Raw genomic sequence first — 144,179 nt, 5'->3', positions numbered from 1 at the left:
CGCCACCTTCCTCACCTTTTCCTCTGCAATCTGCCTCTTCACCAGCGCCAGGCGATGCAGCTGCAGGCGGATGGGGGCCGCGCCACCTGTCTCAATGTGGTGTTGTACCAGATCCGTCTTGGTGCAGTCTTAATCTCGGGCTGCGAAGATGTCCATGAAAGCATTCAGGAGCTCCTTCAACTGCTCTTGCTGACCCTCTTCTAACTCCGCGCCGCTGCGTTGCCACAGCATCTGCACCACTTCGCGAGTTGTAGCCGAGGGCTGTGTGACGTGCCCTGCACCGGCAGAGCCCCCGCTGTTTGCCTCGGGCTCTCCCTCAACTGCCGTTTGGTGCGCAGCCCCATTTCCCTCCACTCGCGAACTGGCGAAGAGGGAGCGTGTTTTGAGGTTCTTCCACCGCGTGTGAGTGAGGGCAATGTTCTCACCTGCCAGCTGGAGCGACGGTCTGCCCAGATCCAGCATCGCCCCCGACTTGGCCAAGAGGTCCATTCCTACAATTCACGGATCCTGGATCTCCGCGAGCCAGAACTCATGCTCCAATAGCTGGTTGCCCACAGCCACGCGCAAACATCTTTTCCCCCACATCGCCACGGTCTCTCCTGTGACCGTGTGCAGGCTTGCTGACACCTCGGTCCATCCCTTGGGGGGATGGCGCGCCGTTCCAGGCAGCACCCAAGTGCGGACGATCGAGATTGTAGACCCCGTGTCCACGAGGGCTTTGCAGGGCACGTCCTCTATTAGGCAGGGCAGCCGGAGGCAGCGGAGTTTCCCCAGGCATCCCACCGGGAACGAGGGTACGCCCCAAGAAGGGGAAGACTCACAGGGCGAAACCCCCCGCACGGTGCTGCCCCTCTGCCGTTTCCCTGAGACGACGCAGGGGCGGGCTCTCTGCAGTGGCGTGCCTGGTGACCTCACTTCCGACAACGTCAGCAGATGATAGGCAGCCGTTGGCGCGCAGGCGGTGCCTCGACTTGGCACGCAGCTTCTCCCTCCACATCCTCATCAGTGACATCCTCCACGGAGCGGCAAGAATGCGCTGGCTCCTTCATCTCCCTTAGGACGGCTTCTGCGCATTCTGCCTCGCGCTGCGCCGCATCCAGGTTAGCCGGGGCGGCACGCCTAACGTGCTGCTGCAGGCGTTCTGGGGCGAGCGCAGCGCGAGGCAGAATGCGCAGAAGCCGTCCTAAGGGATGCTCAGAGGAATGCCTGCAGCGCCAAGTCTTCTTGGATAGCTGCGGGGTATTGCAGGTACGCCCGCCACACCAGGAGCTGGTTATTCGTGGCCAGTGCTCCAAGGGCTTCTCCTTTGCCACGTCGTCTCGCTGTGAGCTGCCCGTGATAATAGTCTGCTGTTTCTTGTCAGCCGAAACGGCGTCTCAGGGCAGCCGTGAGCACGGGCAGCTCGTGGTGTTGGTCCGCTCTCACGTCTAGCAGCACGGTCAACGCTTTCCCCTCCAAGGCTAGCCCCAGCTGTGCTGCTGTAGTTGCCGCGTCCCAGCCGTTGTGCCGCGCTGCTAGGCGGATCTGCGCCTCGTAAGCTTCCCACGGCTCCGTCCCCAAATACCACGGCAGACGGAGTGCTGTTCGCTGCGGTGTTTCCCCTGAGGCTGGTGTGCTGGGCGGTGGTCGGAAAATACCTCTTTCTCCGCACACCGTTGCAAGGGAAGCCTCTCGCCGGTATGGTGGTGTTGATCCCCACAGCTACTCCAGAACGGTCAGCGATTCCGAAGTCTTCTGATGAATGTTTTCTTTCCCGATCTGTTTTCGGGGCTTGCTTGCTTAGAGCGTGTTCCATCCTGCCTCTAACACCAATGTAGCGTCCCCCCCACGAAGCTACTAGAAACCGGCTCGACAGACAGAGTAGAAGAAACGTGCTCTTTATTAGAAGCGTACATGTCTCCCAGCAGCAGTCTTAACAAAGATGCTTCAGACAGTACAAGACACAGAACACTTCAGAATCCCCCTGGGTCACTCCCAGCCCCCCTGCTGCACCCCATGGTTAAGGGGTTCCCCCCGGGACTCCCCAGAATCCCCGTCTCGAACACTGAACATATATAGAACAACAACTAATCAGAAACCACACACAACTATGAACACACATAAACACTAATGCCAACTATTTACACGTTTACTCCCCTCAGCGCTGTTATAATATGTTCAAGCAGTTAATATTTTCAAGTGATTAATATGTTTTAGGGGGGCACGGTGGTGCGGTGGCGCAGTGGCGCAGTGGGTTGGACCAGGTCCTGCTTTTCCGTGGGTCTGTGGTTCGAGTCCTGCTTGGGGTGCCTTGAGACGGACTGGCGTCCCGTCCTGGGTGTGTCCCCTCCCCCTCCGGCCTTACGCGCCCTGTGTTGCCGGGTAGGCTCCGGTTCCCTGTGACCCCGTATGGGACAAGCGGTTCTGAAGATGTGTGTGTGTGTGTGTGTGTAAAAGTTAAGACGATCAGAAATTGTATGCTGTCTGTTCAACGCAATGGAGAAATGTTGATATGGAAAACAAAATGCAAAAAAAGTTTCTTTAGGATCTGTCCCAATGCATTTCTTAAATGGGGGACAAATTGTGCGGAGTAAAGACTACTTTTGCGTCCGATGCAAGAGAAGTTTTGATAGTGTTGCCATGCCTTGTGATGACCTATGTACTAGAGCAATTGAGGGTAAGTACCTTGCTCAAGGGTACTACAGCCGGAGGTGAAGTTCGAACCTGCGCCCACCTTATTCACTGCTACATACACTACCGCAGTAAATCAATTATTCATACACCAGTGAAACACACTCTCTGTCTGTAACTCACACACTATGGGTGAATTTAGAATCACCAATCTTCCTGAACAGCATATCTTTGGACTCTGGGAGTCCAAAAACCTGGGGAGAGCATACACGCACCACACACACTGAGTGGGCATTGAACACTGTCATGCCCTCCACCTCCGCGCAACAGGGAACACCTGCTACTGATCACCAGAGGCACACATAAAAGGGGAGCTTGGAGCGCAGCAAGATGTGAAACCTCCATTCAGCCTTGCTACTCACTTGTGGTTCTCTCATTGTCTTGATTACCTCTCCTGATCTCCTTTTCTTTGTTCCTGCTCCCCGACCCGTATCCTGAACCTTCACCTCCTCCTAGTGCCCCTCGACCCACTGCGTGTTCTTTCACTTACGGTTCTTGGATTCTCCCTGTACGACGTTTGCTCCTTGGTGACCCTCGCCAGTTCCTCTGACAACGATTTTCGGATTTCCCTCAATGAAATATGCCTACCCTCTGCACTTGGGTCCAACGGTTCACTTCCTGGACGGAATCATAACAGAAGGTTCCGCCGTGCAAACGGACCCAGCAGAGCATGAGCACTACCAGCATGCACTCACCTCCTGGGGGCAAGGCTGGGAGCACATGAGCAGGCTCTTGGTAGCCTGACTGATGCTTTCCAGGACCTGGTAAGTGCGCTGCAGAAAAAGTACTTCATCACACAGACCGAACCGGTCACAAAGGAACCTTGTTCTGCCGCAGCCGCGCTGCCGGCACTACCCCCGAACACGACCCCCAGCTGGCTGCCCAGGCAAGGTATCATGGCACACTGTCCCAATGCACAGGCTTTCTAATGCAATGCGAGCTCATATTTACAGGTTTTCCACACGTGTGCCTCTCAGATCAGAGCCGGATTAATTACCTTGTTTCTCTCCGACCGGTCGAATGCCAGACTGGACCACCGCTGTTTGGGATGCTGTTCCCAGTACTCTTGCAAGGACTTCAAGGCCCGCTTCCAGAAGGTGTTTGGGCTTCCATGCACCGACCAGGTCGCCAGTGAACGCGTCCTGGACCTGGCGCAGGGCGACCGCCCGGCAGCAGATTATGCAGTGGAGTTTAGAACCCTTGCAGAGTATAGTGGCTGGGACCAGATCGCCCAGCTTACCTGTTTTCGGCGCGGACTGAATTCCCTGCTGAGAAAGGAACTGGCATTCCAGGGTGAAAAGTGGATGCTCGATCGTTTGATCGAGACTGCCGTCATGCTTGACAATCTTGCCCGGGACCACGAGTCCCGCCTGAGACCTGTTCCAGCAACATGTTTCCTGCTGCAGAAAGCGTCTGAACCCCTGCACCTCGGACATGGACCCCTCACCACTGCTGAACGGTTACGTCAGCTCCAGAGCCTCCTCTTTCCCTACTGTGGGAACCCAGGCCACCTCCAAGTCAAATGCCTGATCCGCCCTGAGCCCCAGGTGAATGGAACGCGCCGTTGTAACCGTCTTACTGTACCTGTGGTTCTGTCCCAGGGACAATACTCTGTGGAAACCCAAGCGTTGGTGGACTCGGGGGCTGACAGTTGTTTTATGGACGCAGGGTGCACCAAGACACACCATGTGCCCCGGCTCCAGTGTGTGGTTCGGATGAAAGTAAATGCATTGGACAGACAGCCTTTGGGACGAGGGTTTGTCGACTCCCAGACTGAACCCCTCCACTTGGGGGTGGGGGCTTGCCACAAGGAACAGCTGCAGTTTTACCTTATTGCTGCTCCCGAGATCCCAGTAATCCTCGGTTTTCCATGGCTCGCCCTACATGACCCTGTCTTTAAGTGGAGCACGGGCAACTTAGTGTCTTAGGGATCGCAATGTGAGGGGACCTGTTTGTGGCTCCCATGCCGGGGCACATCAGTCGAGTGTTTGGACTCTCCCCCACAGGTGACTATACCCCCCGAGTATCAAGACCTGGCTGAAGTGTTCAGCAAAGAGCAGGCAGCAGTGCTTCTTCCACATCAGCCATGGGACTGTGCCATTGACCTCATCCCGGGAGCGACACCTCCCTGGTGCTAAGTTTACCCTCTCTCCATACCCGAGCAACAGGCTATGCAGCAGTACATCACCAAGGCCTTCAGGGCGGGAATCATTCGACCGTCCACCTCCCCTGCTGCAGCTGAGTTCTTCCTTGTCGAGAAGAAGAAAGGGGGACTTTACCTCGCATAGGTTATCAGGGGTTGAACCGTGTCACCGTGAAATACCCTTGCCCCTAATTACAGCAGCCCTAGAACACGTCCACCAAGCGCAATGGTTCACTAAGTTGGATCTGCGCAGTGCTTACAACCTGGTAAGGATACGCGAGGGTGATTAATGGAAGATCGCTTTTAGCACAGCTCTCAGCCACTACGAATATCTGGTCATGCCTTTCGGTCTCACTAACGCTCCTACTGTCTTCAGGCTTTCGTGAACCACGTCCTAGAGGACCTCATCAATCATGGGGTTCTGGTCTACCTGGATGACATTCTTATCTATTCCCTGTCTAAGGACGAGCACGTGGCCCTAGTCCAACAGGTCCTTCAATGGCTGCTGCAGCATCGCCTCTTCGTCAAGGGGAAAAAGTGCCTATTCCACCAGAAGCAGGTCTCGTTCTTGGGGTACATTTTCAGTAAAGACGGAGTGGCCATGGACATGGAAAAGGTAAGAGCGGTTCTCCAATGGCCGCGGCTGACCACGGTAAAAGCCCTTCAGCGATTCCTAGGCTTTGCCAACTTTTATCGCCAGTTCATTCAGGCTTTCAGTACTCTGGCCGCCCCTTTGACGGCCCTAACCTCATCCAAGAAAGCCAGACTCACCTGGATGGAGGAGGTGCAACATGTCTTAAAAGCCCTTAAGCAGAGGTTCATGACAGCACCCATTCTTCGACATCCTGATCCCAATGCTCCGTTTGTAGTGGAGGTGGATGCTTCAGAAACTGGGATAGGGGCCGTGCTGACCCAATGCCAGGGAGATCTGCCTAAATTATACCCATGCGCCTTCTTTTCAAAGAAGATGTCCCAAGCCGAGAGGAACTACGACATCGGGAATCGAGAACTTCTTGCCATGAAGATGGCCCTCAAGGAATTGAGACACTGGCTGGAGGGGGCTTGGCATCCTTTCGTCATCCTCACGGACAAGTACTTGGCAGACAGCGAGACGCCTCAACCCCCGACAAGCCAGGTGGGCTCTCTTTTTTTCACGCTTTAACTTTACCATCACCTATCGGCCGGGCAGTAAGAACACCAAGACAGACGCCCTCTTGCACATGCACGACTGGGAGCCCCTCGAACGAGACCCAGAATACATCTTGCCCCAGACCTGTAAGCCTGCTGGCAAACAATATGTTCCCCCTGGGATGAGAATCACGATTCTGCAGTGGGCACACAATCATTTTGCAGCTGGCCACCCAGGGTATAGCAAGACTCAGGCCCTCCTCCAGAAGCATTTCTGGTGGCCGTCGCTACCTGAAGACACAGAAGACTATGTTCGGGTGTGCCGGGTGTGTGCCCAAGTCAAGCTCTCTACCCAGAAACCAGCGGGACTCCTGGACCCCTCACGGATGTCTAATCGTCCCTGGTCCCACATCGCTTTGGACTTCCTCGTACACCTCCCCAGTTCCGACGGTAAGACGGTTGTAATGACTGTTGTTGATAGATTCTCCAAGTCTTGCAGGCTGATACCCCTGTCCAAGCTCCCTACAGCCTAGGAGACCGCCGAGCTGTTGTTCACGTCTTTCGCCTCTTCGGTTTGCCGGAAGACATCGTGTCTAACCGCGGACCTCAATTCACCTCCAGGCTCTGGAAAGCCTTCTGGCTAAAGTGGGGGGTAACGGTAAGCCTGACATCGGGGTATCACCTGCAGGCGAATAGTCAGGTACAGCGGATCCAATAGGATATTGCCCGGTTTCTTAGCAGTTATTGTACAGAGAAGCCACAACACTGGGTACGTTACTTACCTTGGGCTGAGTATGCACACAATTCTTTGATTCATACATCCACAGGACGCTCCCCTTTCCAGTGTGTATTAGACTGCCAACCCCCACTGTTTCCCTGGAATCCCAGCTCTAATGATATTCCAGCGGTGGACACTTGGTACCAGGCCAGTGTTGAGGTGTGGCTATGCATGAAAAAGCATCTCAGATGCAGTCAGATCCGGATGAAATGACACGCAGACCGCCACAGATGCCTGCTTTCCTTTGTACCAGGGCAACATGTCTGGCTGTCCACCGGAGGCCTTCATGGAGCTTATATAGCCAAGAAACTCAGCCCCAGATACCTAGGACTGTTCAAGGTTCTTTGTCGTGTCACCCCTGTGTCCTACCGGCTGCGACTGCCCTCTCATTTATGGGTGCACCCCACATTCCACGCCACTTTTCTCAAGCTCTGCGCTACATCCCTGCACCAGCCACCACTCGATTCACCACCTCCCCCTCCCTTGCAGGTCGAGGACAACCCCGCCTATGCGGTACAGGCCTTGTTAGATTCCCGTCGTCGGGGTGGTTGTCTCCAATACCTGGTAGACTGGGAGGGGTATGGACCCGAGGAGCAGTGTTGGGTGCCAGCCGGGGACATCTTGGACCCTGACCTGATCTCTGCCTTCCATAGGGACTGTCCAGACTGCCCTGGGCCCAGGCCCCGGGGGCACCCCCCTAGCCGTCACAGAGCAGCCAGAGCTGCTCATGGAGGGGGATACTGTCACGCCCTCCACCTCCGCGCAACAGGGAACATCTGCTACTGATCACCAGACGCGCACATAAAAGGGGAGCTTGGAGCGCAGCAAGATGTGGAACCTCCATTCAGCCTTGATACTCACTTGTGGTTCTCCCATTGCCTTGATTACCTCTCCTGATCTCCTTTTCCTTGTTCCTGCTCCCCGACCCGTCTCCTGAACCTTCACCTCCTCCTAGTGCCCCTCGACCCACTGCGTGTTCTTTCACTTACGGCTCTTGGATTCTCCCTGTACGACGTTTGCTCCTTGGTGACTCTAGCCAGTTCCTCTGACAACGATTTTCGGATTTCCCTCAGTGAAGTACACCTACGCTCTGCACTCCAACGGTTCACTTCCTGGACGGAATCATGGCACACATACATTCTCTCACACCACCCGGGTCCTGTGAGACAGCAGTGCTGCTCTGAAATAAACTTAAAACTGAAATTACGGCCTTCAGATTGGGAACAACTGGAACCTAGAGGCTAGAAATAGAACTCGAAGTTACATGATTTCAAAAATGATTACACGTTCTCATTTTTTTTCAAACTTTAAAACTTTCCAAATAAGGAAATCAAATAACTCAATCTGGAGTGAGTGTACAAGAATTTATTTCAGATATTCATCAAACTATTTAGCCATATAAAGTAATCGAATAAACATCATTTATTACTTTATAAAAACAAATCTGCTAGATGGTGACCGCAAGGGGAGCATAGTCGTTTGAACTCTCCCCTCACAGTCTGAAGGGTTGCAGTTTGATTCCCACTTCTTGCTTTGGTAAGATTGATAAACATACTTATTCTTAATATTGCATATTTACATTTCTTCATTTAGCAGATGCTTTTCTCCAAAGAAACTTCCATCGAACTCTATGTAGTGTCACCAGCCCATACCTTTTTCACCAAGGTGACTTCCACTGCTAGTACTGTATACTACTTACAATGGGTCACTCATCCATATATCAGTGGAACACACTCTCTCTGTCACTCACACTCTATGGGTGAAGCTGAACACTATGTCTTTGGACTGTGGGAGAAAACTGGAGCACCTGGAGGAAACCCATACAGACACAGAGAGAATATGCAAACTCAAAACAGACTGAGCAGGGAGTGAATCCACATCCTCTTGCACCACCCAGGCATTATGAGACAAAAAGCGTTACTTGTTGTGCCACCATGCCATTGCACAGTGCAATTTTGTTCTGTATAAATGCGAAAATCAGTTTAAAGCTATTAAGCTAACATTATTAATTAACCTTGGATAAAGGCATTGTTTTTCTTGAGGTTAATGTAAAGTATGTTTTTATTTGTATGACCTTTTCTTAGGGTGGCGCAGTGGGTTGGACTGGGTCCTGCTCTCCGGTGGGTCTGGGGTTTGAGTCCTGCTTGGGGTGCCTTGCGACAGACTGGCATCCTGTCCTGGGTGTGTCCCCTCCCCCTCCAGCCTTCCACCCTGTGTTGCCAGGTTAGGCTCTGTCTCCCCGTGACCCCGAATGTGACAAGCAGTTCAGAAATGTGTGTGTGTGTGTGTGTGTATGTATGTATGTATGTATGTGTATGTGTATGTGTATGTGTGTGTAGCAGAAGATTTTCTCCAAAGTGATGTAACACTGAATTGAGTTTCCATTCAATTGCTCATCCAACTGGATCTGAAGCCAAGGAGGTGATTCGAAGAGACTTCAGACATGATCATCACATGAAGGCTACTACTCTCATTTGTGTTAAGATGTAATTAATAACAAAATAAAAGGACAAAGAGGGACTGGAAGGACTAGGAGGTAAGCAAAGTTTTATCACTGTCATAGGAGAAGCAGGTTTACTCAACAAGGTTCTGCAACCAGGTGAGCTGGCACAGCTTCTGCTGTTCTGATTCAGGGCAGATGAGGTCGTATGGCGCGAGGGCATGGGAGTGACACTTTAGCTATGACAATCAGAAAAATCAGCTCAGTGGGAATTCATCTGAAAGTAGTTGTCACAATCCTGAAGCATAATGACTCAAATGACCACAACGGGTATCACTCCAGATCCACCTGCCCCCATTAGCTCACCTGACCCAAAATTAATTCCCAGCCCTATAAAAGGGGTAAAACTGTACCATCAGGTTGCAGATTATGAATTCACTTTCAACTACTTTACCTATGTTCATCAACTGATCTATGTTTATAGACTTGTTTTCTCAAAGTTCCATTATCTGTGAATTTCTGTTCCGGTCCTTTCTGCACCAGTTTTCTGTGCCCCTGTCTAGGTCTCATGTTTCAACTCATGCTTCTGTGTACTCGCTCTGGTCCCGTACCCCTATTCCACTTGATGTCCTTGTAAGAATACTCTGTGCATCTCTTCGTTCCATGTTTATTGTATTACCTGTGCACTTCACTGCAGTGTGCACTTATATATACACTCTGCATTTTACTCGTCACACTTCACATCTCCATCTGGAAGTTACAGTAAAATACATCTGTGTTCATGTCGTGTCTGGATGTTACACTAGTGTGGAAAATTGTAGTAATCTGGTATGTTTGTGTTTGGAATTGAGACCTCTGCTTTGAAATCAGCTCTTGTTAAATCATGCAATATTAGGTTTGAAGAGACATCCTTTTTAATGGCTGTGAATGGGGTGCAATAAGACAGGAAAATGTAATGTTTCATAACTGACAATTTCTAGGTTTGCATCGCCTAGGGAGCCTCAGCTGAACAATAAACTATAATTTGATTGATTGAAAATTGAAGCCGTTCATTTAACTTGGTGCTCTTGTCTTTCCTGTGGCTGCACAGACAATGATGCATCATGTTCCTGGAAATAATTGTCATTTGCGTTTTCAGGGGAGGTGACTTAGATTCAGAAATGAAGATTTCATAGAGGAGTGGTGACCTATTTTAGGCACAGATTAGCAGAAAGAGCATGGACAGCAGGGGTAGGGGTGGGTGGATGAGTGAAGTGAACATAGTTTTGCTCAGTGATTTTGGACATAACAGAAGCAATGAAGCGCAAAGACTTGGTGTTTGTGTGGGTAAGAATGACATCAGATCTGTACCACAGCTCTGTCTTGCTACGCTCGACAGCACCCAGCTAAAAGCACGCTATGTCAGCAAAACAACAAAGAACAATAAAATATGTTGTGTATCCGTATTCCTCTGGACAGTTCATTATGGAGCAATACCCCCACATCCCTTTCTGGTCCATGAACTGTAACAATATTTATTGTACCAGTGAATGACTTAAAGAAATAAAACTGTGGTCCAGATGGAAATCACATCACGTCCATTAAGTTAAAACTTGGAATCTCTTAAGCAGTCCAGAAAAAATTATCTTTGAAGAAATGTTTTGTAAATAAAGTAAATTTAAGTTATGTTTCTCAGCTTTTATATTCCAATATTATGATTAAAGCATTAAATTCATGTAGCCCTGTAGAATCATATGGGCAGGGAGGGAGGTTATAAATAGCGTTTGTTAATTTTACCTATTGCAAAATGGACAAAGATCACCTCTGTTAAATACTAATCCATTTAATGCATCCAAGAGCATTGATTGTACAATATTTATCTGTGGAAATATGGTTTACCCATCAGGTTTTGGTAGATGCTGGTGGCGCAGTGGGTTTGGCCAGGGCCTGCTCTGTGGTGGGTCTGGGGTTTGAGTCCTGCTTGGCGTGCCTTGTGCTGGACTGGCATCCTGTCTGGGGTGTGTCCCCTCGCCCTTCAGCCTTGTGCCTTGTGCTGTTGGGTTAGGCTCTGGCTTGCCGTGGCCCTGTTCCTGACAAGCAGTTGTAGAGTGTGTGTTTGCTTGTGTTGGCAGATAAAATGATAAATACATACATATCCCAACTATACTGTAAACCTGATATAACACGGATGGTGGGGTCTAGACTTTCATGCCACGTTATGAGTCTGTACTGCAAAGAGTTTCTGGTTTTGAAGAATGTTGAAGAAAGTTTAACTCCAGTTTGCTGCTGAGGGAAGATTAATGTAATTAAAAGCAACTGTCGCACACATTTCATAATTACTAATTAAGTACGCTTCAATAATTCTTGTTTTATTTACTGTATGAACCACAATGTAATGAACAAGAATATAAGTTCTGTGTGATAAATGATAAATAAATTTAAATGGTGTGCCTCAGAGCTCTGTGTTAGGTCAATTATTGTTCTCACTCTATATGTTACCACTGGGTGATATTATTCGCAAACAAAATGTAAGTTCCCACTCGTGTGCTGATGACACACAGCTAAATGTTGCGTTCAAGCCTGATGACCAATCGCATGTGGTGTCTTTAGCTAATTGTTTTACCAATATAAAACTATGGATGAGCAAAAATTTTGATCTCTAAATGCCAGAAAAACAGAGGTACTTGTGGTGGGTGGTGATACCAAAACTCTCGACACTATCACACCAATCTTTACCATAAATGGTATCAGCTTCCAGCATACAGATCGTGTTAAGGATCTGGGTGTTGTGATGGATGGAAAGCTGTCATTTGTGTCTCATGTAAATGTTTTGACTAGGTTACTGTGGTATTTTACACTAAGAGCAAGTCATTTAGAGTTTTGTAAAAGAAAGGTTCCTGCCAGCCTCCAGGGTCTAAGTTGACAATGGTCATTGTCACTGGTTAATTCTTAATTGAAGCGGGGATTGTTATGGGCGGCATTGGGTCTAATGTGAGGTTTTTCATGCGGGAGCAAAAAAGGTTCCCCAGAGAGATTGTGATACGAGCTGCTGTTCTTAATAAACTCTTTTATTTGTGTACTCAAAGTGTTCCAGTACTGTGTTTCTGTAAAACCTCCAAAGAACGGTGTACCTTCCTTTCAGACACCACAGTTACTGTCAGAAATGCCCCATCTGTATCAGTCTTTAAATCCAGATTTCATGCTTCTGTACAGGAAGTGAGTCATCAGACCGAAGTGCAGCGCAGAGGCGCACAGGATAGGAGGTAAATCAAGAATCGTTGTGAGGACAACTAGCGAAGGTCACCCAGGAGCAATTGTCGTTACCAGAAAAATCCAAAAGCCGTAAGTCGAAGAACAAGCAAAGGGTCGAAGGAAATGAAGAGGGTGTGGAGAGTCAGGAGGAGGATCAAGGAACAGGAACAAGGATGGGTAGATCAGGAGAGGTACACAAACCGTTGAGAGAGACACGAGCAAGCAGTAAGGCTGAACATGGTTCCTCATCTGCCTGCTCTCCTTGCTTTCCTTTCATGCGCCCGTCCCCTGATCTGCTGCAGGTGTTCCTCGTTGTGCTGAAGTGAAGGGTGTGACACCAGACTAAATGCTACACCCATGCCATCGCAATAATCAGATACACCTGGACCTGGCAAGATAAAAGGCAAAAACAAAGCGAGAAGGATGTGGAATCTTGATTCACTGACCCAGCAAGTCCTCATCCTCATCCTCATCCTCATCCTCATCCTCATCCTCATCCTCATCCTCATCCTCATCCTCATCCTCATCCTCATCCTCATCCTGACTCCCTCTCCCGTGATCCCTACCTTCCTGTGTTTTGACCTATCGCCTGTATTCACCAACAACGATTCTGGATTGCCCAATAAACGATGTTTGCAGTACGAAGACCCATGCCTGTCCCCGACCAGGGTTCCTGTCCTACCCCGCAAACTCCTGTGTGCTCCGCGATTGAGTCCGCCTCCTACTTCTGGACGAGATCATGGCACTAAAGACTTACATGTTCACTCAAGCATATCACTAACAAATGTAATTCCACTTGGCTGTCTTTCTGTTTTTTCCACCTCCATATAAAAATGTATTAAACTGTCTAATGTCTTAAAGTTATGAATTACTAACAATTTCTTCTTGTTGAGCATTGCTTCCCTACAATAAGACCTGAGGAGGCTGGCCAGCCGTTACAGAAGCACCCTATGCTGACTGAAGTTAATGACCTATCGCTATCATGGACGAGACATACCTTGGTGAACTGGGAAATCAATTTATCATACAGTAACAATGCTATTATTAGTTGTAAACTGGCTTAGAAGTCTTGTTTAATCTAAAATTGGAACTTGCACCCCCAGAGGTTTTTTCTCCCTTGACTTTCAGTTGGGAGCTTTTTGTTCCTTTGCTTGGTGGCCAGGGGGCATATTTATAAGTTTGATAAATACATTGTCAATGTATTATGCCAGTCTGTAGTCAACTGTCTTCTTTGTTGTATTTGTTTCTTTGCCTTATTGTCACGCCCTCTACCGCTGCGCAACAGGGGACACCTGCCACTAATCAGCAAACACACGCATAAAAGGAGAGTTTGGAGCACAGCAAGCTGCGGAACCTTGTTCAGCCTTGTTACTCATTTGCGATTCTTGTGTTAGCTCTTCTCCTTCTCCTTCTCCTTCTCCTTCTCCTTCTCCTTCTCCTTCTCCTTCTCCTTCTCCTTCTCCTTCTCCTTCTCCTTCTCCTTCTCCTTCCCTTCTCCTTCTCCTTCTCCTTCTCCTTCTCCTTCTCCTTCTCCTTCTCCTTCTCCTTCTCCTTCTCTCTCTCTCCTTCTCCTTCTCCTTCTCCTTCTCCTTCTCCTTCTCCTTCTCCTTCTCCTTCTCCTTCTCCTTCTCCTTCTCCTTCTCCTTCTCCTTCTCCTTCTCCTTCTCCTTCTCCTTCTCCTTCTCCTTCTCCTTCTCCTTCTCCTTCTCCTTCTCCTTCTCCTTCTCCTTCTCCTTCTCCTTCTCCTTCTCCTTCTCCTTCTCCTTCTCCTTCTCCTTCTCCTTCTCCTTCTCCTTCTCCCCTGTGTTCTGGATTACGATTCTTGGATTCTCCCATCGGATGTCTTCTGGATTACCCTTTGTGAAACCGTCCTGTGCTCCGCACTTGGGTCCAGCACCCCTGCTCTCGGAGGATGCTGTGACACTTATGCCGTTGTTCAAGCGTTCTGCGTGACTGCATGAAAAGAGCGCTTTATAAAAAAAAGTTGAATTGAACTGAATAAGTTCTGGGGGTGTGCTGGTGCAGTGGGCTTAGCCAGGTCCTGCTCTCTGGTGGGTCTGGGGTTCGAGTCCTGCTTAGGGTACCTTGCAATGGACTGATGTCCTGTTCTGGGTGTATGTCCTTCCCCTCCAGCCGTGCACCTTGTGTTGGCGGGTTAGGCTCCATTTTGTCGCAACCATGCTTGGGATCCAGAAATATCAGGCAGTGTGTGTGAATAAGTTCAGTAACATTAAATGCACTTTCTCACAAATTTTTCACTTAAACATTAATAGGCTACCAGAGCTGGATTTTTTTATAGTTCAGTGAATCCTACTGATCTCATTAGCTGATACACACCTTCAGGAAGTTGTCGTTGCTACAGGGCTATTTAATGACAAAGACATTTTATTTGGTCGACTTTGCAAATTAGACACATCTGCACAGCATTGCTCGACAAGTCAAAGTGACCTTGTTTTGTAGCAAGGTAATGAAGCTAAATCAAAAGATCTGAGAAAACAAAAGGATTTCTCCAACATTGTTTAGGGTCTATAGGGGGTGTGGTGGCACAGTAGGTTGGACCGGGTCCTGCTCTCCAGTGGGTCTGGGGCTCGAGTCCCGCTGGGGGTACCTTGTGACGGACTGGCGTCCCGTCCTGGGTGTGTCCCTTCGCCCTCCAGCCTTACGCCCTGTGTTGCCGGGTTAGGCTCCAGTTCCCCGTAACCCCGTATGGGCCAAGCAGTTCAGAAAGTGTGTGTGTGTGTGTGTTTACGGGTCTTTGCAAGTTAGTAGTATCCCAACATCTGAGCAATTTAAAGCTATACTGATTTAGTTACAGCAAAAGACTGTGGAAATAAAAGGCTTTAAAACATCCATCTTCTGTCCCGCTTGTGCTAAAAGGGTCACGGTGGCAGCAGAGAGGCCCAGCGGCCCCTGTCCCCCGCAACTTCCTCCAGCTCAACCTGGGGGATCCCCAGCCATTCCCAGGCCAACTGTGAGATATAATCCCTCCAGCGGGTTCTGGGCCGACCTCGGCCCCTCGTCCCAGTTGGCCGTGCCCGGTATACCTCCAAAGGGAGGAGCCCAGGAGGCATCCTTATCAGATGCCCGAACCACCTCAACTGGCTCCTCTCAATGTGAAGGAGTAGTGGCTCTACTCTGAGCTCCTCCCGGATGTCCGAACTCCTCACCCTGTCACGGAAAGTGAATCCCAGCACCCTGCGGAGAAAACTAATTTCGGCCGCTTGTATCCGCGATCTTATTCTTTTGGTCATCACCCAGAGTAGGGAGGGGGGTAGGGAGGTAGATAGACCGGTAAATGGAGAGCTTCGCCTTATGGCTCAGCTCCCCCTTCACCACTACAGACCAGTACAGCGACCGCATTACTGCTGCCGCTGCTCCCAGTCTGTGGCCGATCTCACGCTCCCTTCTTCCCTCACTCGTGAACAAGACCCCAAGATACTTGAACTCCTCCACCTGGGGCAAAACTCTCCCCTTACCTGGAGGGGGCATACCATCCTTTTCCGTGAGAGAACCATGGACTCAGACTTTGAGGTGCTGATCCTCATCCCCACCACTTCACACTCGGCTGCAAACTGTTCCAGTGCGTGCTGGAGGCAGCCATGCGACGGTGCCAAAAGGGCAACATCATCTGCAAAAAGCAGAGATGTCACCTTCTGACTCCCACACAAAATGCCCTCCTGACCTCGACTGCGCCTTGATATCCTGTCCATGAAAACCACAAACAGGAGTGGAGACAAGGCACAACCTTGGCGGAGTCCAACACCCACATTGAACGGGATTGACTTAATGCCAAGTATGCGGACACAGCTTTCGCTCCGTATGTACAAGGACCGAATGGCCCGCAGTAGTGGCCCCGGTACCCCATACTCCCGAAGCACCTCCCACAGAATTTCCTGGGGAACACGGTCATAGGCCTTCTCCAAGTCCACAAAACACATGTAGACTGGATTAGCAAATTCCCATGCCCCTTCAATGATCTGTGAGAGGGTAAAAAGCTGGTCCACTGTTCCACGGCCATGGCGGAATCCTCATTGTTCCTCTTCAATCTGAGGTTCAACTATCGGCTGGAACCTCCTGTCCAGCACCCCGGCGTAGCCTTTCCCAGGGAGGCTGTGAAGTGTGATACCCCGATAGTTAGCACACACTCTCCGGTCCGCTTTCTCAAAGATAGGGACCACCACCCCAGTTTGCCAGTCCAAGGGCACTGTCCCCGAGGTCCATGCAACATTGCAGAGGCATGTCAACCATGACAGCCCTGCAACACCCAGGGCCTTAAGCATTTCTGGGAGGATCTCATCCACCCCCGGTGCTTTGCTACTGTGGAGCTTACCAACTACCTCAGTGACTTCCACCAGGGAAATGGCCTCTGACAGCTCGGAATCCTCAGGCCCTGACTCCTGTAAGGGAGGCATATCACTCAGGTTTAAGAGTTTTTCAAAATGCTCCTTCCACCTCCCGACAATGTCCTCATCAGAGGTCAGAGTTTCTCCACTCCTGCTAAACACAGCCTGAGTAAAACTCCTCCGACCCCTTCTGAGCTGCCGGATGGTTCTCCAGAACCTCTTTGAAGCTGACTGATAGTCATTTCCCTTGGCCTCTCCAAACTCATCCCATACCTGGGATTTTGCATCTGCAACCGCAGCCGCTGCTGCCTTTTTCGCCTGCCGGTACTTGTCTGCTGAGTCAGGAGTCCCCAGAGCCAACCAGGCCCTAAAGGCCTCCTTCTTCAGCTTGACAGCTTCCCTCACCACCAGTGTCAACCAGCAGGTTCTCGGGTTGCTGCCCTGGCTGGCACCAACAAGCTTTTGGCCACAGCTGTGCCTGGCTGCTTCCACAATGGAGGTTTTGAACAGGGTCCATTCAGACTCCATGTCCCCTACTTTCTCTGGGACATGGGAGAAGCTCTCCCGGAGGTGTGAGTTAAAATCATTCCGGACAAGGTCCTCTGACAGTCGTTCCCAGCACACCCTCATTAAACGTCTGGGCCTACCTGGTCAGTCCATCAGTTTTTCCCGCCATCTGATCCAACTCATCACCAGATGATGATTAGTTGACAGCTCAGCACCTCTCTTCACCCGAGTGTCCAAAACATGTGGGCTCAAGTCAGAAGAAATGACTACAAAGTCGATCATTGACCTTTGGCCCAAGGAGCTCTGGTACCAAGTACACTTATGAGCATCCTTGTGTTCGAACATGGTGTTTGTTATGGACAAACCATGACTAGCACAGAAGTCCAATAACATTTCACCATTCGGGTTCAGATCGGGCAGGCCGTTCTTCCCAATCACCCCCTGCCAGATTTCCCAGTCATTGCCAACGTTAGTGTTGAAGTCCCCCAGCAGGACAATAGAGTCTGTAAGTGGGGCCCTGTCCAGAACCCCCCCACCTTCCCCAAGAAGGCTGAATACTCCGAACTGCTGTTTGGTGCATAAGCACACACAACAGTCAAGTTTTCCTCTCTGCGACCCTAAGTCGCACTAAGGCGACCCTCTCGTCCACCGGGGCAAACTCCAACTGTATGGAAGTCAGCTGGGGACTTGTGATTATCCGTGACTCCATGCGCCACCCCGCCCCCTCTCTCCACCAGGTATACATAGCACCGGACCCCCATGCTGGACCTTGCAGGTGGTGGGCCCACATGGCCCCCCCATGATGCCTTTTTGGGCTGAGCCCAGCCAGGCTACGTGGGCTGTCTGGCCACCAGGCGCTCGCCTAGGAACACTACCCCCAGGCCTGGCTCCAGGGGTAGGTCCTGGTGACCCTATTCCGGGCAGGGTAAACGTTCTCTTGTTTCCATTTTTCATGGAGGTTTTTGTATCGTGTTAGTCTGGATCTTCACTCCAGACCTGTTCGCCTTGGGAGACCCTACCAGGAGCATAATGCTCCTGACGACATAGCTCTGGAGATCCCTAGATCACGCAAGCCCTTCCGCCACGACAAAGCCCCGATCCAGGAAGAGGCTTTAAAACATAAGCGACAAAAACAACATAGATTTGCTAGGCATAGTTCAAAAGGTTTTTCACAAAAATTCAACTTTTTTTATTTTTCATCATAGGTCTGTGTTGTATTAATTGGCACGTTGCATAACTTTATCTTTTGACTTTCTGAAATGTGTTTAGGAACAACCAAGATTTGAAATACATGAAAAGGAAATGATCAAAAAAACATCTGGGACCCAACCTCTGACTGCGTTATATGCAACTCTGCGTTGTATCAACTCACGTTATATATCAAGTATACAGTGTATGTGGTGAATGTATTCCCAATTAAATCATTTTTAGTCACCAAGAAAACAAATTAAATGAATATACATATTTGACCTTATGAATTCAGTTTCACTTGACTTGAATTGCGATTTATTCAGCAGTCAGCTTCATCAAGACAATTTCATCAACATATTACATGGCAACATACGTAGTGATTATGAGGAGTAGGAATGTGAACTGCTGGAACATACCCAGATAGCAGCTGGAAAGATATGACCCCTCATTGTGTTCTTAGCATGCATTAAGATTTAAAATTTATTTCTATAACTTCTTCATTGGTGAAGTTTCTCTCTGAGCTACTCATCTGCTACAACAAAAGGCAGAGTCAAAAGTATGAGTACAACACTGGCTTTACGTAAGGTTAGCACATTAAAATAATATGCTGCTGCACATGCTTTTATTTTTACTTGCTATCCACGTGTTCTTGCCAGGCCTTTATTTCTAAAACATTTTCCACATGTTTAAATCATAAAAAATGATTATTGTTTACCATGTACTGCGATGGATTGGCATCCTGTCCGGGGTGTACCCCCTTCATCCTTGAGCCCAGTGATTCCTGAATAGACTCTTGACCTCCATGATGCTCACTAAGACAAGCGCATGCACACACACAGGCTGAAACCGCCTGTCCTAAGCAGGGTTGCGGCGAACCGGAGCCTAATCCGGCAACACAGGGTGCAAGGCTGGAGGGGGAGGGGACACACTCAGGACAGGACGTCAGTCCGTCGCAAGGCACCCCAAGCAGGACTTGAGCCCCAGACCCACCAGAGAACGGGCCGCAGCCAAGCTTGCCGCACCACCACACCCCCTTAGGACAAGCACTTAATAAAAATGTATGCATGAATATTTCTTATATAAATGCACAAAACTGTAAGCTCCAGTGTTAATGAAAATGAAGAAAATAATGCACTCTAAGTCACTTAATAGATATCAAAACTGTGAGGTTAATGTCTAGTTACAGTTGTGAGATATCCCCGGTTAACAACACACACACACACACACACACACACACACACACACACATTTTCAGAACCGCTTGTCCCATACGGGGTCGCGGGGAACCGGAGCCTACCCAGCAACACAGGGCATAAGGCCGGAGGGGGAGGGGACACACCCAGGACGGGACGCCAGTCCGTCGCAAGGCACCCCAAGCGGGACTCGAACCCCAGACCCACTGGAGAGCAGGACCCGGTCCAACCCACCGCGCCCCCCTTTCGATTACATATATAACACACACACACACACACACACACACACACACACACACACACACACACACACACACACACTTTCAGAACCGCTTGTCCCTTACGGGGTCACGGGGAACCGGAGCCTACCCGGCAACACAGGGCGTAAGGCCGGAGGGGGAAGGGGACACACCCAGGACGGGACGCCAGTCCGCCGCAAGGCACCCCAAGCGGGACTTGAACCCCAGACCCACCGGAGAGCAGGACTGCGGTCCAACCCACTGCGCCACCGCACCCCCTTACATATATAACATTAAAATTTAATTTCTCACTTATTTCCGTAAGCTAAGCAATGCATTCGTAAAGGGGTGGGCTAAGTGCGACTCTCCCATATTTTACTGCATGTTACTGTCCTTCTATCGTGTTTCCTCACATCAAGTGGTGCAGTGTGAAGCAAGTGAGTTTTCAGTTGCTTCGCTGTTAACTGAGCTGTTAATTGTTTGGCTAGAAACCACCTACTTGAAGGTTCCCTACAGAGGCAGTGGTTTGTTTATCCCAGTAGCTTGGCTACATACCATCACTAGACAATGGCAGTGGAGAATGAGCTGATGTGAACACAAATAAGCAGTTCTAGAACTGACACCCTGGGTTAAATCCATCAATCTGTTCTTTCTTGGGTATTTTGATCCAATGAAGTGTTTTAGAAGGCAAGGTGCATGCAGTTAATATGTAATCATGGAGAAGCTATGCTGACAAGTGCACAAGTCCAGCATCAACAAAAAGGGTACAAAATTCCCAGTTTAGCTGATAGCTGAACCAAGCGTAACTGACAGGCTGGAAGTCACAGTCATATATTTAGTGTGAACATTTTAGGTTGACTGCTTACAAAACCAACCAACCATCCATTCATCCATCCATCCATCCATCCAACCATCCATCCAGCATTCCTTCCTTCCTTCCTTCCTTCCTTCCTTGTGCCCGCTTGTCCTTCTAGGGTTGAGGTGGCAGCAGGGAGAGCAGAGAGGCCCAGCCGCCCCTGTCCCCCGCAATTTCCTCCAGCTCATCCTGGGGGATCCCCAGCCATTCCCAGGCCAACTGTGAGATATAATCCCTCCAGCGGGTCCTGGGCCAACCTTAGGGCCTACTTACAAAACATATTGTTTTAACTTATAAAATATTGTAACGACCCGCATTACTGTTTTAGGCGGGAAACCTGTCTAATGTAAATAGTTGCGTTGGGGGCTTGGGGCCACTTCTGGAGGAAATGATGGGGTGACCACGTTTGCCACTGTGTTGAGAGAGAGCCTGGAGGTGCTAAGCAGGCTGGGACAGCTGGCTGGACGTGCAGATCCTGGAGGAAACAGGGTCCTTGGAGTGAGAGCATTAGTTTCCTCTCTGCCAGTGTTCAATAAACCATTCTAAATTAACGCTGCCTCTACATCCTTTCTCACCCCATCTCAACCCACGGTGCTGCGTGCCACAATATGCAATTCACTTTAGTCTTAACTTCATTTTTCATAATGTAAATATAATTTATGAACCAATATTATACATAGAAATGTAAACTAACAAATAAAGACTCAACCCCAGTATTCTCTGACCCTTTTAAACATTGGTCATGCACAACAAACTGAGAATTTAAATAATTTTTACTGTTCTAGTCATAGTTTTGTTTTTGTGGCTGTGCTTGAGGAGTTTGACAAAGAGAATTCAAGAATAATTATAGAGAAAGTTTTCCAGAATTGAAATCAACAATACAGATTTTTTTGACATTCCACGACCATATGAGTGGAATTAATGTGTTTCAAGGTTGTGGTCTGTGTGGCACCAGAACATAGTTACTATGCTATCAAGAAGGAAATGGCAGCATGATGGCTTATCTGTTATTTACTTGGTTGTTGTGGCCGTACCCCTGCAGTGAGCTGATTCACCCTCTCCAGCCAAGCACCCCCTAGTCTGGCTGTCTGTGACTGATGCGAGACTACGGCCCATCAAACCTATCTCCAACCTTAAGGGTTTCCTTTGTTGCAGCGGACAAATGAGGCTGACCTTTTCAACTGAAACAGACACCCAGAGAGGGGATGAAACTGTAGCCCAAATTAAGAGCATGCCGAGTGGCCATTTCCACTACATTCAAGAGAATTGTGTGGAAAAAAGTTGATGCTCAGGCTATCACTTATTTATGTCTGTTACTGTGCCACCATGTTCAATAATGGAAAAAAACAATGTTTGAAAATATCAATGGACGGCTGTGAGTAAAAGCAGATGTGTCTAGGATGACCCAGCCTCCCATTAATGTTAGATGACATTGATGGAAATGTACCTGACAAGAGATGAAGTCACTCCAAATAAAAGCCTTGTTGATTTCTTTTTTTTTCCAAACAAAAAATAAAAGACCCAAAACATTTATGAATATCGAAGAAGGGCAGACAGAAGAGGCCATGGCAAAGCTTTGATTTTCACTAATAGCCACTTCAAACAGTCGGCATTCTAAAGTGCCTCCACTGGGGCAATTACAGGATGTAAGCCTGTCATCAGTGTTTTATCATCTCTCAGAGTTGTATCTGAACCTGGTAGCGTGCCGTTTCAGCAGAAACATGAACACAGGTTGTGTGTTCAGGAGAAGGACTAACCAGGTTTGAAAACATCAGAAGATCATGCATTTGGTTTTCATCTGACAGACCTGCAGTGATACCATGTTTGATACGTGACAGCTGACCTATAGGTCCAAAATGCTGCTTCTATTTTTGCTGTTCTACATAACAACATAACAAATGTGTTATGCTATGCCATAAAATATTCACATAATTTCAACCGAGAGAATATATTGAACATATCTTTTGTTCTCAGGTGCCAAGGTTGTGACAATGTACTGCAATTTTCAAATAACATAAGAAAAATCTTTAATTTCTGGACAATACTATTATATTTATGATAATTATTTATAATATTTTAGATTACAGAAAGCATTGTTTGAAAATAATTGCCATTGCCTGGCCAAATGTCCCAATTACAGAATTGCACATAAGGACACACGAGGGAAGAATGTAAAGAAGTCAGTAATTATGCTCATCCAACTAAATATTTTACCTGCCACTTTGCACAGCCCTTCAGAAATGGTATACTGATCAAAACCCTTTTCACATGTGAGTCAGACAGACATTTACCCATCCAACAACTGCTTGTCCTAAGACGGGAGGGATGGTGTCACGACAAGCCTGAATTGGCAACACAGGGTGCAAGGCTGACGGGGGAGGGAACACAACTAGGACAGGACACCAGTCTGTCACAAGGCACCCCACACAGGGCTCGAACCCCAGACTTGCCACACAGCAGGCACTGGCCGCCACACCGCCATGCTGCCACCCCATTTACATTTATTCATTTGGCTAATGCTTTTCTGAAATGCAACTTATAATGTTAAGTTACTGACAATTACTTACCCATTTATACAGCTGAGCAATTTTCTGCTGGAGTAATTTTGGGGTATGTACCTTGCTCAAAGGTGCTAAACTGTAGGAAGGTTTCAGACTTGTTATCTTTGGATCTAACCTCTACACTACCCACAGCCCCACAATGACTAAGTATTGTTTTTTTTTTTTTTTTTTTGGGGGGGGGGGGGGCAAAGTGATGTTTGTAACCTTTAGACAAGCTCTACAAACATGGGACAGGCAGGTAGGGTGTAGGACTGCATACCATTAACAGAACCTCAACTTTTTCACTCCTGCCTAGAAAAGGATTTGTTATAATACTAGAATTCTAATCTAAAATTATCATCTGACCTCAGCCAGATTCATGTTCTGAAACCAAAAACATATCAAAACTGCTATAAAGCTTAAGTCGATAAAAAGGTGAAAAAAATTAGACCAAAAATGTCTAATCGCAGTCCACCTTGAAACAGAAACATTTGCTTGTTACATTTTAGTGTTGCTATTTAGTGTTGTATTCACTGGTTATAGACACCACTATAAATTTCATCAGTCACCCATATCAACTGTATCAATTTTAATATGTGCTGTGGTTGTTGACCCTCTAAATGAGAAAGTATGTGTTTTCTTCCTGAAAACAGTAGGATGTGTTTATGCACAATTCCATGTCATTTTCAACAATATGACTCAACTGCTTCAGCACAGTCCCAGAGTTGGGAGTGATGTCCATCAGTTCCATAGCAAAGCTGGAGTAAAACTAATGTCATGACGACAGGCTGACTGGAGACAGACAGATAAGTAGTGGACCCAATTGCAGGTTGGTTTCATTCTTTTCACCAGGTTCGAAGGGCAGGACACAATCAAGATCAGGGACAGGCGAAGGCCTTTCAGGCATAGACGTTTCAACACAGTGTAATGATGACGTATTATGGTGGAGACTAAGGGGTTGCTCCTCCCCCTCGGTCCTCGTCCAAGTATATCAGCCTGCGCGCGCGGGAGCGAGGACCGAGGGGGAGGAGCAACCCCTTAGTCTCCACCATGATACGTCATCATTACAACAGGCAAGCCAAAACTCAGTAGTCGGAGAAAACAGGTGAGGGTCAATAACCAGGAGCACAAGAATCAGGCAGGACACGAAGAACACACTGAAGCCGCTGATACTGCAAGACCACAAGGGCGATTGCAAGAATCCGTCTTGCGACATGGTCACGGAACTCCTTTTATCCCGGGTTTCATTAGTTCATTTCAATTCAATTCAATTTATTTTTATAGAGCGCTCTTTTCATGCAGTGACACAGAATGCTTTAACACAGGCATAACACAAGAAAAACAGATACAAACAAAGACAATCGACTAATGGCTACCATAATAAAATACTTTTATAGAGATATAAGTATGCCAACTGGCCACCGGGGAAAGGAACAAAAACTCCCAACTGAAAGTTGAGGGAGGAAAAAACCTCCGGGGGTCGACAGGCCAGTGGTTGCCCACCCCTCCTGGGCATTCTAGATTAAATAACAATTGTAAGCCAGTGTTTAACAATAATAATGATATTGTTGCTAAATGGTATCTTGGATCCCCAGCTCAGCATGGAATATCTCGTTCATCATGGCAGTTGGTCAATTAGCTACAGGTGTGGCCGCTCTGCTCGTTCCCGGGGGCGTGACAACTAATAATTGTATGAATGGTCATGGCTCTTTATTTTGCTTAATTTTAGGACCTGCTCCCAAAGTATAACCCACGTTGCTTTTTTATGCTGGCAGATGGACATAAAGAGATGACGTTTGGCAAACAATAGGGATGTAGTTTAAGAATTCATCATAGCTGCACTTTCAGTATAAATGGTTGTAGAACTACCAAAAACTGTCGAAGAAAAGCAATCAAGTAGAAATTTACTTTACTCTTTGAGTCAAGTTGAAATCTACTGAAGTGTCAAGCTGAAGAACTGGACTAGTGGACTTATCAAGGAGAGGCATTCATTTTTTGTTTGCCAATGACAGCTAAACCAGTCACACCCTAAAACATAAGATAACACAGTTTCAAGATACCAAAAGAGGTTCCAGAGTTGGGAATGATCGAATAAGAAAACTTTAATCATGGGCTGTGTGTGCTGGAGAATAAGATCGTACCATGTTAGCTGTAGTATAATCAAAAGGAATAATTGGAAACAGGAGTCAACTCATTGATGTTAGCAGAGAGAACTACAAAGAGCTGTTCAGAGATTATTCCTTACACGCACTACATATAAATCCTTTCCACCCGCTAAGAGAACAGGAAGTTTTGCAGGTGCAGTATATGGAAATGTACAACCTCTGTCATCTGAACATGGATGAAATGTGCGATGTCCAGGGGGATGGGAACTGCAGACCTGTAAGAAAATTAATTTATTTTTCCATGTCCTGTTATCAATCTTACACAGGGTCAACTCCACCCCCTGTTCATCAAAGCACGACCCCATCAAAAGCAAGCAGTGTAAAGTGACAGTATAATTAGAATTTTTCTTTTATTTCTTATACTTACATGAAAATTGATAGAATCTTTTATCTCGAAGAAACGTCAATAGCTTTTTTCCTGAAAACCAGCCATGTTTGTCACAATGACAAATTTTGTCAGTTCTTTAAGGCGCTTTCTTTTTCTAGCTCAAGCTTGGAATATATTTCCAGATGTACATTTTTTGTTGATTTTTGTTACTGCCATTAGCATGTTGTTGAATCTTACTGCATACCAAAATCTCTTTAATGCACGGATTATAGAAAAATTTCTTTTAAAACCCCATACTAAATATCAGAAGTTATAGTTAAGTGGTGATTTTATAAATTCACAATTAATACATCCCGCACAGAACAAGTGAAGGATTTCCTTTATTCTGTGAGATTGATGAATAAAATGTCAATCTGATCACTCTTCCCTCTGTATGATGTAGTGGGAAGTAAATTTCAAACATAAATATGACCTGTGATTAATCACAGTTAATCTTTCTTCCATGTAGGCTTCCTGTTGAGCTGATGTAAGCTATATATTTCATTTATTACATTGGACCCTAAAGACATCTGCAGGCATTCATGATATTCCTGCCATAGTGTAGTTGTTAATGAAGGTCATATGTTACAGACCCAACCCATCTTTGTCAGAACTTCCCCTCTGTGATAAAGCAAGACTGTCCCCTCCCTCACCCTGTTCCTATGCAATGTCTTGAAGACATATGGTTTGGGTCAGTGCTGGCAAGCCAGGTTTCCACATGTATATTCATCTTGGTGAAATATTCCCACACAGAGTGGTCTTACTTTCCAGTCCTTCTGGAGACAGCAAATCCGTTCAGCAGTTCATTCTCCTCCATAATCGTTCCACCCACACCAGCACTAAGCTTACCTGTTAAAAAAGAAGCTAACTACCTCAAAATAAGATTAATTATTCTTACATACTCAGAATCCAGAAACTTCCATGTTCTGGACAATTTACTTGCATTTCAACATATTCAGTAAGTGCAAATGTTAAACTAATGTGTATTATTCTGGTTCACAAGAATCTGGTGTTTGCACGATTAATTAATTTATTAGTAAAATGTTAATACAATTGCTTCCTTTGTTTCTTCTGGACTGTAGCCCCTGATCAACCTCATAATGCATATATTGAACCAGACATGTTATAGCCTATCTTGCTTGTGTGTGTGTTTGAAATACCCTTTCCTTTCAAATGTATGAAAAAATAGCAGCAGAATGCAATAAGGGATCAGAATGGAATACGGGAGCTGAGAACACTGGCCAGTTTATCATCCACGGATCAGTGACAGCAAGGACAATGAAATGTGGAATGGCAGCCATCCACCACTGTGAGCGATACATTAAATGATTGCCTCGGATGGAAGCCAGTGACTAGCAACCACTGCAGATCCCCGCTGGCAGCATTAGCCCCTTCCCTGGTCTTCATTACCCAAGGTTATACAGAAGCTGTGCACAGACCCTGACTCCACCCCACCGGCCACATGCAGCAATGCGGTCCAACCGGGTGCTCTTTCTGGGTCATACAAAAACATGGTATCCCAAGTAGAGTGAGTCCAAATGATGCAGCTTGAAAAACTTGATCTATGGTGTCAAAGTTTCTGATGATCAGTAATTAAAATTTAAATTTGCTCTCAGTACACCTTTCTTTTACCACCTTGTTTTAAGCAGAAACAGATCAAGTACAATATAAGGAACAAAGGGGATAAAACTGTCATGGTCGCGTCAGAGGGAAGCGGCGGACCCAAGTGCAGAGCGGTAATCGTGGTGTCTTCGGGGAAATCCAAGAGAGGAGGTCAGAGGACGGGCAAAAGGTCTTCGAGGTGCGAACGTCGTAACAGGGAGGATCCAAAAGGCGAGGTCAGTGTGCAGGCAAGAGGTCGATAATCCGAAGGAGGCAGTAGATCGGGGGAACAAGGGACGGGTTCGGGGAAGGCGTTCAGGAACAGGAAATGGCTGGAGAAGGTCGCTAACGAGGAGGCAGATCAAGGTTCCGCATCAGCTGGTTGTCCGACGCAGCCTTTTATGCTGCGGTCTGCGTTGGGTCACAGGTGTTCCGTGTTGGACCGAAGGTGTGGGCGTGGCAAAACAAAGCCAATTATATAGTTAGGAATAGTTACAGTAAATGGTAGACAACATATCGGTAAAACATGGACCCAGAACATATTTAAATATCGATGTCGAAGCTCTGAAAGACAAGATTCCCCAGTTAATTGTTTTTATTATTATTATTATTATTATTATTATTATTATGTTGGGGGTGCGGTGGCGCAGTGGGTTGGACCGCAGTCCTGCTCTCCGGTGGGTCTGGGGTTCGAGTCCCGCTTGGGGTGCCTTGCGACGGACTGGCGTCCCGTCCTGGGTGTGTCCCCTGCCCCTCTGGCCTTACGCCCTGTGTTACTGGGTAGGCTCCGGTTCCCCCGTGTCCCCGTATGGGATGTGCGGTTCTGGAAATGCGTGTGTGTGTGTATTATTATTATTATTATTATTATTATTATTGCATTTTGAAAAGATGGCCTTGATCCTTGAGTGGGTAGTTTTAAGGTCTGTTTATACAGTATATAAAATAGAGGCAGGTTTAATAATAGTTACTTTTCATCTGAGGAACACCATATGATCTCTAAACACGGCTATGCAATATACTCTGACAAAACAACATTCAAATTTGTAAAATTTTCCCAGCAAATTAGATGTAACACCAACAGTGCAGTTTTCATTAACTTAAACAAGGAAGTATTTGGCAGTAGTTATGAACTATTAGCAGATATTGTGTTGTTACCTGTGTTTTATTTATATATTCTTTTCTTTCCTTGGGTTTCTATTTCCTTGTTTAAATTCAGAACTCACCAAGATATTATACAGGAGTGTCGCAAACAAGAGCAACCTCCATCCGCCTTCTACCTGTCCACCCCCTGGTCCAGCCCATCAAAAGGAAAAGAATAGCTGCTCAAGACTGATGTCTTTCAATACTTCTGTCAAGCGATCCATGGTGAGGCTTAGCAGAGGTCAACTGTAATTCATAACTGCTTTAAAACTGCACAGCCCCCTGGAATCCTAATGCCCTTAACCCCACCCCTCCTGACCGTAGACCAGGATGTGCATGCAAATGGGAACGAGGGAGCACTTTGCTTTCATTGATTCCCAACCACAGCCAGCCTTTCAAATGTAAAGGGAGGTTCAAAGACTCTGTCCTTTTACTCATCGATTTACCTCACGCTTTTCTCCAAAGCAAATTAGACAAAGTGTTAAACAATGTTAAGCTACTTAACATTGAACAGCATAACATTTATATATCTGGGAAATTTTGCAAGAGTTATTTAGGGTAAGTGCCTTGCTCAACGGTAAAAGAGCTGGAGGTCAGATTCAAACCTGCATCTTCCAAGTCTAAAGGCAGCAGCAACATTGCCAGCTACCCCAGCTGGCTACCTCTTTAGTACTAGTAAGGAGATACCCAAAGCGCACATCTTGTTGACATCAACCTGTGGCTCCATGTCTTGTTCTTTCCTCCCTTTTCAGCTTTACTCTGGGCTCCTTTCCCATTTAATGATACATTCTAAATTGACAAAATGGTCTTCATTTTCTGTAGAAATTGTGTGGGGACCAAGACAAGGGTTCAGGAACTGCAGTTCAGCTCAGCCTCTTTCTTCTATGCAATGGCAGGCCTGAGGAGGAGTGACCCCCAAGTGAGCGAGGCCAATACACCCTTCACTTACTAAGAAGTCTGCTGTAAAATTGGATATGGTTGAAAAATACTCAGAATAAATTGTTAGCAGAGGCTATACTGGAAACAAAACATACATATTCACAACACAAAAGGTCCCCTCACTCGCTTTCTCTCTCTCGCTCTCTCTCTCTCTCTCTCACACACACACACACACACACACACACACACACACACACACACACACACACACACACACACACACCTCCATCCCCCAAGAGAAAGAGAACTTGTCAGTGAGCTGTTATCTTCTTGGGCCTGTGAGCTTGTCCTATCTGCAATACATTTTGAAGCTGGCCAAACATGCATAGACATTCACCGTATTTATTACTAAATGTGTAACTTCGTGTTAATACCAAGACTTCTTGAAAACTAATCCAGAAGAAAAAAAAATTCAACAAATTACTATATTCTCATACAGTACAGTACTGTATAACATATTACTGTAGAATATACTGCATAGTTTTTCAGATGTTACCCTGTAATTCTCGCACTCATTTTATACTTTGGTAGAGCTGTAAGCAGGGAGCAACTAGTAGTGTAGCAGTTAGAGCTACTGTCTATTGCCCCAAGGGCTGCAGGTTTAAACCTCACCTTCAGCTGTAGTACCCTTGATCAAAATATTTACCCTAAATTGTTCCACTAACAAATGACCCTGCTATACAACTGTATAAACAGGTATGTAGGTAGCTTAACATTGTTGCTTGGAGAAAAGCATGAGCTAAATGTTCAATTCACAAGTAAATCATATCAAAGGAGAAGTTCTTACTATCTGAATCTACCATGCCCCACAACATTATTTTACTTCCTGAAGTGAATTTCAGTGTCTTCTCTCATAACATTTACATTTAATACAGATTTAATATAAGCTTTTCAGAACATATTGTTTTACCAGTAGGAATCCAGTAGTAGGATCATTTGCCTTTGGACCCAAAGGTTGCAAGTTTGAGCCTCACCTCCAGCTGTAGTACCCTTGAGCAAGCTACTTACTCTGAATTGCTCTAGTAAAATGGGTAAATAATTGTAACCTTAACATTGTAAGTCGCTTTGGAGAAAAGCGTCAGCTAAATGAATAAATGTAAAACTTTTTCTAACTTTCAGGAGTATTTAACAAAGGCACTATGTGACCCAGTTGAAAAAAAAAAACATTGAGATTCATTTCTGACAGTAAAGCCTGAGAGTCACACTTAGGTTCCAAAAATATTCTAGGAGAAGCAATGCTAAAGGTGGGAGTTGTTACGCCCACCACTCCTGACCAACGAGGGACACCTGCAACTGATCAGGTGACACAAGGATAAAGAGGAGCTCGCAACACAACCAGATGCGGAACCTTTGTTCAATGTACCTGTCCTCAGCGTTTGCATCTGCTCTCCATCATCCTTCGTCCTTTGTCCCTCGTCCCTCGTCCCTCGCTCTCACTTCCATCCTCCTTCGTCTCTTCGTCTCCTCAGTATCTTTGACCTACGGCTTGTCTCTCAGATTACGTCTTTGGATTCTTCTCGGTACTACGTCTGCACCTCGGTGACCCTTTGCCTGTTCTCTTTACCATGTCTTAGAAGTTCCCCTTAAAGAAACCAACCTGTACACCATACTTGGGTCTGGCGTCTCCACCCCGGATGGAAACCATGACAGGAGTAAATCTTGTCCAGATGACATGTTGCTATGGCATGTTCAAACAGTACTTTCTTCAACCCAATATGGGTATGTGGGCTCCAGCACAAAATAAGACAATTAAACAAATGGACACCTATCACATTCTTTTGTTTTCATGATCGTATTGCCAAAATTTTTTAAATATAATTTACTGCTTGTGTGTGACCGGTGTTCTGTCCAATTTTTTCAGAAATAACGACAGAAAGGGCCCCATATGCTGACAATGCTGAAATGCTTGAATGATATAAAGTCTTGTAGATATTTTAGGAGGTTAGAATTATGGGCTGTAAATACATCCAGGGGAATCTATGACTATGGTTCTATGGTAAACAAAAGTGTTGCCCTGATATCTGACTGCTGTCCTAAAGAAAAAGAATATCAAAACAATGTATGTATGTCTCATGTGGGTAACATTATAAGATACACATGTGAACAACACAGCTAAGAGGGACCTCAGCCTTGCCACTCACCCATCACATCCATTGTAATCGGGACCATTTCTGAATCTCCAGTCCTGTGCCCTTTGTATTCCTTTTTTCTGAGGTCTGTACAACAACCTTTACTGGGTGCCTTGCATAATTTCAAAAGGTCTATTGATCTAAGTCTTGCTGTGATTCATAATTTCATGGCCTTCTCAAAAGAACTCATTGTTACAAGACAAGAATTAAAATAGATCTGTTAACACCAGACCAATTTGAGGAATTGTGTTCAATGGATGGAGGTACTCTACTATACTTTGTAATGTATTATTTTATTACACATAGCAGATTTTTGTTTTTTATGGAGTGCAGCATCATTTTTCTATATTGCCATTATCAAGAACTTCATCTATTTACATGAAATATCACACAAATTTTCTGAACCACTTGTTCCATTCAGGGGTCACAGGGAGCCAGAGCCTAGCCTGGCAACACAGGGCATAAGGCTGGAGGGGGAGGGGACACACCCAGGACAGGATGCCAGTCTGTCACAAGGCACCCCAAGCAGGACTCAAACCCTAGACCCACCAGAGAGCAGGACCCAGTCCAACCCATTGCGCCACTGCACCACTGCGCCACCGTGCCCCTTTACATGGGATATCCTCATTCTTAAAAGGAAATATTCAAATGTCATTAATAAAATCCATGAGAAAAGCAGGAAAAAGTTGTGCAATAGAGGAGTACTGCATTTATTTACAAATCTGGTGCTCAAAGGCTAACAGATGTTGGCAGGGGTAGGGTTATAGGGAATTTTCGGCTGCTGGGCAAGTTCTGAGGACAGGCTCAAAACTTTCTTAACAGATCACTAGGAGGAAATGTCCTAGTATCCCAGTTCTGCCCTCCCTCAGCCCTGTGCTCAGACCACATGTGCCAGGAAACTTTTTAAAATAACCTCAGGAATTTCCACCCGCCATGCAGTCTGACCTGTTGATATAATTGTTTCTGTGTTCTGGCTAGTGGTATACTGCTCATGGAATCATTACGACAGTTGAAAACATTACTAATAAATCAGGTTGAACTGCACACCATGTGCAAGTTAAGTGGAGTACACAGTCATAAATAACCCAAAAATTGTACATAACTTTTCTCTTAAAATACAGAATAGCAGGTGAAATAAAAGAACCAATTCTTAATGAAAAAAGACAGAATAATTATTTCATAAATAAGGGCAGGAGAGTTGTGCCTGTCAGTGGAGATAAACACACACTGTGTGTACAGTGTACCCGTAAGAAGGGCAGTGTTATTGCTCCGAAGCACAAGACAGGAGACTGGACTCAAGTGCAGGTGTGGTTTATTAGAGAGAGACAAGAAAATGGTCCAAGGAACAGGCAAAAGGTTAATCGAGGTCCAAACGTCATGCGAAGGGGGTGTCATAATAATCAGAGCAGCAGTAATGTGTTTAACAGCAGAATTCTGAACACTTTCAAAAGATTTGGTTTAACTTTTTAATGAGGATGGTGAATTTGAATACTTACACAACATTTATTTTGTAATGAACCACAGGTGATTCCTTATAACAAAGGCTTTGCTCTTCAGGGATGCAGGGATGCAGTGGGTTGGACGGGGTCCTGCTCTCTGGTGGGTCTGGGGTTCAAGTCCCCCTTGGGGTGCCTTGCGACAGACTGGCATCCTGTCCTGGGTGTGTCCCCTTCCCCTCCAGCCTTACACCCTGTGTTGCTGGGTTTGGCTCTGCCTCCCCATGACCCTGACTGGGACAAGTGGTTCAGATGGTCTGCGAGTGAGTTTGTTCTTCTCTTTCTGTTGCAAAAAAAAACATAAATAAAATCAACATAATGTTAAATTTATGCAGCCTGCAGCTATCTAGATCTTTACCTGGATCACTCTGTGTAGCACGCCGAGGTGGCCTGGGAAGGGGACAGAGACGCGGGCAAAGCAGCCACAGCTGGGGCTGATTACCTTCCCTATTTTTATCCCGGTGCCTGGCAGTAGAGAGAGGAGACGGAGGAGGAGAGCGAATCCCGAGAGACAGAGATGCACCCGAACCCGAACCTAGAGACGACGCCAGCGTCCGGACCGCCCCCAGGCTCCCTGCCCCCCTGACCCGCATGAAGCCCCATCCTACCTGTTCCCTGGCCCCCTTTTTCCACCCCCTTCCTTCTCCCCGCACTAAATAAAACCCCTCACAGACTAACACTGCACCTCTTGTCTCCCGCTTCGTCTCTTACACTCTGGGATTCAGCAGGGTCTTCACAGGAAAATTCAGTTCAACTTATTTTTTATAGAGTGCTCTTTTCATGCAGCAACAAACACTTTAACATAGGCATAAGTCAAGATGAACAACTAGATCAAACAAAGAAGACAGCTGACTACCGACTATTATAATATGATGCTTTTATAGAACTATAAGTATGCCTACTGGCCATGGAGAAAAGGAACAAAAATTCCAAACCGAAAATCAAGGGAGAATAACCTCTTGGGGGTCCAAGGGCCAGTGGCTCCCCACCTCTTCTGGGCATTCTAGATTAAGCAACAGTTCTAAGACAGTTTACAAGTAATAATGATATTGTTGCTGTATAGTAGTTTGAATTCCCAGCTCAGCATGGTACGTCTCGTCCATCATGGCAGTTTGTCATCATCTTCAGTCAGCATGGGAGTGTGTTTGTGACCCCCGGCCTGCCTCCTCTGCTCTTTTGTAGGGAGCCAATGCTCAACAAGAAGAAATTGTTAGTAATTTGCAACTTAAACAAGCAAATTGAATTTTCATTAGTACAGAGGTGAGAAAAACAAACACAGCCAAGTGGAATTACATTTTGAGGTGGAATGCCTGAGCAAACATGCAAGTCTATTGTCTGGATTTGAAAACTGAGACAAACAGGGCATTTCTGACAGTAACTTGTAGAGTATTTCACAGTTCAGGTGCTTCATAACTAAAGGCTCAACCTCCTACTAAGGTCTTATTGATTACAGCTACTTTAAGGTACCCTGCATCCAATGAATGAATATATCATTCTGGGATATAAGAATCAATAATCTCACAAGGGTAAGCTAGAGCAATGCCACACACTGCTTTATGATTTTATAATAAACTTCAAATGTGGCTGGGAGCCAAGGCAATGATTTAAGTACCGGTGTTATGTGGTCATACTTCTTAGTTCTACTGACAATTCTCGCAGCAGCATTTTGTACCAACTGTAGCCTGGATACAGTCTGGTATGGACAACCCTGTAATAAAGCATTACAATAGTCCAGCCTGCTTGAATCAAAAGCGTGAACCAATTTCTCAGCATTTTGTCTACACAGAAATATCCATAATTTAGCTATTTTATGCTATGTTGTTTTCCACGAAAGTTGTTTGTTCTATAAACCATCCATCCATCCATCTTCCTCCGCTTATCCAGGGCCGGGTCGTGGGGACAGCAGTCCAAGCAGAGTTCCCCAAATTTCCCTCTTCCCGCACACCTCCTCCAGTTCCTCTGGGGAAACCCCAAAGCATTCCCAGGACAGCTGGGAGACGTAGTCTCTCCAACATGTCCTGGGTCTGCCCCGAAGCCTCCTCCCAGTGGGACATGCCCAGAACACCTCACCAGGGAGGCGTCCAGGAGGCATCCAGAACAGATGCCTGAGCCACCTCAACTGGCTCCTCTCGATGCGGAGGAGCAACGGCTCTACTCCGAGCTCCTCCCGGGTAACTGAGCTCCCCACTCTATCCCTAAGGGTGCGCCCAGCCACTCTGCGAAGGAAACTCATTTCTGCCGCTTGTATCCGCGATCTCATTCTTTCAGTCATGATCCAGAGTTCATGACCATAGGTGAGGGTAGGAACGTAGATCGACTGGTAAATTGAGAGCTTCGCCTTACGACTCAGCTCCCTCTTCACCACAACAGACCGGTACAATGACCGCATTACTGCGGATGCCGCACCGATCCGTCCGTCAACCTGCCGCTCCATTTTTCCCTCACTCGTGAACAAGACCCTGAGATACTTAAACTCCTCCACTTGAGGGAGCAACTCCCCCCTGACCTGGAGGGGGCAATCCACCTTTTTCCGACTGAGGACCATGGCCTTGGATTTGGAGGTGCTGATTCTCATCCCCGCCGCTTCGCACTCGGCTGCAAACCTCTCCAGTGCACGCTGTAAGTCTTGATTCGATGAAGCCAACAGGAAAACATCATCTGCAAAAAGCAGAGACGAGATCCTGCAGCCACCAAAACAGACACCCTCCGTTCCCTGGCTGCGCCTAGAAATTCTGTCCATGAAGATAATGAACAGAATCGGTGACAAAGGGCAGCCCTGGCGGAGTCCAACATGCACCGGGAACAGGTCTGACTTACTGCCGGCAATACGAACCAAGCTCCTGCTCCGGTCATACAGGGAATGAACAGCCCGAAGCAGCGAGCCCTGAACCCCATAATCCCGAAGCACCCCCCACAGGATCCCACGAGGGACACAGTTGAATGCCTTCTCCAGGTCAACAAAACACATATGGACTGGTTGGGCAAACTCCCACGAACCCCTCCAACACCCTAGTGAGGGTATAGAACTGGTCCAGTGCTCCACGGCCAGGGCGAAAACCGCATTGCTCCTCCTGAATCCGAGGTCCGACTATCGGTTGTATTTTCCTCTCCAGTATCCCGGCATACACTTTCCCAGGGAGGCTGAGAAGTGTGATCCCCCTGTAGTTGGAACACACTCTCCGGTCCCCCCTCTTAAAAAGAGGGATCACCACCCCGGTCTGCCAGTCCAGAGGCACCGTTCCTGAGCTCCACGCAATGCTGCAGAGGCATGTCAGCCAAGACAGCCCCACAACATCCAGAGACTTGAGAAACTCAGGGCGGATCTCATCCACCCCCGGAGCCTTGCCACCGAGTAGTTTTTTGACTACCTCAGCAACTTCAATCAGGGTAATGGACGAGTCCCCCTCCGAGTCCCCAGCCTCAGCTTCATCTATGGAAGGCGTGTCGGAGGGATTGAGGAGATCCTCAAAGTACTCCTTCCACCGCCCGAGGACATCCTCAGTTGAGGTCAACAGCGCACCACTTACACTGTAAACAGTGTTCGCGGAACACTGCTTCCCCCTTCCGAGCTGCAGGACGGTTTGCCAGAATCTCTTTGAGGCCGACCAACAGTCTTCCTCCATTGCCTCGCTGAACTCCTCCCAGACCCGAGTTTTTGCCGCGGCGACTGCCAGAGCCATTTTCCACTTTGCCCGCCGGTACCTGTCAGCTGCCTCAGGAGTCCCATGAGCCAGCCAGGCCCGATAGAACTCCTTCTTCAGCTTGACAGCATCCCTTACCTCCGGTGTCCACCACCGTGTTCGAGGATTGCCTCCGCGACAGGCGCCGGAGACTTTATGGCCGCAACTCCGGACCGCTGCCCCGACAATGGAGGTGTGGAACATAGTCCATTCGGACTCAATGTCCCCAGTCTCCCTCGGGACCTGGTTGAAGCTCTGTCGGTGGTGGGAGTTATAAACCTCTCTGACAGGGGCCTCCACCAAACGTTCCCAACAAACCCTCACTATGCGTTTGGGCCTGCCAGGTCTATCCAGCTTTTTCCCCCACCATCGAATCCAACTCACCACCAGGTGGTGATCAGTTGACAGCTCAGCCCCTCTCTTTACCCGAGTGTCCAAGACATATGGCCAACGATCGGAAGAAACGACTACAAAGTCGATCATCGACCTCCGACCTAGGGTGTCCTGGTGCCAAGTGCACTGATGGACACCCTTATGCTTGACCATGGTGTTCGTTATGGACAAACCGCGACTAGCACAGAAATCCAATAACAACTCACCACTCGGGTTCAGATCAGGGAGGCGGTTCCTCGCAATCACGCCCCTCCAGGTGTCACTGTCGCTGCCCACGTGGGCGTTAAAGTCCCCCAGTAGAACGACAGAGTCCCTAGTGGGAGCACTTTCCAGCACACCCCCCAGGGACTCCAAAAAGGCCGGGGACTCTACACTGCCACTAGGCGCATAAGCACAAACGACAGTGAGAGACCGTTCCCTGACCCGAAGGCGTAGGGAGACGACCCTCTCATTCACCGGGGTAGACTCCAACACATGGCGGCTGAACTGGGGGGCTATTAATAAGCCCACACTCGCCCGCCACCTCTCACCCTGGGCAACGCCAGAATAGTGGAGAGTCCACCCTTGGTTGAGAAGAGTGGTTCCAGAACCCAAGCTGTGAGTGGAAGTGAGCCCGACTATATCTAGACGGTATTGCTCAACCTCCTGCACCAGCTCAGGCTCCTTCCCCACCAGTGAGGTGACATTCCAAGTCCCAAAAACCAGAGTTGGCGCCCGAGGTTTGGGTCGGCCGGGCGCTCGGCCCCGACAACCGCCCAAATCACAACGCACTGGTCCCTTACGGTGTCTCCGGCAGGTGGTGAGCCCACCGAAGAGCAGCTCCACGTCATGGCTTCAGGCTGAGCCCGGCCAAGCCCCGTGGGCATAGACCTGGCCACCAGGCGCTCGCATGCGAGCCCCCCCCCAGGCCTGGCTCCGGGGGGGGGGGGCCTGGTAACCCCATACTGGGCGGGGTAAATGAAAACCTTGATTTAATAGTCATCATAAGGGGCTTTTGAACCGCACTTTGTCTCATCTGTCATCCAGGACCTGTTTGCCATGGGAGACCCTACCAGGGGCATATAGCCCCCGGCAACATAGCTCCTGAGATCATTCAGGCACTCAAACCTCTCCACCACGTTAAGGTGGCGGTTCAAGGAGGGGGTTCTATAAACCAAAAAAAAAAAAGAAAACTTTCAAGCACATTGAAAAGAATTTAGTCACCATTATGTTGTATTTCTTTGTCAGACTACCATTGCCCAGAATTTCAACATACTGCTCATCTGTTTCAGGTTACAGCAATGTAAGAGGTGATCGTGGGAATTATAGGGATCACCTTTGATGAAATTGTGCTCGAAACTGGTGAACATATATACAAACCGGAACTTATATTTACCAATTCACTTAATACACACATCTTAGTGCAATTTATCTGTCCTTGACCGGACCTCAGGTGACCAAATATTGGAATTCCCGGGCAGTCCGGAGTGTCAAAATATTATTTTAATTTATATTTTTCACAAGATACAAGTTGAAAAAAAAAACAGTAAAAGCAGAACACAAATTACTATTTTTTTTTTCAATATTTTCAGTGACCTACTTGCAAGCTGTTAATATTATGCTAAAATGTTTTACTATGAATTCAAACTTGGTAAGAAAGTGACATATATGCTGTTCCATCTTCCAACATATTTATCTGCATATAATAATTATATATGTTATAATAAGATAACTACTTTCTTGTCTAAATGACTGAAAAATCGTGAATATAACACATTGAAATGACTTGCCAGTCATCCCCCTCCCCCCCCACCCTCTCAATTACTCTGCTCATGTAATTGAAGATTATGCCAAATGATTCTGATCCCAAAGCATTAGATCTGGAAAGTTTCACCACAAAATGAGGCACTATTCCACCAGTTAAAAAAAACCTTTAAATGAGCCACACATTACTTTTCACATCTTTGTCTCCCTGTTACACCTACAAGCACACAGAATTTCTTTGAAACTGTAGATGTTCATACAAAACAGTAAATGTACAAAAAACAGTTTGTCAGTTTGTTGAACAGATATTTACTTAGTGTAATGAAATAATCAACTGTGTCAGGTTTCCTTTCATCCCTTCAAGAACAACTTGCACTGTACAAATTCAAACATGAAAACACACATTAAAATCCATGGTTGCAGCTGTTTAATGTTTCCTTTAACTGGTTCTTCTTTATGTTTTATTTAGACAGGAATCAAGACTGTCATTTGACAGAGTTTCTGTAGAACTGTCATCTTCCTGATCTTCTCTTTTTAGTTTTTGATTTCATTTTAGTTCTTCTATTCTCAAGCTTGAAAAGAAACAACCCCCCCCCCACACACACACACACATTTTCAGAACCGCTTGTCCCTTACGGGGTCACGGGGAACCGGAGCCTACCCGGTAACACAGGGCGTAAGGCCGGAGGGGGAGGGGACACACCCAGGACGGGACGCCAGTCCGCCACAAAGCACCCCAAGCAGGACTCGAACCCCAGACCCACCGGAGAGCAGGACTGCAGTCCAACCCACTGCACCACCGCACCCCAAAGAAACAACCACCAGGTAACATATTGGTTCAGCAAGATCTGCTTGTTCTTTGTTGTCATTTCCAATTCATTGTTTTGCTCTCAATTTTAGATATAATGTCTTGACCCCTGCATTGTTTTAATGCTTGTTCTCTGTGGAATGCACAGGAAGATCATTTCCTTTTTGCTTAAAGTGATTTTGTTCTTTGCTGACGAGCTGCACATAAAAATGTGCTGTTGGTACTTCATGCTAGATAATGTCAACAAGGACACTTCTCAGATTATTAGTTTGTTTTCAATGGCTTGTTTTTTCTATACTGCAATGTGATACAGGCATCGCTGTTCAATTTCCAAGCTTTCTCAGTCTGAAATGTCAGTATAACAGCTCTTTACTTTATACTCAGTTTTCAATTTCTGACGCTAAAATTCTGTCTAATGAAATTTATTCAGAACGTGTCCAAAACAAAGAAAAAAAACCCCCTGAAAGTTACATGAATGAAAGAGAAGTGTAGTACTGTACTGTAGTTGGTCCCAGTTGTTGTTCATCTTGATTTCGTCCTCACTTTTTTCCACATTTGTGCAGCGACAGTCCAAGACTGACTGCAAAGGCTCCTCTCTCAGCCACCTACCACAACTCAAAATCAACCATTCTTCTTTTGTGTGGCAAAGTACAGTAAGTGTTCATTACAGTAAATTGCCTTGTTTATTTATTTTAAATGTTTGCATTTTTTTCCAGCTGGGTGTTCAGCTGGACTAGACACAACCAGACCTGATTACTGTCAGCCCTGTTCAATCAAATCAACACTTAAATAGAACTTCTTTAACAACATGAAGTTGGTGAAAAGGTCTTACCCAGTAAAACACTATGCCAAAGTTGATGAGGCTAAGAAGGTGACTGAAATACATCAGTCTGAGAAGGGTTACAAAGCTATTTCAAAGGTTCTGGGACTCCAATGAACCACAGTGAGAGCCATTATCTCAAAATGGAAAAAACTTGGCACAGTAGTGAACCTTCCCAGAAGTGGTCGACCTTTTAAAATTCCACCAAGAGCACAGCGACGACTCATCCAAGAAGTCACAAAAGAGCCAAGGACAACATTGAAGGAACTATAGGCCTCTCTTGCATCAATAAAGGTCACAGTTCATGACTCCACTATCAGAAAGACACTGGGCAAAAACGGAATAAATGGAAGAGTGGCGAGACAAAAACCACTGCTAACTCAGAAGAACATTAAGGCTCGCCTGAATTTTGCCAAAACACACTTTGATGATCCTCAAATCTTTTTGGTAGAATATTCTGTTGACTGATGAGTCAAAAGTGGAACTGTTTGGAAGACAGGGGTCCCACTCCATCTGGCATAAACTAAACACCGAATTCCACAAAAAGAACATCATGGTGTGGGGATGCTTTGCTACTTCAGGGCCTGGGCAATTTGCAATAACTGAGGGAAATATGAATTCTGCTCTTTACCAGAAAATCATAAAGGAGAACATCCAATCATCAGTCCTTAAATTTATCTGACACTCTTCTCCAAAACAAGTTACAATTTTTTACCTATTTACACAGCTGGGAGATTTTACTTGAGCAATTCAGGGTAAGTACCTTGCTCAAGGGTACTACAACCAGAGGTGAAGCTTGAAACTGTGACTCTGGGGTCTAAAGGTAGTTCTGCTAACCACTACACTGCCCACTCTTCCCAAATTGATGCTCAACCGCAACTGGATTATGCAGCAAGACAATGATCCAAAGCATAGGAGTAAGTCCACCTCTGAATGGTTCAAAAAAATGCTAAATTAAAGTTTTGGAGTGGCCTAGTCAAAGTCCTGACTTGAACCCAATTGAGATGCTGTGGCAGGATCTTAAATGGGCAGTTCATGTTTGAAAACCCTCCAATGTGGCTGTACTAAAGCAGTTCTGCAAAAAGAGTGAGCCAAAATTCCACCTCGGCGCTGTGAAAGACGGACCTCAAGTTATGAGAAGCATTTGATTGCAGTCATTGCTACTAAAGGTAGCACAAACAGATTTTAGGTATAAGGAGGCAATTAGTTTTTTTTATTTGTCCCTTTGAGAAGATTCTTTCATTTGATTTGCAGTACAAGCAACAGCAGTAAGCTTTGTCGCTGAGCTCTCAGCTTCATTTAGAGCCCATTCCAGGAGGAAAATTAAAGGGCTTTTCCAGTGAACATGTGCTGCAGAGTGCTGTGGTCATCTGTCTGCTCCACCTTCCTGAACAACATGGGAAGAGGCTTTTTCTGGCTACCTCACTGCCTATCATGCCCCATGGAAGCCCATGAATTATTGCTCTTCCAGATGTAAGAGGTTAGAAGGCTGTAAGCAGACTTAAGCAATCTGTGGTTTGTGGTTTCAGGGATGAGGACAAAAGCGGGTGAGTATGGGTGGGGTGCAGCCTCTCTCAATGAAATAAAGGCAAGGGCTTCTGCCACACTTCAGCAAAAGCACACACACTTAGTCTCTGCCTTCAACATCTAAGTTGGATATGTCACTGGTTTGTCACATGCCTGTTGTGAGAAAGGTCTTTTAGATATAATTTATATAATTGGTTTGGGAAAGAGAAGGAAAAAATGGTTTAAATGGAATTTCTTAATGCAAAGATGTTACTCTTTTGAAAGTTGTGTTAAACAGCCTTAGTTGCAGGATTTCCTGAAAAAAAATAGGCTTTTGTGAACTTCTGGTGTATTTCATTTTTAATTTTATTAAATCTCATTGTTTTATTTATTTGACATTAAGTAAATCAAAGAAATAATTTTACTCCATCCATCCATTCATTTTCTTGCCCGCTTGTCTTTCTAGGGTCACGGTGTGGCAACAGGGAGCGCAAAGAGGCCCAGCCGCCCCTGTCCCCCGACAGCTTCCTCCAGTTCAGCCCGGTGATCCCCAGCCATCCTCAGGCTAAATGGGAGACATAATCCTTCAAGCGGGTCCTGGGCCGACCTCGGGGCCTCGTCCCAGTTGGCCATGCCTGGTATACCTCCAAAGGGAGGCGCCCAGGGGGCATCCTTATCTGATGCCTGAACCACCTCAACTGGCTCCTCTCAATCTGGAGGAGTAGCAGCTTTACTCTGAGTTCCTCCCAGATGTCCAAACTCTTCCGCGATCTTATTCTTTCAGAGTTTGTGACCATAGGTGAGGGTAGGGAGGTAGACCGACCAGAAAATAGAGAGCTTTGCCTTATGGCTCAGCTCCCTCTTCAGAACTACAGTCTGGTACAGGGACCACATTATTGCTGCAGCTGCCCCCAGGCTGCAGCCAATCTCACGCTCCCTTCTCTCCTCATTCGTGAACAAGACCCCAAGATACTTAAACTCCTCCACCTGGAGCAAAATCTCTCCCCTTACTTGGAGGGGGCATGCCATCCTTTTCCGTGAGAGGACAATGGACTCAGACTTGGAGATGCTGATCCTGATACCAACCGCTTTACGCTCAGCTGCAAACTGTTCCAGTGCGTGTTGGAGGCAACCATGTGACAGTGCCAAAAGGACAACATAATCCGCAAAAAGCAGAGACATCACCTTCCAACTCCCACATAGAATGCCTTCCTGACCTCGAGTGCACCTTGATATCCTGCCCATGAAAACCACAAACAGGAGTGGGGACAAGGCACAACCTTGGCAGAGTCCAACACCCACAATGAATTGGTTTGACTTAATGCCGAGTATGCGGACACAGCTCTCAGAGACCAAATGGCCCCCAGTAGTGGCCCCGGCACCCCATATTCCCTAAGCACCTCCCACAGAACATCTTGGGGAACACGGTCAGAGGCCTTCTTCAAGTCAACAAAACACATATAGACTGGATTCGCAAACTTTCATGCCCTCTCAATTATCAATTCAGAATCTGCATTGTTCCTCTTAACTCTGAGGTTCAAACATCAGCGGGAGCCTCCATTCTAGCACCCTGGCATAGACTTTCCCAGGATAAGAGGTTAGACAGCCCTACAACATTCAGGGCCTTAAGCAGTTGCAGGTGATTCTCCTCCACCTATGGTGCTTTGGCAATGTGGAGCTTTCCAACTACCTCAGTAACTTCCACCAGGGAAATGGACTCTGATACCCTGGAAGCCTCTGGCCCTGACTCCTGTAAGGGAAGCATATCTCTCCGGTTTAAGAATTTCTCAAAGTGCTCCTTCTTCTTCCCGAAAATGTCCTCATCAGAGGTCAGAGTCTTCTCATTTTAGGTCAGACTTTCTCCACTTTTGCTGAGCACAGCTTGAGTGAAGCTCCTCCGACCCCTCCTGAGCCATCGGATGGATCTCCAGAACCTGCTTGAGGCTGACCAATAGTCATTTTCCATGGCCTCGCCAAACTCCTCCCATGCTCATGCAACTGTAGCTGCTGCGCCTTTTTTCCTGCTGATACCTGTCTTCTGAGTCAGGAGTCCCCAGAGCCAACCAGGCCCTAAAGGCCTTCTTCTTCAGCTTGATGGCTTCCCTCACCACTGGTGTCCACCAACGGGTTCTTGGGTTGCCACCGTGACTGACACCTACAAGCTTTTGGCCACAGGTTTTGAACAGAGTCCATTCAGACTCCATATCCCCTACCTACCTCCTCCAGGACATGAGAGAAGCTTTTCTGGAGGTGTGAGTTAAAATCATTCCAGACAGGTTCTCTGACAGTCGTTCCTAGCACACCCTCACTATACACTTGGGTCTAAAGGGCTGACCATCAGTTTTCCCTGCCATCTGATCCAACTCAGCACCAGATCATGATTAGTTGACAACTCAGCACCTCTCTTCACCCGAGTGCCCAGAACATGTGGCCTCAAGTCACATGAAATGACTAGAAAGTCAATCATTGACCATTAGCCCAAGGAGCTCCCTTTACCAAGTACACTTATGAGCATCCTTGTGTTCGAACATGGTGTTTGTTATGGACAAACCATGACTAGCACAGAAGTTCAATAACATTTCACCTTTCAGGTTTAAATTGGACAAGCCGTCCTTCCCAATTACCCCAGTCTAGATTTCCCAGTCATTGTCAACGTGAGCACTGAAGTCACCCAGCAGGACTATGGAGTCTGTAGGTGGGGCCCTGTCCAGAACCCCACCCACCCTTTCCAAGAAGGTTGAATACTCTGAATTACTGTTTGGTACATAAGCACACACAACAGTCAAAGTTTTCCTCCCTGCGACCTTAAGTCACACTGAGGCGACCCTATCATCCACCAGGATAAACTCCAACTGTATGGCAACCAGCTTGGGGCTTGCAATTATCCCCACGCCCACTCGGCGCCTCTCACCCTGTGCAAATCCCGAGTAGGAGAGACACCATTCCCTATCGAGGAGTTTGATTCAAGAGCCAACACTGTGATTGGAGGTGAGCCCAACTATATTTAGTTGGTATCTCTCAACCTACTGCACCAGTTCCGGCTCCCCCCCCCCCCCCCCGACCCTCCCCGGGCACCACCCTGCCCCCTCCAGTAGCCTGAAAAGCACCACACCTGACCCCCATGTTGGACCTTGTGGGTGGTGAGTCTACATGGCCCCCCACGTTGCCTTTTCAGGCTGAGCCCGGCTGGGTTATTTGGGCTGCCCGGCCACCAGGCGCTTGCCTACAAGCACTACCCCCAGGTCTGACTCCAGGGGGAGGTCCCAGTGACCCTATTCCAGGCAGGGTAAATGTTCTCTTGTCTACTTTTTTCATGGGGGTTTTTGGATTGTGTTAGTCTGGATCTTCACTCCAGACCTGTTCGCCAACATCATGCAAGCCCTTCTGCCATGACAAGGCCCCAATCCAGGAAGGGAATAGTTTTACTGATTAAAATATTTCTTTTTTATCTGAAGGAACCTCAAAATACAGAATATTAATAACATGATACAAGTCTCTTGCATCATTTCCTTTATATCTTTCTTCTCTCCAGTGATATGTACATGTTTTCTTTGTGTCTTTGTGAGACAATTGGTTTCAGACACCTACTTTACCTAATCAGTGCATATTCTGATGAAAACCATAGGGGCATATTTGAATTTGAACCGACTTCTGCTTTTAGCTTGTGTGTGTTGTTTTTTTTTTTTTTAGTTTTCTACATTACTTTTCAGGCAGTTTAATTTATTCATAAAAAAACATGTTTGGGGGTGGGTGCAGTGGCACAGTGGTGCAGTGGGTTGGACCAGGTCCTGCTCTCCGGGGGGGGTCTGGGGTTCAAGTCCTGCTTGGGGTGCCTTGTGACAGACTGGCATTCTGTCCTGGGTGTGTCCCCTCCCCCTTCAGCCTTAAGCCCTGTGTTGCTGGGTTAGGCTCTGGCTTTCCATGACCCTGTATGGGATAAGTGGTATCAGATGGTGTGTGTGTGTGTGTGTGTGTGTGTGTGTGTGTGTGTGTGTGTGTGTGTGTGTGTGTGTGAGTAACATGTTCTGGCACACAGTGGATGTAACCTGGTGACTCTTTGCTCACACGTTCTGAAGTTCTAGTGGCGTTACAGTAATGGCAGACTGGTCACTATTCACTCTGGTATGCTATTTGCAATAAACAAGGAGCAAAGAAATGCCCTAGGTGGAGAGATGCATTCAATGACATATTAAGCAGAGAACTATTTATTAAAAGTTTGTAGGTTATAATTCCGGGAAGGAAGCTGATACTGAGCTGGCACAGTCTTCCCCAGAGTTCTGCGGATGAAGGGGTTAATCTGGTTTTGTAATAAAGGTTATGGTTAGAGTTAGTACAGGCAGACATCCTCTGAACCGCTTGTCCCACATGGGGTCATGAGGCAATCAATGTCAAGAACCCAAAGACATGGTTTCAAATTCTAGTATTTTCAATACAGTAAGAAGATAATATAGAGAATGTAAACAGAGAACTGATCTATCTTCTAACCTTACAGAAAAGGAATACAGTCTGAACTGCTGTTAATAGAATACATATTTCACTTAAATTTTTTTAAATGCTCTAGTTTATTTGGCAAGTACAAAGTGAAGATACTGTTTCGTCATGTTTGGTATGTGCATTTGGAACACCGGAAATGGTGTTGAACATCACATTGAGTTTCCCAGTGCAACATATTCTTCTACACCTTTTTAGTTTCTGTTTCTTCCTTTTTTCAGAAGAGATTGCGGAGACATTGAATTTTAAAAAAGCAAGCAGTCTATTCATTGCTTTTTTAAATTCAGTGTTTCTGCAACCTCTTCTCAAATATCTACCCATATTTTCTGCTTACATTTTAACAGTCATGTACTTGTTCTCATAAAAATTTACAGAAATTTTTAATTGTACAAACAATAATATTATCACATTATATCTTTCTTACTTTAGGTATTTCTGTTTGCAGTTGTTTGGCATCATCTAATAAATCAGTGTATGTTTCTTTGTGAATTACAGTGTATATAAATATATTTATAAAAACTCACCATAACCATAACCTTATTAACTGGCATATGTGCACATGATTTGTGACCACACTGTCTTTTCCACTTGGACAGCAGCTCCACAATCGCATATCAATGACAAAGTGCATTGCAAGAAGTAGATATGATAGCATTCATCCCTGGATATTTCTGAAAAGACTTCTCTTCATTTTGGTCCATCAAAGGTTTACGGCAACGAAATGCAGAATTAAAAATTATGCTGGTGAAATTCTCTCCTGAAATGGCAGGGACTGTGATTGGACCGTGCCATTAAGATAAATATGGAAATGGGGGGATCTTCCCCCACAGCCAGCGAAAAGGCTAGATGCATTTATCTTCCCTTGTGTTGTTGTTTTCTGCCGGTGCAGAAGTAGGCCTAAGCACATTTTAGGTCCTGCAATGTATGGAAATGTATGTGCATTTTTATAAGACAGCTGCATCCATTTTCCTCGTCCTGGGTCCTCCTTCCTCTTTGCTTTTCAGGATGGGCTGTGGAAGATTTTTTCTTTTTTTTTCTCTGTGGTAATGGAGATTATATTTCACTTATACAAGTTCAGCAAGTTTTCATTTCATTTTTTATCACAAAAGATGCACATAGATTTGTGAGCAACCATCAAAATGTTAAAATTGTACTATCATTGTATTGTCCTAAATGTCATCTCATGAAAACATGTGTTAGTGGATGCTGAATGGAGAGGATTTCAGATATCTCCCTGACCCGATGGCTGAAGTCTGATATTAGAAATAATAACCTGATTTAAAAAAAAAAAACACACGCACACACACACACACACACACACACACATTGGTGTATGTGTGATGTGGTGGGACTGTGGGGATTCTCCAGCTTCAGCAGGGGTCAGATTGGTCAAGGTGAAAGGAAATAACTGAAAGTCAGGTAGCCGGCCAGCCCACTCTGCAGTGAGAGAAAGATGACTGACAAGGCCTCTGACTGCTTCTGAGAGTCAAACAAATGTCCTGTGAGACGGTTCAAGCCTAGTAAAGTGGGAGAAACGGCATGTCTGAGGCTCATAAATGACTGATGCTGAGGCTCCTGTAGAGGCCAGGAATGGGGCTTGGCCACTGCATTCCAGTGGGCACTGGAGGCTAGATGTTTTGGAGCAGGGAAGCTCCGCCTCCCACACCGGCAGAACGCCATGTGCTCTGCTTTGTTAATGGAACAATTGCTCCATGACACTTGTGTCCTTTAATCAGATGCTCAAGGAGACAAAAAGTAGAGAGACCACAGATCTTTGGGCTCTTTAAGGAAAATAATAAGCACAGTAAGGTACATGCACAGCTCATTTATAATTCTGTTTTCCTTGTTTGGAGTTATATTCGAATGAATGTAAAAATCTTAATGGGTTCCAGTTATAAACAGGTTTTATCCTGGCCTCAGGGCAAAAGCCTCATTATACTATAGATGACTTTTCATGGGGATATAGACTTGGCTGGGTGAATGAGTCAAATGTTTGGAAAAAGGAAAAAAAAAAAAACATTCTGCACTCTTGTTTTTAATGACATTTGCTTCATAAACACACAGACTGAAGCTGCTTGTCCCAAGCAGGGTTACAGCAAACTGGAGTCTAACCCAACAACACAGGGCAAAAGTCCAGAGGGGACACACCCAGGATGGGACACCAGTCCATCACAAGGCACCCCAAGCAGAGCTTGAACCCCAGAACCACCAGAGAGCAGGGCCTGGTCAAACCCACTGCACCACTGCACCACCACAGCCCCCTTAACAAACACATCCTAAAATAATGGTAGAAATCCCAGAATAAAAGACTGTTTTAAAATTAAGAACAGTTAAGTTTTAAAAAACTACTGGACAAAACTTTAATCTCAGCCTTTTGAAAATGCACGTCTTCCCATTAGCCATTGCTTTGTAAAATATTTAGAACTATAATTTTTTCTTGACACAGAGTTTCTGTTATAGACATGTCATGGTTATTGTTGAATCATTTACTTGGACTAACTTAAGGAATTATTGTAATATACACACACACACACACACATATATACACTTTCTGAACTGCTTGTCCCATACAGGGTCACAGGGAACCAGAGCCTAACCTGGCAACTCAGGGCATAAGGCTGGAGGGGGAGGGGACACACCCAGGACAGGATGCCAGTCCATCGCAAGGCACCCCAAGTGGGACTTGAACCCCAGACCCACCAGAGAGCAGGACCCGGTCCAACCCACTGCACCCCCTTATTGTAATACAGTCATGGCTATATTTCATATGTGATTCCTTTTACAAGTTTGGCCTGAAATGGCCACCATGGTCTGTAGTGGTCACCTTTGTCTAGAGCTCTTGAAAGAAAGACATGCTTCAGAGCTGAAAGGACAAGGGAAACACACACACACACACACACACTTTCCAAACCGCTTGTCCCATACGGGGTCACGGGGAACCGGAGCCTACCCGGCAACACAGAGCATAGGGCCAGAGGGGGAGGGGACACACCCAGGACAGGACGCCAGTCCGCCAGAAGGCACCCCAAGCAGGACTCGAACCCCAGACCCACTGGAGAGCAGGAGCCGGTCCAACCCACTGCGCCACCGCACCCCCGGAAACACAAACATTGACATGAATATCCTTGATTTTTGGAAAAAAAGAAGTAAAATATATGTTAAATATGCAAATGTATATGGTAAAAATTTCTGTTTTCCCACAGTGCATGATATTAATGCAAATTGTGACCAGGAAAGTAAGGTTTTTTCTGCAAGTATCCCAGGGAGCCAAGAGAATTGTACTTTTTTCTAGAATAGTTTGGCTGGATTGCTATGCCATTTGTATAAAACAAAATAATTAATTACTGCTAAAGAAGGCTTGTGGAGAAACTTGTGAGACAAATTTGGAAACTAGGACAGCAAATGATTGATTGATGACTTCACAAAATGCCAAGTTTTTTTCTTTCATGGCATTAAAACTGAAAACCTAAAATGCAGAACTGAAATAAATTGATATAAATGTCTTTTATTATAAATACAGATCACACCCTTTAAGAAATATGAGTGTGTGTCCTACAGTTTTCCAAGATGAGTGCTATACTATACAACAAACCTCAGTTCAGTGGAGATGGAAACAAAATGAAATTAAGAAATGGCTCTGCTTATGTGTAATATTTTATTATGCCTCCAGGGAAAAATGAATAACATATTGAGAAAAAAGATATTTTACATTCGTTAATCTTCCATTATGCCTAAAGCAGAGGTAAATCATTGAGATTTGGTCATGCAGAGGGGTAATGTTTATTATTAGAAGCCACACACATATTGCTGTAAACAGTGTATTGTTAAAGCTGAGCGTTCCCCCTGAATCAAAGAACCCTTCACGAACCACAATTCAGTGCTCTTCCATTTACAGAATATTCAGAAATGCTCTCATATGTCTTGATTGATTCAGTGATCTGAGATTTTTTTGTTTGAAACTTCAAGTTCACAGTTGGCCAGTCAATATGCTGATGGTCCCAAGACAGAAATTTGTCAAACTGAGACCCTTCAGGAAAGACTTGGGAAGGTATCAGCAGTGAGTCCTCTGTGGGTAGAACCATTGTTAACACACCCATTTCACTTGGTGCCACACAACAGATTAGCTGAGTCTGTCAGTTTGCAAATTATGTTCTGAATAACTTCCAAAAATTACATCAAATTTTCAAAAGAGGCTTTTTGTATTGTGTTTTGTATATTGTATTTTGTATTTTTTCCTGTTGTATACTTTTCACTGTAATTTGTCTCAAATAATGATGTGTGACCTTGTTTTATTCTGCCATTCTAATATTAATCTTATATTTACCATTTGTGTTAATAATTAAGTGTTGAAACTACTACAAAAAACTAAGCATAAGACACAATGGAAAATATAAGAGAAATAGAGTGTGCGTGTGTGTGTGTGTGTGTATACACAGCAGGTACATTGTGCTGCCAGATACAGGCAATGCTCTTGGCATCTGTTAATTGGCTCCCTCTATCAGTGATTAACACCTGCTTGACTTGGAGTGTGCTGTTCTGCCTAATTTGACAAACCAGGCTGTGACTGTGTTCTCTGGAGGACATCAACAAACATCAGCTTGTTCCTTATTGTGAGGTGGGATCAATTAAGATGTTTGGTGCTAATTAACCCTCTAATCAATCTCATTTGTTCTCCCAGTGGGGAAGTGAAGAGCTTGAGGTGCATGCTGCCTAAAGAGGGGGCTGAAGACAACTGATATACCAGCAGTTCTCCTAGAGACCAGCTGCACTATGTTACCACCTACCATATTTTCTGCACTTTCATTAACACAATATTTATGTTTTTCAGGGGGGAAGCTGGTAGTGTAGTGGATAGAGCTGTAGCCTTTGAACTCAAAGGTTGCTGGTTAGAATCTCACTTACTGCTGTAGTACCCTTGAGCAAGTTACTTACCCTAAATTGCTCCAGTAAAAAATGACCCAGCTGTACAAATGGATAAGTAGTTGTAGGTAGCTTAACACAGTAAGATGCTTTAGAAAAAAGCATCAGGTAAATAAGTAAACATCATCAAGACTTGTTTTTGATGAGCACTGAACAATACATATTTCTTGAGAAATTCCAGGGGAAATAAGTCGACCTGGCTGACTAAAGGCATGGTGAGAAGCATCAGTGCTGAACGTTGTCACTGCTTCTGGAGCTCAACCACCAATTTCCATTTACATTTTATGTATTTAGCTTTTCTCCAAAGCGACTTAGAATGGATACAGTGTAGTGTTACCAGCCCACACACTTTATCCACCAAGGTGACTTACACTGCTAGATACACTACCTACAATGGGTCAGTCACCCATACGTCAGTGGAATGGGTCACTCACACACTATGGGGATCTATACTATCCTCAGAGTTTGTAATTGGGTTTAAAAAGTTATTTTTACAGCTCAGTGTTGTACATCTGCATTTGTGTGATTAACACTGTAGAACAAAGAATAGTTCTTTAATGCCAAATTATGAGGTAGATGCCTGTCACTGGTGGCAGAGGTCTAGATGTAGCGTGTCCACAAAACTCCATTCATAGTAATATTCTTCTCTTTTTAAAAGCTTTTCTTTCATGCTGTGACATTTATGCCAACATTTTCAAGTTGGTATACAAACGCAAACACATCATTTGAAAATAAAAAACTAATGCCAAAAAACAATATGTGACTGAATAATTAATTTATAGAATTTCATTGCAATACAAAACACACAATTGCAGTTTCATATGTGCTCCTTCAAATTTCAATGTATAAATCATGTTCAATTTATTTCAGCTTTCTACTTTAATAATAATATAAACTTACATAGCCTTGCAGACTTATTTTAATTTGTGTTATGTATATGTATGTACAAATATGTATTTTTAACTGTTCCTTTCTTGACAGGATTTTGTGCTTTGGCAGAATATGTCTGGGTCTTTGGTACAGTGCAGGATAAGGCTGATGGCATTAAATTGTTTTCAAATGGACCTCATACATTTTACATGAAGTGTTTGTCCTATCCCTTCAGATTTCTTCTTCGGCCACAAAGATGGGTAGTTGAGATTGTGGACCTCCACGCAGCGCTGTGGACGACAAATACTGATTTCAGAGAGCGCATATATAAACATAAATATAAATATATGTATCCTTCCATTATTTTCTATGCTTGCGTGTGTGTGTGTAAGTATATAGTCACCAGAATTTGGATGTACCACAAGCTTCTTCTCATACCCCCATTTCAACTTATGAGGCATTTCTTTGCAATTACGAGGACCAAAGTTTAATTTCATGGGCCTTCTAACAGCTAAGTGGTGCGAGACAATGACATTTATATTTATTCATTTAGCAGACACTTGGCTCAAAAGCCACTTTAAATGATTGTTATGTAGTGTTTAGCTGATACCATTATCCATGGAGATTTACAGTGTTAGACACACTACACTGAACTCAACATGAATACACACCACAGGCAAATATGAAGGCACCAATTCACCTGAAATGCATCTTTGCACTGTCGGGGGAAATCCACACAAACACAGGGAGACATGTATAATTGTATATACTGTTATTTTGGGTATATTGGTGTTTTTATGGCTTCTTTTCATAAGCAACTACAGTATATATATATTTGTAAATGTTAGTATTGTATGTTTTATTAAATTTTTGTATTTATTAAACTTTATTTTTCAGTGTATTGTAACATATCCCATAAGATTGATGTGACAATAGGGTTAGACATGCAGTAGAGCAATGTAACACAAACACTCACACAGTATAAGCAGTTAACAGCTATCAGTACAGCTGAAACAAAAAAAAACAGGGCACCTGGAGGAAACCCATGCTTTAATAAGTGTACAGTATGTAATAGCTACTAAGCAGCTGGACATGCACAGATACACAGCCATACATTGCTATAGTCATTAATGAGGCAGACTGCCTTCTTACCTTGAGTTATGATAACGAATGTTAACTGAACTCAAGTAACGATGTCCATTTTAATGGGGTTCAGTGATAGTGTAGTTATTTAATTTCAGTGATATTTTTATGAATGGGAGTCAGTGTTGTGGCTGAAGAACTTAAATTTATGGTAATTACATTTCTGAGGTATGAGAATTCACCTAATGAAGGGTTTTTCAGGAGCAAATTACACTGATAAAGTGGGTGAAGCCTGTGTGTATGTGTAATTGTCTATGTGTCTATCTACATACAGTATAAACACAGACTGCGGACAGAATGGACAGAAGAAGGAACTGATTTGAACAGAGAGAGCGACAGAGAGAGAACAAAGAGAACAGAGGTAAGAAATGGACAGTCTTTGTGCTCTACATCCAGAGCTCAGACTGACATACAACAGAAAGGCAGGAAATTCAAGTGTACATTTTTACAGTTTCTGTGCTAGGGCTCATGAATCTCGTGGATGATGGCATGATCTGTGAATATGTTGTTTTTCATTTTGCATTTGCAGTTTGCGCACAGGGGTTTTCTGAGCTCCTATACCAAAGAAAAAGACAAAGCATTCCTCCTTTTATAGGCAATTTTGCTGGATTTTATGTACTCAGCAGAGCCCAGCAAAGTAGCCTTTCTGTCTTTTTGTCTTCCATTCCATTTCTTTCCTTCTCCTAACAGTAGTAACCTGTCAGACATCAAATGATTTATAGAAAACATATATTTACATATGCAGCGGATTAACCCCAAAGAAATTTTACTATTACACTAACGTTTTTCCCATCTTGGAGTTAAAACTAATCAAATCAGGGCAGCAAATATCATGTATCTATAATTCATTTAAATACTACAGCTGTCAAAGTGGCAGCATTATTCTTTAAAATAATATCAAAAACACCAGACTGCTTATTAGTCAATATATCTCAATTTATTTACACAATCTTTAAAAAAATTGAGGTGCACAGGGATGGGTAAAAAAGATACATAAGAAATGTAATGAAAATATGTATTAATGTAAAAAATGTATGTTATTCAGTGTATGCTAATAATGTGTTACAGAGGTCAAACATTTGTTTCAGAGAGGTCAAACATTTGTTTCAGACACTGGTCCACCTGCTTCTCTTGGCTGAGTCAGTTGGGCTTACTTTGCTCTTCAATTTTGATGAAAACCTGGACATCTAGCTAGACTGGGACTGAGCATCCACACTCTACAATTTCATCAACATGGGTCCTGCGCTACTTTATGAAAACAAATGTCGACAATGCATTACATATGACATCAGACTTTAGTACAGGCAGTCCCCGAATTACAAACAAGTTCTGTGACCTCAGTCTGTCTTAAGACGGATTTTAACGTAAGCTGGAACAGTATGGTATGGTGGGTACCTAATGTCATTTTGTCAAATGTTTGACTTAGTATATTGTTTGAAACACTTTGGATACACTAAAACAACTTCAATTTAACAATACAGTAATAATACAATGTTATAATAATAACAATACAGTAGTAAGAATAATAAGAGATGTAACTACAGTATTTACAATAGAGACAGACATAGAAAGATATCATAATAAATGTTACTACTTAAATGATGAACAGAGGACACGGAGGAGGCTGGACCAAAGTGCAGGATTGGTAATTCAGAATCAAAAGCCCAGACCTGTTCTCGTGGTCGGGAACGGGCGAATGGTTGGTCAGTCGGTTGATCAGCAAACTGAACAGAGGCGAGGATCCAAAATCGTGGTCAAGGGACAAGGCAGGTGGCCATTATCAAAGAGATGTGGAACGGGACTGCGGAACGATGAGGAACAGGACTTGGAAGGGCAAAGGTTTGAGAATGCGGGGGTGGAGGGTGGTGTCTGGCGTGAGATTCCGCAACTGGGAAGAAGTGTCTTTTGTAGCTGTATGCTCTCTCAGAGAGAGAGGGGGAAATTGTGTGTGTGCGTGCGTGTGCAAAACATTAAAGAAACTTTAATGTTTGCTTTTCCAATGTTTGTTGGCATTTCACCTTTCGCTTTATTATTTCCACTTTAGTTTGAGTCATGATCATTTTCCTTTTCTTGGATGCATCACCATCACTTACATCACATTTATGCTTTGGTGCCATGGTTAGGAGGCTAAAAACCAGAAAAAAAATAAAAAATATTAAAGCCAAATACAGAAACACACGAGACACTATTAACGGGAAAAGAAGGAAGTCTGTCCTACCCCAGGCTCACGCACCCTGCCCACGAGCTGACAAACCACTGTAGAGGTGCAATGTTTTGATGCATGTTGCAAAGTAGTACCCGTTTGTTTTTACAAGCTATTGTATATACAGTAACTTGATTTTTTTTTATACAATAGGCTTAATTATGAAGTTTTCATTTGATTGTTACTTAAGGGTGACAAAAAAAAATCAACTTCTGGTCAGTAAGGGGGTGGTTTGTAAGTAAGAGTTGTACATAAGTCGGACATTTGTAACTCGGGGACTGCCTGTACTGCTACTTCAGCAGGCAGTTTGGAAAGGTTCAGGGGAAACTATGTACTTCTACTAGCCTTGTGTGGGGAACAGAATTTCCTTTCAGCCATGTTTTCTTTGATGAATCTGAACTTGCAGATTTCTACAGGTGAATGATCATTTTCCAAGTTTCTGGATATATGAGATGCTGTGGCATTTTTTCAGTACATATATAGTGAATAATAGCAATAACTGCCTGAAGACAACTCAAAAGGTTATGCTTTCATTATTTAATCTAAGCCACAATTTATCTGATTTTACAGTACTTTTTAACACTGAATCACAGATGCACTGGCTTTTTAAAGTAGAAGAAAAGAAAATACATTAAAAATGTGGAGTAGGCCTATATGCTAGTGGAAAATATGTATATCAACAATAAATATATTTATAAGTGTCTTGCTGGGTCTTCTTGGATAAGACATTACAGTGGAAAAAAAAATTGCAATGCCTAGCTTTGAGAGCCCATATCTTAAGCATATATCTTAAGCATAACTTTAATAGTGACCATAAAGGTGCATCTCGAGTTTAAAGTCAGCCAGCTGTGAAGAATGCCTCTGCCTTGATTCAACGGACTTGTCACAGCTGAGATTGATAATACATTGTTGTCAAAACCATTACTTACCATGGTTCTAAGAAAGTTGGCAAAACTGACCTTTTGGGCCAGACCTCACACTTCATTTAAGACTGTACATTAGGTATCTGCAGTTTGGCGAACGTTTACGGTTGCCAATTGACCTGAATAGGTGCACACATGCACAGAATAAATAAACTGAGTACATATTTAACAAGAATCCAATAAGCTGGTAATGTGATATATTTCTCACGTCATTTGCAGTCGAGTTGGCTTTACCTTTTTCTTTTATGTAACCTCTGACCTGCTATTTTGCTGCAGGTGATAATGAACATCAGTGTAAGCAAACTGACATCTCCACATATCTACCCCCTTTCTAATCCAATGAAGAAACCTGGAAAGGGATTAACCCTTTCAGATCTGACTTTGAAACCATATTGTGTGACATTTCTTTCAGAGGAGATCAGGTTTTTAATCTTCTTAAATCAAGATTTCTGTTTGCTTTGCATTAATAGTATCAAACAACATAATTTGAAACATGCTACATGTCTGGCTGATAAGTGGAAAGTGATAAAGGGTGATATTCTGTAGTATGAAGGGGTAATATAATATAATATAAAAAGCTCTGCTGTATACAGCTTTACAAACACTATCTTATTTTACATTAACTTTCACTGCATCCAGCAAAATAAAATATCTATTTTCTTATAAAAAGAGTGAGCAAGTCAAAAATATGTGGTTTTAATGCTGATTGATTAATTAAGTAAAAAAGGGGAATTTGTATTTTAATGAGGGGGGTGCGGTGGCGCAGTGGGTTGGACCACGGTCCTGCTGTCCGGTGGGTCTGGGGTTCGAGTCCCGCTTGGGGTGCCTTGCGACGGACTGGCGTCCCGTCCTGGGTGTGTCTCCTCCCCCTCCGGCCTTACGCCCTGTGTTACCGGGTAGGCTCCGGTTCCCCCGTGACCCCGTATGGGACAAGCGGTTCTGAAAATGTGCGTGTGTGTATTTTAATGAATAAAAAAGCTTGCATAAAAGGAAAAGAACAAGAGGAGTACCAAAAACTCAATAAACAGTTTTTTCAATGCCAGCAAAGTTACCATTTCATTATTTTTATTATGGTAGAACAGAAGTGTTGTTTCTTTGTCTTTGTGTGTGTGTGTGTGTGTGTGTGTAAAATAAGACCATGGTAAAAGTGTGTACTTATAAACCAACAATCGAAACCAGCAAGCTAATTAATCATACATAACAAATAATTGACGAAAAATGTTTTCTCCCCGACGCCTGTTAACCGTGACCAACGTAAAACTGTATGGGAGACAATATTTAAAACAATAAATTAGCGAAATATATACGTAAAAATGCAAAGCATACGGAATTAGGAATTCAACACAAACACCCTAATTTCCCGTTGAATTTATAAACAAATTTATTTTGTCCAAGTGCTCCGGCTAGATAATAATAATAATAATAATAATAATAATAATAATGTTTAGTTTTAGCGATGTGGAGTAAAGCTGAGAGGGACAACTGAACAAGAACAAAGGTGAAAAAGGAAGGAGTGCGACAAGGCGCGCCGTGCGGAGTACAAAACGGGGAGGGTGGGGAAGGACAGGTGTGTCGCTTCAACACCGCACCTGCTGTTGCGGTCAAATTGCCGCACCTTTTCCAGCTCCTTTCCCTGACACTTTAGCACTTTCACTGTATCTTCGTGTTATTCAAGAAACAACAGAGAACAGGTGTCCTGAGCAGCGCACTAAATTCACTGCCATTTCTCTCGTCCAATTACAGAAATCTGACTGCACGAGCCAAGAAGGGCGTTGGAGGAAACAAAAGTTTCTAAAAGGCCCATCACACGCAAAATCAGCAGCGTCATTTCACATTCCCATACCGTTCTGTAGTTTTATCTGAAAGGGTCATATGTCATCGTTTTCGTATCGATCACTGGAGGTGGGATATATTGTTTAATGTTTAATGTTATACAAGCAACTATTTAGTCGAAGACGGATTTTTTCAAAAGTTATTTTCTCCACATTTCCAAGGAAAGTAAACACAAGGTGCACTGATTCCTTAAGTTTATGTTAGTAATAGGGAGGAGAAGGAGACCGAAAGAAAAGCCCAAAACTGAGCGATCGTGGAAGGCGCACATGACATGTGAGAGAATGATTGTACTCCACCTGATGACTGTGCACCGAAATGCGGAGAAATCCGAGTCTTAACACACGCAGCGCCCGCACACAAACTTATTGCACATTTTCCACGCGCGCATCACTCCGCTTTGCCACGACACTGTGTGTGTGTGTGTGTGTGTGTGTGTGTGTGTGTGTGTGTGTGTGTGTGTGTGTGTGTGTGTGTCACACGGAGGCTCCTGGACAACATTTCTCACACGCTTTTTAGGCTAGGAAGACAAAGGACAGTCTCTCTTCTTAGCACAAACATACCTTTATTTAATTTTCACTGTATATATAATACAGTATTAAGTTACAAAAATCTAAAAGACTGAATGCTACCTTTTTTATAGCCATCATTTACGTTATATTCGTAACTGCCACATTTTATTCAGCTTTTTATTTTATTGGGTGAGATGATTTTCTTTGTCTTGGAAATGTGAATTTTCTCCTTTGGAATCGGCTTTCGGACGTCTGATGTGTGGACTGCAGGGAAGCACTCCTATGTGGAGGGAAACCCTCGGACCCCACAACGTCTGGTAGGTTCTGTCTCACCCGTGCGCGCTACAGAGCACCGACTTTTACAGTATCATAATTGCATTTATTTCATTGTAATTATTTGCGCTTATGTTTCTGCGTACACTGTTTTCCCCCTGAAGTACAGTACTCTTCGATGTCACACAGTGACCCGGGATGCCCCAGAGGGCGCTAGGCTGTTCTCACAAAGACTACTGTACCACTATGCATGTGAAAAGAACACGTTTACTTTACCACTTCCATTGTCATCCATAACATTTCTCTCTCATATTACCAATTTGTGTTACTAGTTATTATTTTTCTTCTTATTGTTGAATATGTGCATATACATTCCACTAAATATGACAAGAAAACCAAGTGAACAAGGGAAAAAAGCTTTTAATGCGTCAATGGCTCTTATATTTCAGGTCGAATTATATATAAGCCCGTATTATATCCTGTCCTATCTTTCTTGTTTTAATTTACATAAATAATCATAGTGACATTATTTTATTATTATTATTATTATTATTGTTGTTGTTGTTGTTGCTGTTGTTGTTATCATCAAACTGGGGGCAATCTTTTAGTTTTTATTTTAAATAGGTTTAACATTTAAGGATACTTTCAGCTGAAATGTACAGTATTTTCATAATTTTTCTTTTCCTCCTACTATGAAATATGTGGCATGCAAGTACAGTACTATTGCAATTTTAGAAAACATAAATAATGTATTTTATAATGACATATCTCTGAGCAGCATTCATGGCTGTGAGCTGTTTGATGCTTTTGCTACATGGCCCACTGCTATGTCTTTCACACAATGAGGGTAAAGCGAAACACAACACTGAGCGCTTTCAATCCAGCCCCAAAAGTCATGGACAGTCCAGAGGATGATCAAGGTGGATCTACCGGTACCGCGGAAAAACTCCTGGTCCATGCATTATCATTGAAACAGGAGATTAAAACAACAGCTGTTAATAACCAAGACATAACACACATACAGTATAATCACCCCCTTACCAATAAATGTTGCACATGTAATATAAATGACATACAATTACAGTACAATTTAAAGTAAATAATTGTCAGAATATGCTCGGTAGTGTCACTAAGTGGCCTCACTCACTTCCTCCATGTGAACTGTTAACATGCCATGAATGGTTTAATGTCTCCCTTTTAAGGTGGTGTGTGAAAGAAATTCTGTTTGCGAAGAAGCAGGCCCATTGTACAGTATGTCCGTTTTGTTCATCTGGCATACATTTTTTTCCATTTATAAATTCATGCACCTGTTTCCATGAAAATACACACATTTGAATGGAACAATGGTGGGTTAACCTTTCTGGACAACAATGAGATGGGCCTTAACGCCTGAGCTGCCCACTGGAAAGTCTAGCAAGTAAAATATACATTTGTATGTCTTGATTTAAAAAAGAGATAAAAGCATATATGTGGCTATAAAAAATTCAAAGTTATAGTTTAGATTATCACCTTTTTTGTCTTTCAGCAATTTTCGACTGGTCACCACCAAGAACTGCACTTCACTTTTACTTGGTGTATTTACATATTATTCATCTTGTTTTTTTTAATAACCCAACGTATAAAAGTCAATGTATTTTCGTCTTTTGCCGTTTTTCTCCATGTAGTTTAACATTTGTTCATGTTTAACATATACTGTAAATGCTCGACGTCAATTCTCTCTAAATGCGCCTCCTCTGTAATGAGACGCTGATCATCTCGCTAATTACACCTCGCGCCCCCACACCCCCACACCCCTCCTCTCTCTCTCTCTCTCTCGCTCTCTCTCTCTCGTTCCCAGAGTGCGTATCGGAATAGACACACACACACACAAAGACATGCGCACTCAACTTAATCAGCAATTTTTTTTTTTTTTCTAAAAAAAAAAACAAGACTAAAACGATAATAATTAGCGGAATAAAGACATATCGGATTTTCATTTCCTCTCCTCCTTGAGTCCTTCCTCCGACCCTCCAGCACCCAAACGGCTCGGCACAACATGGTTTAACAGCCGGACCCAAAGCAGGATCGCTTCGTCTCATCGCATCCTCCCGCGCTATTTAATTTTGAGGATTATATTTTTGCCTGTTTGTTTTTCCCTTTTAACTTTTTTCAGTCGTTGGATTCGACTTACTATAATGTTTACTTATACATACAAATCGAGAGACATCGAGGGGTGAGACAGTAAGTGTGTTTGTGTTTTGTATTTTGCTTCCCTGTAACTTTTGGTACACTGGCTGACTCACTTGTACGGGCTCGCTAACGATCATCGCTGCAGCCAAGCGGACCACGCTCAGCTCCTCGCGGATCCGTTTTGCTCCGCAGTTCGGCGTCACTTTCTGCACATCCTAACTTTTCTTTCTTTTGTGTTATTTTTTCGTCGCGATGATGGAGTCGCAAGCAGAAACACCTCGACGAAAGCGAGCCAGACGCGCAAGTTAAAGTTTCACTCACTGTGCTCTCCACACGGCACATATTTTTTTCAACACTAAAGAGTCATTGCAGTCACTCATGCTGGCAGGATTTGGATGTGTGTTCCGCGTGAAACGAACGGTGCTTTCAGAGATTGTGGTAAACAGAGGAAATAAAATTTAAATCGGCACCTGGACAACGCGCGGCACCACCAGCACGACAGTGTACTATACTGCTACTACTGTGCTGGGAAAGAGTGACACCGACACAGCAGCCAAGCAGCACTACTGTACAGTTATAACAGCCTCACTTGCACCATTTGTAATAATAATAATAATAATAATAATAATAATAATAAATAATAATAATAATAAGAAGAAGAAGAGAAACGCGTTGTTGAGCACGAGCGCTCTTGTGGCCGTGTGAACACAGACAGTATTGTGCGGCTCCAGATGCGCTGTCACGGCGCCCTAGCTGTGTTACGTGACGCTCCTCCGTCTAGCCAGGGACAGAACACGTTGGTGCCCCGCGCGCGCGGCGCACGAGCTCACACAGCGAGTGACAGTAAAGACTATGCTTTTTTATCGGCTTTTCGTGCCCGAATTAGAAATATTTGACCTTTCGGCCACTCGTTGTCGTGGTCCGCAGAAAGTGCCGACTCTTTCGCTCCGTTTTTCTGCTCTCTTAGCTGAGGTGTCGGAGAGCTTCAGTCAGTGTTCGCCTGTGTGGCCCCCCTTTCCCGCCCCCTTCCCGTGCCCTGCGCAAGCGTCGCCTTCTCTTTTCGTTTTATTTTAGCTAATAAAGTGTATGAGAGGCTACGCGGTCGTCCTACCTTTTCCCGGTCCAGGCTGTAGACCAGACCTGTGGCACGCGAAACCTGGCTCGGACCAGTCCGGAACGGCACGTCGCTGCACGGGGATAGCGGCATCGATCTCTTGCTCGCTCGCGCGCGTCGTAAAGAGCTACGCGTGCTGAAGGCGCGTATGGACGCTGACCGTTTTTCCGGCTTCCGGCGCGTACAGCGGGTTAACAACGAGCTTGTGTAGCCTGAATTGTCCCTTTTTTACTTTCTTCATCAAAATTTTGCTATTAACTCGTTACTTTTGCATTATAGCCTACTGCTACATGTTAATTTTTTCAATTTTTTTTTCAAGTGTTTAATATTTAATTCAATTTAATTCAAGTGTTTAATTTAATAATTACGGACCACAAAAAAATTACAAAATTAAACTGAAAACAACTACTAGACTCTAGAGTATGGAATAAAACAGCTAAACACTTTTTGCACTTAACAAATGTCATTATTATTATTATTATTATTATTATTATTATTATTATTATTATCAGAATCACAATGAGTTTCATTGCCAAGTATGTTACACATACAAGGAATTTGTTTTGGTGACATTATTATTATTATTATTATTATTATTATTTGCATACCGATGAATCCGTTTAGCCAGTCCACCTCATACCGATATTTTTTCTGTTTTGTCCTCGGAACGATAGTCCCATAGACCCCGCAAAACTGTATTGCATTTTGAAGCTGTTATTGCATATGTTATACTAACAGGTTTGTATGTTTCATAATGCAAAGTTTGTTCATAATTTTACCTTTTTGTAATGTGTTTTGAAGGAGCCATAAGATAATGTGTTTCAGGGGTAGTTTTTATGCCGGTCACCTCACACTATTTCTAAAGTAAAGGTGTGCTAATGTTTTCTGATGGCCTCATATTACACTTTAGCAGATATTTTATTATTCAGTTATGGTTATATATTCTTGCTTCTCTGCTTTTATTGAATATATTTGAGTGCAGAGGCAGACATTGAAGAATGAGGTACCTGATAATGCTGGATAGGGTAAGCCTTAATAACTCTTGAGATTCAGATGGCTTCTCCAATATGGGGGGCTGAGGCCTCCCAAGAGGTCTGCCTGGTGTCATCTCCATGAAGCTAAATTGCTCTCTACCAGTATGATGTCAATGTCGAAATCAGTATTTCAGGCTTTAAATTCCTCTTCTTATTTTTTTATGGTTTGTATCTCATGTCTCAAATCAAATCAGCGAAGCCAGCTAATTTAAAACTTTTTTCCTCCAGATGGAGTTGCTTTTTTATCTTGTTTTGCTTTTCTTTCTTATTTTATTGTCACTTTTTAAAGGAATTACAACATAATATTCTTATCAGCTATTAAAAAGTCACCTTTGCAAAAGTGTGAGGAAAAAGTGGGAATTCAGCCTTTTGTATACTTAAAATATGCTATAATAGTATGAATTTATGTTAAGAAGGCAGGGGGTGCGGTGGCGCAGTGGGTTGGGCCACAGTCCTTCTCCCCGGTGGGTCTGGGGTTCGAGTCCTGCTTGGGGTGCCTTGCGATGGACTGGCGTCCTGTCCTGGGTGTGTTCCCCTCCGGCCTTATGCCTTGTGTTACCGGGTAGGCTCCGGTTCCCTGCGACCCCGTATGGGACAAGCGGTTCTGAAAATGTGTGTGTGTATGTTAAGAAGGTATTTCTGAGAACTTCCTTGCTACTTCTTACATTCTGTGTAGCTTTAGTCAATTTAAAGCATAAATGGTAATTAATCTCAAAACTAATGCCTCACTTGTTACATTCTGCTTATTTCTTACATTCTGGTTGTCACACAGGCTGGTCTGTATTTACTGTGTTTATATCAGTAAGGAAAAACAACAAAAAAAACTATAATTTCTGAAATCGAAGTTAGCAAAGCAAGGTAAATTTATCAGTAGAGGAAATACTGGTACTTTGTGTTACTAAATACTAAGTGTTCACACTACTTCAGTATTGTGGTGCACAGCACTGTGGGTTTGGATGAGGTGAAGAAGGATACACAGACAGCGCTCATCTTGAACGTTTTATTTGAACACAGAACAATGATGTTCTCGGCTTGAGAACCCTCTTTGCCCAACCTCCCCAAACTGCTTAACATCCCCATGCTTTCTCTTTCCTACTGGCAAACACTCATTTTTCCCATAATGCAGCTATTTACGTTAAACACATTTCCCACTAAAACACAGTAACGCAGGTCGTTACAATATGTATTATTTAATTTAATAGTTTTTTCATTTTCCGGTTAAAGTATTATTTGAAAGGTGCTACTAATCCTGACTGATCTAACTGTTCTGTTCTTTCTGGTTGATTTTGATGCATATATTTTTATTACATAAATTTGAAGTCACTACAATACCTGTTGTTCAATACAGGACTGTGGTTTAGTCTGTGGTTAGTTCAATGAAAATATAGATTCTGTTTTGAATTCTATGTTATTTTAAAGAAGGCCAGTTAGTGTGACTCCATGCCTGTTTTTTTTTTTTTCTCTCTTTGCCTATAGCTTAGAAACAAATATAATGATCAAGGTATTGACCTGAGGCATTAGTTTTGGAATTAGTTATCATTTACGCTTTAATTTGAGTAAAGCCACAAATTAAAGTTGACAGTATACAGGGTTTCATAGCTTGCCCATATCCTTGATGCGATGGGTTGAAAGCTGAGAAGCCAAAACTACACTCAGTGTATCGCTGTAAAAGGGGTCTTTCCTTCATTAGCCCAAGGAACTGTGCTGTAGCATGCATGGTCTCCACCTCTCTCAAGGCAGAAAAAGGGTTAAACACTTGGACGGGGTTCAAACTACAAAGCGTCCAGGGAAACCACATGTGAATATGTACAAGCTTTTCACAATTAGCACTTAATTATATTAACATATGGAAACTGACAACCCAGAGGCTTACTCTGCCAGCAGGGATCAGCTAAGCACAGATAGAACATTGTTTCCTGGTAAACAATGGGTTTCAGTTCAGGACTGTGGAAACCCATAACAAGATATCTAATTTAGGTGTTGCACCATAGCAACATTTCATTAGTCTCCATGGAGACCCCTTTAATTGTGCTGACTAATATCCCATGTTGTCGTGTGGGAGAAAAAACATGAGCTTTGGTTTGCTGATCTGCCTCCCAATGACACATGCTTGTACATCTCTCACGTCGTGCTTGCAGCTCATTTGCTGTGCATCCTCATTATGTCTGGCTCATCCTGGCCACTGTGGTCCTTCTGATGCAAGATAGTATCATCACTTTCAAAGGGAATTCTTTCATGGTTTTGTTTCTTATTAATAAGCTGGACTCAGTCTGGTTCTCTTCAGGCCCTTGCAGATGGAAGGTCAGCTCTTTTGCTGAAAAAAAAGAGTTTCCACAGTAACTAAAGCATTTTCCCCCTGCCCTTTGGCTTATTAAAGCAGCTCTATCTTGCTCTGGTGACATACTTTCACTGATAATCTCCCGTTTCCTTCAGCCAAATTTGGCAGACTCAAAAGGAATGCTAATGTTTCGGCAACAGCTACCTTTTTGACAAAAAAAAATGTCAACTGATATTACTGCTTTTCAGGCCTAGGAGTGGTGGTTTATACAAGTGTGAAAGAACCAGAAATGGATTAGCATTTTTTCTTTTTGCATAATGAAAAGCAGCACTGAATGGAGCATTCTATGAATGAGTGAATGACTGAGATTAAAAGAAGGTGGAAATGTGGCCTGTTCTTTTATTTCTGCATATGGCTCTGCCATATGTGTTGAACTTGAGAGAACAAGTTTTTGCTTTTAATGCAGAAATCTTGCAGACTGACCTCTGGTTTTTACATCAAGTGAGTTAAGACTTATTATAACATATGTGCTCATGCCTGATTTGTATATAATTGATTACTAGTAAGCAGGGCATTTAATGGCATGCAAGTAGCTGGGGAATTACACAGGACATAAAAAGTAATGTATTTGGCTAAACATGTATGGACATTTGAGGTCAAGGGTTAGCTCTAACACAGAAATTTTATAGTACTGCATAAAAGCAGGGATGTATGATGTTTACCTAAATTCTTGACCTGGCATAGCATTATAGAAATGATCACCTACGATACAAATGGTCCATCATGCCCAAAATTAACAATGATTAAAAAAGGTTTTGCGGAACAGCATTTCCTTCAGACATGATATCATGTCATTGCCTTGTGTGCACCATAATGATCCTTTCATATGGAAATGTTCTGAGTCTTTTATAGACTTTTCCAATTTTTTTTTAGAATAGGGAAAAGGTGACAGTATTGAATGTATGTGATCTGCTTTGGACAAAGTGGTAGTGACATTTCTTCTAATTACATACACATCTGTGCTACTTCCAGCAGTGAAAAGCAAGCCAGGGCTGTGCTTATAAACAAGCCTGTGAATAAATGTTGGCCTTTATATAAATGGTTTCTAGAGAGCAGCTATCTGTCTTGCTTAATGTATCAGAATGGACCAATGTTGTGTTGAAGAATATGTGAAATTTTTCAGCAATAAGTAAGCACTATACGGATGAATTGTAATTTTGTGGGCATTCTGTATCTTAGTATCTTTGTAATGGAATTCTCCTTTTAATCATAACTGTATAACAAAAAAATGTGCAAAAAGTCAATGTTACACTATTGCATACTGTATATTGTTACTGTATTTTAGTAGAATAAAATAAAATTATAATTGCTGAGTTTTAAATTTTCATACATATTAAATAATTTAAATTATATTTTAGATTTGGTTTAAAAAAGTAAATTTTTTTAAGGCTAATGGTTAAAAGTGGGGGGGGGGGGGGGGGCATGGTGGGTTGGACCAGGTCCTGCTCTCTGGTAGGTCTAGGGTTTGAGTCCCACTTGGGGTGCCTTGGGACGGACTGGCATCCTGTCCTGGGTGTGTCCCCTCCCCCTTACACCCTGAGTTGCTGGGTTAGGCTCTGGTTCCCTGTAACCCCATATGGGGCAAGTGTGTGTGTGTGTGTGTGTGGGTTAAAAGTGAATTATCAGGGTATGTAAAACATTTGTGGATTTGTTTTTTTGCACTATGTTCTGTGACTTTAACTTTGGAAATGTCAGTCTGCTTTGGATGAGTTTTAATTCAGATTTTTGTAGATCTTGAGGAAAGGTGAGTGCCTCCGGTCTGATTTTAATGTGTCTGTGCCTCTCCGGATAATGGTCCAGTGTACAAAGCGCTCGGTTATATTATAGTGCTTCATCTAGCCTAACATTTCAGCACTTTATTGTGCTCTTGTTTTCAGATGCTTTCCAGCTACATTTGTAACTTGAATTTTTGGAAACAACACATGGTCATTTCTGTTTGCATTCACACGCCCAGTGTTCTTAGCAGTAAGGCAGACTTTCCACAGAAATTGGTGTGTGTGTGTGTGTGTGTGTGTGTGTGTGTGTGTGTGTGTGTGTGTGTGTGTGTGTGTTGTGGAGGTGGTGGTTTGAGGGGGTATAAACTTGCAAGAAATGCATTCAGTTCAAACCATTAGTAATAACCACAAATTATGACTGGCTTTCAAGTATGAAGATATGGTCATATTTTATTTTCATGCTTTTATTATGCATTGAAGGAAATTCTTTATTGTGTGTTTCATTTAGCTGGACATTATTTAAAATGGAGCCTTTTTCTGACCTTGCAACAGAAAGGCTGCATGTTTTTATGCTGCCATATTAAGAAGGGCTTCAGTTTAATTTCTCTGTGGTCTTTTTGAAGTGACTTAGGTGTTATAATTGAAAGTACCCTCAGATTCAGCCACTGTTGCTGCGTCTCTAAGTATGATTTTGAGGTGGAGAACAAAAAAGTGATTTAAAAAGTGGACAAATCTGAAGTGAAGCTGTGGAAAGAGAAGGCATCCCTGTTATGTTGAGCATGTGATGTTGATCAAGTGGTATATCCACAGACACTTGACATGGCAGTGGTGGAGGAAGGACACAGTCCTCTTCCATGGAGAACAAGAGCTGAACCATTTCCATCGATCATCACATTCCCGTTAAGTGTTCAGTGTCAAGAATCGCATGATGTATAATAGAAATACAATATATTTTTATTATTTCAGCACTGTACCCTGAAGACAGACTTAGGATGCATTTACAAGGCTACAGATACAACAAACCAAAATGCATTACATATTAAAGTACAAAAAGATCATGAGGACAAAAGCACACAAATAAATGAATGAATACTAAAGTATAAGGTGTTGAGTCATTGACAATGTCCTTCATAATGATGAAGTGATGAGAAATTGGCCAGCTAGCAATGAAGGAGAGAAAACAAAAGCTCGACATTGATGTAAACCTGGAGAAAATAAACCTCTGTTGAGGCACTGTCCACGGCACCAAAACTAGACTGACCAAAGCAATTTAGAGCAATGTGAAGTAAATAACAATCCATTGCAAGTTCCATCATCTGGATTTGCTTGCAGAGTCACTGCCACATGGTAACAGATGAGGCTTCATTACTGTAATAACTAGCAAATGTAAGTTGAGCATGCACAGTTAAATCAACCACTCTAACATACGTTAGCTAAGCTAAAGACATGTGTCTTAATTGCAGTAGTGAATTTATTACAAGGCTAGAGTTTTACACACCAATGGCATCCTGTGAAACCATAGAACACCGGAGGATATGAAGACAAAAAGTTCTGGGAACCTACTGACACAAGCAGCTTTTGAGACTACTTTACCTCAAATGAAGACATAATTTAAACGTTTCAACATTTTTTCAGTGTCTTAGTCAGTAATAATGTATGTACCCTCACCTCCCCCATTGTATTTGCTTTAAACTTTTTTCATCACATAAAACAAGTGTATAGTTCTATGTGTCTGTGTGCATGCATTTTCACTTTATTTACAGATGTGACAAGCCTTAAATATTCATGACAGTCGTATCGTTAACAAACATTTGAATAAATTCTGAGCTCATTTAAATGCAAACGCAATATTTACTCCTCTGTGTCTGAAATGAGGAGATTAGCATTGAGGTTTCTCACTTGAGAGTGATATATTTCTTACAGACACACAGTTGGACCAGAGGTCTTCTCACTTACTTTCCACACATTGTGAAATGGTTGGACTGAACAGGAATGTTATACATGTTATGCCATTAGCAATACTGCACATAACATTACACAATGCTTCTTAAACGTAGGGCAATGATTTTCTTTTTCAGAAATCAATAAACTGATCTAAGGGTCACACAGTTTTTGCAGTGTGTTTAAAAATAAGGGGCACAGTGATGCGGTGGGTGTAGCCAGTGCCCCCTATGTGCCGAGTCTGCGAGCCGAGCCCTGGTTGGGGTGCCTTGCGATGGACTGGTGTACCGTCCAGGGTGTGTCCCCTCCTCCTTTGGCCCTGTGCCCTGTGTTGCCGCGACCCTGCTCAGGAAAAGTGGTTGTAGACGTTGGTTGGTTTAAAAATAATTGTTTATCCCCACATGACTGGGGAAATGGGATTTGATCTGGTTATATGGTTACGTGAGTGTGAGTCAAATGTGTCTTTTTTTTTGTTCTAATGTCTCATATACGGGGGGTGCGACGACACAGCGGGTTTGACCGGGTCCTGCTCTCCGGTGGGTCTGGGGTTCAAGTCCCGCTTGGGGTTCCTTGCGACATCCCGTCCTTACTCCCTATGCTGCCGGGTTAGGCTCTGGGTTGCCATGACCCTGCTTGGGACAAGTGGCTTCAGACACTGGTGTGTGTGTGTGTGTGTGTGTGTGTGTGTGTGTGTGTCTCATTCAGTATATGTGATTTTCACTTTTTGTTTTTTGTTATTTTCATTTTGACTTGATGATAATCTTGTTATATGTAAATCAAAATCAAATCTTTTGCTCAACAAGCGTTAATTTTAAGTATTTTTTTTTTTGTGGGGGGCTGGGGTCTTTTGCTGATTTTACAGAACAACCAACCACTCCAGAAAAATTACTAAGGACCACGCTGGAAAATGGTACAGAGTTTATCACAATTCTTTTTCTTTTACATTTATAATTTTTTTGTTAGTAAACGTTTCTACAATTAAATAATTTCCCACACTTAAATAAAAAAAAAAAAACTAAAGTAACTATTTAATTATTTGTTCTCTGGTCTGCCAACCCCCTCTTTTTCAAATTACAGAAAGTATGGTACCTAAGAAAATATTGTCATGCACTAGACTGTCCACTCATTGAAATATCTGGTCACCTGAGGTCCAATGATGAACTTAGTGTTATTTTCTTGGGAATTTATACTGTTGGTTCATAGACTTCATTAGCTGCATGAAAAAGGCGTTTCTTGCGTGAAAAGCTGAAATTTTATGTAAGGGAAATGATTACAGACTCACTACAGAAGATTTCATTTTTACATACTTTGGAATGTCTTTCTCAACTACTTTTGGGGTTGGAACATTGTTAACATGGCTGGAATGTTTGCAAGGTGCTCTGGCTGCGATTATGTTTATAAAGATTTATAAAATGACAGAAGAGTGGGCCTGTGGCAGCCTATTGACTACGACTCGATGTGCTTTTATTCTGCTGTTAACTCCAGCATGTTGTCAATAGGGGAGGCCTCACTGCTGGACGAAACTGGCGAGTAAATTGTAAACGTGTTTCTGTCAGTCTCCAGAGTACATGCTTGTAGTAGACGCTAAGCTCAACAGAAAAGTGAGGTCTTTTCAGGCTCAAGAAGGCCAATCGATAATGATGGCCAGTGCTAAGTGCTAAAATAGTTTGTTGTGAAGCATGCTATAGATTTTATCTGTGGTGTTATGTAAATGCATGTCCTTACCTGTCTTGTTATATGCACACAACTGCTCTTTTAAATCTGTAAATAATTTTCTGGTTATATATTTTACCTCACCGGTGACAAACTGCATTCATGTAGGTGCTGAATCAATGGGAAAACAACCAAGTTCTTGTTTAATATGTGTGCGTCTGTATTATTATCAATTTACTTAGTTGATGATTTTTGAAAATGACTTAGTCAAGCTATGATTTACCCATTTACACATTTTGGTACATCTGATCATTTGAAAGTATTCCTTTCAGCCCCTGCTTCCCCCCTTTGGACAGCATGAAATGACACAGATGGTAATGTCAGCAGCTTTGGAAGTGGAAGGAGACACACAGTGCATCCTAAAACTATTGTAGACTGGAGGATTAGTATTAATTTGGTTCAAAGAAATGAAAAGGATTTAGCCATCATCATTTTCTCCATTTCAACATTATACTTCCTAGACAAAGAAAGGATGATAAGGGAACAGGAGACATGTACATACTTTTTGCTTCCTTACTTTTCATGCACCAAAACTGCATTTTCCATGGCAGACTCACTCAGAACCCTACAACGTGGAATTTTAAGACATTTTTACTGTCAATTACATTGGAGAAAATTTTATAACATGTTTACTCCTTTTTTTCTTGGAAATTGCTCCTTTTTTGTCATTGATTTTGTCTGATATGAGTTGTGTGCATTCATCATCTTGAATATGTAAGTGATGGAAGAATTTTGTGTGGAACTTTGGGTAGTCATATTAAGGCTTCATTGGGTAGTATTCTTCATTGTCTCTGGGAGCCATCAGTCACTACAGATGCGATTTATATTTTTCCTTCATGGAAAAGAAAAAGACAAAATTTGTTCTTTACTTTGTTGCATTTAATATGGTTATTTCTTCACACATTCCCATTTAAATGCCCACCCAAAACAAATTTTTTTACATACATATGTATGTAAAAGTCTAGATCTCTTTTCAAAATTACCACGATATCCCCTCTGTGGCAATTCAGGCAGATGACAATGTTCCCCACTCCGAGTGCTTTGGCAGAGGAAGACTTGGTAGTTGCACATTGTTGCAGGATGCTCCTCATTAATTCCAACGCCGCCGATTCCATCCCAAAGCGTTTTCACTCTCTCAGCAAAGGTAGGAGGTTGTGATAGAAGAACCCAGATCCAGGCAAAGGAGGCCCTGAGCTAGTTAATGCAGCATAATTGTCTGGACATAGGCTGTCCTTTGTTTGTGTGGTTCTCTTTGAATCAGCCTTAATTAACTTCAGAGTGTTTCCAGATTGCCCACAAAGAAAAATTTACGTGTTTCTGTTTTAAATTGGACAGGATGTGTAATATTATACAGTTTGCAATAAAAGCCTTTGCTGGTAAAAACATTACAGATCGAGACAACTACACAGAGACTATATCTTTCAATGTTTCTGTGTGTTTTTGGCATCACTGATCTGCCTGCTTTAGTTCATTCACCTTTAAATGCAAACAGATGTTTTGTGATTGTGAAATTATTATTTATTAATATTACAAGCTCAGTGCAAAGAGAAAAGTAAATGCCAGGGATTGTTACCTGGAAAGGCTTGGTTTTATAGCTTTATGGGGGTTGAGGTGGTACTTATATACTGCTTCACATATAAAATACAACAAAGAGTTTTTTGCTGCTTTTATGAAATAAAGATATTGATTAAAATGTATTATTTTTTCTCTTTTTATTGACGTTAGAGGTATTATGGAAACCAAATAGAGGCTCTTTAAACAATATAAGGTAAATTGCTGATGAAATTATCATTGATATTGTATGTCTTCGCAGGTCTTTCCAGAATGTTTTGGTGTATTAACAGTTCCAAAACAGATTCTGAGCAGGTGTCAAAAAAGGGCACACAGATAGACATGATAGTTTGGTTCACAGATGTCACACTTTGTCAAGTACAGTACAAGCATCTGCACGTATGATTCTCTCTCCCACTGCAGCACATTTTTTTGCAGGCTGTAGTTGAAAGCATCCAGCAAATTTGTGAAAAAGGTAATTTGTAGGACAGAATTCCTGAACCAAACAAACCTTTTCCCTGAATAGAGCTGACATGCCCAGTTGTAATGATTTGGTGTCTAGTCGAAATGAGGGGCCTGGAACTCATTTGTGGCACCAGGCAGATTTTCATCTTCTGCATCTACTATTACACCTCCAGGCACAACAGGGTCAGTGAGAGTCCTCTGGAAGGGAAAGAAAAAATCTGGCTTGACCTTTTTTTCTCCTCTCAGTCTCCTTTCTGTTGGGCTTTAACAATAAAGAATTAAGCCCTGGAGTAGCCTGGGAAGCTCTTGATGTCTGGATAAGACCCTTTTTCATCAGGCCTCTCTGCATGGCAACAAATAAACAAGTATAATTACACCTTGGAGGGTTCATTCACCGCTTTGTTAGGATCAGGCCAGCGTGTGGTTTTCAAACAGATTTCAGTTTTGTCTTTTCCTGACTCACTATGACATGCTGATGGAGGATTTGGTGTCAAGATAAGGCCTCTGCTAAGAAGTGAGTGGCCTTTCACAAGCCTGATAGAGTTCAAGAAGAGTCATCTTTCCCTCCGTCATTGCTTTTAGTCAGTTGTGAGCATACTCAAGGTCTGGAGCATGGCAACTTTTAACCTGATCAGTCGTGAAGAGGTACACAACAAGGGAGGAGGGCTTCCTCTGTTGAAAAGCCTCTTGTCTTCCTTTTTTTGGGTGGGGGCTTTTGAAAAAAAGGTGGAGTCCCAAGAGGGGTTATACAGCTCTTTGGTAATTTCCATGAGAACTAAACACCCCAGCAAACACACACTTCAATCCCATAATTCTGCTGTCCCCAGGAGTAGCCGCTCAACTTCTGGTATCTCTGTAGAATGTAGACGAGAGAGGACACGCTTCATTTTCAAAAATGATAAACTGGATTTTTAGGAATGAAGTCACTTAAGAAAAAATCCAAGGTGGCTTTATATTTAAAGTGCCAAATTTGAAAGTATTAATTCAGCTGCATTTCCACAGTACACACACACACTTTCTGAGCCTCTTGTCCCATACGGGGTCGTGGGGAACCGGAGCCTAACCCGGTAACACAGAGCGTAAGGCTGGAGGGGAAGGGGACACACCCAGGACGGGACGCCAGTCCGTCACACGGCACCCCAATCGGGACTTGAACCCCAGACCCACTGGAGAGCAGGACTGCAGTCCAACCCACTGCGTCACGGCACCCCCCATTTCCACAGTAGCACAGTTTAAAAAAAAGAGAAGGGGAATCTTGTTTATTTCCTCTTACATTATAATGCTTTCTTTCCATTTTTCATAAAAACTGTGTAAGCCACCTTGGTGAATAAGGTGTGTGGGCTGAAAACACCACATAGTGTTCACTGGAAGTTGCTTTGCAGAAAAGTGTCTGATAAATAAATGTAAATGCAAATTAAGAAACTTGAGTCAGATGAAACCTTTTGTTTTATTGAAATCATTCTCATACATTTTGTTTTTTTTTTCAGTTATACACAATGACATATCGGAGGTGACTCATTAAGCTGATATGTTTTGATGATATTCAGGGTTTGTTGCGAGAAGAAAGTGTTCTCTGTACTGACATGGACAGGAAGGTATTCATGAAGCTCAAGAAAGGATCCTGCAGTTCTATGAGTCAGGTACATAACCTGAAGTTGGTTTTTAATACATAAAGCTGGGTTCCAATTTCTATCGAAATACAGCAGCCTTGTGTGAAATAACTAGCAAAGGTCCAACAACACTGATTATTTGCATTTGATATGTTATTTGGTGTGTTTGTGTTATATATTATCAAGATAATAATGAAAAAAATTATATAAGTCATTAAATACAATACAAAGACCTCTACTTTGAATCATTCAAGCTCATCTTTCATCATCTATAAAACATCTTACACCATCTTTTTCAAGGACTGATTTTAGGGCAGTGACACAGAGCGCTGAACAAAGGATTAGAGACATAATATAAATAAATGGTTGTCTATAAATTAAATTAGTACAATAACTCTGTAATTATTAAAGTTGTAAGTAAGCATATTGGCCTTGGAGGAGAGGAACCAAAAAAACTCCCAACCAAAAGGCAAGGGAGAAAAAAAACCTCTTGGGGTCTAAGTGCCAGTGACGTCCTACAATAAAAAAAAAAAAAGATTTTAAAGTCAGTTTACAGCTATTTATAACCCTGTAGGTATGTGCTAGTAACTTGATGTCCCAGTCCACCATGGCGTGCAGTCATCAGCTTCCATCAACATGGAGTGCCAACACATCTGATGTTTCTTAAAACTGCTGGAGAATGCTATCTATCTATCTATCTATCTATCTATCTATGTCATCGAGAGTCTGTTCTCGGTGACAGGGCTTATCTTGTCATTTGCTATGACAGTTCAACTTCTTATTATATATAGCCCCTGAATTTGTAACACAATCAGTGCACCTGAAGAACTGACACACCCTTTTCACAAGGGTTTCTTTCTTTCTTTCTTTCTTTCTTTCTTTCTTTCTTTCTTTCTTTCTCCTTGGTACTTGTTATGCCTTTTCCTCAGCTAAGATTAGATTTGAAGAAAGCTGGAAAAGTATGTAACTGTTTCTACAGCACAACATCAAAAAGACATTCTCACTAGCCCTGTTTGGGCAACGGTTCAGATTAATCCAGTAAAATACTTTGCAATGAGACAAACATGAAACGTTAACAGTTAAAATGGAATCTGAAACCTTATAATTTTATGTATTTTTTGCTGATAGTTATTCAAGGTGAATCTGTTTAATCTGAAAAAAGTTTGACACGCATATTAACTGTGGGACCGTTTCCCTCATTTACATGTTATCTTTGTAATTAAGAATTGTGTATTTAAATTAGGAGGCTCACCAGCACAAATATGGGTTTGGGAAGCTTGTTCTGCCATGTTTTCTTTTCTCACACTACTAAGATGGAAGCTGTGGGCTGACTCCTTTGCACATGGTGTTATCCTGCCACAAACGGGCCAGTGTGTAAATCCAGTTTGTGCCAGAGCACCACCCCAGCATCCCCTCACATTTCCCAGAGTCCCCCTGGAGATTAGCATGAAGAAATTAGCTCAGGCCCTCTGTTAGCCCCCACTTTTCTCCATGCTGACCCCATTGCCTTTAACAGAGTTCACAGCTGCTGGCATGGCCTTTGTGCATCTGTACTTCTGCCACAGGAAAGGCAGTGGATGGGTGGGGGAGGGATAAACTTTCCAATCAGCTGAAAATGTGAAGGATTTCTGTGAGTGACTGTCTTGTGTTTATTAAAGCTACCAACGGGTTAATGATGGGCAGCCTTCCAGAGAACAGTCAGGTCCAAATATTTCTATAAGTTTCAGAAATCCTTGTAACCGCCCATCTTTCTGCCAGGTGATATCTCTTTGGTATTTGGGTTGGTGATGTTTCAGTTGTTGCCTCTCGCCTGACATTCCTTCAGATGAGAAAATATGCATGGTGGGTAATAAATGCTGCAGTCTCAGAACGTGAATTTGTGTTTGGTTGTCCAAATTCAAAGCATGGAATGGAATCGCAATTAGCACTCAGTAAGGGACTGCTAGGCACCTGTTAAGACTCTCAGAGATCTCTTCAAGAAAAGATATGAAGTAAGCTGATTTACTCGGTTCCACAACAACCAACAAAGTACCACCCTCCTTTGGTAACAGTGTTGACCATTTTAAATTCATCTGTTTTTGTCTCTGTGGATCAGATTCTTATCACGGTAAGGATATTAATGGCTTTGAAGAAACTAATGAGAGTATATTGTTTTCCAGCAATAGGTCTTCTCTTTTGTGTTCTGGGAGCTTGGCTAAAAGAGGGGCGGTTAAAAGAATTACTGAGCATCTGAAGTGTCTCTAAAAAGCAGGGACAATATCAGTACGAAGCATGAGAGGAGTGTAAAAGTGTACTATACGCTTAAATCAGTTCTAAAACAGAATGATGGCTTTCACACTGTGTTTATTTAAATGTAATTGTCTTTATGTAGGGGTGCGGTGGTGCAGTGGGTTGGACCGCAGTCCTGCTCTCCGGTGGGTCTGGGGTTCGAGTCCCGCTTGGGGTGCCTTGTGACGGACTGGCGTCCCGTCCTGGGTGTGTCCCCTTCCCCCTCCGGCCTTACGCCCTGTGTTGCCGGGTAGGCTCTGGTTCCCCGTGACCCCGTAAGGGACAAGTGGTTCTGAAAATGTGTGTGTGTGTGTGTGTGTGTGTGTGTGTGTGTGTGTGTGTGTGTGTGTGTGTGTGTGTGTGTCTTTATGTAGATTGCAAGTTAAATAAGGATTTATTTGAAACGTATATAAATGTTTGGACCTGTTCATCCCTGATAAAATTTTTGTGATGGTCCTGCTGTAATTCAGCAGTTGTATGTCTGGTGATAATGCTTGCATAACACATGCATAATTCAGAATATGCAATTTTCATGCAGATCAGAAAAGATTGTTTGCCTTCATTAAATAACTCTGAGCTAAGTACTTTGATTTAACTTTATGTTAGTATTTTTCAACCAACACTGGAGATGTTCTTATGTGATAGACTGAGTATGTCGAACTCAAGGATACAGTACAGTAATGTGGTGGTAACAAATAATTGCTTTTTTTTTTAATTTCAGGTCTGTGGCTAGTGGGATGAAATGAAATCCCCATGCTGTGATTGCCATGGAAACTGGTGACACCCCTTCCATCTTGAGGCAGGAAAATGGGCCCTGTCAGACAACACCTCATGATAATGACTTCCTGGAACAAATCGCTGAGATGGAATCAGATAGGGAGAACAACCTGAGCGTGGCTACAAGGTACAGAGAGATTGGGTCGGGATTGGGTGCAGAGAATGCAGATGATACCTGGCTCTTTGCTGCAAAAGAGATCCCATGCAATGAATGCACCTCCTCCTTCTCAAGCTTGCAGAAGTATATGGAGCACCACTGCATGGGCACTCACACTCTCCACCTTAAGGAGGAGAACGAGAGTGATGTCAGTGACCTGGAAGATGGCGATGTGGAGAACCTGACAGGGGAGATAATTTACCGGGCAGATGGATCGGCCTTTATTATCAAGGACTCTGGCGAAAGCAGCCAGTTCAGCCCAGCTAGAGCCCAAGGCCATTTCTCCCCAGTGGCATTAAAGACTTCTCGGACTGCTGGTAGGGACAGGGCTCAACAGCCCAGTGGAGGGCCCATGGTGATTTTTCCGCAGGTCATCAACACTTTCCACATTGCAACGTCTCTTGGGAAACACTTAGTAGACGACCAGGCATTCCCAAATACCTCAACGTTTGCAGGGCCGGTCCTGCACAGTTTCCATGTGTATGACCTCCGACACAAAAATAATAAAGACTATCTTATTGGGGATGGTGCAGCCAAAAACTACTGTGTCTCCAAAGATGTTGCCAACAATGTGGACCTGTCAGAGTTTGATGGCTGCATAAGTGATGGAAAGAGGAAGCCCGTTTTGATGTGTTTCTTGTGCAAGTTGTCTTTTGGTTACGTAAAGTCATTTGTAAGCCATGCTGTGCATGATCACAGGATGACCCTCAACAAGGGGGAGCAGAAGCTTCTAGCTTTTAAGTATGTCTCTGCTATCATACAAGGGATTGGAAAAGACAAGGAACCTCTGTTAAGCTTTCTAGAACCAAAAAAACTGAACTTGGTTGTACCCCATTTTTCTGCCGCAGACCTCATAAGTCCCACTTCTGGCTTTAATGGTTTGTGGAAGACGTTTGATGTGGAAAATGGAAAATCTCTGCAGGGTTGCCTTGCCTTTTTGAGGCAAAGTGGGAGCCCTGCGGTCGTAACAGATGCACCACTCAGGAATGCAGAGATGTCAAAGGCTGGGGTGAACCTTGAGGAACTGGTTAGTTCAACCACTGACCCCCCTAATAGTTCAAGGGCTCACTTCAGCCTGCTGTCAGGTTCAAATCGCCTGGAGCAGGAGAGCAGCACTTTGCATTCAAATGGGACATTTCATATCAAAAGTGAGCCCCAGGAGCTGGGTCACGAGGACAAGGATGAAGGGGATTACTCAAACGAGCTTGATGGTGATGAAGAAATTGGAGACCTTGAAGGTAGCACCACTAGCAGAGATTTTCCTCTTTTAAACCAACGCATATCTCCTTCATCAACCTCTTTGTTAAAATACAGTGAAAAGGGTACTTCTTCACCTTTTCTGACTGTTTCTGATGATTTAGAAAGGACTAAAGAGCTTTTTGTAGTTGGGGACAGTAGCAATGACAACAGTAACCATAGCAGAAGTGACAGAGATTGCTTTGACCTTACTAAGGTTCAGGGCGGCAGTCCATTCTCTCATTCGAACCATCTCATACAAAGGGTTGACGAGGACCCTAATCTTTCTCACCAGCACACTGCTACGCTAGGCAACCCCAATGCTGGGAATGATTTCCCTGGCAACGGCATTGAATGTCCCAAGTGTGACACCGTTTTGGGTTCATCCCGCTTGCTTTGGGGGCACATGACAATGATGCACTTGCGGAATTCGTACAAAACGCTCAAGTGCCCCAAATGCAACTGGCACTACAAATACCAGCAGACGCTGGACACCCACATGAAGGAGAAGCATCCAGAGTCTGGGGGCTCCTGTTCCTACTGTGGAACAGGACAGCCCCATCCACGGCTTGCGAGGGGTGAGAGCTACACCTGCGGGTACAAGCCATTCCACTGTGAAGTCTGCAACTACTCCACTACCACTAAGGGTAACCTCAGCATCCACATGCAGTCAGACAAGCACCTGAACAATGTTCAGAGCCTGCAGAATGATGGCAATGACGCGGCCCTCAGCCGATCCATGCCTCAGACGCTTGCATCTGGCACGCCGTCCCCACCATCTAGGTCACTGAAACAGAGTCCTGCTTGGTGCTGTGAGGTGTGTGACTATGAGACTGGGGTAGCCCGCAACCTGCGTATCCACTTGACCAGCGAGAAGCACATGCATAACGTGGTAATGCTCCAGCAGAATACAAAGCAGATCCAGCATACTCTGGGCCTGAGCCTGGGCCTGGCATCAACAGAGGTTGACTTTTACCAGTACTACCTGGCCCAGAACCTCGGTCTGACCAGTGTGAAGCTGGAGAACTCTGCTGACCAGCAGATGAGGATCAGCCCCTCCCAGCTTGATCCCTCTATGAGTGCTGAGGTTGCCCCTTGTCTTGGTAAGCAGTCCTTTCTCTCTGATTAACAATGGTAACTAGGGTCTTTGCATAACTTTGTTGTACTCTTGTATTAGTTTGGATTTCAAAATGTTTAAAAATATTAAGTTAATATTTCAGATGTTTTTGTAGCACACTATCAGCATTGGTTACATATGTTTGTTAATATGTAATTATGTGCTTTGCATAAAATATAACAAAATATGGAGCCTATCAAACATATCTGAATGTCACCTGGGTGTGGATTAGCAGATTATGGCTTGCCTGTGTACTGGGAAACCAATTATGGTAATTTGGCAAATGTTTTCCCTCTGTTCAATTTCCTAAATCACTGCCATTTTTGAATATTTCCCATAATGGAGTGATGTAGTTCTGTTAAGTATGAAATAGACGGGATCATCATGTTAAGCCTTTTGTTAATTGGTGGTTTTGTGTTATTAGCAGATGTGAGCAGACATTCAGCACTGCTGTTCAGTGTGAACTAATTATTTAATTACATTTTTCTCTGGCTCTAGAGGAAACAAGTAGTCACTAAATTATATATAGGTATATAGGTCTCCTCAGGATGAATGAATCCTGAAAAAGTTGAAAAAAACTGGAATTAATTAATCTGTGCTGTTCAAGGGCTAAAAGTGTAGCACAGTTTTAATTTTCTCATCAAGTTTACTTGATGAAGCCAAACATTAAGGAATGGCACGGTGCAGTATAGGACTAATAGAAGGAATGGGTTAAAGCAGAGCATCTTAACCTTTTCTAGACCACAGACCTCTTGAAGAATCTGCTGAAAGCTTAGGAAAATGCCTATAAATATGGTTCTGCATTAAATTTATTACACTAAACTTAATTACCTTTACACAGAGTTATGTACAAAATTATGTCAGAGCTAATAGTATCATACAGTAGTAATATTGCAATTTTTAAGAAATATTTATTTAGTGGGGGGCGTGGTGGCGCAGTGGGTTGGACCGGGTCCTGCTCTCCAGTGGGTCTGGGGTTCAAGTCCCGCTTGGGGTGCCTTGTGACGGACTGGCGTCCCGTCCTGGGTGTGTCCCCTCCCCCTCCGGCCTTATGCCCTGTGTTGCCGGGTAGGCTCCGGTTCCCCGCGACCCTGTATGGGACGAGCGGTTCTGAAAATGTGTGTGTGTGTGTGTGTGTGTGTGTGTGTGTATTTATTTAGTTAGACAGCCCTTCTACAGACCAAGGCATCCATAGGCCCCAGGTTAAAAACTTTTACACTTGCTATAACTGCTTCAGTAACCAGTGTAGCTGAATGTATTTATTTCTTTGTGTGTTATTGTTGTTGTTATTATTAAAATTATTATATGGTTATATAACGTAAATGTTTATCTGTATCATAAAAAAATTACTAGGAAGATGATTAGGAATCGTCAATATTCTGAGAAAGTTTTATGCAGCTACTCCTGTGATTAACATTGGTGCATATGGTGAAAAGAAACTAACTGTACTTAATCACACGTCTGCAGCTAAGTGTCTCTTGCTTCTAATGTAATGCACAAACTGTATTTTTTGTGAAATGTACGTCACTTTGGAGAAAAGCGCCTGTTAAAGGAATAAATGTAAGTGTAAATGTATTACAATATCTTTCCATCCAAAGGATGTTTAGGGGACAGCAAAGGCTACCATGGAAAGATTGCATATTGTGGTCATTGTTTTATATCTGTTCCCACGTTTCAGTTATATTATTCCTATGCCTTTTATTCTTCTGTATTGCTATCCTCCGTTTTTTTCCCCACAGTGAATAATGAGCTGTCACAGGAGACCTCTCTAGTGGGTAGTCAACTCATGGGCAGCAACGTGTCCACCCCGGACAAACATCCTTTGCCATGCCACAGTGATACCCAGCTAAAGCTCTTTCAGTGTGCTGTGTGCTCCCACTTCACCACGGATAGCCTGGAGGCCCTGGTGAACCATGCCATGGCGGAGCGTTTGCTGCCCGAGGAGGAGTGGCGCACCTCTCCTGGTGGTGATCTCCACCAGTGTCAGCTGTGCGGCTACAGCACGCAAGTGTGCACCAGTTTTCAGCTGCACTGTGAGACCGAGAAGCATGTGCAGAGGTATCAGCTGGCAGCGCACATGCGTGAGACTGGCGGCCCTGGCTGTTGGAAGATGAAGAGCACTGAAATTGTTGATCCCATGCAGCTCAGGTGCATCGCGTGCAACTACCATGGTAACAGTGTGGAAAAGTTCCATCTGCATGCCACCAGACCGCAGCATGAAGCAGCCGTAAGAATCTACAAGGTGGGTGGGTTGAGCAGCTACGAGTCGTAATTCTTGCACGGTACAAGACAACAGATTTGAAACAATAGCGAGATGGCATGAAAACAGCTAGTGTGCTTTGTCTGCCATGTTGATCCTGGGCACTGGGGGTGTACTCAAATCCACAAAAAAGACATGAGAGAGTTAAGTTATTCAGTGTCTTTTCCATGAAGCCCAGGCACCATAGAGCTTACAGTGAAGCATGTGCCAGGAGCAGCTTCGACAATATCCAAGAAAATCAAAACTAACTGAGTTCTTACCAACACATCAATGCATATCAGTGACATGAGCAGTGTAATCGATGCACTTGAAATTTTCACTTACCTTAATATGTGTTGTCATGCCCCCATTAGCAGCTTTAAACCCCTTAACAGTCTTCTTGCGGCATTCTCGTAAACTCCATTTGGACTTACATGAGGTAGCTCCTGCAGAAACTGCTCATTAGACATTGAGGTTAATTTACTGTGGGACAGTTGGTCAGTATAAAGCACTTCATTCTGCAGTTTAATCCTGAACTCGAAAATAATTGCATGTGGAGTGTTTTGTTTTAGAAAACCTTTGCATGACACTTTTCTCTGTTAAGTTACTTTCTATGATTTACCTGTTTATGCAACTGGGTAACTTTTACTTCAGCAATTTAGGGTAAGTTCCTTGCTCAAGGGTACTACAGCAGGAGGTGTTCACACCCGGCTCTTTCAAGACCAAAGACAGTGGTTTTAATGATAGCACCACCCGCTGTCCCAAAGTGTGCAGGATGGTCCTCAACTAAGGGCCATTCCTTAATGTGCTAAGCAAATAAAGGTTTCATTTTCCAAAGCATCTCAGGTCATTTTTACGAATGCTGATATTAAATGAGAGAAAAATAGCACTTGTTAATGTGATGTGCACTAAGGTTTTTAAAAATTATCGTGAATAGCTATGATTAAATTTCTAATGATTAGAAAATGTCTGTGAACTGCCTGTATTCCCAATCTTTATTATTTTGCCCACAGGCTATTTTGGAAAGAAATTCGTTTTCATAAACAGTGAAAGTTAAGGCAACAATATTTAAGAAATGTGCTATACGCACACACATTACCTGAAGCCACTTGCCGCTTGTCCCAAGCAGGGCTGCGATGAGCTGGAACCTAACCTGGCAACATAGACACAATGCTGGAGGGGGAGGGGACACACCCAGGATGGGATGCCAATCCATCACAAGGCACCCCAAGCAGGACTTGAACCCCAGACCCACTAGAGAACAGGACCTGGTTATGCCCACTGCGCACCCCCATGCTATACAGTATATCTATAATAATGTGCTACGGGAGCAGGTGATAGCTTAGTGGTTCAAGTTCCTACCTGTCAATCTCCAGCTCACCCATCTGAATTTCACCTATTGCTGTAGTTTCCTTTAGCGAGGTATTCTGAATTGCTCTAGTAAAATCACCCGGCTGTATAAATGCTTAAAGATTTATACATAGCCAAGTTACACTTTGAGCTGCTGGAGAAAAGAGTCAGCTAAATGAATAAATGTCAAGTTTTAGAGCCGTACAGTTCTGTAGATAAATACATCTTTTTGCCATCTTTCTTGTAGTACAGCAGCCACATATGGTCAGTAATAAACACAACTGTTGCAAATTACTTTACACATTAATTTGTATATAGTTTTATGATACAAAACATTTCACTCATATTTTGCATTTTCCCTCCAAAAAACTGGCCTTCAGTTCAAGATGTATCATCACTAGTGTGCTTCTGGGACAGATTTGGCACCACCGTGACCCTACTTTGGACGAGCTATTACAGATAATGAATGAATGGCTAATGATGATGATGATAATTATTATTGTAGTGTCTCCCCACAGAGCTACTAGAAACCGGCTCAGGAGTCAGGGTAAAAGAAATGTGCTCTTTATTAGAAGCGTGCATGTCTCTTAACACCAGTCTTAACAAAGACGCTTTAGACAATACAAGTCACACCGAACACTTGAGGATCCCCCTGGGTCACTTGCAGCCCCCCTGCTGCACCCCATCGTTATGCCTTCATCTCACTGGGCGGTGAGCAGGTGGAGATCCATACACCATGTGCTGCTCTCTCTCTCAGTTGGAGAGGAGTCTGGGAATTGGGTTGTGAGGACGGGAGGTGGCAGACGAGACAAGAGCTTTCCATTGGGCAGGAGGAGCTGATAGGTGACTGGAGTGACCCCACGGAGAACCTTGAAAGGGCTGAGCTTCTTCGAGGAGAGGTGTACCATGAGATCCCATGTGGAAAGCCAAACCTGTTTGCCTGGGTGGAGGACTAGGTGGCGGCAAACTCGATCCAATTGCTGCTTGTACCTTAAAGTGCTCTGTTGGAGGTGCTCCTTTACCATCCACCAGGTCTCCCTGCTGTCCTTGTACCAGTCCTCCACCATGGGGTTTTGGCTCTGTTGGAAGTGCCAGGGAAACATGGCCGGCTGGTGCACCACTACACAGCTAAACGGGGACACACCTGAGAATTCATGCGTTAAGGAGTTATGGGCGTACTCCGCCCATGGCAAGAGGCAGGGCCCACTGATGCTGCTTCTGGGTGCAGTAACTCCGTATATAGTACCTGATGTTCTGCTGTAGCTGCGCTACCTACCCATTGGCTTGCAGGTGATATCCCGAGGTCAGGCTCACAGTTACCCTGAGGAGGTCTCAGAATTTCTACAAGACTCGGGAGGTGCACTGTAGGCCCTGATCCGATACAATGTCTTTGGGGAAACCTAAGAACCAGAACACCTGCTGAAAGAGAACTTTGGCTGTCTGCAGTGCGGTTGGGAGCTTTGGTAGGCGAATCAGGTGACAGGCTTTTGAGAACCTGTCAATGAACATTAGGATCACGGTCTTACTGTCCGAGGGGGGCAGGTCCTCTGAGGTCATTGAAGGCGTGTTGGGCCTGCTCGGTCCAGGTCAGCCGTGTCCCCTTTCTGATGGTCAGGACAGTGAGTGGTGCTGCTACGGTGCTGTATCCCTGAATGAAACGTCGATAGAAATTTGAAAACCCCAGAAACCGTTGTAAGCCTTAACGATAGTCAGTTTTGGCCATTCTAGGACTGCACTGAACTTTTCAGGGTCCATGGCTACCCCTTGCTGGCTAAGAATGTACCCAAGGAATGACACTCGGAGTTGATGGAAGAGACACTTCTCCCCCTTTATGACTAGCTTATTGTGCAGGAGTAGGGTTAGCACTGCCCAAACATTTTTCACATGCTGTTCCCGAGTTCACCAGAAAATCAGGATATCATCTAGATAGACAATTACACACTTGTTGAACAGACTCCCCAATACGTGCTTAACAAATGCCTGAAAGACAGTGCGTTTGACAGACCGAAAGGCATAACGAGGTATTTCTAATGGCCCATTGTGGTGGTGAAGGTGGTCTTCCGCTCATCACCCTTCCGTATTCGGATGAGATTATAGGCACTACGGAGTTCTAATTTGGTAAATATGGTGGCTCCACGCACTCTCTCGAGGGCGGACGTGATCAAGGGCAATGGATGCGAATAGTGCAGTATAATGGCATTCAAACCGTGATAATCAACGCAGGAACGAAGCCCCCATCCTTCTTTCCTACGAAAAAGAAAACCCACTGAAGCGGGTAAGGGGCAAATGATACTTGCACTCAGTGCCTCTGTGATGTCAGTGGCGGGCTGTGCATTTCACACCTAGGCCTTCAGTTGTGTCCTACCTGAATTAATACACCTCTTAATACCATCATTATGATGCCACGGCTATAGAAACCATCAATATTATATAGAAACGCAAAGTATAACAGGGCGTTGCATCACAGAGACAGGTATCTCATGCAGTGAGAATGAATGCCATTACTAAAGCAAGAAACCCAATTAACACAGTTCAACAAGTCTTCTTTCACTGCAGCCACAGCTGTGCCACATACATCATCTCTAGCAGAAACATCAATATTAACCTAATAAAATGACAAAAATACAGTCCACCCCGGGTTTTCCGTGTATTTTTGTAGTACCTTTTGAGTTCTCCGACCACGAAAACCCCAGGGATTACGGTTTTCCCGGGGATTTGAAATTAAGGCAAATTCTGCAGGAAAGAAAATGCAAAAGCATAAATGGTTCATGAAAAAGCTTACCAAATGTTTATATTTTAGCTTGTGCAGTTTGCTACAGATGTGGCTTGCTAGCTCTGACTAGTGCGCTCTCTGACCATCCAATCAAAGGATGTAAAAATGCCAATGTTATTGTACGCCTGCTAGATGGCCCTGGTGTCGCCAACTCGAAATTTGATTGGTTAAAGCAACAGTTTCATTGCCATTTATTTTAAGCTACAGGCGCTCGCACTGTTGATTCTGAAGGCCTCAAGGCAGGTTTCTTTGACCCTGGCAACACATGATGGCTGAAATATGATTGGATAAAAGACTATTGACTATAGACTATTGGGAATAATTTAATACACATTCATGGAAAAAATACTGTATATTAAAATGTAAGTCAATGATTCTGATAGTGTTTAGGCCAGCAGAGAAGGCTTTGCTGGCCCTGACGGTTCGCCACTGTGTGATGTAAGCCTCCATCACCTTTTGTTTGGGCAAGGACAACGGGTAAAATCGACCGCGGGAGGGCATAGCTCCCGGCAAGAGTTCTATGGTACAGTCCCAGGGACAATGTGGAGGGAACGCCGCAGTGCAAGCTTTACTAAAGACCTCGCTGAGGTCCTTATACTCCTGGGGAATGGGTGCGGAGGAAGCCACCTCAGGGCTCTCTATGGATTTAGCCCGGCACGACAGCTGAAGACAGGAATTTCCCAAGCCGCCACTAGCTCCCCTGAGCTCCAGCGGAAGACCAGGTCGTGCTGTGCCAACCAGGGGAACTCCAAAATAATGGGTGAGTCCGGAGAGTGGATTACATAGAATGCAAGAGTCTCCTGCTAATATGCCCCAACCAAAACCCGCAGGGCATCTGTGCGTGAGTCCACTATCCAGGTTCCCAATGGTTGGCCGTCTAAGGCACAAATCTGCAACGTTATGTCACAGGGCCTAGTGGGGACCTGGTTATGCTGTACGAACCCGATATCTATGAAACACTCTGCTGCGCCCGAATCCACCAACACAAGCATCTGTACCTGACCCCCCTTCCAGGCTAGGCAAACAGGTAGGCTTAAATGGGGCTGGGAATAGCGGGGTGTACTAACCTGTGGTTGCAATTGCGGGTCGGGGGGGGCGTCGGATCGAGCAGTCCGAGCAGGTGTGTCATGGCGCTCCACAGTAGAGGCACAGCCGCTCCCAGATCCTGCGTTTGCACTCCTCCAAGGACAGCCTGGCACGACAGATCTGCATTGGCTCTGGGTAGTTGTCTTCCGGTTCCAAAGTGGCAGCCATACATCCTGGTCAGAGGTTTTGTTTGCCGGACAGGTTAGCGACAGCCACGGCCACTTTGACAAAGCGGTCGAGAGTTGAGAGATTAAACAATAATGCATTTTATAGCAGATGAGTTATAGTGGTGGCACAGCAAATAGCGCTGCTGCCTCACAGTGCCGGGGTGGTGTGACAGGATATGGGTTTGATCCCTGCTCGGTCTGTGTGGAGTTTGCATGTTTTCTCCATGTCTGTGTGGGTTTCCTCCCACAGTCTAAAGACATGTGATTCTCCCATAGTGTGTGTGAGTGATACAGAGAGAGTGTGTTCCACAGATGTATGAATGAGTGAGTAATGTATCTAGCACTGTAAGTCACCTTGGTGAATAAGGTGTGTGGGCTGATAACACTACATAGAGTTCATTGGAAGTTGCTTTAGAGAAAAGTGAATATTATTGTTTTATTTTTTATAGAGCGCTCTTCTCACGCAGTGACACAGAGCGCTTTAACACAGACATAAGGCAAGAAAAACAGATACAAACAAAGAAGACGGTCAGCTAATGGCTGCCATAATGAAGAACTTATTATGGAGCTATAAGTATACCTACTGGCCACCGAGGAAAGGAACAAAAACTCCCAACTGAAAGTTGAGGGAGAAAAAACCTCTGGGGGTCCACAGGCCAGTGGTAGCCCACCCCTCCTGGGCATTCTAGAAAATAACAATTTGTAAGCCAGTGTTTAACAATTATAATGTTGGTAAATGGCATCTTGGATCCCCGACTCGGCATGGAACGTCTCGATCGTCACGGCAGATGACATCATCCTCTGTCAGCATAGGATTCGTCTGTCACCACTGGCCAGCCTCCTCAGGTCTTATGTAGCGAGGTAGTGCTCAACGAGAAGATAGGACAGAGTTAGTAATTTGTTACTTAAGTAAATTTAAAATGCATCTTTGTAAAGGTGATAAAATAAATAACCAAGGCAGGTTGAATTACATTACGAAGTGGAATGCCTGAGTGAACATATAAGTCTTAAGTCGGGTTTTGAAAACAGAAACAGACGGGGCATTTCTGACAGTAACTGGTAGACTATTCCACAGTTTAGGTGCTCTATAACTAAAGGCGTGACCTCCTACTGAGGTCTCATTGATCACAGGTACTTTAAGGTAACCTGCATCTAATGAACGGAGATATCGTCCTGGGATATAAAGATTAATGATCTCACAAAGGTAAGCCAGTGCAATGCCATGTATTGCCTTATAGGTCAAAAGTAGGATTTTATAATCAACTCTATAAGAGACTGGGAGCCATTACATAAATAAATTTAATGTAATGGATGCAGACACACAATTATTAAAAAGTTGCCAGTTTGTACAAAACTAGTGGTTTTGCGAGTGCACTTTACACCAGTATCAGAATATGGAATTGATAGCAAATTTTAAAAAGTGTATGATGGTGTGATGCAAGTTTATGGAGCAATTAGGAGATCAGGAGAGAAGTGTGTACCCTTTTTGAAATACTGAAAAGGATTTAGCAGTTCTGAGGGAAAGACTAATCTTATTTCACTGCACTGGAGGCAAGAGAAATTTTATCTTTAACTTCTTACATTCCACATTTTTTTCCAGTGTGTGCAATAAGCAGATGATTCAGTTCTGTGTAATTCAGTTAACTGGCAGCTCTGGCCAAGACAACTGTACTCTGAGACCCTTCTTATACTGATGTGATCCTTCATAAATGATTTTAATTTAATTTTGGTTTCTGATAGATTGCCTACAGATTAGAAAATAGCTCACAGAGGTCAAGAGAGTAGGTGAAATAAAAAAAAAAAACTATTAGAACAGATAAAAATGAGAGCACACACACATGCACACGATCTTATGGACTGTTAAAGTTCTCACAATTATTAGATGGGCCTCTTACCTTGTAATATCTTTGTTGTTGTTATATAAACTCTAAGGTGACACTCTGAGCTCCAAGATCCTTATCATCATACTGAGATGTCACTGTGTCATGTGTGGTGTTTCAACATGCTTTTCATCTGAATGAAGAAGATTGAGATTTTTGCCCCTAGACTTTGGCACAGATTGGATCAGTCCTTTGTCCACATGCATAGGATGTAGTGATCAATGATGACAAAGAGATGTATTGGAATTAAAACCTTTGATGGAAAGCAACTGATGTCCAACACAAAAACACAGCATGAAACCCCAACAAAGATAAGTAACAGCTGGTAGTGTAGTGGTTAGAATGACTGCTTTATGACCCAGAGGTTGCAGGTTTGAGTCTTACCTCTAGCTGTAGTACCCTTGAGCAAGGTACTTATCCCAAATTGTGCCAGTAAAATTACACAGCTATAAAATGGGTAAATAGTTGTAACCTTAACATTGTAAGCTGATTTGGAGAAAAGTAGCAGCTAAATTAATGCTTGAGTTCTCTATGGTCTTGCTTGCATTTAGTCCTTATTGTAAAGTATAGTAAATTTGGCCCAAGGTAAATTGCTATGTGTCTGTGTTAATACTAAGTATTTATTAATGTAATTTTTTATTTCAGCAGACCAAATGAAGGTAAGAACTTCAGTCAAGGGCACTACAGAGAGTGGTAGGATTTGAACATTGGCCCTTCAAGTGTAAGGCAGCAGCATTAACAATTGTTGTACCTACTTCTCCTGCTTGTCATCTGGGCAAATTCTTTAGAAAGTCTTTTCCTCTTGGTTTTATGCACCTTGCTATACAATATTTTTTTCCATTCCATCTTCCTCCGCTATCCGGGGCCGGGTCGCGGGGGCAGCAGTCCAAGCAGAGTCCTCCAGACTTCCTTCTCCCAGCACACCTCCTCCAGTTCCTCTGGGGGAACCCCAAGGCGTTCCCAGGCCAGCCGGGAGACATAGTCTCATGCTATACAATATATTCTTCTGTTTTTCCCCACAATAAAAGAATCATAACTCAGTTAGGGAATATATCTGAATTATTTTCAATAACTTGCATAGAGCAATGGAAATGATATCTCTGACTTTTTTTTGTTTTGCATTTGTTAACATGGTATGTACGTATAAAGCATTACTTCTGTAATTAATTTGGAATGTTAGGTCCTCAGGCTGGGATTTTGAGCACAATACAATTTCCTTCCCCCAGCCTTAGTAGGATTAGATGCCTAGTAGTAGTCACATAATCCTTAATACCATGAAATAGACCTAATAGAATCCACTCTCACATTTACATTTATTCACTTAGCAGACACTTTTCTCCAAAGCAACTTAAAATGGATACTATGTAGTGTTACTAGCCCACACACCTTATTCACCAAGGTGACTTATGCTGCTGGGTACATTACTTACAATGGGTCACTCATCCATACATCAGTGTAACAAACACAAATGGGGGACCCTGAACAGCAGGTCTTCAGACTGTGGGAAGAAACCCACATAGACACAGGGAGAACATACAAACTCCATACAGACTGAGTAGGGATCAAACCCACATCCTCTTGCACCACCCAGGCACTATAAAGCAGCAGCACTACTTGCTGTGCCACCATGCCACCCATAGTTACAGTGACTTCATAATTATGCTCATAAATTCTAATCTATTTCCTGAATTTGTTGTGTTTAGAGTGCTTTTGCCAGGTTAGTCCATCTTTCTTAGACACAAACAATGACAAGAGTGTTCAAATGGCTTTTGTTTCAGTTGATAGTGTCTTCCTTTAACACACAACATGTTCCACTGGCACAGTGTATTCTAAGGCCAACTTGTTGAAAGAGGTTTTATTTTTCTTCCAGACAAAGGAAAAAAGAATGTGGGGGAGGGTGGGGGGGAAGCATTCCAGAAACATTCCAGCAATCATCAAAGTATCCACAGGAATGCTGAGTGAGCTTTGGTATGTGGACTGTTCAGACCTTATCTATGAAATTCCTTGCATATCCTGTTATAGATGACTACTTCATCAACACTGATGGTAATGTATAAAGGTATGTGTATGTAAAAAGTCAGAGTTTAGAGTCTACAGTTAATTATTTTGTTATTAGAAATTCCTTTCCACATTGCGTCTCCGTAATTTGCTGTTTAGAGGAATACTTCAGATCGTGTGGGATAGGTACCTCATGTTAAATGGTAACTGTAAAATATACCATTTAGATTGATAATGAAATGTAAAATTTTCAAGGCAGAAGAAATTAGTCCTTAATGTTATCAGGCAAGGGGGTGTGGTGGCACAGCAGGTTTTGTCAGTGCCCGCTGTGTGGCAGGTCTGCCGTTCAACCACTGCTTGGGGTGCTTTGCAACAGACTGATGTCCTGTCCTTCTTGTGTCCCCTCCCTCTTTGGCTTTGTGTCCTATGTTGCTGGGTAGGCTCTGGCTTGCTGCGACCCCACTTGGGACAAGCAGTTGTTTCCATTGATTGGTTATCAGGCAAATTGTGCGTTATTTAACATAACACATGCAGAAAACAGTTGTGACTAAAGTAGAGGGGGAGTATAACTTAAGATTATTACAACTTAAAAAATGCAAAAATAGGAGCTATCACCAATGAGGGGGTGCGGTGGAGCAGCAGGTTTGGCCTGTGTCTGCTCTCTGGTGGGTCTGGGGTTTGAGTCCTGCTTGAGGTGCCTTGTGACAGACTGGAGTCACTTCCTGGGTGTCCCCCCTCCCTCTCCCCCTCCCCCTCCCCCTCCAGCCTTGCGCCCTGTGTTGCTGAGTTAGGCTCTGGCTCACCGTGACCCTGCTTGGGACAAGCGGCTTCAGTTAATGTGTGCGTGTGTGTTACCGATGAACATCAGAGAATTGCTAGAAAAGACCTCCATCATTTAACCAACTGTCCACTGTCATGGATACAATTGTGGTGGTAATTACAAAACACTGCAGATTTTATTCAGTCCAAAGTATCTCTTTTGACTCAGTGCACATGTGTTTTCTCTCTCTCTCACACACACACACACACACACACACACACACACACACACACACACACACACACACACACACACACACACATTTTCTGAACCGCTTGTCCCATATGGGGTCGCGGGGAACCGGAGCCTACCCAGTAACACAGGGCGTAAGGCCGGAGGGGGAGGGGACACACCCAGGACGGGACGCCAGTCCGTCACAAGGCACCCCAAGTGGGACTCAAACCCCAGACCCCCCGGAGAGCAGGACCCGGTCCAACCCACTGCGCCACCGCGCCCCCCACATGTGTTTTCAGTATCATTCTATTCTCTGACTTCAGTTTAAGTCAAGGTTCAATTTCATTTCCATCCATCCATCGATCCATCGATCCATTGATCCATCCATCCACCCACCCACCATCACCAGTAAAAAAATTTGTTTTCTGATACCACTTGCTTCATCTGACTTGACACTTTGATTCCAATCTACCAATTTAGAGGCTCAGTGGTTCAAACCAGTAACACAAATCCTTTCCTCAGTTTCAGCACAAATATAATTAGTTTGTGAACATATGTTAAAACTTTTGCCTCAGTGGGCAGATGAGCTTAATTCCCTGTAATCGAAGGCCAGGTTTAATAGGCTTGGCTACCTCTCTAGAATGTTGCTGTTGAGGGGGGTTGACATTAACTGCTAAAAGTGGATGACTCAGCACCAATTCACAGAATCAGATGAAATCAAAGAGCTAAATGAGGATATACACACACACACACATTTTCTGAACCGCTTGTCCCATACGGGGTCGCGGGGAACCGGAGCCTACCCGGCAACTCAGGACGTAAGGCCAGAGGGGGAGGGGACACACCCAGGACGGGACGCCAGTACATCGCAAGGCACCCCAAGCGGGACTCGAACCCCAGACCCCCTGGAGAGCAGGACCTGGTCCAACCCACTGCGCCACTGCGCCCCCCTTTGAGGATATACACTTATGCCATTTTCCCTTTTTGTAACTCTGTTATGTTGTGTTAAATTGTACTGAAAATGGATCAAAATTAATTTGGGGATCTCTGGATTTTTTTCTTTTTCCTTCTACAGCTTCTTCTAAAGTTATTTATTGATTTGGCTGACAGTTTAATGTGGCATAATTATTTGCCATTTACATATGTGGTTAATTTTTACTGTACCAATTCAAGGTAAGTACCTTACTCAAGAGTACAATGGGGTGGGCAGGGAATTCCAACCTAGGTGTTTCAAATTCAAAAACAAATTATTAAAAAAATTATTTCCTGTTGACCTATACATACTTCTTTGTCAAACTGATATTCCATAATAAGTGTTATTTATGGACTGTTAGATGTGATGAGGCATTTCAGTGCCTTTTTTGTAAATTTTGGCCCAGTGTTACATTTTAGTGGTGATCAGTGGCGGAGTATTTTCACAACATAAGAAAGGCTCATGTGTTGTGAATACATTGAGAAGCAACATGATCTTATGTCATTTTGTGCATTAGGGCTGTGGCACTGCAACAGGGGATGTTGCATCCTAGACGGCAAATTCAAGAACCTTCGAAAATTCTGTGTTCCAGTACTCTGATGTGAAATTATATTTGTGGTGACAAGCCATTCCCAGATAATTAAGCTGTAGCTTCCACTTACTGTTTTTGGCTACAGTCCTTTATTAATGTCAGAAGAAACACATGTTCATGCTGAATGTCCTAATTTGTTTTTAGATTAACACTGGAAAAAGCAAATATAGATTTTTCTTTCCACATCATTATCTTTGCAGCCAATGTGATGTCATTCACCAAGAAGCAGTTATATTTAGTGTCAGTAATGCTGGAATTAAAAGAGGCAGTTTATCCAGTGGCTGAATCAGGCAAAAGCAGGTGATGTAGTGGTTAGTGAGTTTGAATTCCACCTTTTCCTGTAGCACCCTTGAGCAAGGTACTTATCTTGAATTGCTCCTGTAAGAATTACCTTACTGTGTAAATGGGTAAACAACTGCAAGCAGGAATTTAACAATTAGAATGATTAATTAATTATTAAATTAGAATTATTTAAAGTTTTGTTGCGAAAAAAGTCTGAGTCCATGGTTCTCTCATGGAAAAGGATGGTATGCCCCCTCCAGGTAAGGGGAGAGTTTTGCCCCAGGTGGAGGAGTTCAAGTATCTTGGGGTCTTGTTCACGAGTGAGGGAAGAAGGAGCGTGAGATCGGCCACAGACTGGGAATAGCGACAGTAGTAATGCGGTTGCTGTACCGGACTGTAGTGGTGAAAGGGAAGCTGAGCCATAAGGCAAAGCTCTTCATTTACCGGTCGATCTACGTCCCTACCCTCACCTATGGTCATCAACTCTGGGTGATGACCGAAAAAATAAGATCGCGGATACAAGCGGCCGAAATGAGTTTTCTCTGCAGAGTGCTGGGACTCACTCTCCGTGACAGGGTGAGGAGTTCGGACATCTGGGAGGAACTCAGAGTAGAGCCGCGACTCCTTCACATTGAGAGGAGCCAGTTGAGGTGGTTCGGGCATCTGATAAGGATGCCTCCTGGGCGCCTCCCTGTTGAGGTATACCAGGCACGGCCAACTGGGACGAGGCGCCGAGGTCGGCCCAGGACCCCTCCGGAGGGATTATATCTCACACTTGGCCTGGGAATGGCTGGAAATCGGGACAGGGGCGGCTGGGCCTCTCTGCTCTCCCTGCTGCCACCGCAACCCTTTTAGGACAAGTGGGACAGAAGATGGGTGGGTGGGTGAAATTATTTATCAGGAGGTCTCTCCAATCATACTGTGTAGCATGAAGAAAGAAATATGATTTTTTTTTTCAACTGTCTCCATGTCTGTATTTGGCCACTGTTGAGGTCCCCACATAAGTCCCCTTGCCTGGTTTCCACTGTCTGATCTGTGTGACCTATGCACATTCCTGGCATCCCCATCATGGTGCATGATGGGGTGGGCCATAGAGCCTTGTGGTGCCTTGGGGCATGGCCTCTGGATTGTCATGGAGAAGCAAGGGCAGTGATGGTACTGATTGTGCACCGGCATCCTGACAAACCATCAGATTAAAAGATTGGTCCCATAGGGTCCTGAGTGCAGTTGGTTGCCTGCCAAGCTGTAATCGGGTATGATTTTCTATTCAAGAAATTAGTTTTCTGTTGCATTATTTTGAATGGCTGTCATAGCCGTTGGTCAACTTGTTTGTTGGATTTTTTGTTTTTAAGTGGACATGTCCATAAAAAAATAATAGAGCATGAAGAATTGTGGGAGGCTGTATTTTTGCATAGCTATTTATATTATTAATCTTGTTTTATATCAGGTAGTTTTTTTAATTCTTTTTTTCGTTGTTCTCATACAGCTATGTGTGTGTTTGTGTGCTCATGTCTGTCTGTGGGAAAAAGACAAAACAGAAATTAACTGACCTTAGAGAAATTACTAGTCAGCAAATATTGTTCAGTTTTTGCCCTAAAAAAAAAAAAAAAGAAAAAATCTCAGCCATAATTTTCTTTATCTGAGAATTCCTGAAAAAGAATGTCAGAACCAAACTGGAATAATATACACACACACACACACACACACACACACACACACACACACACACACACACACACACACATTTTCAGAACCGCTTGTTGTCCCATACGGGGTCACGGAGCCTACCCGGTAACACAGGGCGTAAGGCCAGAGGGGGAGGGGACACACCCAGGACGGGACGCCAGTCCGTCGCAAGGCACCCCAAGCGGGACTCGAACCGCAGACCCACTGAAGAGCAGGACCCGGCCCAACCCACTGCGCCACCGCGCCCCCCACTGGAATAATACACTAATGTAAAAGAGCATGTTTCATTGTGCTATGTTAGTGTAAAATAGAATTTCAGAATAGACTGCAATATGTACATTAAAGCACTTCAAGGTGTCTTTTTTGGGATTTAGTCAGGTGAATCTGCTCCAGGAAGCAGCTGAGCAGTGGCTCCTACCAGTAAGCCAACCCAATTGCAGAGGCTTCTGTCTGGAAGGAAACAAAGATTGCAGTAATTAATTTTCCTTTGGATCAATCCCAGAAAAAGGGGGGGTGCAGCAGGTTTGGCTGGGTCTTTCTTTCTGGTGGGTCTAGGGTTCAAGTCCTGCTTTGGGTGCCTTGTGACGAACTGGTGTCCCATCCTGGGTGTGCCCCCTCCCCCCCAGCCTTGCACCCTCTGTTGCCAGGTTAGGCTCAGGCTTGCCACAACCCCCCTAAGGACAAGCGGCTTCAGCCAATGTGTGCAGCTTCAGAAAGGTCCCCCCCTTCACAGTACAACTCCAATTTAATTAAAACTCACAATGTTTTGACAGCCCTCAGAACAGCCTTGATACATAGCGAATCCCACGGACTCATGAGAAAACTGAGCTGGAAGGAAAGATGTACGTCACCACTGTTGACTCTGATCCCCAGCAGTCATTTAGCTGGGCTTCTTTTCAGAGGACAAGTTTGCACCTGCGGGGCTTACTATCACCTTTTCTGCACCCATGCAACAAGGCACATATTGTGTCTGTACAGAAGATGCTGTGACAGAGGCCATCATTTCCACCTTTGTTTTCATGCTTTGTTCACCTGCGGGGTATAGATAGTGTGGCAGTCCCAGTCAGAAATGGCACAGTGGCTCTGCTACCATGTAAGGTCCCAGCAACAGGCAGTTTATTCATTTAGTTGATGCTTTTCTCCAAAGCAATTTACAATGTTAAAGTCACAATAATTACAAGCTTAGAGTTATTTACCCCTTTATACAGGTGGGTAATTTTACTGGAGCAATTTACAGTAAGTACCTTGCTCAAGGGTACTACAACTAGAGGTGGGGATCAAACTTTCAACTTTTGGGTCCAAAGACAGCAGCTCTAACCACAATGCTACTAAATGTCTTATGCTACCAGTTTAATGTGATGGTGGCTCACATTGTGTCACATATTTGGTTCTGGACCCCTGCTGTTCTTAACACACTCATTTTGTTACGGTATCTTCCGTACAAACACAATATGTGCCCTGTTGCATGGGTGCAGAAGAGGCGCTAGTGCAGAAATTTCATCAACACTGTAAAAATTCCAGCTAGGGACAAATGTACATCCTGGTAGACTTTATTTACCTTTGAGTTTTGTGCAGAAATGAGGGTTTGTGATACACCTGCTGATGAATTAACACTTATATATGCAAAAACTGACTGCTCAAATAAATAACACATATATCAAGAAAAATTTACAAATAACTGAATGAAGTCTGAATGTATCCTTTGATTAAACCAAGGAAGAATTTGCATGGTGGGAGAGAGTAGGTGATGTAGTCGTTAGCACTGATTCCTTGCATTTGGAGGACTCTGGTTGAAATTCTACTTTCTTGTGTGGTAAATAAAGGTACTTACTGTCATAGCTGGTTCCGGAAGAAAGTGGCTGATCCAAGTGGGGTGCAGAATCGGAGCTTTATTCAGGGAAATCCTGGAAACTTAAAAGAACAGGCAGTAGGTCTCCGAGGCGCAAACGTCGTTGAAGGGGCAATCCAAAAGGTAAGGTCGGGACTCAGGCAAGAGGTCGATAATCATAAAGAGGCTTGAGAACTAAGGAGTAGGGTTATGGGACTGGAAAAGGACTAAGGGAGCAGGAAGGAGTGGAGGTATAGCAAGGAGATCGTGAGTCACAAGGCTGAACAAGGCTCCATGTCAGCTCCTGCTCTGACGCTGCCTTATATGCATCTGTCCATGCTGCGCCCCAGGTGTTCCACATTGGCTGGGCGGCATGGTTGTGACACTTACTCTGAATTGATAGAGTAAAAATTACCACCTCTATTAATGAGTAAATAATGATTGTAAGTTGCTTTAGAGAACAAAGTCAGCTAAATAAATCTTGTGTAAGCATTTACCTTGACCCCTACAAGTTGACCTCATCAGGGTAATATGCACAGTAAAAGCAAAGAATATTGTGTAACTAAAGTCCCATCTGGACTACTGCAACTCTCTCCTGTGTGGCCTTCCTGCCACTGCCATCAAACCTCTGCAGTTTCTACCAAATGTTGCTGCATGAGTTGTGTTTGATTTGCCAAAGTGTTCCCACGTATCTCCTCTCCTCATTTCTCTGCACTGGCTTCCTATAGTTGCCCGAATCAAATTCAAGACCCTGGTTATTGTCTACAAATGTATCAGTAGAACTGCTCCCAGCTATTTATAGGTCTTGATCAACCGCTACACCCCAGCTAGACCCCTTTGCTCGTCTACTTCTGCTCGCTTGGTGGTCCCGCGCACGAAAGGTAAAGCATGGAGGTTCTCGGTTCTGGCTACGTTGCGGTGGAACGACCTTCCCCTCTCACTGCGGAAACTCTCTCTACATTCAAGAAGGGTCTCAAAACTCACCTTTTCAGGACCCATTTCGCCCAAGATCTCTCCAGCTCATGTATGGTGTAAATGTTTATGCACCGTAACTTCATGAGCCTCACCAGATAAAGCCTTTATTCAGCCACTACTCTGGCATTGTTTTGTTTGCTTGTGTATCTTATAATCTTATTTAAAAAAAAAAAAAAAAAAAATGGTAGGAGGTTATCAGGAAGGGGGTGCGGTGGTGCAGTGGGTTGGACCGCAGTCCTGCTCTCCAGTGGGTCTGGGGTTCGAGTCCCACTTGGGGTACCTTGTGACGGACTGGCGTCCCGTCCTGGGTGTGTCCCCTCCCCCTCTGGCCTTACGCCCTGTGTTGCCGGGTTGGCTCCGGTTCCCCGTGACCATGGGACAAGCGGTTCTGAAAATGTGTGTGTGTGTGTGTGTGTGTGTTATCAGGATGTCTATCCTGTGTGTGAACAATGAACCTCGGTGCAGCAAGTGGTAAGCAACAAACTACGTTTACTTGAGTCACATGTCTGCAGCTGTATCTTTTCTCTTAATGTAATGCATAAATTGTACTTTTGCTGAGATGTACGTTGCTTTGGACAAAAGCATCTGCTAAATGAATAAATGTAAACGTAAAGTAAATGTCTGAAATTGCTGTTCTGATTTCTGTGGACTGGTGTTATAGTTTGGTTTTGAGTGCTATCGACCCCTGTTCCACCAGCAGACCTGGAGGCCTAAATCCCTCCCTTTGATCTCTAGTTTGAAACCTCTGCCATATGAGGCTGCATGCCACATGTATCCGAGGTGGTGTAGTATTTACTTGCTGGTGGAAGGTGCTTAGACGGGGTAGACTGAGGAATCTGCCACCTTTTACAGGTGCACAGTCAGGGGGTAAAAGTGCAATAGTTGCTTGCTGAAGCCTTCTGTCAGTCCCCTTTTGTAATACTACTTCCATGTGGGCAGCACCCCATCGTGTCTGGGCAAGATTAACATACGTGGGTTCCATCCGCACTGTGTAGAGTTTGCATGTTTGCATCTCCCTGTGTTTGTGTGGGTTTTCTCCTTGTGCTCTGGTTTCCTGCCACAATTCAAAGATATGTTTTAGGTGGATTAGCCACCCCAAATGGCCTGTAATGTATGTATCTGTTTATTTGCACGTTTGTGTTACACTACTTGGCTGTATCGATTGGTGATGACTGTAGGTAGTTTATTGTACAGTATCTAACACTGCAAGTGAACTTGTCATGACTGGCTCTGGAAGGAAGCTGCGGACCCAAGTGCAGAGCGGTATACGTGGTGTTTTCGGGGAAATCCAAGAGAGGAGGTCAGAGAACAGGCGATTGGTCTTCGAGGTGCGAACATCATAACAGGGAGAATCCAAAAGGCGAGGTCGGTACACAGGCAAGAGGTCGATGATTATAAAGAGGCATAGGATCGTGGGAACAAGGGACGGGATCGGGGAAGGCGTTCGGGAACAGGAATTGGCTAGAAGGTCGCAAACGAGAAAGCTGAACAAGGTTTCGCATCAGCTGCTGGTCTGACGCAGCTTTTTATGCCCCAGTCTGCGTTGCGTCCCAGGTGTTCCATGTTGGCTCGGAGGTGTGGGCGTGGCAGAACTCGGATAATGGAGTGAATTAAACACTTGTTAATAATCAATGTATGTCTCTTTGGAGGAAAAAACCTAAGAAATATGAGTGGAGTAACTCCTCACATAGGAACTCTTTCCTCTTCTTTTTTTTCTTTCTTTGATTTTCCTCCCACTTTTTCATCCCCCCAACTCAAGCAATTTCTCTCTCCTTAGACTGAAAAGTTGCTGTTCCTTAACAGCTTTTTTCAAGCTTTTCTTGTGTTTGAGCAGATGAGCTGCTCTGTGCGCTGACCTTGGGCAGAAACATTTACAGGCCCTTTCCTTCAGTGAGGTGCTTTGGCCGATGTATGAGCATTGTGTGCAGACCCTGTCCCCAGAAGACCCTGTTATAGTGTGAGCCTCTCATTAGCACTGCTCAGTGGTGACAAATCTGGGTACAGAGATGTTTTCCTTATGTATACCTGTACTTGTGTTGATATGTGTGTATTATAGTTCATCTGGAGTGGATCTCAAATGACCTGATTGGAAAGACAGTCCAGTGTATCACATTGTCTATTGCATTTTTTTTAAATATATTTCCCTTAATTAAGAAAAAAAAAATCAGTTTAAGAATTAAAGAAAAAACCCTATATGTTTAGGCATAAACTTAGGCCTCTAGGATTATTCTGAAATTTTATGACTCAGTTAAAATACAGAGGATTATTTTATTATTGCAAAGACCAAACAGTGCATCACACAATTTTTTTTTAAATATTTAGATATAGAGGGGGTGCGGTGGCGCAGTGGGTTGGACCACAGTCCTGCTCTCCGGTGGGTCTGGGGTTCGAGTCCCGCTTGGGGTGCCTTGCGACGGACTGGCGTCCCGTCCTGGGAGTGTCCCCTCCCCCTCCGGCCTTACGCCCTGTGTTACCGGGTTGGCTCTGGTTCCCCGTGACCCTGTATGGGACAAGCGGTTCTGAAAATGTGTGTGTGTGTGTGTATTTAGATATATTTAAGTAAATATTTAGATATATTTAAAAGTAATATATTAAAAAAAAAAAAAAAAAAAAAACATATTTCCCCAATAAAAAAAATACAGTTTAAAAATGAATTTGGAAATTACATATTGGTTTAGGAACTAATCTAGGCCACCAGGATTATTTATTAATTTTATGATTCAGTTAAAATACAGCTATCTGTTTCATTTTCTTATTTTGTCATGATATGCTGTAATTTCTTTGTGTAAAGCTTATAGCATATTACTGTCATGGTGAAATGATTACCAAAAAAAAGACAGTCATACAGTCAGTCAGTCATACAATCACACCCCCCCCAACTCCCTGCAAGTCCAGTCCAGTTGCACTGTATTTTTATATATGAATTTATATATCCATATACTTCTTTCACAGAAAAATTAAAAAACATACAGGCAGTCCCCGGGTTACGAACATTCAACTTATTTACAACCTATAGTTATGAACCACCCCCTGTAAAGCCAACTATATTGAAAATTCGAGTTACATCCAACGAATCTTAATAACAAATGGCGCTACTTCGTGTTGCGTATCAAAACATTACGTGTCTACAGCTGTTTGTTGGCCTGTGAGCGCGTGAGCCCAAGGTAGAACAAAGACTTCCTTCTTTTCAGTCGGACTGTTACACCGACACCCACGACCTCATCCTGAACATTCGCACCTGCCCAAAATCAGAGCAGCGGGGTATAAAGAAGTGACACCTGCACACCCTGTTGCGGAGTCTCACTTGAGAAACCTATCTCTCCAGCACTTTCGAGTGAATCCACAACAACCTACTCGTCCTTCCAATTTCCTCGTTCTCCTCAATCCCTTGTTCCCGCTCCTGAAATTGACAGCTCCCGACACTTGCATCACCTACTCAACTACGATATTGGATTCACCTCAAGACCTACGTTTGTGCATCAACCGACTTACACCTATCCCCGACCACTAATCTCACCTGCTCCCTTGTGTACTGACAATAAAGATCCCGCAATTGGATCTACACACCTACCTTAGTCTCCTGCCTGCTCAATAAGACACAGACCACATTGCTGTTAAAAGTGTTTTGTGTGTTATTGTATTTGGCTTGAATTTTTTTGTTTTTACTCTCCTAACTATGGCAACAAAGCATAAATGTGATGCATCAAAGAAAAGGAAAACAGTCACAATTAAAACCAAAGTGGAAACAATAATGCGATCGAAAAAAGGTGAAACACCAGCGAACATTGGAAAAGCGACATTAAAGTTTCTTTAATATTTTTTATACCTACACACACACAAACATTCTCTGTCTCCTCTCTAAATACTGTAGTAACATTTATTATTAATTTTTTCTAATAATAATAATAATAATAATAATAATAATAATTTATTGTTTTATTAAACATGATTAGTGTATCCAGGAGTTTCTTTAATGTTTTTTATGAATAAAAAGGTAGACAATATACTATATACTAAGACTGACATTAGATACGAACCGCACCTAACTGTTCCAACTTACATACAAATCTGACTCAAGGACAGACTTAGAACGGAACTCGTTTGTAATCCGGGGACTGCCTGTACCTGTGTTTGTGTCTTAGCCTGATTGATTCTAAGAAGTTCTCAAAGACTTTTTCCTCTTTCTTCCACAGTACTTGGAAAAGCAAGAGCGAGTACCAAACTCGGGATCGTACAACTACCACTGCGTCGTGTGTAACTACTCCACTGTCGTGAGGCTGGAGCTGCTGCAGCATGTCTTCTCCTCACGGCACCAGCAGGCTGACGGACTGCGGAAGCTCCGTGTGCGGCAACAAGGTGGCACTTCAAACGGTGACGAATTAAGTGAGCTCTTCCTTGTCAAGGATTGCCTGTCAAAGGTGTCAAAAGAGCCAGGTGAGTACAGTGTCCACCCCCTTCTGACCCTCCATCCAAACCCACCTCAACCCATCATGGATGGGCCTAACCCCAGATCTCCAGCTGGACTAAACTCCTGTTTACACACACACGCGCATACCCCAATGTTTCTTATACTGTTAATTAAACAAACCAGACACCCAGCTAGAGTTTCAAAGAAAGGTTTCGTGGCAATTTTGTTTTTCTTTGACAGACCCAGCTTTCACCCATGAACTTTTTAAGAAAAAAAAAGTATTTTTAAGTGAACAGAAGTGAAAATAGGGAAAAAAAGAAACATGTATACCCATACTGATATAGATACACAGCAGTACTTCAAAATTCTGCACCAGAACCCAACCTCCATTACAGAACCTGAAGCACGGTTTGGAGCGCACAGCTCTCAGTCCAGCTAACCTCCCTAGACATGCTTTTCCCATTATGGGCTTCTTTTCATTTGAGGGCAGGGTTACATGCGAGGATGCAAATGTTCTGTGGAGATTTTCAAACTCCATGTCATACTGAAACCCCTCTCCCCAGAGTATCCATTAATTCCTTCTCACAACCAAACCAATTTGTCCTCCGTTCTAATGCTGCTTCATTATTAGCACTCATTTATCGCATCCGGGCGTGGAACCGACATGGACGGGTAGGCCTATTGCTGCAACATCCGCACGCAGACGAAAAGTATAATGACCCCACATGCAGAGTGTATTCATAAGTGCACAGTGCAAACTGGGAAATACAGTGCAGGTGTAATATAATGAACATAGGACAAATACACGGACATGATATTCGTGCAAGTTAATAAAAGAAAGAGGAATATGTGATTAGAACATAGAGGGGTCACAAAATACAGGACTAGAACACAGGAACTAGGCAGGTGTACAGAATGGCTTACACAAGACTAAACTCAGGACTCGAACACAAACACTCATAAGACAGGACTTAGGGAACCAGTGAATATATAAGATTCCTGCATGAGAATAGCGCTCTATAAAAATAAATTGAACTGAAATGAATCCTTAGGCTATGACAAGAAAGGCAGTATAGCACTGATGAAGAATCCATGACCTTGGATATGTTCTTTGTTATTTTTATAGCTGTTGGTTGATGATTATCAGATTATGAGCAGGTGTGTGGGTTTGGCCTGATAAGACAGAGTTATGCCTCCTGTTGTCACAGGAGTTATTACTCATGTGGAGCGTGTCACTAATCAGTGTAGCAGGGTTACAAAGCATGCATAGACAAAAAGGACTAATAGTTTGATTTTTTGGTAAAGATCAGTAATTTAAAGAAAAAGACCCAGTCAGGGTTTATTATACACACACACACACACACACACACACACAACATGGGCAATTTAGCTTCACCAATCGACCTGGACTCCATGTCTCTGGTCTGTGGAAGGAAACTGGAGCCTCCCGATCAAACCAACGCAAACACAGGGAAAACATGTAGACACCGCACAAACTGACTGGGGATTCAACGCATGTTCCCTCACTCCTCCTAGGTGCTATGAGACTAAAAGATTAGTAATAAACTCACTCCATTTACTTTCCTATTTATATAACAGAGCACCAAAATTAACGCATTCACACTGTAAGCAATTTAGAGTCACCTGTTCACCTGAAATTTACATCTTTGAAACCCATGTGAACACAGGGAAAACATGTCAACAACATGTATGCACAGCAGGGACCAAACCCACATCTTTTCTGATGGCCTAGGTGGTTTGAGGCACCAGTGCTACCCCCAAGCTACCATGCTGCCCTCACACAACTCTGAATGGCATTCTGGAGGGAAACCAACCTCTCTTGGCTCAAAGTCTCCTGTTTTCACATGTAGCACAGAAACAGATGTTCATCAGCTAAAGGCCATGTGCAAAACACAGCATTCAAAGCAGCACAAATTTACCTGTTAATGGCTTCATCGAAGGGTTCCCAGAAGAAGGAAAGCCTGTTCGATCAGTCATTATTACATATTTTTAATGGAAATGTTTGCCCTTGCCAGCATTTCTAATACTAAAACTCTTTATTTATTATTACTATTTTTAATAATAACAATTTTCTGGGGAAAAATGCATGCAGAAAATACCTTTCCAAATGATCTTCTGAGATACGTTGATGGTCCTGTTTCTTCTGCTTTCTTTAAATTCTTCCACGCCCCAGAACACATTTCCAGCAGAGGGGTTTGTTTACTTTGGTGCTGAAGGACATCTGTAATTGGGAACTTATTTATTTTATGCACTTGTACATCTGGCGAAATAGTCACAGTTTTATTGATGATGGTTTTCTTTATAGCAATAATGTAAAGACTGTATCAACATGTGTGTTTGCTGTAACATTGCCTTTCTTCTTTAAGTCAGTGCAAACAGTTCAGCTTCTTATGGGTTCAAGAGCATCAGCTGACTGTATTTTTACACGCCAGAATCAGATTATCATGGTTGAGCAGGATTGTAATGGAATGTTTAAAAAATTGAAAAGCAATATAGAGTCATATTTATACGAATGTAGCTGAGCTAAACCTGACTCAGAGCAACCACTTGTGTGGTTTTCAAGGCAAATCAAAGGAGGAACAGTAGTGGGTTGCCAGGTGTCACACCCTTCTCTGCCCAACGAGGATCACCTGCAGCTGATCAGGGAGTGACTGCATAAAAGGGCGGTCCAGAACACACTCAAATGCGGAACCTTGTTCAGCCCAGATCATTGTGAGTGTGATTCCTGAGTTCTTACAGCTCCTGGTCCACCCGTCCTTAGCCCTGGTCTCCCGTCTTCTTTCCCTTCTCTTGCCGGATCTCACGGTTTCCATGATCTCCTGCCTGGCTCACGGATTACCACTTTCGGTTTGTCCCCTTGATTACGTTTGTGCCTCAGCGACCCTCGTTTTGTCTTGTGACCACGGTTTTTGGATTCCCCTTTTGAACCCCGACGCTCCACGCTTGCGTCCGACGGCTCCTTCCGGTGTGACACCATGACACCAGGTCCTTCCTCTGTATGTTGGGGAGGCAAATGCAGGGAGAAACAGGGAGCTGTTGCACACCCCAAGCAGGGCTCAAACCCCAGACCTGCCATACATACATACATACATACAATACATAGCATAAAGAATGGAATAATGAGCTAAAATACTGAATGAACAGATTGTTTTTATGCAGAAATGTTACATTTACAGAGATGTACATTTTTATCATACAAGATGTAGCTCATGGATTATCATCCTGTGTTTGCTCATAAATTTATTCTGATCAAATGCAATGGTATTTATTGAACAGCTTTACAGATGATTTCACCATATGCAGCCCATATTTCAGTAGTGTCTTTCAGTAACTGTTATTAAATTATTTAAAAATGTATTGATTGATGGGAGCGTGGTGACATGGCGGCTTGACCAGCTCCCGCACTCTTGCGGGTCTGGGATTCAAGTCCTGCTTGGGGTGCCTTGTGACAGACTGGTGTCCTGTCAGGGGTATATTCCCTCCGCCTCCAGCCTTGCACCCTCTCTTGCTGCGTTAGGCTCCGGTTCACTGCGACCCTCCTCGGCACAAGCAGTTTCATCCAGTGTGTGTATTGATCGATTTTCAGTTGAATTTTGGAATCTGAGGATACCAATAAATACAATTTGCTTTAATAGTAGAAGTATAATGAAGCAGGTCACCCGGTGAAAAGCAGAATTTATACTGTAGAAATGTGTCACAAGTAAATCATTAATAGTAATGACTCCTAAATCAAGCTTAATCACAGCTAAAAATGCTGATTTGTGTGTTTTTTCTCATCATACAAAATAAAAGCACAACATTTTCCCCGTGTTCTAAATAGTGCCTGTTATATCATGGTATAAAGTGACTTTCAGTTGCAGAGGATTTTTTAAGCGGTGTAATTATATTTTCTATGCTGGGGTCCAGACCTAAACATCTCCAACCCAAAGCCTTTGAAAACAGTCTATTTTTGTATTTTTGTGTCTGTTCAGGTCACGCCGAGAAAGCAGGCTGCTTTAACTAGCACTCTCCAAGCTACCATCACATTGATCATAGCTGGATTCACACTGATCTATCTCTTCAAAAGCACAGCCTCAAAGGCAGACACCCCTATAGTTCGCATTTAACTGCCTGAACTTCTTAACTACTTGTGCAGGAATAGGACTGTTAGATACCTTAAGAAAGACTTTTTGTCAGGTTTTAAATAAAATGTATATAAAATAATTGATAAAATAATTCTGTTTGTAACATGGACAAGTCAGGCTATAGATAATGTGTTTAAAAATATAATTATACATGGAGGTATCATTATGTGTTCTTTAGTGAAACTGGGCATTGAAGAAAGACCATTATGGTTTTTACATTTTGTAGAAATAGTATTTTAGGTTGCACAGTTAGATTTATAGTTCTCTCTACTCTTCATTCATCCTTTATATATGTATAACAAGATTACTATCATGTCAAAATGTTTTTTTTTCTTTCTTTTTTTTTTTTTTATAAAAAAAAAAACAGGCATATTTTGGCATAACTGGTCAATCGGGGAGGGGGGGCGCAGTGGCGCAGTGGGTTGGACCAGGTCCTGCTCTCCGGTGGGTCTGGGGTTCGAGTCCCACTTGGGGTACCTTGCGACAGACTGGCGTCCCGTCCTGGGTGTGTCCCCTCCCCCTCTGGCCTTACGCCCTGTGTTACCGGGTAGGCTCCGGTTTCCCGCGACCCCGTATGGGACAAGAGGTTCCGAAAATGTGTGTGTGTGTGTGTGTGTGTGTGTGTGTGTGTGTGGTCAATCGGGCAACCACACTCATATCAGCCTAGTCATCTGATTGACTCATCGTTCCAATGTGTGGTATATGTCATTTTTTGAAATCTTTTTGACATGATAGTCATCTTGTTATATATTTTCTGTAAAAGATTAAATGTCAAGAGAAAATTGTTTACTTTTAACAAAACAGAGCATAGTATTAATAAATGGCATAGTAACACTTCCTCAGTAAGTATGCATTTATACACACACACACACCATCTGAAACCGCTTGTCTCGGGCGGAGTCGCAGTGAGCTGGAGCCTAATCCAGCAACACAGGGTGCAGGGCTGGGGGGATGGGACTGCAGGGCACTTCAAGCATGACTCGAACCCCAGACCAACCAGAGAGCAGAACCCAGCCAAACCTGCTGCGCCACTACACCCCCTTATGCATTTATAATATATATTTTTTACTTATTAGAAGATTTATGTAAGGAAATCACTTCAAATATTGTGTAACGCAAATTTTAAGTAAAATTTGTGTTTCAATTTGTAGACTTTTTATTTATTTATTTTTATAAATTTTGGAAAATGTATGAAATAAAAAAATGCTGTGATGTTTACCACTTGGGAGGGGTTTGGTCAGGACCCACTGTATGGCGGGTCTGTGGCTCGAGTGCTGCTTGGGGTGCCTTACAGCGGACTGGCATCCTCTCTGCCTTGTGCCCTTAGCCCAAATTCCTTTTCAAAAAGAGGAAAGGGGAAAAATGTTCATTAGTGCTGGTATGGAACAAGGCTTATGGTCTAACTGTAAATTGTCTGATGGACTCAGCCATGCTTGAGGCTGAGGCTTTGCATCCTTCAGTTCATCATTCATTTTTCAGTTTCTCACAGAAAGGGAGGGGGGGATCAGGGAGGAACAGGGATCCTATGGAGGCAATTATTTCAGAGAATGTGTCAAACGCTCCTCACTTCCCTATTCCCCCTTCCTGCAGTGTGTTTTAGGGCTGGGACTTGCCTCCTTGACGGAGATTGGCTTAAATAACAACCAACTGACTGTGTAGATGAAGAATACAATACGGCCCCTGGATGTATTCAAACCATGCTCGTCTAGCTGTCACCTTTGTGCCTTGTCACTAATGATGCAGTGGGATATCAGTGCCTGTATCCAAAAAGCTACGTCTGAGATGATTAGATGATACAGAGGCCTCATATGAATCGGTGAGAAGTTAGCAGACTCTCTGCACATTTGATGTGCATTTACATCTGCGCCACGTATGAAAATGTATAGGCTATATTTGTTCTTCAGTTTTGTCATTTTTTTGTTGCTTCATTTTGCTTTACACTGAAATGAGGTTGCAGGCTGAAGTTGTGCCAACTCCATACATTTTTATCACATTCATGCTTGCAAAAAAAAAAAAAAAAGAATCCCAGTTATTTTATTTCACATAATATTTTGCTGCCTGTGGTCCTCCACCCATAGGAAGCCCATATTAGCATGCAAAGAACACGCAAATTCAAGACACACTGAGCTAGATTTGCACCCATGGCCCAACACACATCGCTACAGCTGCGAGGCGGCAACACTACCCACTGCATCTTTATTTATTAATGTAAAATGTTTCTGAACGGTACAGCTCCTAGGTAGAAGTGTCTTGAGCATCGAATTTCCCTATGAAGTGGATAGTGTTTGCTACTTTTTGTTGAATTTCTTATAAAGACAATTGACCATTATTATATTATCACCTGGTTGATTAAACTCTGTGAGCAAGAAGAAATCTTTGAAAAATGTATCTTTTAAGTTCAACATGAAGCTTTTTTCATATAACTAAGGGTAAAATTCAGTATCTGCAGAGTCCACATGTTTTGTGGATTCTCAAAAATTTGTTTTCTTCTTATAATTGTGAAAACCGATTTCAGATAAATGTTTTTAAAAGAAAATACAGTGAAAAAACATTATACCTAGCTATTCTACAATTGAGAAACAAAGTGGTGAAAACCATTTTCCAAGCAAACATGACATTTTGTGTAATATGCAACAAAGATGTAATAACGGGTACCCTACAATCTCATTACATTTGCAAATGCAGTTTTTCTAAATTAGCTAATCATGGCTTGTAAATCAGCAACACCACTGAGATACACTTTTTCAGCCATTCTCATATTGTGTATAAACCAGGACTAACTTCTGAAACAATTTCAACACTGGCATAATTGCAGGTTCCTATGGATTTATTTTTTGTCAGCATTTTGTACATAAATAGGTATGTTGGATTGAAATTAAATCTGAAATTAAGTTTCAATGATAATATGAGCTGACAGGCAGAAAGCAAAATCACAGGTTTTTATTTTAAAAAATCCCCAAAAGATTCTCTTCTGTAATTGCAGACTTGCCACAAGATATTTTCTTTATGTAAAGGATTATGAAAATACTGCACACAATATCCCAGGTTGGATTCTGTTCAATAAAATATCCATTTGGAAAAGGATATTACAAAGACTAAATTCTTCCCTTATGTTTTCACAGTTTTTTCACCCAATGGCAGTTACAATTATGACCCTATAACTGACAATAGTTACTTGCTGAAATTGCACTGAATACCCACATTAACATGCAACTGTCATTCTAATTAACAGTGCAAAGAATTATGGTGCTTTGCTGAGACAGTCTCTCTGAATACTTATGTATTGGTTTCATCAAAGAATTTTCTTTTCCAAGCTTCTTTTGTTTTTCATTTGCTAGCCAGTTTCCAAGGAATCTCATGTTGTTAAAATGAAACAATATATTTTTTGTTCAGAATGCAGCTAAAGCTTTAGTTTATTCTTATTATATAAAAAGCCATTTTAAGTGCACTTAGCTCACTTGCTAGTTTAACAATTTGTTAAAGACTTTTGCTTGTTGAATTCCATTGTGTTTTTGCTGTTACTGCTTTGTTGCATGGAAAACATTGCAGTTCAACTCCCCAGTGGCAATGTGTAAAATTATGGTTTGCGCTATTCATAATTTTCATACTGATGGAGGGCAAACCTTTATACAGGTTATAGATGCTTGGTAAATTACTCTTATTTTACTTTAATTTTGGGGGGGTGCGGTGGCGCAGTGGGTTAGACCAGGTCCTGCTCTCCGGTAGGTCTGGGGTTTGAGTCCCGCTTGGGGTGCCTTGCGGCGGACTGGCGTCCCGTCCTGGGTGTGTCCCCTCCCCCTCCCCCTCCGGCCTTACGCCCTGTGTTGCTGGGTAGGCTCCGGTTCCCCACGACCCCGTATGGGACAAGCGGTTCTGAAAATGTGTGTGTGTGTACTTTAATTTTGCCACAACAGATTACACAAATACACAAGATAACCCCTCTTAAGACAGCCCATGTTTTCTCTTTCTAACCCCCTGTGAGGTCTGTGCCAAGGCTCAGTAGTCCATATGGCTCTCAGGTATCAGACAGAAGGTACTGACCTTTGTCATACTCATCCTCTTCCACCATGGAGGTTTGTAATGAACCCCAGTGATGGCCATCACTGAGCTGTGATCCCTTTTCACTCCTCCGTTTCACTTGGCTGTCTGCTGTCATGTGGGAGACAGGGGCTCAGTTTAAATAAATTGAAATAAAAAGACGCTCCCTACGGCTATTCCTGAGAAAACAAGATGGCAGAAGGTAGCCACTGTTCTCAGGGTCAGCAAAGCTGTTTATCTGATTCTGAATTCAATGAAAACTAAATCTCTTTTGACTACTGATTTCAGCCTACCTTTTTCACTTTACTTCATCAGAGCAAAGAAAAAGTTGCGATACTGAATCAATAGATGGTATTAATTGACCCCAACCTAATCTCCAACCTTCAAAAGCTTAGCGAGTTTAACTGCTTTCAGAGGTTTTTCAGAGGATAATGTGGAGGAAAATTTTATCTTAATTTTGTTGTCACGTTGTCGTAGTGTTGAATTTAACTGCAGGTTTAAGAGAACTGTGTCTGTTTATGGTACACTTTAAAATAATTTTTTTCTCTTCTGTTTTCTGTCTTTTGTTCTTGTGTATCTGCTCCTCAGCTGACCATCTGATCATCATGTTACTGATTATTTGAAAATTAAACTGTCTTTTAATTCGGGGCTACAGATGACGTAGTGGTTGGAGCTGTGTCTTTCTACCCAAAAGATCTACACGTAGCACACTTGTTAAAGATGAAATCTGTCTAGCTGAAAAAATATTAAGTTCTTTGTACACACACACACACACACACACACACACACACTCTCAGAACTGCTTGTCCCATACGGGGTCGCGAGGAACCAGAGCCTACCCGGCAACACAGGGCGTAAGGCCGGAAGGGGAGGGGACACATCCAGGACAGGCCGCCAGCCCGCCGCAAGGGACCCCAAGCGGGACTCGAACCCCAGACCCACTGGAGAGCAGGACCCGGTCCAACCCACCGCACCCCCCTGAAGTTCTTTGTATTAATGTACAAATTAAACAATTAAATGCTAAACAGTGAACAACAGCGCAGACGAGTGGAGAATTTCTAATACCTCCCTATTTATCTCCCACGACATCACTCCACATTTATTTGCTTTTTCATAGTGAAAAGCAGTGATTTTTATGGAAATATCCTTCTTTTTGGAAAAAAAAGTTTTGAAAACATACGTGTGTGCACATAGGGGGGTTGGAGTGGTGCAATGAGTTTGGCTGGGGCCTGATGTGTGGTGGGTCTGGCTTTCGAGTCCTGCTTGGTGTGCCCTGTGGTAATCTGGCATCCCATCTGGGGTGTGTCCCTTCAGCTCTCTGTTTCCGAGTTAGGCTCTGGCTTGCCGCAACCCCACTCGGAACAAGTGGTTGCAGGCATTTTGTGTGCGCATATAACCGGTGTTTGTGAAAAGGGGGAAGCTCTCTAGCTTCCTTTTCGATGCAGAAATTAGAAAAAACATTAAGAACATATTAGCTAGGACTACAGAGGCCTGTATACAGTCTTCTAGACTTTGTTAAAAAAATAAAGAAATAAACACTGTTGTGGGGGGTGCGGTGGTGCAGTGGGTTGGACCAGGTCCTGTTCTCAGGTGGATCTGGGGTTCGAGTCCTGCTTGGGGTGCCTTGAGATGGACTGGTGTCCTGCCCTTGGTGTGTCCCTGCCCCCTCCAGCCTTATGCCCTGTGTTGCTGGCTTAGGCTCTGGCTCCCGCGCCCTGTATAGGACAAGCGGGTCAGAAAATGTGTGTGTGTAAACACTGCTGTGTGTTTCTTAGACTTATTAGTGAATGGGGCCATAGATTACACTTCAGAGAACACAGCATGATGATAAAAGTGATTTCATCTTCACTTCAAACAAATAATGTAGATAATGTAATAATGTCTGGAAATTACTGGCATCTTCTTTTGATGTGGTAGTTACATTCAGAGGGGGCAAGGAATACTCCATTAAGAGATGAATGGTTTTTGCCCCTCTCTTTTCCCTAAAAGAAAAGTGATTTTGACATAACGGCCACTGGTCGCCTTGGTCCAATGTTATTTTTCTTGTCTTTTGCTCCTTCATCATTCATGAACATAAAATTTAGAGGTAATAATTTCTTGCTCTCATCAGGATTAATGCATAAGGGAATTCTTTGTGTTCAACTTTCTCACACACACACACACACACACACACACACACACACACTTTCTGAACCGCTTGTCCCATATGGGGTCGCGGGGAACCGGAGCCTAACCTGGCAACTCAGGGCGTAAGGCTGGAGGGGGAGGGGACACACCCAGGACAGGACGCCAGTCTGTCACTAGGCACCCCAAGTAGGACTTGAACCCCAGACCCACCGGAGAGCAGGACCTGGTCCAACCCACTGTGTCACTGCACCCCCTGTTCTACTTTCACAAAATGTATAAAAAGTTCTTCTGTGATAAAAAGTACAAGTTTATTGTACTTATTGGAAATTTTATGTAAAATAATTGCATTAATTTACGTTTACAACAATTTACACAACATGTTTTATGTCAGATTGTTGCTCAAGGGTACTTACAGCACAGTGCCTACTAGAACATGAACTGTCAACCTTCAAGTTATGACTTATTATTACATATTACATGTGCTTAAACCTTATTATACTGTCTTCTTTATTTGTATCAGCTGGATTAATTCATTACTGCAATCATAAAAGCTGTCATTCACTTCTATTTCCACTACTCCAATCACATGCTTCTGCTCTAGCTAGTGTCATCACATGGTGGTCACACCAGTCAAGGTTTTCTACAGACACCATCTTCTGCTTTGAAAGGTCTGTGATCTCTTTGTTTAGGATGCATATATGACCAATATATGTATCAAAGTATTTTTATATGCATATTTGCAATACTCCAATGCTGCTTTATTTTAATTTTCCTACTCTATCATTGGCCTGCTGATGCTTACTTCCTCAGGGACATCAGTTTCTGTGTTGCACTTGAAGGACCTGGGTTTGAATCCCACCACTCCCATAGTACCTTTGAGCAAGCTGTTTTCTCTGAAAGGTGCTAGTGAAAATGCCCCAGCTATGTAAGGAGGTTTGTATTTGCAAGTAAATTTGTAAGTTTCTTGAGAAAACGCTCAGCTAAATATAAATATAGCATGTTTAACTGTTCTCTTTGATACTGCATTTTTAATCCATGGTCAGTAATTCCTCCTTATCTGTACGGTGAAGTGTTGATTATCTGACCTTTGGTTATTCAAATACGAAACCAACTAATTTGAAGAACAATTGGATAACAAGACTGACTGTTTATCAATATACAAGGCCATAAAGTACGTTTGTGTCTTTGGCGCTATCTGTCTAGGTAAACAATGGATACACTCAGTTCAGATCTCACTTGGGTTTGGAGCAGCATTGGCTATGGCTAGACAAGCCAATCCTCAAGTGGAAGTCCTTGATACAGGTGCTGCTCATGAATGCTGATGGCTGTGGGTGGGTGGCTGCTGCTGCTCCGGCTTTCCTCCTCTCTCTCCTCTTTGCCCACTGTTGGGTTTTTTCTCCTCTGCAATGGTGATGTCTAACTGTACTGCAGATTGCCAGGCACCCCGATTGTCTGTTTTTATTTCTCAGATGTCCACACTGATGTCAAATGGACTTCAAGTCACATTTACAGACATCCTTGTCGGCAGCACCGGGCATCCTGAAGGTCAGGGTCCCACAGCAAACTCTCCATACAGGAGATTTTTGTGGATTTTTATCTTGAATGTGATGAACGCAGGAAAGCCAATTGACTTGCCACACTGGATCACCTCAGGCAGGATTCTGTTTTTTCTTGGTGCCTTGCCATGTGCAAGCGAGTCTGTGGTCTTGCTAAGGTTATCCTCTGATGTAGGTAGGTGAAGCTCCTCCATGATGGATGGGGAGAGGATGCTGTTTAGTGCAGCGTCAGCGACCCCTTTCTTTGTGGAGTATGGGTCGTGGTAATACTTGTCCATCTGCTTGGCACAGTCACTGATGATTTGGGTGTCCTTTGACTTCTGCAGGGCAATCTTACTAATGGTGGGGCCGAAGGTCTTCTTTATCCCCTTCATACATGCCTTGCATGTTATCACTGTTGGCACAGGTTTGGATGCTTTCGGACAGTTTCTGCTAGTAATCATTAGTGCAGCATCTTGCTGTTCTTTATACATTGTTCCTCATTGAATTCTCTCTTCAATTTCAAGACAGGTTCAAGCTTAGAAAGGTGGGACTGAAACCAGTATACCACTTGTTTCTTATCTCTTTTTTCCAAAGGATAACATGGCTGTGTTGTAGATGGAGTCCCGGATGACATTCCATCTCTCCTCCAGTGATATGGCTGTGTTTTTCTGTAATGCCTGTTGCAATGACTCGGCAACCTGTGAGCAAAGTTCTTGGTTGCCCTAGCTGTGTTTATACGCGGGCAAACCAGTTGCCTGGAGTGGTTGCCTGGTCGGCAGCAAGCCTCGTCTCTTTAAGTACTGGGATGTCTACATTAAGCCTCCTCAGCTCAGAGTTAAGGACTGCCATTTTTCTGCGGTCATTGATCTGTTGTAAGTCATCAGAAAGGCCGGGACTCATTGTCACAACATTCCAGGTAGCTAGTCGTATGAGTTTGATTTAGTTCTAAGTTCCAAGCACCCATTGAAGAAACAGGCGTAAAGGGTTGGTGCCTTACTGACTATGGGTTTTCCAGCTTGAAGCGGATAGTAGCTGACCAGTGAAATACAAGGATTTCTCCCACCACTGGAAGCAGCCCATAGCATCCATCCCTACACCAATCAGGTTGGACTTGTAACTCGTATTTGTTGCCTTCCACCAACACCAGAGTGACCTCTCCAGGATGCAGGCCTGGGCAGTGAGTATGGAGGTCCTGGGCATCAAGACCCCTTCTCGGCCATGCTGATATGGTCTGATCCAAAGGAAAGCAAAGTGATACATGTAGCATCAGCTTAGCTGCAGGAGCTGCCGGAGGTTAATGAATAAAGTTGTCCAACTGCTTTAGGGGCTCCACTCCGGATGTATGGTTTACTCCTTAGCCTTCTCTCCTCCTGGAGATACCCACAAGACAGTGCAACCATTTTCCTATGACTGAGATAACTTGGGGCCCCGTAACTATTTTTCCCCATAACAATGATTTAAGACTTTGGGATTCAGACAAAATCTAACATTGCTGAAAGCAAGAGGAGTAAAACAGTAAAAATAAATTTATTACCATTTTATTAACTTCTGTGTTGAACATGTTCTACATTGAATAAAAGTGATTACTCTATTAATGGTACATTTTCAGACTTATACCAAACTTCCATATGTCTTTAATCCCACATTTCCATATTATCCAGCATTTTCAGTTATCCTGTTTAGCATCTCTGTTTAAGTCGGATAATTGAGACTTTATTATATTATATATGCTTATATAAGCACACGGAGAGCCTGTGTATGAAGAGTTTGAAGAGGAACTTACTCAGAATAAAGAGTTCTAAAACCATCATGTAATTCTCAGCTTATGTCACCAAAATGGGAAACAATTACAGAGATGCAAAGCTTAGAACTCTTGGGTTTGCTTAAACACCACATTTACTTGAGAAATGAGTTTTCTGTTAAGTGTTTGATTGATTTTAAATGATTATAACTGAGTAATTCAGGTGTACTATAAAACATGTTACCTCTGCAGAGAATACAGTTATAACAATGGTTCCCCTTGAATACAGAAAACTCCAGAAAGCCTGTTTTCTGTAGGCCGGTTCTGCTGGGTCAGTGGAATGCCATTGGGGTAACTTCCTTGCTCAATATAATCAATCCCTTTGGCCTATCTAACATCAGTGGACATGTGCGTCTGGCCTGCATATCTCCTTGTTTTAATACCTTCTTGTTTTCCTTATCAAGCTGGCTATAATCTGGCTGTAAACTGTGTGCACCATGATATGAATAATTTAGACATCAGAGGACTTCATGCTTAATGAAATGTCCTCTATTATGAGACTGAAGTGTTTTGTTTATAGAAAAGTGCAAAATGCTTCCTTTTTTCCATTAGCAGCATGGCAGCAGAAAACAAGCATCCAGACACTCAGAGACTTCGTGCCTTGTGAGTGAGTAGCTACATGTCCTATCTTCTTAACCCCTTGGTCTTGGGTTTCTGTTTGTCTGCTTTTGTTGCCTGGAGCCTCACCAGGACTGTAAATTTGAGCATGCCATGAGATTAAAGCTAGGAATTAATGGCGTGCAAGCAATCATCATTTCAAGGCAAAGAACTTTCATCTTTTTTCAAATGCTGACCAGGATTCATGTTACCACGCCTTTCTTCCTTTTTATCATGCTCTAATGGCTCATTTGGGATGGCACAGCACAACACATCCTTGGTTATTTTCAGCAACATGAATTTACACTTCTCTTATTTCCTTTGTGCTTTTTGGTTTTTTATGTTATTTTGACTTATTTTATCTTCCCACCCTCTGAATCCATTTAGAAATGGTGGAACACAAATTGACCCTGCGATGCTGCCATCCCTGGTGGGCTTTGATCCTTGGAAATTGCTCTGTGGTCTTTGACCTAAGCCATCCATATTAAACAAAATTAAATTTAGGTTAGGACAGAAGTTCTTGGGGAATGAACTCATTTACTTTATTAATAATTAATTAGACATTCCAGTTGCCAGAAATGTTTCTATTAACCTTTGCTGCAGAAATGAATGTCCTCCGTCTAACCCAAAAGATAGGACTTTAAGTTAAATACCTGAGCAATAAATCAGCTTGTTGGTGACATTAGAGGAGAGCCTCCACATGATTCTGCTAACATTCTTTGCATTTCTCCATGCTTTTCTCCAAAGCGACGTACATCTCGAAGAAAAAAGTATTAGTGCTTTACAGCAAGAGAAGGAGAACTGTGTGCAGCACTGTGTGTATGTGTGTACAATGATGTTTTCTCTGTGGTTCTGCATGGCATGATGTTATTTTATGTAGCTTGTGTATAGACAGCATAGCTCATTATGGGCTAAAAGTCCACCCATGTACAGCTGCCCATTAGTACTGGCTAACCATCGAGGATAGTTGGCATCTTTGGAATGCACATCCCTGCCTCTTTGGTTCTTACAGAGGTTTATGGATAATAAGGAGATGGACATGAGGAAAGAAGGGCAATTATACTGCTGTTTAAGCCTGCCAAAATAACACTTTTTACAAAGCAGTGAAAACTATGAAAGTGTAAAAGAGATTCTGGGGAGTCCATAGAGCTGTTTGAGGGATCCTAAGGTTTAGGGATCTGTTGAACTGGGAATGAGATAATCAGTGTGGTGAAATTGAATCCTGTCTAGCACCAGGATTGCCTGTGCTCTCCAGCACTCAGTGATTTGTAACACTCATCTCCTTTAAGAATGGGTTGCCTGTGAGATAATTATCTGTCAATAGTTACAGCCAGGTGGGCGTGGAAGCGCAGTGGGTTGGACAGGGTCCTGCTTTCCAGTGGGTCTGGGGTTTGAGTCCTGCTTGGGGTGCCTTGTGACGGACTGGTGTCCCATCCTGGGTGTGTCCCCCTCCCCCTCCAGCCTTTCGCCCTGTGTTGCTGGGTTAGGCTCCGGCTCCCCTGACCCTGTATAGGACAAGTGGTTTCAGACAATGTGTATATAGTTACAGCCAAAGTGTTTTATTGTCACAAGAAAAGGCAAAGAAACTGTATAAATGCTCTTCATTAAGTATGAGGACAGTGGTTACAAAAAAAGAAGGAGGTAATTTTGGAAAACCAAAATGTTAAGCTTTGTTTTCAGTGATGTGGGGTCTGTGGAATTTATTTAATGTAAGCTGGATTGAAGATTCTGGAAATATGAATGCATCTTAGGTTGATACAGAATGAATTTTCATTAATTGCTACACAAACAATGGCAAAAAGAATTACATCAAAAGCAGAATGTCTGTATTAGAGACACATGACATATGGTCTTATCTCCCCAAGCTACATAATTTGGCTAGATTAGTCAGAAGTATGCTACTTTTTTGCATATATAATAAGAAAATTTATATGCAAAAAAGTAGCATAGTTCTGAGTAATCTCTATAATAATAATAATAATAATAATAATAATAACAATAATAATAATAACAATAATAATACCAGGTTATGTGTATGCACAAGTCACACAAGGAGAAACCTGTTAAAATGTACCACCTACAATAATTAGAATATATATAAATATTTTCAGTGCAGGTGAAAATAAACAGCAAAAAATGTTAGTCTTTAACAAGTGACACTCACATGTCGATTGATTGAAGCCCAGCTCAATAACACTAAACAGTACATTGCCCAATAGATTTGTCTTACAAATCACTGAAAGCAGTCTTTGGTATGCATGCATTGATTTTCAGGGCCGGGGCTGCTCCCCTTCAGTGCATGTCTTGGCAGAGGTCTCCTTCGGCAGGTGATTCCCAGGTTATGTCTGGTGTGTGCATATGTTGCTGCCTTCCGTAGCTGTGAGCTCCCTTCCAAGTGGCTCTGAAAGCAACATGCATGATAAACGCAGTCAGTTTGGTCAATGAGGCACAGTGGTGCAGCAGGTTTGGCTGGGTTCTGCTCTCTGGTGGGTTTGGGGTTCGAGTGCCACTTGGGGTGCCTTATGATGGACTGGCGTCCCGTTCTGGGTCTGTCCCCTCCAGCCTTACGTCCTGTGTTGCCAGGTTAGACTCTAGCTTGTGTGTGTTTGGTCACAGCTCTCCAGTGCATGAATGAAGGAAATATTATCCCCAGATATCTTCAGAGTTCCAAAATGATAAAACACTGAGGGTGAATTTAACTGTAAAATTTCTTTACCATGAACTGAAACAAGACAAACATTTCATTATAATTTTAAGAAGGGTCTGAAAACTCACCTCTTGCTTGGGGTGCCTTGCGACTGACTGGCATCCTGTCCAAGGTGTGTCCTCTCCCCCTTTGCACACTGTGTTGCCAGGTAAGGCTCTGACTCACCATGATCCTGCTTGTGACAGGCGGTTGTTGATAATGGCTGATGGTCATGTGCTACGGGAAAGAACATTGTCTTTTTTAGGCGTCTGAGTTCTTAAAATGCCATTGATTAACTGTTTGCTGATATACTCCAGGTGGCAATCTTGTTAAAGCTCCTACTAGCCAAGACAGACACTTTACAGGCCTGGCTTGATCAATATCTCAGATAAAGATTTCATCCATCAACGAGCTTCCAAAACAAAAAGGGTGAGTTAGCCAATGAGGCCAGAAGGGAGATCCAAACCCGGCAGTAGACATGTCACCAGGAGCTGGAAGTGCTCACAAATGTGACACATGTAATTACGACCCAGAGCAGTTCTGCCAATAACATGTCTTTGACATACTTCAAGGAAAAGGCTAATCTCTTCTTATCCGTTCGTTTGGAGGGATTGGGGTGGAGTCTATTTATTTAACTCTGTCTAGATTATGGCTAAAAGGGGCGTGGTGGCGCAGTGGGTTTGGCTGGGTCAGTCTTTCTGGCGGGTCTGGGGTTCAAGTCTTGCTTTGGGTTCCTCGTGGTGGGCTGGCGTCCTGTCCTGGGTGTGTCCCATCCCCTTCTAGCCTTGCACCCTGTGTTGCCGGGTTAGGCTCCGGCTCAGCGTGACCCCACTTGGGACTAGCAGCTTCAGCCACCGTGTGTGTGTGTGTGTGTGTAGGTAGCAGCCTCTAAACTAAGGCCTGAGTCGAATGTATGGTGTCATCGGTGCAAATGGCCCCATTGATTGGGTCAAGAGGCATGTCTGCTTGGTTGAATCAGAAAATGCTTCCTTGATTTTTCTCATGAATGGCTGAGAGTTGCAGCCTAAAATTCCTTAGGACGACTTAATAGAAATTAAATTTTTAATCAGTGATGAGTCCTTTAAATATCATTGTCCTCTTTTTTACTGCAATTAACTTCTTTTTCCAAAACGACTCTGAATTTGCAAATTGACTGTAATGCCGATGTTTAATGAAAAAGTATATACTGTATATACTGTAAAATTAAGTACGTGAAGATATGTGTAAATAGGGGACGCAGCGGGCTTGGCCGGGTCCTGCTCTCTGGCGGGTCTGGGGTTTGAATCCTGCTTGGGGTGCCTTCTGACGGCCTGACGTCCATGCCTGGGTGTGTCCCCTCCCTTTCCAGCCTTATACTCTCTGTTTCCGGGTTAGGCTCTGGCTCGGCATGACCCCCCTTGGGACAAGTTGCTTCAGCCTGTGTATGTACAGATAGACAGCATAATTATTATATATATAACAGTAATAATTATTCATACATTCAGTGAAAAAATCTTCTAACAGGTGTTTTCTCAAATCTGGTAATATTCTCTATGAAATGCAATATTTTTTTAGTGAATGTTCAAGACGTCTTTGAACGTCCACTACTTTTTAATCCCCAAGGAAGGTTTTTTTTTTTTTTTTTTTTTTGCTCCCATAAGTAAAGGAACTAGATTCTGGCCCTGTGATTGTGGACCTGGCCCTGAAGCACACACAGATTTCACGTGCATGTGAGCAGAACAGCCCTTGTTCCATTTGTACATGCAGCTTGATTAGTGGAGCCCCACCTTGCTTACTTGGGTAGAACCAGCTTTGGACTGAGTCTGCGTGAAGATCCTCTGATTGCCACCAGTAATAGAACAGGATACATTTTTATCATTGAAAGAGGAAGATAGCAAAATTGGTCTCCCATTGATATGCCTTTTTTTTATGTATATTACATATATAAGGGTGGTCAAGGCAGCTCTTTCTGATCAGCCTGAATAAGTATTAGACTGAGGATAATGAAACTGGGGTTAGGGGAGCACTCATTCAAGAGACTTAAATCAAAAAGCAAGTCTTTTGCTATGTTTGCATTTGTTTTCCTTAGGTTTCCATTAGACAAATGCAATACGGAAGATGTATGAGGTGCAAATGCTATATGTTATTCTTGTAATGAAGAAGCTGGGGAAATAATTGTGTGTATCTTAATATGGGAGCAGCTGATAGTGTAGTAATTTGTGCTGCTGCCTTTGGACCCAAATGTTGCAGGTTTGAATACCTCCTTCAGGTGTAGTATCCTTGAACAAGGTACTTACCCTACATTACTCCAGTAGAAATTGCCAAGCTGTATAAATGGGTAAATTATAGGTAGTTTAATATTGTAAGTTGCATCCTCCTCGACTTGTCTGCAGTATCCGACACTGTCAACCACTGGATGCTTCTCTCCTCTCTTGGTCAGCTTTCCATCAATGGAACAGCACTAAAATGGTTTGAGTCCTACTATCAGACAGATCCTACCAAGTGGTCTGGTGGGGCTCCTGTCCATCTCCTCAGCCTTTCTCAACTGGTGTCCCGTGGGGCTCTGTACTGGGCCCTCTACCCTTCTCAATCTATGCGTGATAATAGCTCTTCTACAAAAAGTGAACTAATTAATCATTTTATTTACAAATTTGAGTTCCTGATTTGGAGGAGTCATGAATTGCTTCTTAAAAACATTAAAAACCCATGATGCAGGAATTCACGCTAATTAAAATATTCTAAGCTGCAAGCATTACTGCTACAGGTTTTTGCTAGTGATACAAGATCAGACCAAAGAGGCTCTGCTTTGTGCACATTGTGGCTGTGCAGGCAGTGTGACTTCTCCACTGCATCTGCTGCTGTTCTTTTTTTGCCAGAGTTTGGGGCTGCTTTTCTGGGTTGATGTTTAGTATTTTAGGCATGGTACATTAACAGCATCTGGTTAAGATCTAAATGCTTGTTAAATGCGCTAACATTTGGAAAAAGAAGGAGGGGGGGGGGGGAACAGGACTTGGGAGGAGGGGCTTGAGCATGTCAGCAAAGGTTACTTTTCACTGTAGGTTCTGCAAGTGGCCCTTAACAATTTGCAGCACTTGGTAGAGTTTCAAGGATCATTTTAAACCCAGAGGTTAAAAAACTATGCCTCTGTGTAACACGGATCTAACAGAAGACAAACACTGAGTCAGTGTGACCGACTGTCTCGGTCTCGCACCTAATATGCGAACCAGATAATATGGAGAACATTAAGAAGAATTTATGTAAATTCCTGTGTCTATCCTGTGAGCGCATGGAGTTTGACTTTGAATCATTTTTGCTTATTTTATATTGAACATAACTTAGTCCTATACTGTATAGATAAAAGCACATCTTGTTTTTTTTTTTTTCTTTTTTTGCTAGCTCATTGCTCTTATTGCTGTACTGGGAAATGTCAGAATTCCTTCAGCCGCCAGCTCAGTCATGGTAGGCCACAGAAAGACATGCTATGGGCCTGGTTTAGTGTTCTTCCCAGGCTAGTCTTTCTACTTAGCTTCATTACATGTCAAAATAAACTCCTAAAAATTTCAATTATCTTGCTGTGCTCTTGTGCTGTTCTACAGTTTATATGAAAATTGGTGATGCAGTCTAACAGCAGGTACTGTTTTATGCCATTAAGATCCATCAAAGGCACCAGGAAGGTAAGGGCTGCACAGTTAAAACTCAGTTGACTCAGGTTTCCCTGTCTAAAGCATTAGACATCTTAATCAATTCTTAATTCCTGCCTCACATCAAAGACAATACCTGTAGGATGAGTAAATCTCATAAGCTTGACCATGTCACCTTCAGATGTGGACACCATGTCTGTGCTGCATGATGGAAGCCTATACATATATGTCACAGACAGCGATTTGTACTGATGGGGACAGCTCACAGCTCGATTCCCCAACCCACTGATGCACAGTCTTCAGCTGCATTCGGAATTAAACCGTTTCCAGGGTCATCCAAGGGGCAGGCGCCACAGTGATGTATAGTGAAGCATGTCTGGGAATTTCTCTTGCGCTTGAAACACATACCAGGAACACAGTGGAAACTTTTCATTGTGTTGGCGGGTGTCTGATGAGACCCAGATGGTTTTCTTTTCAAACTATCTTCATAATTTGACTTTTTCTTTTCCGTGGGTCATTAATGCCTACTGTGACAGCTTTAACCATAACTCAGCATATTAAGTACACTGGTGCAAGTTTGTTTTCCCAGCCAGCTGAGTTAGTAAATTCAACCAGCACTACTAAACTTTCATAGAAGAGAGGAAGAAAGGGAAAAGGTATGCTGTGGGTTGATTGGGCTCTGGGGGTTCGAGTGATGGTTTGGGGACATAGACAGGGAGAGCAGACATAACTGTACCCAGCAAGGGGTTGTGATCGCAGGCTCCTGGGCAGTCAGCCTCCATCCTCACGGCCATATTTATAAATCTTGTCTCCTTCGCCTACTGATAGGAGGAGATCCACAATCAGGAGCAACAGGGGGCTTGGAAAATAATGCACCTTCCAGCCCTGCCCCCTTTGCTCCACACGGCTCCCGCTTCAACAGCCCTTTTTTCCTTTTCTGTACTAATCTCTTTACAATGTGCTGAGGACTGGAGATGGGAGGTCAGACTGGGGGAGGAGATGGATGAGACCCAACAAAACGCTTTCCAACCCAAATATGAAGGTGGCCCTGCTGTTTTAATGTTCTTCTTGTGCCCCCCCCCCATTGAAACAACTACAGAGACATGCTCTCTTGTGAAATAATAAGTAGTTTTTCATGACTGTGCGGTACTGAGCAATGTACACACGTCACATTTTATTTATGGATTAATTTCCACTGTAGATCTTATTTTTGTAAAATGATAGTTTTTACCTTATTTGGATGTCGGTTCATTGGAACGCCTCAGGGTCAGCGTTGGAGAGCTGAGCCTGGGGAGTCTGAAAGGTTTAATAATCATATCACGTTCCTGGAGAGCAAAGCAGATGCTCATCTTGCAGTGACTTTGAGTGATTGTATGCAAATAAGTCTGTGACCTTTTTGATTGCTCATGGTCACTCTCCATGGTTATTATGGCCCCGCACAACTGATGACTACAGCTCTTTCAATCCAATTCCTCCCTCAATCCCCTTACTTATTGAATTATTCCCAGGTCTGAATGATATGATTTTTTTTTTTCTCTTTTTCTTCTCTGCGATGAAAGCTGTTTCCGGCAAGTGGGGAGTGATAAGCCCAGCTATGTGACATTACTCAGGCTGCTAAAAATTCATTAAAATGTGACATCAGTGTAGCAAGAGACAAATGATCCCGGGGTGAGGGGGAGCAGCAGGCCTTCGAAGGACTACCACAGCTCTGATCTCGCAGCTAACAACATAAACAGATTAATCCACCAGCAGTAAGCGCGGCCAAAGTGCACACCAGGCTGAAACTGTACCGCCAGCATTGACATACAGTTACCATTGTGCCATAGCTACAAAGACCACTGTGGCTGTCATTAAAGAGCACACACCCTGGAGGGAGACATCACTATTTATTCTGACATTTTCTTTTGCTCTTTTTGAGACAGCTGGGTTTATTAACTACTGATTTCTCCACCAAGGTTGTTGTGTCCCTTCACATAATTATGTTTCTGGGCAGCAGGAAGCACAGCAATTAGAACTGCATCATTGCTCAAGAAAGAAAGTTGAAATCATGCTGTAGTCCCCTTGATCAGGATGTTCGCATTTAATCATTTTGCCGTTACTTTTCTCCAGAGCAGCTTACAATATTAAGCTATCTGTAATTTTTTTACCCACTTATGCAATTGGGTAATTTTTACAGGAGCAATTTGGGCTAAGTACCTTTTTCACTGCAGTAGTAGGTAGAATTTGAACCTGAAACCTTCAGATCTGAAGGCAACAGCTGAAACTACTATGCTGTCAGCTTCACTGATGCAGTGACAACCTGCATTAATGGGTAAATCACTGTAAGTTATTTTGGAGAAAAGCATCAGCCAAATTTATAACTAACTGAATAGTTCCCCTGTGCACAGGAAACAGGCAACATTGAATATTACCGGCTCTTTATTTATTTCAGTTCCACACAGGAAACACATTGCTGTCTCACCACCTTGTGCTCACACAGGTGTGGATAACCACTTTTCCTCCATCTTTCTGGGTACAGATGAGATGGACAGTATTGTTGGAGAGCGCACTGAGCCACTTGCCCTGCGTGAAGCTGCCAGCATAGACTTCAATGACAAGAGTAGTCAAGAAGCTAAGAAGACTGAGAAAGAATTCAGTAAGACTATGGAATGAGTCCTCACTTCTTTCTTTCTTTCTCTTCTTGCTGTCTGATAGTTGATTTTAGGCTGCCTACTCATTTGGATTTATAATGACTTACATGTGTGTTTTTTGGTCAGTTAATGTTGCAACTATCCAGTTGACCTGTTAACATGATAATAGTTAGACAGTACAGATGCACATAAGGAGAAATATTAAATAATGACCAGTACATATTATCATTCTTTATATCACTCTTTCTTTATGTCGCTATGATGATGACATACCAATTTTTTAACATGGTGTTTAATATAAACCATACAGTACACACTGATACACACCAACATGCAGATGTAGTTATAAATAATTATTTTATGCACAATTATGCACTTTCCTTTTTTAAAAATTTTGTGTAATTATCAATAAAACATAGCTGCGTCACAATAACATAAAAGCAAAAACTGAAACATAAAACATTATACCCAGAAATTGCAAATATATAGCTGTACTATGTAATATAATGCAAGGACAAAAGATTACAGAGGTTATACTGTAGAGGTGTTTTTTTAAATCAATTAAAAAGTGTGATATAAATTCACTTTCATGGAAAATAGTATTATTTTCATTCAATTCTGAAACAAAAAATACTGTCACATCAGGTTACGTTCTTCATACGTTAAAGCCTTTATATATGGGCAGCATATCAACATTTGACTGAAGTTAGCAAGTTCAGCCAACCTCAGCTGGTCTTTTATGTAATATTTCAAATTTTTGTCAAAATAGCTCATAAATTCTCTGAGATTGAAGACTGTGGTCAAAGGAAATCACAATGTAAATATCTGCCATGCAATATGGTATTACTGACAACAAAATGGAGAGTGTGTCTAAACAAGCAAAACAGTGAAGCCAGTCAAAGGTGTCACCTGTCCGCTAAATATCCATGATGGGTGGGTTAGAACCCAACTGATCTAAAGAGAGTTAGACCATTTTGTTGTGTAGAACATTGTTTTACACAGAAAGTTAAATTCAGACCTTAGTAATTCAGGTCTTAGTTTAATTCTCTATACTCTGTAACTTAGTGACAGTCTTCATTCATTCATTCAAATTTGTTTGCCTTTGTACTTTAAAATTCAGGCCTTCCAGAAGTGCAGAACGTAAACCATAATGTGTTTTCATGGCTTGCAAGGCCAACTTGTTTAATGTTAATGCTGCATCTCAGACAATTAATGGGAACATTATATAAATACTGCTGTACCTCTGAACTAAGTTCCCTCTCACTTTACTTGGTTATTAAATTTATTTAATTGGTTCTTAAATTTGTTTTTTCTTTTACTATTGTGATAAAAAATGAACATTATGTATTTCTATTGTTACATTCAGACATGATCATTTTGATTTGTTATTATTTTAATTCTTGTTAAAATGTCCAGTTAGTCTGAAATGATGTTGTTAACCACAAAACCAGAGGTTTTGTACTCTCATTTTGCAAGCATTAAACAACTATATTATATGGCAATATGTTATCTTATTATACATTATTTTTGTGTCATTTTAGATTTAATAAAATCCAAAATAAATTCTACATGCAAATAAATTCACCTGCATAAACTCCAGATTTATTTTGTGAAGTTAATATAAATGTAGCTCCTGTCAGCAATAACTTTGGAAAATGGAAAATTTTAATGTTCTTAATAAATAGATAAAGCAGGTCAAGGTTGCAAAGATGACCGGAGTACACGACTGAGATTAATTTGAGTAGCGCCTTCTTGATTAAATAGCTTGTTGGCTTTGAGAGTGGTGATCATTCAGTCAAATCACATTGTTTCACTCTGTATAGATTTAAACACATCTAAGGGTTACTTCATAGCTAACAAAACTGTTTTGTGTGTAAAAAAGTTTGTAGAAAATCTCTTCAACTATTCATGGATGTGTTAATGGTAAAATGTTCTTACATTATATTGTTAATATTTTTTAATACTGTTTTTATTGAGCATGATTATTTGGGCACACAGCAGGGGCTGCAGTTGTATAAGTTACACTTAACCACAAAGGTTTTCAAAATTTTTATGTTTGGGCTTTGTTAGCATCTTATCAGCTCAGCCATGCCCTGTATCACATGGACCAAAAATTCATTGTTTTTTTCATATTGTAGTACCAATCCATGGAGTTACTTGAGACAGGTTCAGGAAACAAAGTTCTGGAAAAGTGCTCTTTATTGAACGGACACATCTTTTAATAGCAGTTTTGACAAACAGATAACAGACAGTACGAAACAGCCTTCCAAGACACCAGAAAATTCCCCTATGCCACTCTGAACCTCCCCACAATGATTAGAGGGTCACCCAGTGAACCCCCACAGAATCTCCCAGTGACAAACAGAGCATCAGTGATGTGACAACCAGTCAGAATTGAACACAGGACTATGTACAAGAGTAGGCACTAACACCACCTATTTACATTAGTTGATATCACCCCTAATCAGCACTGTTGCAATGTCATTCAGTACACAAATTTTAGACTAAAATGTCCTCCCTCCTAGATTTTTTGTTATATCTTAATAAACATGTTTTGCATTCCCTTTTGGTTGAGCAGGTGAAGAGTGTGATCTTTCGTGTATTATTAAAATAAATGAGCATAAAGTTAAAATATTGCCATTATGTGCAAGCAAACACACACACACACACACACACACACACACACACACTAGCTGAAACCACTTGCCCCAAGCAGGCTCATGGCAAACCAGAGCCTAACTTGGCAACACAGGGCATAAGGGACACACCCAGGATGGGACGCCAGTCCATTACAAGGCACCCCAAGCAGGACTTGAACCCCAGACCCACCAAAAAGCATGCCCCAGCCAAGCCCACTGTGCTACCACACCCCTATGTGCAACAGAATACTGTTTTTTACATTCATGTATTTATCAGATGCTTTTCTCCAAAGTCATGATAGTGCTGCTCGCTGTGCCACCCATACTGCCACATTTACATTTACATTCATTAATTTAGCAGATGCTTTAGTCCAAAGTGACGTACATCTCATAGAAACTACAGTGTGTGCATTACGTTAGCAGGAAGAGACATAGATGCAGACATGTGATTCTTAAGTGCAGTTAGTTTCTTCCTCTGTCAAATGACAGCCATGTGATCTATGTCCTGCTTTTGTATCGCTAGACAAAGAGGAAAGGGCAGTTTTATTAAGTGTCTGGTTAAGCCTTAATTGCTGTCAATGGTATCAGCACATTTAACTTAGTGATCTTCATACAATTGTCCTTCATTAACTTAACTGAGAATGGAAAATGCCCCCAGTTAAACATTTTTTCTAGTTTTGGGGTTTTGGGAATTGTCTATGTACTGTATAGACAAAAGACACATGTCAACATAATTTCATTTTAATGTTTAGTGCTCTTATAAGTGACACTGGGCCATTTCATGCAAAGGCCTTTCCTGCTTGCTGTACTCTTTGAGTTTCTAGTAAATGAGTCACATGGGGAGTAAATGAAGAACACTTGGCTCATTCTGGTCTATGTTTCATTGTTTTGTGTACATTTGTGAGCAGAATATTAGGGCTATAAAATGTATGGAGGTTTGACTAGAATGCAACATTCAATTCTGGAACTAGACCATGGGTCTGGATCCAGGAATTGGACTATAGGATCAAACTGTGGCACTAGACTGTGGGGCTGAACCTCAGAATTGGTCTATAGGATCAGAGTGAAGAACTAGACAATGGGATTAGACTGTAGAACTATAAGTCTAGGTCTAGAACCAGGAACTAGGCTAAAGGATTGCATTGTAAACTATACCATGGGTCTTGACCCAGGGGTTAGGCTGTGAGATTTTACTGCGCGGCCCAGGAATTGCGCTGCGGAATTTTGTCGGATTCAACTAGAGAGTTTTGTTTACCCTAGTTGTTCTGTGGTCAACCGCCTAGGATCTGGTGGAGCATCACGGCCACATGAAAGATTGGCTTACTATTTTAGCCTGCAAGAATATAATGATTTCAGAAAACTGCAGCCTGCCCTTGTACACACTGTAGTCCTGCTCTTTGTTCCTGTCACAGATAGGTTAATGTTTCACAGTTAAAGCAGAATACTGTATAGCTGATTAATTGAGAGAATTATTAAATTATACAGAACATTACATATAAAAGTCCAGTTTGTATTTAATGGACTAAAATTCTGGAATCTTAGAAAATTTAAAGAGATACCTTTATCTGGTCATTTTGAATAAACTGAGACATTGTTTTTAACAGACAGAATAAGGCATGATTTAGTTTGCTCTGCTTCCTCAATTTGGATTTGACATGGGTGGGGCATCATATTTGTATTAAGTATGACCATTATGAAAGATTTATCATGCTCTACAGCATTTACTAAATACGACTGGAGGACAATGCCTTAAACGGAACTGAGCTGCAGTCGTTAAGTGTTGTCATTTGATGCAAACACACACACACACACACGCTAAGAGGTTATATAAAGGTTGTTTGACTAAAATCTACTGGCACAAGTTTGAAAGCACAGAGCTTAAACCTGTTTTGTTTTTAGTAACTTTAAAATGTATACTAATGTTTCTACATGTTTTTGTGGAGTGTTATTACATTTGAAAGGCATTCAACAGTACATTTAATATTCATATTAACATTGTGATTGTTACATATTTTGTTTGACTTTTAACATACTTTTATGATTTTTATGTTTTGTGATGTTTTATTTTAATTTTTTTCCCTCTTTTTACCATGTATTACAAAATTTAAATATGAATCTGAAAATATAAATACTTAAAATCCATTTTAGATTTTATTTCAAAAAAGAAAAATAGATACATTTGAAACAAAGGGTTGTTGTTTTAGTTCATGATTATATTTATAGTATTTTCTCCAGTTTATTCTTTCAATTCATTTCTGTATTACTTTGAAGGCTACTACTTTAGAAAAAGATGATCAGTCTACAAAATTCTGTTAATTTTCAGGACTATATACAGCGCCTAAAGACCATCCAGAGGCAGAATCCGGAAAGGGTTTACCATTCCAAGAAAAAGAAAATGATGCCACACAAAACACAGCAACATCTGGCGAGAAAAAGACCATCAGCACTGGTCAGGTAAACAAGACCTTGGTGACTGAGCCCTGCTGGCAAAAGCATACCGACAGGTGCTTACAGTCTGGTTATAAAATATCCATTTTGACCATATTAGAACTGATTTCTTTTGTCAAAGACTATTTTGCTTTCGAGAAACAATGGCACTTGAAAGCAGTGGAAACATAACATAGCATTCACTTTTGTTCTTTGTCTTTTAAATATTGAGAACCTAAAAATGTACAATACCTGATTTTTTTTTGCCCAGGGTGAAAACACTTTTTTTTAAGCAAAAGTATTTTAAAATGAAATCACAAGGAATTAGTGTCTCAAGCAGATTACTGTTTTAAAAGTTCTTATCATTATGTCTTATCCTAGCCAGCCAGGCAGGTGTCACGGTTGCGCGTAGCGCGGACGGACTCAAGTGCAGAGTTCTCGGATCGACGTGCACGGAAGCCGAATCAGAATCCATAATCAGAGTCGAGGGGCAGGCGATCAGCAAACGGAGTACAAAGGGCTAGGCACAGAACGTGGTCAGGAAGAAACAGGCAAAGGGGTCGAAGTCGGAATGGGTTTCTTGGTAACACGGTTCGCAGGGAAACAAAGAAGCAAAACAAAGTTCCGCGTCTGGGCTTCCTCGGCTTCCCTCTTTATTGTCGTTCCAATCAGGGAACGGCAGGTGTCGCAGATGTGCCAGATGCGGAGAACGTGACACCAGGATGGTAGGAATAAATACTTGTAAAATTATAAAATTACTGTAAAACCAAGTGACATTTATTAGGTAGAAAAATGTATCTTGCAGATTTCTTCTTCACCTATGTTTTGAAATTTTGAGTATATGTCAGAATGTTAGGGGATGTCTATCACATCCCTGTGCTATAACTTTTGCAAAAATCTACCTAGTGAGAGGTGTCGACATGTTCGCATTGCTTACAAATTCTCTCAAAATTTGTCTTCCATATCCAGGCTTTACTTTTATTATTGCAACACTTTGTTGCATTCATTATTTTGTAATCCACCCCTTAAAATATGTTCTCAGCAAGATCTCGATATTAAATTGTTTTGATAATTAACTACAATGTATGGTACTTCTCTGGCTCTGAATAAAACCAGCTTTATGTAAAAAATGTAAATATAGTTCTTATTTAAAGTACATCCATTACTATAAACCTTTGTAGAGAATCTTTATATTCTATAAATCTTCATAGAATTTACTTCGGGGTTTTTTTAACCATTGAAATTTCACCAGACCTGCCAGTGCCCATATTGTAACTTCAGCAGCAAGGATCCAAACAGACTACAAATGCACATCTCGTCCCAGCATTCTTTGCAGCCAGTTGTCCACTGCCCGCTGTGCCAAGATGTTCTCAGCAACAAGATCCACCTCCATCTCCATTTGACACACCTCCATAGTGTGGCTTCTGACTGCGTAGAGAAACTACTGCTGACTGTATGTATCTAGTATTTTATAAATGTTGTGATCCTTAATGACCCTCAGTCTTTCTGAAATATGCAGCAAACTTGGGAGGACTTTGCCCTAATACACCTCTTTTAAATGATTTTCACTGCCAAGGGACTGTGTCATAAACAATCAAAGATTTTAATCTGCTTTCTTTAAAGCTAACATTACTTTTGAAAATAAATGTTCTGTTGGGGGCCAGACATGAACTGTAGGAGTTATTATAGGAGTAACTTTAGGAGTATTTATTTTAATTTTTAAATAGCATTGACAGCTGGCCCTTCAAAATTTCACATATAAATGATCTGTCAGGCTGTAAAGTAAAATTCATATTTATAATGTTTTGTTAATGTGTCTGTTAATGTGAAGAAATTTTTAAAAAGTGTTTGCTAACTATGTTTTGTGGATTTAAAATTCTGCACTCACTAAATATATGTTGTATTCATACATTTCCTAGGTGTTAGGAGGAGATGTTGCAATGCCCAATAAAATTAAGCCTGTAAGTGGTAAAGATAAACTCATGGAGACTTCATATATTAAATCAGATGGGTCTGGAAAATCTGGAAAAACTGGTAAGTTTTTCCTTTTTTTCATTTTAGAAAGTGATATTTTCAGGTAACTGAGGGGATTATAATGATGTGTGAATGTTATATCTCCATGCAGATGTTAAGAACATATTTCCCAGATGATTTTAAAAATGCTAGTAGTTGAATATCTTTCTCTGGTGATTCCTTTCTAGGGGACTGCATTAGTTATGAAAATAAAAACACCACACAAGACAATACAAAGTACAAAGAAAGCTTTCAGAAAGAGGAGGAGATGCTGTGGAAGGATAGCTTACGATCAGAAGAATGTGACAAGGCCAGCGCAAAAGGCCAAGCAAGCCCTGACCCCTTGACAAAGCCTTTGGGTCTACTGCAGAAACAACACTCGGTTCGCATCTCTGACCATCAGATGCCCAAGCACTGTTGCAACCTCTGTGGCCAAGTCTTCAATACTGTGCAGAAACTTCAGATCCATTCCCAATGCCACACTAACCAGACATGCAATCTTTGCCAGATCAGTTTCCCTTCACTCCCCATCCTTAGGAAGCACTTGGAGATTAGTCACACAGAGCTGTGTGAAGCAGACATCAGGCAGCTGTGTGGAAGCCCAGCCATTAATGGGGATGTGTACTCTGAAAGTAACACTAAGGCTTTTGACAAAACTCCAGCTCATCAGCATCGACTGGAAAAAGAGGATGGACAAGATCAGGAAGTGAAGGCCAGCCCCACAGAGAGTGGTGGTAGCTCTTTGCTAGAAGAAATGGGTTCTGAACCAAAGCAGGCTTTACTGCCCTTTAGGAAAGGACCAGATTTTTACATGGAGAAGTTTTTAGATCCTGCACGTCCATACAAGTGTTCTGTATGCAAAGAGTCATTTACCCAAAAGAATATTCTTCTGGTTCACTATAATTCAGTGTCACACTTGCACAAGCTAAAGAAAGTGCTGCATGAGGTCTTGATCCCAGTTCCACCAGAGGCCAACAGAAATATTGACAACAAACCATACAAGTGCAACATTTGTAATGTAGCTTATAGCCAAAGCTCAACTCTTGAGATTCACATGAGATCTGTACTTCACCAGACAAAAACAAGGACTGCCAGAAGAGAAAGCAACAGTAGAGCTGTGAATGGAAACAGTGTAACTGCACCAAGTTCCCATCATTGCTTGACTCCACCAAGCCCAGTCTCTGTTGGTCATGGAAGCATAGACTCAAGTTTACCAGTGTCTAATAACAATGAAATGAAGATAGAAGCCAAAGACGGAATCAGAAATAGGTCCATGGAGCAAGCTCCTGTCCAGCCCGCACATTCACCAGTACAGGTTCACATGCCAGTCCAGCATGAACTACAGCAACAAGCTGCATTCTTTCAGCATCAGCTTATCAACCCTGCCTTCTGGGCTCACTTTCCCATGACCCCTGAGGCATTACTGCAATTCCAGCAGTCCCAGTTCCTGTTCCCATTCTACATCCCCAACACTGAGTTCAGTTTTGGCCCTGAAGTGGCTCTGCATTCTGCTACATTAGGGATCCCAGGCAAAACGGGACCTTTGCAGCAGGATATCAAGCAGCAGTTGCAGCGACAGCTCCAGATGTCACAGCAGAAGCTCCAGCAACAAGAAACCCATACACAGCCCCAGCAACAGAAAACACAACAACCAACTTGCAAGCCAAAGGTCGACAATAATAAGTCAGTCTCCTCTGAAATTTTTCATTGTAAGAACACTGAAGAGAAGCTGGAAGCTAATGACAGAAAGCAGGACAGCCAGATCAACAATGACTTTGTAGTGGGCAGCAAAAACATCAAAAAACAGAAGCTGTCAGAGCCTCTCAATTCCCCACCACGCATTGTTTTAGGAGCCAATGGTAATGCAGCTAAGGCATTACTGGAGAACTTTGGCTTTGAGTTGGTGATCCAGTACAATGAAAACCGACAGAAAAACCAAAAAAAAAATCGAATTGGAAAGGAAGAGACACATAATAAATATGAATGTGGAATGTGTGGAAAACTCTTCTCCAACCTTCTCATCCTTAAGATTCACCAGGAGCATGTTCATGGACAATTATTTCCAAATGGAGAGTTGGAAAAATTTGCACAACAGTATAGAGAGGCTTATGATAAATTATATCCAATAGATTCACCATTACCAGAGGCTTCCTCACCACCTCCTTCCTTACCTTTCCAACCTTCTCAGCCACCATCACAGCCAGCCCTTATTGCTGTTAAAACGGTTCAGACCCCTCCAGCCCCTGGAGTCCAAGCTCCTCAGTCATTGCCGCCACCACCACCTCCTCCACCTCCTCCATCTGCTAATGCCCCATCTCAGCTGCCTTCCTTAGACCAGCATCTTTTCCCACCGCTGATGATGCCGCATCCTGGCTTGCCACCACAGCTTGCTCTCCAACTTCCCTCCTTAGATTCATTATCTCAGGCACAGCTCTCACAACTCTGCCAGCAACAGCTAGGAATGAATCCAGATTTTCTCAGGCAATCACAATTCAAGCGTCCGCGTACACGTATCACCGACAAACAGCTGAAAGTTCTTCGCACTTACTTTGATATCAGCAATTCGCCAAATGAAGAACAGATCCAGGAAATGGCAGAGAAATCCGGCCTCCAACAGAAAGTGATAAAACATTGGTTCAGGAACACCCTCTTCAAAGAGAGGCAGCGAAACAAAGACTCCCCTTACAACTTTAACATTCCTCCTGTCACTACTTTAGAGGACTTCAGACTAGAACCTCAGTTTAGCGCACTGGAGTATTATAAAACAGATGGCACAACGAATAAGAGATCCTCAAGGACTCACTTCACAGACTACCAGCTAAGGGTTCTGCAGGACTTTTTTGATACTAATGCTTACCCTAAAGATGATGAAATTGAACAGCTGTCTACTGCTCTCAATCTGCCAACTCGAGTTATCGTTGTCTGGTTCCAAAATGCTCGTCAGAAGGCTCGCAAAACTTATGAGAATCAGACAGATGCTAAAGACAGTGAAAAGGAGAAGACAAATGAGCGTTATATTAGGACCAGCAGTATGCAGTATCAGTGCAAAAAGTGCACTGTGATTTTCCTACATATTTTTGACCTCATCAGCCACCAGAAAAAGCAGTGTTACAAAGATGAAGATGATGATGGAAAAGACAATGGGAAAACTGAATTTATGGATACTGGGGGACAAAAAACACATAAGGTCTCAGGACTGGCTGATTCATTTAAAACACCCATCATAACAGCCACCAAGTCTGGGTCTAGCTCTCCAGTAATGCTTTCACCACAAAGTGGCATAGGAAAGATTTCACCCAAGCCTGACTTCATGAAAGAAAAGCCAAAGCAAGTTGACACAGTTTCTTCTCAGGGGTCAGCTTTTCTGCCAGAGACACGACCCTCCCAGACATCAACTTCTCAGTATCAACAGCAAGTCACTACACAGCATCAGGTGGGGAGGCCTCAGTCGCAACCTCGATCAAATGCAATTACATCTAGACCTTTGGCAATTTCCTCCCTCAAAAACAGTTTACCTCTTCAGATTTTCCAGTTCCAGTGTGACCAGTGTAACATTATATTGCCATCTGCGGAGCTGTGGCAGGAACATCATCACATGCATTTCCTGGCAACTCAAAACCAATTTTTCCACACACATTTCCTAGAAAGAGCTTCAGAGATGCCATATATGATATTTGACCCAAATAATCCCTTCATGAAAGGGCAGCTACTTTCTGGAACCTTTTCTCAGATGGCAGCACACAACAATTTAGCCCTCACTTCATTCTCTGGTTCCATTTCAAACACAGTGAAACGCAAGGGTGAGGAAAAAGAGGATAGTGAGAAAGACAGTGGAACCAGTTCTGAAGACCAACACAGAGACAAACGTCTCAGGACCACCATTACCCCAGAACAACTCGAAGTCCTCTATCAGAAGTATCTCCTTGATTCTAACCCCACTCGAAAAATGTTAGATCACATTGCTCTTGAAGTGGGCCTGAAGAAAAGAGTGGTGCAAGTCTGGTTTCAGAACACCCGTGCCAGAGAAAGAAAAGGACAGTTTCGAACCATTGGACCTCCACAGTCACATAAAAAATGTCCCTTTTGTAGAGCATTATTCAAGGTTAAGTCTGCTCTTGAAAGCCACATATGCTCTCAACATTGGCATGAAGCTAAACAGGCAGGTTTTAGCTTGCCACCAAGCCCTCTAGTGACACAAGAAGATGAAGCAGAGAGCCCAAACAAGTGTCATAACTTTGAATACCCACAACTGTCTATGAAGGCTGACACAAGTAAGTATGAACTTCCAATTACTTCTTTCACCCCAGTCAAACCACTTCAAACACAGCTAAAAGACTTCTTGAGTCCTTGCTTGGTTAAGTTTGAAAACAGCCATGACTGTGAAAAGCTTAGTATCAATTCTGCAGATGTCACCAGTGACCAAAACAAGACAGATTTTAATGAGACATCTTCTGTTAACACTGCTGTCAGTGATGTTACAACTGGAGATGAGACACACAATGATAATGAAAGTGTAAGTGGCAATGGAGTTGAAAAGCTGGCTGAAGGCAAAATTAACAGTTCCCAGTTTCCTGGTGCCTATGATGAACAGTTTTTATTTAAAAGGGTGAGCCCTTCCTTGAGTTTCTCAGGTAAAGAAAATGAGCAGCATTACACCATGCAGGATGAGCAAGATGACAATGCAGACCAGAGTGAAGCTTCAAGCTTAGCAGATCCAAGCTCACCCAGCCCTTTTTGGGGTGGCAATACCATCAAAACTGGAAAGACAGGTGGAGAGAAGCTTGGTAACAAGCGCTTCAGAACCCAGATGAGCAACCAGCAAGTAAAAGTTCTCAAAGCGTGCTTCAGTGACTACCGTACACCGACTATGCAGGAATGCGAGATGCTGGGCAATGAAATAGGACTTGCCAAACGGGTTGTGCAAGTCTGGTTCCAGAATGCCCGTGCAAAGGAAAAAAAATTGAAAATAAACATTGGCAAACCTTTTATGATCAGTCAGAACTCACCAAATGGACCAAGGCCAGAGTGCACATTGTGTGGCACAAAGTACTCTTCTAGGTTTCCCATTCGTGATCACATTTTCTCAAAGCAACACATTGCTAAAGTGCAAGAGACACTAGGGCAGCAGACTGATAAAGAAAAGGACTTTCTCACACCCACAACTGTCCGACAGCTAATGGTGCAGCAGGAACTAGACCGCTTGAAGAAGGCAACAGACATTCTTGGCATGGCAGCCCAGCAGCAAGGAGTGAGTGAAAAGAATGCTGTTCATGACCACAACAGTTTAACAGGCTGCCCAGGAATCTATGGACTCTCATCTGTACAACTGCCTGGGATGAATGGACCCTCTTCCCTCCCCATTTTTCCACCAAGTACACCTTGTGAGTTGACATAAACCCCAGTATTACCTACAACTTATGTGATAGATCTTTCTTGGGGACACTGTTGCAGCCAGTGTTGTTTTGCATATGTAGCAGGAAGGTGAAATAATTTTTTTTTGTAAATGTTTTTGATATGGGGTGGTGCGGTGGCGCAGTGGGTTGGACCACAGTCCTGTTCTCCAGTGGGTCTGGGGTTTGAGTCCCGCTTGGGGTGCCTTGCGACGGACTGGCGTCCCGTCCTGGGTGTGTCCCCTCCCCCTCCGGCCTTACGCCCTGTGTTGCCAGGTAGGCTCCGGTTCCCCGCAGCCCCGTATGGGACAAGCAGTTCTGAAAATGTGTGTGTGTGTGTGTGTTTTTGATATTTATTGGTTTATATTTCTACTTTTCCATCTTCTTTGCATGTTTGATGTTTTGTGTACGTGTAAGTTTTTTTTTATATTATTTTTTAAGGATGTGCAATTTCTGATATCTAAAAACAAAAGAATCGTGTGAATGACCCTTTCTGAGTTTACACACTTGCATGCTCATGTTTCACGGTGCAAGTGTTTCAGCTGTATTTGTGCTGCTCTCTTTCAGGTTTAACCTCCACTAGCACTGGCATACTTGGGTTTCCTTCTCCAGCCGCACCTTCTACTGCCAGGCCCCTCAGCAGTACTCTAACCAAGACAGTTTTGCAAATTACATCACATCCATCCCCTGTTAATCCCTCTTTGTTGACAAGTCACCTGACTGATGAAAAGTGCAAAGAATCAGAGATTGAAAAGAAGTGTGATACTTCCCAGATGGTCAAAGAGCAGCCCAAAATCAAAAAACAAATGAAGCCTTCACTTGGGCTTTTAGCTATGGGAAAAGGAGGAATTGAGGTGCCTGTCGACATAGCACAGCTGCAGGTACTTCAGAATGCTGTTGCCAGCGATGTTGGGTCCTTTTTAGGAGGGCAGTTTCTGCCTTACTTCCTCCCTGGGCTGGCATCATGTCTTTCAGGACAGCTTCCAAGTGCGATGCAAGGTGTATACTTGCCATCCCTGTTTGGAGTTGAAAGCCTTTTCCCTTATGGCTCAATTGTGCCACAAGCTATCCCAGGTCTCTCCCCCACGGCCATTCTGCAGTATCAGCAATCCTTCCAGGACTCCCTGCAGAGACAACAGCAAAAGCAACAGCAACAGAAGCAGAAGGAGCAAGAACAACAGGAGCAGAAGCCCCCTATGACTAAACCATTCGGCAAGCAGAAAGATACCTTCCAAGGATCACACAAAAAGGATGAAAGCTGTTCAATGGAAAGCACAAAAGAGGAGCCCCAGAGTCATACCCAAATCCAAGATGTTCTTGATGCTTTTATCATTCCATCTGTTATGCAAGAGTTCACGTGCAGGAAGTGTCAGTTCACATTTTCCGATGAGGAGTCGGTCAGGCGTCACCAAAAGTGTTTCTGTTATTTTGGTCAACCCTTTCCTGTGCTGCAAGATGCCATGCTACATGAAGTGGTGAGCAAGTACGATTGTCTGGCCTGCAGCGTATCACTTAGTGGGAATGAAGCGCTTAGTCAGCACCTGCAGCTGAGCTCACACAAGGAAAAAACAATCAAACAAGCAATGAGAAATGCCAAAGAGCATGCTAGATTATTACCTCACTCTGTCTGCTTCCCTAACCTTAACGCCACATCTACCTCGCATTCTGCAGCTCCTTCTAATAACACCTATCCACAACTTTCCCACTCAAAACCCTGGCCCAGTGTTCCTTTCCAGGCGCCCACCGGAAAAGTGGCTTCTGCCCTCTCCCCAACCATCTCATTGCCTTCAACTGTTACCTCAAGTCTGTGCAGCACCTCAGGGCATCAGACCTTGATAGCCACTGGAAGCTGTTCAGATGAGTCTGATGGTGAGCTAAGCCAGAAGTTGGGGGATTTTGACAGTTTGCTGAAAGTCAAGACTAAGCAAGCGTCTGTCCTTGATGATGGTTTCAGCAGTATACAAATGGACATGTTCACTGTGTAGGAGTGAAACAAGACCCCTTGTTTGAAAAGACTTTAACTACAGTTCCAAAGTTTCTCTATCCCAGAAAAAATACAGTACCAAATTATTGACTCAGGATTGTTGTTCCCATAATGATATGCTGGCAAAATATGGATTTTGTGGACTTCTGTTGTATGAACTTTTACTGTATATGAGGAAACGTATAGAGGAAGGAAAAAATCTTAAGTTCGTCTTGAACTCGATTCAAACCAAAACTCTCATGATAGCAAGTTGGACCTAAAATGGATAGGTTTCCAAATTCTAACGTGTGTCTTGTGGGACTGATGATCCAATTTTTTTTTCTTAGTTTTATTTAGTATATTTTTGTAGCTTTAAACTCTCAGGTTGGAACTTGACATTTCTCATGTTAAAAGCAGAAAGAATCCCGGGTAAATGGTGGCTTTACCAAAACATATCTAGCTTTATAATTACATGTGTATAGTGTAACAAGAAGTAATACAACTGTTACTGATCAATGCACATATGGCTTTACCACTGAGGGAATTTTTTGATGATGGTCATGTAAAATATATGCCCTGTGTTTGCCGATTTGTAGTGTCACAAGCTTACTGAACTCATTCTTCCTAGTGAAATATGCTAACAATGCTGTGCCAACACCCACTTTCTCCCTGTTCTGCTGACAATGCCCATTTCTAAAAAGATGATAATCCTAGTTTTGATAGGCTTTTATTCTGATATTGTGAATAAAACTGTCTTCATTTGTGAACTGCTATACTGTTACGGTTTGTGCTTGTGTTTGGACTACAGTGCACTTCAGCCTTTTTATCTCATGTGGGTTTTAATTTATTTTTATGTTTATCTACACTGTTCATTACTTCATAGAGATATTTATTTTATTTGTTTAATGCACAGCAACAGAGTCTTGATTTGTCCAAAGTTGAATTCCTAGTAATTCAAACATTCACTTAACATATGGACTCATCACTGAAAGTAAAATTGTATACTTGAAATTGTCAAAGTACAAGCTTAACAAAAATGTTTATAATGGTATAAATATTTACTTCTTGTAAGCAAAGAAGCTGCTTTAAAATGAGGACTATTTTTCTTATATGTTTTATCTTAATGTTTCCTATCCGCTTGCATACAGTGGAAAAGCAGTGGTACTTCCATCAGTGCAAATGACACTCCCTCTTGATATTGTGTTTGTTCTGATGTTCCATTTTCATTTTCTGTCTTGGTCCATGACATATACTCACGAAGTATGATCCTTTACCTACATTTTGCTGCTACTCTAACATTATTTTGCTTGACTTGTATTTTTCCACGTTTTGTTTGACATTTAACTGACACGTAAACTGCTTTGCTTGGCTGTTTTTCATTTTGTTTTGGAGCTTAAAAAATGTGAAAGCTGTCAAGGGTGTTAAGTTTTACAAACCACCTTTTCATTTTGTAAAGGCTGTGATTCATGTGATTCATTCCAGGGTAATGGGAGGCCATTTGTATGAAAAGTAAAAGGCTTGTGAACAATGGAAATTGAGCTGTTTTATACATATGTGTGGTTGACTGTGCATGGTACAAATGTATTAATTATGGGGAAAAAAACACAAATGTATTGCTTTTGATATTCCTATTATGAAATGAACAAGTAGCATGTAATGCAACTGTTTGACAGGATAAATCAAATCTTGCTTATAATGATAAAATCAGATAGTATTTTCATTTTTAATATTGTACAGGTTGTTTTGTTGAAGTTTAAGTGCTATTGTCACAGCAGTTTTTATTCTCCACATTTTTATCAAAACTTTTTAATGTGATTTGTATTTTTAATATTTTATCATTAATTTTGATTCAAATGACACTTTTTGATTGTGTTTCACAAGAGACCTCCTGGGTGCAATTCTGCCTCTTTAAAAGTAGGGGTCGCTGTCCTGATTCCAAAGGGTCTCAACTTATGTCATGCCTTTCTCTTGAATGGGGCTCAGCATTGAGAGACTGAGTTGTCCATTATGCAGTGTAGGTGTGTTGGCGTAAGACACACTGCTTCACACACAAAGGACTCTTCAGTCATGCAGAAGAACCAGCTGGATGGTCCAATAGTTACATGTATTTACAAAAAAAACACCCTTTTTAAGGTGTGGGTTAGTTTCAGACTAAAGTGGATAGCTTTGAGTTGTGGTATCAAAGAGGTTATCACAATCTAGTCATCCAACCAGACACCTCCTCTCTTTGCCTGAAATAACATGCATCCTGAGGTTTTATTAAAAACAGCCTTATGGCAACAATTTTAAACAAACTAAACCAAAAATCTTATCGATGTTTTCTATGTAGACTAGTCACATAAGTTTTTGTTACTTTAATGTTTGGAGTCTGTATTATAGTTATTACATGGTTTAAAAAAAAATCTTCATTTTGTCACAGACACATCATAGTTCAAATGATGTTTATTGTAGATAATACTGGAACTGTTTTGTTTGGAAACAGTTCCTTCAGTATGTCTGTTGCTCAATGTGTTACATTAAAAACTTTCTGCAGACCAAATCTGTCTCTATCTCTGTGTGTGTGTGTGTGTCCGTTAATTGAACACTTTGAAAATAGATCCTAAAGGACATATTGGGTATAAAACAATAAAAAATGAACACTTTTTCCTATGTTTTACATTTTTATTATAGGTTGGGTTAGAAATAATTTTTTGCAAAGGTGAAAGTCAGCTCAGTCCCCACAAATATTAAATGCTTCTGTCTATGTTCAGCTCTTTAATCTTTACTGTTAAAAAAAGTAATCAGTTTCTTAAATGCAAGGAAGCATGATGGCTTTCAAATCATTCTCGCCACAGATGCACATCTGCTTTGAGTTTATATGCAATTCTCTGATGCTATGGCGTCTTGTGTGTGCGTGAGTGAGAGAGAGAGAGCGAAA

At 43.0% G+C, this 144,179-nt stretch overlaps 1 protein-coding gene across 7 annotated transcripts; it reads left to right on the top strand.

Moving 5' to 3' along the window:
* The first annotated feature begins 58,892 nt into the window (after positions 1–58,892).
* LOC108933732 (zinc finger homeobox protein 4-like) lies at positions 58,893–142,173 on the top strand. Of its 7 annotated transcripts, XM_018750986.1 has the most exons (12): positions 61,103–61,432; positions 77,852–78,034; positions 78,140–80,403; positions 82,157–82,659; positions 103,434–103,674; positions 117,853–117,900; positions 126,719–126,835; positions 131,793–131,923; positions 133,149–133,349; positions 133,816–133,930; positions 134,098–139,290; positions 139,867–142,173. In XM_018750986.1, the coding sequence occupies exons 2-12, from the start codon at positions 77,898–77,900 to the stop codon at positions 141,282–141,284; spliced, it is 10,368 nt and encodes a 3,455-aa protein (XP_018606502.1). In that variant the 5' UTR covers positions 61,103–61,432; positions 77,852–77,897; the 3' UTR covers positions 141,285–142,173. The 7 variants fall into 7 exon arrangements, with proteins under 7 accessions (XP_018606498.1, XP_018606502.1, XP_018606501.1 ...); XM_018750982.1 differs by lacking the exon at positions 61,103–61,432 and adding an exon at positions 58,893–59,256 and having other exon boundaries at positions 77,852–80,403; XM_018750985.1 differs by having other exon boundaries at positions 77,852–80,403; positions 133,221–133,349.
* Positions 142,174–144,179: the final 2,006 nt, after the last annotated feature.

Source organism: Scleropages formosus, chromosome 16, assembly GCF_900964775.1.
Source record: "Scleropages formosus chromosome 16, fSclFor1.1, whole genome shotgun sequence".
Lineage (NCBI taxonomy): Eukaryota > Metazoa > Chordata > Actinopteri > Osteoglossiformes > Osteoglossidae > Scleropages > Scleropages formosus.
This window is presented reverse-complemented; position numbering and strand designations above follow the sequence as displayed.

Excerpts from the sequence above, each read along its gene's own strand:
- LOC108933732 (XM_018750982.1), top strand. The coding sequence starts at position 77,898 with ATGGAAACTGGTGACACCCCTTCCATCTTGAGGCAGGAAAATGGGCCC. Across the intron at positions 133,350-133,815 it reads TAGAGAAACTACTGCTGACT|GTGTTAGGAGGAGATGTTGC; the intron begins GTATGTATCTAG and ends TACATTTCCTAG. Across the intron at positions 133,931-134,097 it reads TGGAAAATCTGGAAAAACTG|GGGACTGCATTAGTTATGAA; the intron begins GTAAGTTTTTCC and ends ATTCCTTTCTAG.